This window comes from Manis pentadactyla, chromosome 3 (genome assembly GCF_030020395.1).
Source record: "Manis pentadactyla isolate mManPen7 chromosome 3, mManPen7.hap1, whole genome shotgun sequence".
In the NCBI taxonomy this organism is placed as follows: Eukaryota; Metazoa; Chordata; class Mammalia; order Pholidota; family Manidae; genus Manis; species Manis pentadactyla.
In genome coordinates, this window is record NC_080021.1 from 85279386 (window position 1) to 85423564 (window position 144179).

General features: G+C 36.7%; 1 pseudogene; it reads left to right on the top strand.

The window, feature by feature from the left end:
* Positions 1 to 3897: 3897 nt before the first annotated feature.
* LOC118910070 (alpha/beta hydrolase domain-containing protein 17B-like) lies at positions 3898 to 112994 on the top strand (annotated as a pseudogene).
* Positions 112995 to 144179: the final 31185 nt, after the last annotated feature.

Consider the following 144179-nt stretch of genomic DNA (forward strand, 5'->3'; position numbering starts at 1 on the left):
TTTACTTTTTGCATTGTTAATCAGAAAATAGAAGAGGGGAAAAGCTCTAAACCCTAACCTGAAACAGAAATAGTGGGAATAGCGCTGAAGGATTTCCAGGTAGTAACACCACAGGTGGTTCTCCTTACCTGGCGCCTCACACAGACTCTGTGGGGCAGGGCAAATCACTTCTACCCTCCAAGGCTGTTTCTTATCTATAAACTTGGGATCTGACATTGTTTTCTGGATTTTTTTTAGGGCATTGCTTGTAATAAGGCACTTCGTTTGCTTCCCCTTCCTAGTCTTTTAAGAGACTTTCTTCCCAAAGCTTTTCTGAATTGGTGGATAACTCACACAAGAGCACTGACTATTGATCAAAGCCCTTACGAAATGAATCCTTTCAAGCAGCTATTTCACAGTGCTAATAATATCTAAACTTAGAATATTAGAAATTTAAACATTTCTTGTGTGTTTCCCATTTGTCCATTTTACCAAGATGTCTTCAAAGACCACTTCACTGAGACAGGAGGCAAGGCCTGCTCATTTGCCCAAATTTGGTGGTAGAAACACCATATTTTAAGGAGGGGCAGATGATTGACTTTGATAACTTGTATGATGACACTTTCAGATGAATCTAGAAACACTCCACCATGTGGAATAATTACTAACAACATGGCTATGCCTAAATGCAGCCAATGGGCACTTGGGTATAGCTAAAATCTCCATGGATTTAAAGGAAACTGCTTGTGTCAGAATATATGGGTACTATAATTCAAATATTTGCACCAATTTGAACAATTCCAGTAGGAAACAGAATCCATCCCAGATTATTTAAATGTTGAATCCTTAATTAAGGAACTACTGATAGAGTTTGGTCAAGACTAAGGAAAATGACAATACAAGTTGACAAATCTAAAGAGAGCATCTGTTTGACACTCCAGCTTGGAGGGAGCAGGGAGGAAATACTGACTTCTGTTTTGTTCTGCCTTCCAATAGCATGTTTGTGTTTCCCAATTCTCTTTCCCAGTTGAAAGTCTGCTGGTGAAGGATCTGGAATGATGAGGAACATAAGAGAGAGCTCGTGTGCGGCAGAGCAGAGCAGAGGACAGAGAATGGAACATCTATCTGGGAGAGGCAAGTGGAGAATAACCAGAAAAACCCAGCCATTTCTCCACTCGGATTCTTTCTTGCCTTTCATTCTCATGAAGAAAATCTCATCCTAAGCACTGTATAAGGGGGTCACAAGTGTCATTGGACACTGTGTTTCACAGTAGGACATAAATATTGCTATACTTCCTTATGGAACCTAAATAATGATGTTAGACTCTAATTATGCACAAATAGAATACTGAAGGAGGAGTAAGAAGAAATAATTAAGATAGCATCTCAGAGGTGCCGTGATCAATCTCTATAAATGATCTTTAGACCAGATGATGATCATTAACACCCTCTTTCCACTGTTAATTTATGCCGCTCTCACCTTCTGCCAATACCTTGATGAAATGAGTACCACAAATTCCTTGCTCAGAGGCAATGTTTTGTGGAATACCATCTTGGGGAATAAAGTATTCTAAATTTCTAAATGCCTACAGATAGCAGCACTGGCAAAAATATGGGCAAAGAAAGAAAATTTTATGTGAAAAGTATCTTTCCCAATGAGAAAAATCACTGTTCCTTCTGGGATGATATTTATTCAGTGTATGCTGCTACTCCCAGGAGGCTGGTTACCCACAGGGAATTGTGTCCTATCAACATTGTGTGCAGAGTTAGCAAGGACTGGTAAGCACTTAGGAGGTGTGGTAGCCAGTGGGGGTGAGAAAAAGCCCATGCCTCCACCCATGACCACACTTGGTGTATTTATAAGTCAATTACATAACACTGGGGAAACAAAAGTTTACTGAAACACACGGGCCAGGTGGTCTTTTCCTCTTGATATTTTCACCTGATTAACAAGCATCTCCCTTACAAGTTTCCACTGGGGTATAGTCTCATGCTCCCTGTATCTCACCATGCTCTGTGTCCATTCTGAGAAATTCAGCTACACTGATTATTCCCAGACTTCCTTGTCTCCAATCTTCCAATTTTTCTCCTTGTAGGTCTTTGCCTAGCATGACAAACCATCTGTATGCATGTATCCCCATCTTACACTGCTTATGTTTCTGCACATAGCAGATGAAAAGCTGAGGCATACTTTAATGTCCTCTGTGAGACTGCCATTCTCCAGTTTTCCATAACATGTCCCAAATATGTCGTCTTTCTATTTTCAGCTTGTGTTCACGATCAAGCACGCCAGTCTGTGAACCAACCTCAGCTATTTCCTTGTCCATTGATGGCCCTCAGTGACCCCGTCCCATAAAGTCAAGCCCTGGGGCAGCCCTGAGGTTGTGGAGCTGGGTCACTTACTAAAGGATCTTACTCTGGCTGTGGCTATGATCATTCCTTATCCAGAGGTGCCCCTTCTAACTTCAGGTGAATTGCTACTGGGCCCAGATGGTCTTATGATGTAGAGGATCTTCTATAACTCAACTCACGATGGAAAGTTCTGGCCAGCAGGTCATTTAATGCCCACAGTCAGGCACTTCATATGTGTCTGGTCTAGTAGCATGCCAAAATCTGCTTTGTTTGGTTTTTTAAATGGGAAATACTCTTTTTCGGACAGCATGACCTTGCTTCAATACCCCAGGGAGTACTGGACATCCACATGCAAAAAAAAATGAATCTGGACACAAGCCTTTCACCCTTTGCAAAATTAACTCAAATGGGTCATAAACATAAATGTAAAGTGCCAGAGGTTAGGGTGGATGGAGGGATGAATAGGTGGAGCACAGGGGATTTTAGGGCAATTGATCTACTCTGTATGATACTCAAATGTATGATACATGCCATTGTACATTTACCATAATCCATGGAATGTACATCACCAAAAATTAATCTAATGTATGCCTAACGTAAACTATGGACTTTGGATGATAATGATGTTCCAGTGCAGATTCACTGATTTTAACAAATGTACCACTCTGGCACAGGCTGTGTGTGTGTGGGGTTGTGAGGTATATATGGGACCTTTCTGTACTTTTCATTCCATTTTGCTGTGAGCTTAAAACTGCTCTAAAAATAATGACTATTAAAAAGAAAAAAAATACCCCAGGGGTAAATATTATAATTTTCCTATTGGGCTTTCTCTAGACCCCACATGGAATTTTCCACCAGGGATGATAAAAACATCCCAGTGTTAATTTGGTTAGTCAGGAGCCCCAGTAGCAGGGCTGGTTGCGTTGCAGCCTGGATCTTTTGCAAAGCTCTTTTCTTCTTTGGGTCCCACTCAAATAATTCTCCCCAATAAATTTCATATATGCAGACCTCCATATTGGAGTCAGCCTCCTAGGAATAAGACCCATTTACTGGATTACCCAAAGGCAGTAATTCACTATTTTAAATATCATGAACAATATTTAATAAATATCCGTTGTGGACTGAATTGTAACCCTTGCTTCAAGACTCATATGTTAAAGCCCTAATCCCCAATGTTACTATATTTGGATATAGGGCCTTTAGGGAGGCAATTAAGATTAAATGAGGTCATAGGATAGGTCCCTAATCCTTTGCTAAGGTTTTGTGATCACTCATCACAGTTTCTCAAAATGGAGCCTCTGTTTTTTCTTAGTGGTCTAAGAATCTGATTAACTTATTTTGATTCCTTCTTGTTACTAATCTGAGGGATGTGTACATGCACATGTGTGTGTGTGTGCATACACATGCATGCTCATGCACAGGCAAGTGCCCACCCAGGATCATTTCAACAATCACTTCCTCCCAGATCACTGCTGTGTGGTTAGTTCATTTGTGCTTCTGTTATGATTGGGGTTGGTCCTAAATGATGCCCTGAAACTACAGCATTTTGCTCTGCTTTGTCCGTAAATGGAAGCAGAGGACATTCAGGGCTCTAAGGAGGACCCAGTGGGGTTCAGTTCACTTTGGAGACTTCTGTTTGGGCCTCAGGAGGACAATATCACTGTCTTCTGTCAACCTTCTCAAGTGGTGACAAAGTTCCCATGGAAGACTGTTGGCCAAATGGGCATCATTATGTCTGTTTCCAAGAGTCCTACACCACATTTAGGGTAATAGTTTCATCTGGCCTTTCCAGGTATGTGAGTGTGAATGATGGACATTTTAAGCTTTCAAGTATTTTTCAAAAAGCTTATTGTTCATCTTCATAAGTCATCACAGATTAATATTTAATTGATTCATTTCAAACATTTCAAAAAATGTTACATAGGAGTAACATAATCTGTAGGAAGAAAAAGAATGCAGAACAAAACAAAAAATGTGGGAATCATTGAATTAAACATATTGATAACTTTTATTGAGTCTAACTTGGCCTCTACCATTTTTACAGACCTTGAAGATGACAGTTATCATGGTCAGACTTGCATCTATCTAATAGATTATCAGTCACGTGTCAATCAGCTATACACTGCCATAAAGCTTTGCGAGTTTCATACTCATTATGTAACTAAGAGTTTTGTGATGTGAAGATGTGAATGATGCTTATCAACACAGAAAGCCATGTTGATTATGTAAATAAAAAGAATAAAAAAGGAACATTTAGATGAATAACAATTCATATTCAAATATCATAGCAATGGAAGGTTTAGGTGGGTTCAGATGGGGATGTATCAGGAACTAAAATGGGTGAAGTTAGTCCAATATGGTTTCAATTGGAATGATAAGAATTCTAATTGCAAAAAGTCACTCAAAACCAGAGACTAATAAATGGAAATAATTTATTAATCAATTATAATTACTTAATTTGAAAAGTATAACTTACAAATGAAAACTTGATATGAGCATATTGAGATGAAAATGAGCACTGATAAAAAGTGATGATTACAGAGATCCAGGAGAAAGTGAATTGGGACTGATAGAAAGGATTTTATTTGCCTTTGTGGGGTAAAGTCAGTGGGGACATTGTTACAAAAGTGAGATATTGTCATGAATCAGCCATGGACCCAAATTATCAATTCTGTTGTAAAGAGCCCTGGGAGGCCAGGAAGCAGCAGACCCTGGTACAGAGTAGGTGTGAGAAAGTTCCACATCAATTCCCCTCATCTTGGGTACTATACTAAGCACATCACTAACATTAGAGGATAACAAAAAGTGTAAAAGTGATCGCCTTTCTTACATTATCTATCACTATTACCACATTCTTTTACTGAAGAATGGTCCCAAAATATGTTATCTTTTTAAGAATTCACAGAAAATGTAGCTGTATTTAATGTCTAAATATACCTGCAAAATAGTGTAGAAGGATATAATGGGGTCATTTCTTTGTGGGGAAAAAAATCAAATCCCATTCTTCTAAGGAAATTTTTATAATACCTTAATATGGAAACAACACTATCAGTCACAAAAAATATAAATTAAAAGTAAATTAATAATCATCTAATGAAATGCTATTAGTTGAAATATGAAGGGAGTATAACATCTAGATGTTATCACATATGTAAACTCTTGAATATCTAAATTAATGAAGAGATGTAGATAGTATTTAATAGTCAATAATACAAATATTGATTTGACTTACATGACTATTTGCTTTTGCCATCCTTTCCTTTTAGAAAAGAACCAAGATTAGTTTTTAATATATAGAGGAATTTATACCATGTAACAGTGGAAAATGAAGAGTACAGATACTTGTTAGAGAGGAAAAAAAAACTAACCTAAAGGTAAAATCTGAGACCTTAATTTTGGGTTGTCATATGAGCAAGAGCAGAAGTCTCAGGGGTATGCATGGTATTCATGGTGGTTAAAATCTGAGTTGAGGGCACGCTCAAACAGAGCAGCGAGGTGATGCTTTCCTCATGGGAGTAAGGGAAGAGAGTAAAGGAAGTTACTAAAACATATGAGTGGCTGTTGCTAAACGCTGTAGTTATCATCACAATATCCAGGCCACTACCTTACATGATTTAGAAAACAGCCAGTGTGTGTCTCTGCTGTGTCACCCACACTCTAGGGCCTGGGATGACATCTATGGGTGCCCAAGTGGGACAGGGTAACTGTGGGAGTCAGTGGCCCTGAAAACAGTGCCCAGTAGGCTCCAGGTGTTGTCTTGGGGCAGCCAAAAGAGTTTTCCAACGGGTGATGTTCTGGGTCTCCTTTTTAGTCAAAGCAGACCAGGGCAAAAGGGCTGAGGCTGGGAGTGCTGGGCCTAAGTGTGCATGCTGTGAGGGTGGGTGCTCCAGCAGCCCCAAGGTGCCCAGCAGCATGCAGACCCATATGGAGACCCTCTGTGCAGGCTCCCAAGGCTGGGAATTTACACCTCATGCTGTAGGGAGAAAGGCATCTGAAACATTTTAGACAGGAGAATAACCAGTGTAGATTTACCCTTGATAAAAATTGCTTCCCTGAGGAACAGCTCCTAATATTTAGTCTAAGGCTTGCCTCCTCCTAGAGGCAGATCTGGGTTTGTGGCATTTGAAGTTTATGTAAGGTGGGGAATCCACTTTCAGGAAAAGAATACAAAATTACACATACAAAATCAGGTACAAATGTAAACATTTATTTAAAATGAGGAAACTAATCACAACCAGTGACTTGAGTCTTGGAAAGTCCCCAATGCTTCTGAGTCCTCTGTCCTATGGAATTTGCTAGAAATGTGTAAACAGGAACATGACCTGCCAGTGTGCATCCCGTCTACACACACTCCCTCACCGCCCACACCTGGCAGCTCACAGGGCCCTGTTATTGGGGAGTCTGAGCTCTTGCAACCCCAGGACTCCAACTGATGTCCCTTCTTCTGTCCTGTATGGCCCTCAGTCTATGCTCCTTGTGAGAGAGGAAGGGACCACTGCTATGTTCTTACAAGGTTCAAAGGTCCTGCAACACTTCATCTGAGATGGAGAGTGAAGGTCACAACTTAGTAAACTTTTTCCTGTCTCTGCAGAGAGCAAAGGCTAGGTGGACTGGGAGTGGGAGGCTCTGCCCATACCTGCTATGGTTGAACTGTGTCCTTGTGGGTAAAACTGTAACATTTTCAGAATATCTCGCCTGGCTTTACTATATCTGCATATCAATAGGCATTCAGAGATGGAAAGAAGTATGGCTTTAGTGTATTTGTATCTTTCCTCAGGGGTGGAAAAGTTCATCTCCATATCAATGGGTGATTACCTGGACAACAGAGGGCTTATCTGTACCTGAGAGGTGAGGGGGAGGCTCGGTGTGGTTGCTGCTGGAGCAGAGATGGAAGACGGCCTGGGACTGCAGTTTGTGAGAAATAAACGTGTTTTAAACTTTATTTCTCCCTTTGACTGATTTTGGTTTTTAGAGGTATTTTGCCATGGGATTTCTTTTCCCCAGACTGACAATTGGCGTAGTCGGCAGGACTCCTGTGAACCCGAAATCTGTCATAATGGGTGCGACTTTTGGGAAGGCCGCCCCTAGAAATGATGGGGAGAAGCGGAGCTCACGCCAAGGAACATGTGTCTACACTCGTGTAGTCCTGGAGGCGCCACCACCGCTGCTGGCCACTCCGACCCTGGCCCATGGCCCGAGCCTAAGGCTACTGCTTCTGCCACTGCTGCTGCTACTCTTGCTGCCAGCCGGAGCCTGGCCACAACCATGGAAAGGAGCAGAGGTCCGGGTCACCTTGATAGAGAAGCAACTGGTTGCTGTGTACCACACCTTGCTGGCTGCAGAGCCCATCACCAGAACAGCTCCGACCAAAGTAATAACCTCCTATTCCATCGCAGGGTGGGTGCGAGACTGGACCCAAAGGCCACCGAGTGGTGTGGCACAGACACCTCAAAAGGCCATGTGGGCCCATTGGTGTGGCTTGTCTTTCACCTTTGAAGAAGTCAGCTGAGCCCAGAAGGAGTGCCCTGCACATTCTGCAGATCAGCAAACCACCAAGAGGGGCCTAGAGCACCTCTCTGCAGCCTATGGCTGGTCGCTGGTTACTGAGAGCGATCGAGGTACCCACTTTACTGGACATGTGTTGCAAGGATGGGTGCAGCAATTAGGAGCAAAATGGACGTGGCCCTGGGCATTTCAACACATGGATTCGCGATGGCTGGCTCTTCTGGCACCTTGGGGAAAAGGCCTGGAAGCTGGCCTTCTGTGTATTCCTCTAATACCAGCAAATTGGCTCCCAACAATCATGGTTATTTGCTTCTACGGTCTTGGTGTCCTGGATGCGCCCCCTGGCTGCAGCTGCCACGTGATGGCTGGAATGGATGAGCTTTGGACTTAATCTGCATGGGACTTTGAACCTAGCTGAATCCTCTGGCTTGAGAATTATGATTGTGTTGCTGTTGTCAAGAAAATAATGTTTAAAGAGAGGCTTGACTTTGTTCTAATGTTTGGTACAAGTTTTGTGAGCAATCTAGCATGATTGTTAAGAATGAGTAAACAAGTGTAAAAACGTATTTTGTGCTTAGTGAGAGATTGTGCTGTAAAGTACATTTGCTTAATCTGCATAGGCTGAATCCTCTGGCTTGACAATTATCAAAATTTTATTGCTGTTGCTATTGCATGTTACTAGATTGGTTGGAAGAGGGGGATAGAATAAATTTTAAGAAGAGATTTCTGGAAGGGTGGATTGTGGGTAAAATTGTAACATTTCCAGAACATCTCACCTTGCTTTGGTATGTCTGCATATCAATAGGCGTTCAGAGATGGAAAGAAGTATGGCTTTAGTGCATTTGCATCTTTCCTCAGGGGTGGAGAAGTCATCTCTATATCAGTGTGTGATTACCTGGGCAACAGAGGGCTTATCTGTACCTGAGAGGTGAGGGGGAGGGCCGATGGTGTTGCCGCTGGAGCAGAGAAGAAAGACGGCCTGGGACTGCAGTTTGTGAGCAATAAATGTGTTTTAAACTTTATTTCTTCCTTTGACTGATTTTGGTTTTTAGAGGTATTTTACCATGGGATTTCCTTTCCCCAGACTGACAGTCCTCCTCCAAAAATATATGGAAGTTCTAACCCCAAGTACCCCAGAATGTGACCTTAGTGGGAAACAGGGGCTTTGCAGAGGTTACCAAGTTAAAATGAAGTCATTAGGATGGGCCCTAATCCAATAGGACTGGTGTCCTTACAAAAGGGGGGAATTTGAACACAGAGCGATGACTGTGTGAAGACTGGAGTCATGTGGCTGCAAGCCAGGGCATGTCTGGGGCCGCCAGAAGCAGGAAGAGGCACGGAAAGATCTAACCCCTACAGGTTTCAGAGGGAGCATGGCCCTGCTGGCCCTTTGAGTTCAGACTTGTAGCCTCCAGAATGGTCAGACAGTACCTTTCTGCTGTTCTGAACTGCGTGGTTTTTTTGGTACTTTGTTATAGCGACCCTAGGAAACTAATATGCCTCTTAGTGCTTTTTATTATGGAAAACTATTATGTTCCCTGAGTGCATATGACCTGCAGCCAGCCACTATAATAAACCACTGCAGGCCGTTTCTTTAGTGTCCATTATTCTGTTGTTAGAACTCCTCAGCATCTCAAATAAGCAGGACCAGGGATGCTGTTTCCAAAAGACATGTCCACTTTAAACATAAATGTAAGGGACTTTAGTACCATATGGGTGGGAGACATTAAACCTCAAAATTTGAATGTTGTAACAGGGCAAAACCAAGGGTATCTTTCCCCTTGTCAATTGTAGATTGAACACATCTCACTCTTGAGTTCTGGAAAAAGTCTTTCTGGTGGTTACTGATACAAACTTCCAAACTTACATTTGGATCTCTATTCACTGATTTCCAAAATGTTAATATTACAAATGAACTTTAGACAAAATTTCAAGAAATCTAGGCAATGAGCATGTACCCTATATAGTTCCCATAATCTATCCAGATTTATGTTTTGCTCCAAGTCTTTTTGTTGATTAAACTTTCATGTCTAACTAAGGAGTCTTCTGGAAGAGCTGGAGGAATGTTACATCTTTGCCTCACTCACCACTTTCTCTCCAGGGCCCAGCAGTCCAGCCCCATCCTGCTCAACAAGCAGAGCTGCCTGCCTTTCACAAGACATTGTGTGTGCATCTGCCCTAAACCCCTTCTCTAAAACCTACCCTGTTCCCTAATACTAAATCCTGAAGAATAATATACAATGTTTTTAATTTGTTGGTGGAAGAATTATCTCATGTAAGAAAGAATGTGGGACAATCAGCTTGTTCAATTATTCATTTCTTCAATTAGATAATTTCTCTATTTATTTTAATCATTTAAAAAAATTACATTATTTTAATCATTAAATTTGCAGCTAGTGATGTAGCATTTATTAAATAATGTAGCAAGCATTTACGGGGCTACAATTGTAAGCATGCTGAGATCTAGAGCATCCATTTGCCATCTAGTAAGAGTAACAGTAAGTTTCATGTGCTGGGCTCAGACTTGGACTGTGTACACTTTGGACATTCCCTAAACCTCTCCCAGTGAGGCAGCAAGAGAAAGACACCACCAACTACAGGAATCAAATTAAGAAACTGAAAATCAGAAGGTCAAGCTATGTGGCCCTGGTTCCACATCTTGGGTAAATAAGAGAGCAGGAACTTCAAACAAATCTCACCCACTTCAAAAAACATGTTTTAGTTTGTTTTTACTTCACCATTTCCTCATAGTGAAAAAGACATAGATTTTTAGAATTAGAATCTAATCTGTAATTTGTTACCAAAGTGTTCTATGATTTTGAAATAGGCATCACCTACGGAAGATGTTCCATACATATTATTTAATGTATTTATTTTGTTTATCTGATTTGCAATTTTCCAAACTTCAAAATAGACTAAAAATATCTACTTTACTGTTTTATTTTCAGAACTCAGTGAGATAGCAGCTAATAAAAACTAACGCGTTTTGCTTTCAATACATGTTATTTTTCACTTGCCTTTCTTCTTATCTCCTTAATATTTATTGCACTTAAAAAAGTAATAAACAGAAAAATTTGATATCAGTGTGATTGGGCTAATATTGTATTAACTTTTATATCATGAAATAGCTGAGACAAAAGATCTAGCTCACTGTGCATTACATAATTCTGTCAAAGTAAATGAGGCTGAAAATCTATCTCCTTATACAAGATTATCGAATTTTAAGTGGAAATTACACAGCATAACTAACAATGCAACATGCATAATTTATAATCAAAAGGAAACATCAATGCAAAAATAATTTTGTATGTAAAAGAGATGACTTGTTTTTTTTCTCTTTTCTTTTCAGTAAACAAGAAAAATCCCGAGAATATCAGCAGACAAACAAGAAAGAGGTACAGTATGAGATGATTTTGCATTGCAAATAAGATCAGTTTAAAAAACAGAAAAGAAAACATCACAGGACTGGAGCCAGCAGATGACAGTTGGAGTTCCATGGAGCTGTGTCAGCAAATTCTGCCAGTCACTGCTGGGCCCAGGGAGCAGGAGACTTGTTCCCAGTCCGACAATAATTAAGGAAGCATGTTCTTTACGATAACCCACCATCAGGTCATCTCTTTCAATCTTGCTTCACTTCCTTGTTTTTACACTGATTTTTATCCCATTTCACAACGACCTTCGGTTGATGTCATGCAAGTTCATGATGATTTTGCTCATTCTCTGTGCACATGATTTGAAGGAGAAAGGGCATTATTTTACTTAGGAAACTAAAGGAAAACAACTATAACAAATTAATACTGAAAAAATATATTTAAAGGCATAACCTAACTTTAGAAAAGAACTCACAAAGAGGAAGACAATCTAAAGTTGTTGATCATTAATTGTACAGAGTTATCTATTTATGTGATGAGAATATTTTGTGTTCTCTCAAGCACAAATGGTTTTGTGCTTGAGAAATAAACAATTGGTATATTCTTAAATCCTTTCATTATTCAGCTAAAATGAAATCCAGTATATAGCCCATGAAAAATGTGTAATTTACTGCTTGGATTTGGCAAAATAATAATGTGAACTCAATAAAATAGAAAAGGGAGGCTGTTGATTCTCATTGGTTATGATGGTGGAAACAAACAAAAAGAAATAATTAAATTTGCCAAAATGGGTCAAGGAGTATTCACAGAGGAAGGGACTCAGTCCAGTTCAACAGACATGGAAACCTTTCTTTAGGAATTGCTAGCGAGAGATGAGTTATTTCCTGAGGCTTTAATAATTATGGCAAATTTTAATTAAATTGGAAAGAAAAAGCAGTGTCTTGAAAGTTGGCCACAAGGAGGAAAATATATTAGTTTTCTATTGCTCTGTAACAAATTACTGCAATTGTATGGCTAAAACAATGCACATTTATTATCACACTTTCCATGAATTAGGAGTCCAGGCACAGCTCTGCTGGATTCTCCACCCAGAGTCTCATGAAGCTGCAATCAAGTTGTTGCTGGGCCCTATTCTCATCCAGAGACTAGAGTGGGGAAGAATCCACTCATTCATTTTATGGACAGAATTCATTTCACTGTGGCTGGGTGACTGAGGACCTGGCTGTGAGCTACATAGTTCCTGGGAGGCCACCCACAGTTCCTAGAAGTGTCTGCAGTTCCTGGTCATAAGGACTCCTCTCCCAGGTGCAATTATCTCATTAAGCTAACAAGGGAGACTTACACTTCAGGGAGGTCCCTGCACTTCAGGGAGGTTCCTGTCCTCTTTCAAGGACCCTTACTTCATTAGGTCAGGTCCATGATGGACATCTCCCTGACTGATTTAAAATCAAGTGATTTGAGGCCTTAATTCCATGGGCATATTCTGTTATCTAGAAGCAAGTCACAGGTTCCCTCCATATTCAGGAGGAGGGGATTATACAGAGCATGGGCACCAGGGGGCAGGATCAGGTGGGCCTCCCTTGGGTCTACCCACCAAAAAGGGAAAGAGAACATTGGAGATGGGGCCAGAGAGAAAGTCTGCTCTGAGGTCATAGAACTGTCTCCCTGGCAGAGGCACAAGACATTTATGTACTGAATATATTTTGGTAATCCTATATGTTATTTAAAATAAAAATAATGCTACTTAATTTAACAGTAAGGAAATAAAGTGTAAGGAAAACTGCTTTTTCTTATGACCAATTTACTGCTTAAAAAAAAATTATATTAACAAATTTTAAATGCTGCTTTTTTGCTGTTTCTCTAGGCATGTATGTATTTTGTCCACTTTTTGGGTTATCCAGATTTACTCACTGAAAAAGAAATTTCATATTATTTACCTATACCCAAAAGAGAAAGATGTGGTGGTGGTGTGTGTGTGTGTGTGTGTACCTTTTTTAATAGCACACAGATTCACCAGTCACACAGTGGAAAGAAAAAAATACATGTAATGTATCATTTTTAAAAGTGGCTACCATATAACTTAACCATTTAAAAAAAAGTAACTTCATAAAAGACATATTCATACTGAAAGGAATTTAAAAATAATTTTAAAATAGTACAATTCTATTGGCTATTTTTATTTAGTGGCCACTATATGAAGATTACCTTAATCATTGACTAGAAATCTGCTTTCTATCCTATTTTAGTTCTTATTAGATGATACACAAAATGTTAAAAGCAGGACTTGTTTTAAAAATTATAACTATTTATCACATATATTACATAAATTTCTAGTTTTGCCCTGTGCAGTGACTGGTTCTAATTAAATAAAAATCCTGTTCAGCATTTCAGAAGAAAAGGAAACACTGATTTTGGTTTTGTAGCCTCAAAAGTCAAAGTACATCACCAAGAACTTTTGGACTACAAAGACCTATAAAAGGGCAGAGCATTTGGTAAATTTTTCTTTTTTTCTTTAATGCTCCATCAACATGTTACCTCACAACCATATCACAGGCATATGAAGCAAATTATATTCTAGACATAATTATTATGAAGTGATTATAACATCACACAGCAGCTTTCTATCCATTTCTGTGCTGTATGTAATGTCACCCTGCACAGCTCCTAATTAATGTCCCTACAGTACCCACTTAACACTTAGTCAATGGGAGTTGACCTCAGTTCTCCTATTCATCTGCTTATGATTCTGTTAATTTGAGTTGCCTGAAGGGTTATAAGGTGTTTGTAGTCACCTCTATATGTTCTTAGAACAGTGACACAACTTAGCACAGGGCTTTCTCATGCACTGATTGATTTCATAAATCCAAGACTTTCACTGAGATTATAGAAATAATAACAGTGTGATCTTAGACCTCTGTCCTTGTTTTTAAATCACAGTGAGTAAATACCAAAAAGATGTCATGAAAACTGAGTTTTTACAATCTAGTATTAGAATAGATTCCCATTAAATGATTTCACATGAGTGCTTAACTGTGACCCAGCTAGTGATTTGGGAAAGCAAGGATATTTCTTTTACTACCTCTCAAATGGAAATTCATAACCATTGAAATGACACTAATTGTATGTTCATCTCTTGACAATATAACAATATCCATTAACCATGGGAATGAGCAGAACATGTACCAGATTATGAGGTAATGGGGACTCAAGGAAAGATAGACCAGAAATTCAAGGTAAAATGTGCTGCCAAGCCTCATGAGGATTCTTTTGTGTTCTGGAGCCAAAGCCAGCAGTATATAATTCTCTAACTGTCTAAAATAGTTATTAAACAAATAAAGAATCATCGGAATCATCTTGTATTTATAACTAAAGAATGCAAATGAACTGCTGAAAAATAAACCAGCCTCTAACAGTACATTAAGAATTGTCTCTCAGCCTAGTAAACATAATATTTGTCATGTAAGTGTTGATTAATGATACCAAAAAAAAAAAAAAGGCAGTTCCTGTGTGGTAACCTCCAACGAGTTCTACACAAGGGTATAAAGGGCATATAAAAGTGTAGGCAAAGGGCCTGTTTGTGTTTATACAGAGGATCAAAGCCTAATTGGGCTACCCCGAAAATGAACTAAGATACGATATGAAAAAGAACTTCCAACATCAGCACTCTCTGGAAGACTCATGCCAGAAGATGATCATCAAAAAACTCCCACAAAGATCCACGCACTGCTACAGCTGTAGATGCACTCATCCCACCAGTTCCTGGACTTGCCATGGGAATGAGGAAGGAGATATCTAAGCTGGCCTGTGCATACAGTAAAACAACAAATTTGACTGGATCTATACGGTTGGAACTCAACCAAGAATTAGGAGAAGTGCAAATTGTAGCGCTCCAAAATCTTACAACTACAGACTATTTACTGTTAAGAGAACATATGGGATGTGAACAGTCCCCAGGAATGGGTTGTTTTAATTTGTCTGATTTCTCTCAGACTGTTCAAGTTCAGTTGGACAATATCCACCATATCATAGATAAGTTTTCACAAATGCCTAAGGTGCCTAACCGGTTTTCTTGGTTTCACAGGAGATGGATGGTAATTACAGGTATGCTTTGGTTATGTAACTATACTCCTATTGTGTTAATGTGTGTGCGCAATTTAATTAGTAGTTTAAAACCTATACATGCTAAAGTTACTCTACAAGAAGATATGTCAAAGAAATAATCAATCTTCCCATGTTTTCTTCCACCTGATACCTCTATAGCTTTTCTTCTTCCCTCCCAATTACAACCCTTAAATAGAATTCGTGCCTCATATCAAATTTACCAAGTATCATAATTCTTCCAAGTGGTAAAGATACTTCAAGACAAATGCTGGGCATAGAAACCACAGGGCATTAATATGCAAAGAAGTAAAAAGCTAACCTTTTCAAACAATAAGGCTTCTCTCTCACTTACCAACTTAACATTTCCCTGTATGGCCCTGGAAGATGACTGGTTAGCCAGAGACGGGTAAGATTCCTCAAGGGAGGAACAACCTAAGACAGGCACAGTCGCAGGGGGGCCATCAGGTGAGAAATTGGGGATCAACAGAGGTGAGGCTTAGAACCTCTCCCACCGGTTCTGAGAGAAATCTTCTGCATCCGTGGATGTTTTATTGCCCTTGTCTAGCTTGGATTAACACATAGTCTACAGGCACACACCTGATCATCTACATTTGCTCTCTTACAACACTAAACTATGTTTTCTACCTTTATCTTGTATCTACCTACCATTTCAGCATTTTATTAAAAATAATAATAATAAAGAGAGAAATGTGGTATCCACATATAAATCAAGTATAAAAATCAAATGAGTATTCATATTTGAACTGCTTATAGTTCATAATGCATGAGCAAAACCAAAAGTTTCTGTGATGACTGCCCTTGTACTGTTCACAATGTAACTTATTCACTATGTAAGAATTTGTTCTCCATGTAAAAACTTGTTCGTTATGCTTCAGAAGATTGGAGACTGATGAAAATTAGGCTTGGGGTGGATTGATGATTGTGCATTGAGCATTGACTCCCCTATACAGAATTTTACTGTTGTTAACAACCATTTGATCAATAAATATGAGAGATGCCCTCACAAAAAAAAAAAAGTACACATTTCCAATTGTAAAATAAATAAATAACTGGGATGTAATGTATAGCATAAGGAATATAGTCAAATATTGTAACAACTTGGTATGGTGATAGCTGGTACCTAGAATTATCATGTATATAAATGTTTTATCACTGTGTTGTACACTTGAAACTAATGTAATGTGATACTGTGTGTCAACTACCCTTCAATAAAAAATAATTATCTACAAAAAAAAAAAATTGTCTCTCAGCAATGAGAACTCTTTATTTTACTATTAATCTAATCTTATTTGCAAAGTAACAATATGCAGCTCAAAGTGAGTAACATCAAGTGAAGTACTCTAGTCTAAACAAACAAATATTTGATTACTGTCTACAAAAATATTATCATTATTTTTCTTGATATTGCCCTGTAATCTTCCCACAAGTGATATGAGGTTTCAACAAATTACCAAAAATGATATTGTAACACAGCTGAAAACAACACAGATACCAAATACCCTCTTGTTCCAATAGAATACTTGGTAGGAGAGCAGACGGCTTGCTCAGGCATTGGCTGAGAAAGAATGTAGGATGGTTATCTTAGAAAGGGCTCTATTTCCTTTAAAAAATGTGATGCAAAATTTCTGTTTTAAAAAATTGTTGTATGTCCATATATTTTATTAATGTGCTTTTCCTTCTATTTCTTTTTAGCCAAAACATCCAAAATAAATGAGCCAGTTCGAATCTAAAGGAAATTCAAGTATGTCTGGCAAGCTTGTGTGGCAAACTTGTGTGGCAAACATCCCCTTTAAAGCTACTTTAAAGGAGCTGAAAGCAGCTTGAGAAGAGCTTACCCAAAGGGAGGACGGAATGAGAAGCACGCAGCTTGACTCCGGAAGAGAGCCCTTGTCCAGAGGGGAAGGATGCCCGTCATTGCCACCTGTTCCTTCTCCAGGTCACTGCAGCACTGAGTGATGGGGTGATAAACAAAAACAGAAGGATCAATTTTTTAAAAACTCCACAGGACACTGGGATTTGAGGAGCACCACTAACGTACCTCTACCAAGTTATCAAACGGTAACCTGCAAGGGGAAAGCTCTAACATACTGTAAGCAGAAGTCTTCCAGAGGTTGCCACTGAGGTTCCTCCTGCTTTAGGAACAGAGTGAAAAGCTGATGGTAGTAGGTAGAGATGGTCATTCTTAAACTAGCCAGTGGGAAACACCAGTTCTCAGGTTAGCAGTGGGAAATGACAAGAGATGCATGAACTCCTACAAAGCACTCCTTTAAAACACTCTAGAAATACTTGAACACTGCTTTATTCAGGAACACAGATACAGAGAACGGATAGGCTTCATATTCTGAATTTACTATGATCACAACGGGGAAGACTCAGATAGCTGGGTCAGACATGAAAGCTCAAGGAAGAGACTGCGCTGCAGCAGCCAGTGCCTCCAAGCGGGCCCCGTGTGGGCAGGCGTCATCTCTATCCCTCTCTCCGCTTCTCCTCTGTGCTGCTCTCCATGTGGTGGCTTCCCTAGGCAGGGAAGAAGGCTCCAGAAGCCCAGGTCTGTATTGCTTATACTCCATAATCCAGACAGACAAGAGGACAAGCTACCCATCTCCAAACTGAAATATTGCAGAGAAGATAGCAGATTACAGGCTTAAATTGCCCATTCATACACATAAGATAGTCTGATTATTTCCCATTTCTCATAGAAGTAAATAGTCAAGCAACCTGAAGTCCATTTGATGAATATGCATTTTATGAAGACTCAAATAGATAAAAGAAGCTCTTCTGAAAAAATGAAGCCTTAACCAACACAATAATTTTTTGTTTTATTTCTGTCTTAAAGTTATAGCAACGATGTGGCTTTGGTTTTAAGACTCTTACATATGTAAAAATTTAACAAGTTTATTTATTTAAAACATTTCTCCAGTTGTTTCATTCAAGTCAAATTATTTGTTAGTTTTTCTAACTATGTAGAATACCATTCACTACTAATTAACAAAACTTTCCTTGGCTGTTTCTTCAAGGCCTTTGATCTTTCTTGGTCATAATGTCATCACCTTGCAGCTAATGTGACTACTGTATTTGTGATATGTCATCAGTATTTCTGATTCGATGGTGACCTAAAATAATAGCAAGGAAGCACACTTTTTCACAGTGAGAAAAAAATAGGTGGTTTGATAAATTCATTTTAATATTTTCTGAATTTGTGTAATTATACAATTCAAAACTAATTAAAAAATGTTTCATGACTCAGTAAAAATTTGAAGCATTCTGTCAAGCAGACTTTTATTTTAACATTCACTTCTACTTGAAAAATCAGAGTTGATGTTAATATAATGAACTTTTCCCAGTGCCAGGTCATAAAGAGTCTTCAGATTAGGCATCAAAAAGTTGATAATGTACAATATAGATCATGAGTCATAAGCTGACTGTGCTTAAATACTTAAAAATTTGATAATCAGTACATGTTGCTGTACTTTATTCTGAATATGTAATATGTGAAACAATGTAACTTATTACACATAAATGAGTGTCTCATATTAACACATCTTACTTGGCAATAAAATCTGATACATCAGGAATAAAATATGCCCATTCTTGGAAAATAATCAGGTATTTAATAATGTTAAGCACATTTATATCCAGATCAAAACTTGAAAAGCATTTTCATATTGATGGCTATGTTTGTTTCTTATAAACCTGTAGTTATTGTTATTACTATTTGAAAAAGCTTATTATGATTGATAAATATTACATTAAAAAAAGTAGCAGATGAGAAATCACATCCAGGATATTCTGGGTTTAATTTCTATGGCTTTTGTTCTATACTAGGCTAGTTTCTATCTGTAAATTGTATTATTTTCTTTTGGGTGCTTAATATTAATTCAGCGCATTTTATAAGAAATATACTACATTACCCAGCAATACTATTATTTCTTTAAAAATTTTTTTAATTAAGATATGATTGATATATACTCTTTTGAAGGTTTCACATGAAAAAACAATGTGGTTACTACATTTACCCATATTATCAAGTCCCCACCCACACCCTAATTAAGTCATTGTCCATCAGTGTAGTAAGATGCCACAGATCCACTATATGCCTTCTCTGTGCTACACTGTCCTCCCTGTGATCCCCCACCCCATGTGTACTAAACATAAACCCCTCAATCCCCTTCTCCCTCTCTATCCACCCACCCTCCCACACCCTCCCCTTTGGTAACCACTAGTTCATTCTTGGAGTCTCTGAGTCTGCTGCCATTTTGTTCCTTCAGTTTTGCTTCATTGTTATACTCCACAAATGAGGGAAATCATTTGGCATTTGTCTTTCTGTGCCTGGCTTATTTCACTGAGCATAATGTTCTCCAGCTACATCCATGTTGTTGCAAATGGTAGGATTTGTTTCTTTCTTATGGCTGAATAGTATTCCATTGTGTATATGTACCACATCTTCTTTATCCCTTTATCCATTCACCTACTGATGGACACTTAGGTTGGTTCCATATCTTGGCTATTGTAAAAAGTGCTGCAGTAAACATAGGAGTGCATATGTCTTTTTGAATCTGAGAAGTTGTATTCTTTGGGTATATTCCAAGGAGTGGGATTTCTGGGTCAAATGGTATTTCTATTTTCAGTTTCTTGAGGAACCTCCATACTGCTTTCCATAATGGTTGAACTAGCTTACATTCCCACCAGCAGTGTAGGAGGGTTCCCCTTTCTCCTCATCCTTGCCAGCATTTGTTGTTTTTAGTCTTTTCAATGCTGGCCATCCTTACTGGTATGAGGTGATACCTCATTGTGGTTTTAATTTGCATTTCCCTGATGATTACTGATGTGGAGCATCTTTTCATGTGTCTGTTGGCCATCTGAATTTCTTCTTTGGAGAGCTGTCTCTTCATATCCTCTGCCCATCTGTTAATTGGGTTATTTGCTTTTTGGGTGTTGAGGCATGTGAGTTCTTTATATATTTTGGATGTTAACCCCTTTTCAGATAGCCTGAATATCTAATATGTGATATCTGTCATTTACAAATATATTCTCCCATATTGTAGGATACCTTTTTGTTCTGTTGATGGTGTCCTTTGCCATACAGAAACTTTTTAGTTTGATGTAGTCCCATGAGTTCAGTTTTGCTTTTGTTTCCCTTTCTCGAGGAGATGGGTTCAGGAAGAATTTGCTCATGCTTATATTCAGGAGATGTTTGCCTATGTTGTCTTCTAAGACTTTTATGGTTTCATGACTTACATTCAAGTCTTTAATCCATTTCAAGTTTACTTTGTGTATGGGGTTAAACAATAATCCAGTTTCATTCTCTTGTATGTAGCTGTCCAGTTTTGCTAATACCAGCTGTTGAAGAGGCTGTCATTTCCCCATTGTATATCCATGGCTGCTTTATCATATATTAATTGGCTATATATGCTTGGGTTTATATAAGGGTTCTCTGGTCTGTTCCATTGGTCTATGGGTCTTTTACTATTATATCTTAATAGTACATGTACATAATATTACATTTGGGCACAATTTTCTTAATCTTACCTCTTTTAGTACAAACAATGGAAATGGGCACTTAGTTTGAAACCTGGATGAGAAAAATTTTGTTATCTAAATATTGTGGTTATTCAGCTGCTGAATATCAGGTCAGACACATGCTTACATAGGAAAGTGAAACTGAAATGCCATACTTTACTTGATCTAAATTTCAGAATTTTCCTATATAAATCAAATTCTAATACATGGAAGAGCCACATGTTTGATCAAAATTCTCAAAGACAACCCCGGTAGAGGAGCAGTTTTATTCTAGGCTCAATTGTTAGCAAGCTAGGGTCATCAACAGTTTTCTTACAACTAAATGATATCCTTTCTGATTCACATCATGCATGGGGGAGGCATTTTTCGTGTATCAAAGACATGAGACCTTTCTACCAACACCAAACAATACCACAAGTACCAGCATTAATATCTCAACTAGTTCAGGTGACAGCTCACAGCTGAATGTACAGCTTGTATGATCAGCACTTTTTCAACTGCTTATCAAATTTCCTTGAATTATTCAGTTAGAAACACTAGGAGGCTTGTCAGTTCTTCTTTGACAAGGCAATATGTCTCACAAATCAAACTCACATACTCTTCGCCACTGTTTCATGATGACATTTGTGGAGTAAATGCCATCACCAGAACCTTGTCTTCCCCTTTTGTATTTCACTTTCAAATTCTTTAAAATGTGGTCACTGCTCTTCACAGTAGTTGAGTCATAAAACGACAGAGAACACTTTGAGTTAATATGTCTCTTATCACAGAGGGGTCATAGTTAGATTTCAATTTTCAAAGCATTTTTGATATCTTAAAATTTGGAAAGAAAATAATATATTCTTTCACAACCATAGACAAGAAAACATTGCCCACACTTTTTGCTCGTATTCTTATTCATATTATTTAATTTGTATCTGAAAACAGAAAGACCTGAAAAGATATGTGATTCCAGGTCATAACTATATTAATTTAGTAGATAAGGGAATAACCTGAAAATTTAACCAAAGTTGAAGTTGGCAGTTTGCTTGATAATATCAAAGAGCATTGGTTTCAGTGATTTCATGCAAAAAGAAAATGACTTTGAAATAAATATCAAGCTTTAGAAACTCCAGTTGTGTGAGCTGTATTGGTGCACCAAAGTAGTTTCAGTTTGGTAGCCATGCTATCAAAAAGTATCCTATGTATGGTTTCCAAAATGCTTGGTTATTAAAAAAAACTATCAGATAAAAGAGTCCTATATATAACTTTGTGACAAAAGCTAGTGGCAAAAGCATTTAGAACATAGATGCTATAATAAAATTAATATCCTACCATTGTCAAAGATATGTTCCTTCTTATAGAGACACAGTGCTACTACATCATTTAAATATATAAACTCTCTTTTAATGTACAGGTAATTCTTAAACCTACATGCAATATTTCTTCAACTTCTACAAATGCATATTATTTTATCATTCCATTTAGGTTTGATATGTAACAATATTACTATATCTCCTCCTGCTTAAGCTAAAAAGAAAGAATTTGATGTTCTGCAGCCAATACGCTGACCAGTACAGTAACTGGTGTTATAAATCAGGGTTTACTATTAGGCCAGTGAGAGTTACCATTAAATTATAGGATATTTGGTAGTTCTTGATACCAGCAGGGGAACAGATACCTGGAATGAAGTGCAAGTCAAAGACAAAGCTCTTTTTGGGCTGTTGGACTGCTGTACCACAACATTAGGATAGCATATGACATGCCAAGAATGCAGGATGGGCTGGCCATTTTTACCTGCACTACAGAACTTAGTAATTAAAAATTACAAAGTCTAAATTTAATTTACAACTGCCTTAAATAGTTTATAATCTTTGCTGCCATGTGGATGAAAGTGAAGGGAGAAAATCAGTCACAGTGTTGGGTCCTGACTGTGGCTTATTTGTGTGAAAGTTCTCATGTAAAATATAAGACTTGATGGGGAAAGCTGGACATCTGACAAGTGAAATGTAGATAATTTGGGAGACTTGGACCAGTATCAAGAAAACATATAAGAACATACTGTACCTTCGTTTTGGCAAAGACTTCTTAGGTACAAAACCCAAAGCACAATCCTTAAAAAATAATAGTAACAATAAATTGGACTTTATCAAAATGAAGAACTGTTCTTCATAATACATTGATAAGAATGGAAAATACACAACAGACTTGGAAAAGTATTTTCAAAATGTATTTATAAAAAGTAGTTTTACCCATAAAATATAACAACTCTCAAAACTCAATAATAAAACATGCAAGTAAATTTTGGGCTAAAGGATTGTACAGACATATCACTAAAGAAGATATATGAATGGCAAAAAATCAAAAGAAAAGATGCTGAACACAGTTGGTCATTAGAGAAATGTAGTTTAGAACTACAATGAGATTTTAAAATATACTTACCAGAAAGTTAAAAAAAACTGACAGTACCAAGCAGGAATGTAAGGTGTTAAAAACACTCTGGAAAATATTTTGTTAGTTTCTTATAAACTTAACACACATGTATTATATGATTCATCAATCCCACTCTTAGGCATTTATCTGGAAGGAAAAGAAGGTTATATTTATATAAAACCTACATATGAGTGTTTATACCAGCTTTATCTGTAACTCTCCAAACTGGAAAGACTTAAATATCCTTTAACTTTTGAAAGAATAATATATTGTGATAGACCATACAATGAAATACAACTCAGTAATAAAAATAAACAACTGCTCCTAGATACAATAAGGTGATTGAATATCAAAGTCAGAAGGCTACAAAAAAAAATCACTTTATAAGAAATATCTTTAATTTTTCCATTTCTATGACATTCTGGAGAAGGAAAATCTGTAGGGATGGAAAACACATCAGTGGATATGATCCTATTTTTAGGAAGTGTTTGATTATAAACGGGCATGAGGGAACTTGGGGGTGGGTGGCAATAGAACTGTTTTATACCACAGTGACTAAAGCTGGAAGAAGATACAGAATAGGTAAAGAATTATTAGATTATAATAGATTAGATTATATTAGATTATAACCCAATGTGTAATATCCATGAGTCCATACTGAAATAAATAAATGATTGAAGAAATAATTAAATTGGAGGATCACAAGTCCCTACTTCATAAGCACAGCCTATGCCTATAATCTCCTTCCAAAAAGGGTGGGAAGGAAGAAATAAAAAGATGAACTTTAGAATGGAAAACCCTGAGAAATACTATCTCAACCAGTGATCAAGGTCTACCATCACAGTGATAAATCAGCCTGATTGTATATAACCTTGATAGGATGTGATGAAAATGACACTTTACCTTTGTGATTTCTTCCACAAACATTATCCCAGTCCAACAGTGAGAAAAGTATCAGAAAAATCCCAGGAGAGGGCCATTCTACAAACACCTGACTTTTCAAAACTGTCAAGATCATCAAAAACAAGAAGAGTGTGGAAACTTGTACCACCAAGAAGAGTCTATGGACAGTTCCTCAAACTGCCAGATATCATATGACCCAGGAAATTCCACTTTTAGGTATATCTTGAGGATACTCAAGACAATTGAAATTATCTGTATGTCCACACAAAAACTTGTATACTTGTAATAATATTAGAACAGCAATATTCATATAATAGCTGAGAAGCAGGAATAGCCTAATTGTCCATCAATAGATGAATGGATAAATAAAAAACAGTATATTATTAAAATTGAATATCATCTATCAATAAAAAGAAATGCAGAGATGACATGTTACAATGTCATTGAACCTTGAAAATATAAGGCTAAGTGAAAGAATCCAATCAAAAAAGACCAGATAGTGTTTGATTTCGTATATATGAAATAGGCAAATATAGAGAAAAAAGTAGAATGGTGTTTGCCTAGACTTACTGGGGTGGGGTACAGAAGAGAAGGGGGAGTGCTCACGGGTTTTTCTTGGAGTAATGAGAATGTTCTGAAGGCAGATTGTGGTGATTATTACACAGCTCTGTAAATATAATAATAAAAAAGGACATTGACTTACACATTTGAAATGGGTGAATTGTATGACATGTGATTTATATTTCAACAAAACTGTTAAAAAGGAAAAATGTGTTGTTTTCTTCTGGTGTTTATAGACTCATCTGAATAATCAACTTTCACTCAATTTCTCCCCTATTAGTAATATATAGTTTCTCTCAGCTGATCTCAAGGTTTTTCATGTCTTAAAACTCAGAAGTATAATGATGATGTGCCTTGATGTGGATTTCTTTGAATTTATCCTGTTTGGAGATCACTGAATTACTTGAACACTTATGATATGCCTCTTGCCAAATTTGTGAAGTTTTCAGCCATTATCTCTTCAAATATATTTTCAGTCCCAGTCTCTTCTCTTTCCAAGACTCCAGTAATACAATGATACATATACTGGTTCTTCTGTTACTGCCTCACAGGCCCTGAGGCTGTCAATTATTTTCCTTTCTTCTTTGGCCTATTCTCTCTCTTTCTCTCTCTCCAACTTTAATGATGTGTTTTTAACCTCACTGGCTCTACACTCTGTCTTCCCACTATACATTTGAGTCCAGCCAGAAAGTTTATTTATGTCAGTGATATTTTTTTAGTTCTATAATTCAATTCAGTGTACTTTCATAATTTCTTTCTTCTAAAATTGTATATTGTTTCATTTATTTCAAGATTGTAGTACTTGTTGAATAATTTTTGAAGGCTACTTTAAAATCCTCCTTGTGTAATTTCAACATCTGATTCATCTCAGCCTTGGAGTCTGTTGATTACCTATTCTCATTTGAATTGTGGTTTTTCTGCTGCTTTGTATAAATGAATGCTTTTTTAATTGTATTTTGGACATTTAAAATATGCATTATGCCCATCATCCCCAGTCCCTTTCGCTTGACAGGTGGTGATTATACAGCATCTTGCTACACTGATGGACAGTGACTATAGTGGGGTGTGTGTGTGGGGAAGTTGGTGAGGGGGGGAGCCTGGTAAACATAGTGTTCTTCATGTAATTGTAGATTAATGATAGCAAAAATAAAAATAAAAAAAAAATAAAAAAAGAAGTAAAAAGAAAAAATATATATATACATTATGAAACTCTGAATTTTATTTTTCTTTCTTTAGTAGTTTTTTAGCCAGCAATTCCCCTCTTGGGAAACAAGGCAGGATGAGTGGGTGTGTATACTCCACCTCACCCTGGCAGCAGAACTGAAGTCTCAGGTGGCAACTGCTGACACCTGAGGACACCTTTTAACACCTGCAGATACCTGATGACAGCCACTCATACCTGCGGACACCTGCTGATACCTATTGACACCTATGATGCCTGCTGACTCCTAATAGAGACTGCTGGTGCTGATGCCTGGGGACATCTCTGGCACTCACTGACACCTGCTGGCACCTGTGGACACCTGCTGGCATGTGCCTGGCCAAAGTGGGGTACTGACTCAGCACTGCCTCTGCCTCAGAGGGGTGGTATAATCTTAGCTCCTTGCCACGGGCAGACCTCAGCACAAAGTGGGGAACTGGCTTACCCCTGTGTTGCTATAGGCGGATGCTCAGCTGTGGGCCCTGTGGACACCAGGGGAAGCAGGGACACAGCAGAAGGCACAGGCCACCGTGCCACCAACTGTAGCCTCACTGAGGCTGGATAGGAAGAGGTCTGGCTCCCAAGGAGGAACTCAGCATCACTGGCTTCCACGAGGTTCAGGTGGGTTCCCACAAGCTGCAGTCACATCTCTGACACGGAACAGATCTGGAAGGTCAGCTCCACCTGCCCTTAGGACCATCTGAGTGGCAGCCCCAGTTGCCTACCTGCCGCTGGAAGCAAAGGGCCAGCAGGGGCAGGGTGCAAGTGCGTTTGCCCATTGGCATTTGGGGATTAGGACAGGAATTGCCAGAGAGGGGTTTTATGTTTACCCTACCCTTCCTGGCCCCTTGCCTTTTCCTGGAGCCTTCCTATCTACCTGTGGAGGTTCTGGGAGGGTGTTCTGCCCTGTGGTCCAGATACACGAGAGGCGACAGGAGCCAGTGGACTTGCACAGGATCCTTCACCGAGTTGCAAGGTCACTAGGCAGCTCCCCAGTTCTAGTTGGGAGAAGCGGCCTGGGAAGCAGAGAGCTAGTTCATCTTGATTGCAACTGTGAGATTTGATTCATTTAAAAAAGATTTCTTTCATTATCGTTAAATCACATTACACTACTATTTGATGTGCATTGTTCTATTATCATGTATATCCCAATAGTTAAGTATTCTTAGTATCTCTAAATTTCACATAAGTATTCAGACACAGGATATTTAAGTAACTTGCTCAAAATCACTTAGCCAGTTGACTTTATTATTCTTTATATAAGTATAGTTGATATACAATATTATATTGGTTTCAGATGTACATCGTGATTTGACAACTACATAAATTACTAAATGCTTATCACAATAAGTGTAGTTACCATCTGTTATGATACAAAGATATTATTCAGAATCTAGTAATTCTAATGTAGAATAGAATTGATGGCACCTCTGTAGGCCACTACCCTATTGATTTACTCAATTCTGAGTGGTGATTTGTAAGGACACTGGGAAGTTTTATTTTATGTGTATTTGTATTGTTCCAAAACAAAAACTAAAAAACATATCTTGTGGGATAATCTCAAAAAAAACCAAACAAAAGACAACTTGCTATGATAAAAAATCAAAGTGCAAACAGTGATGGTAAAAATAAGTTAGATTACTATAATTATTTTGTTAGTAAATATATGGGAATTATTTCAAATTACAGGACAGACCACAGATTCACTATTTCCTTTAAAATGGTTCTAAAGAAAGTTTCCATTTTAATCTATTATTTGTTCAAAAATAATCAAAGTTAATAGTAATTTCATAACAAACATGTTGAGAAATATAAGTTAGAATATAAAAAAATGAAAAATGGGAGGGTTAGTTTATGTCAAGACATCAATCAGACTTTTATTTCCCCTGATTCCATGTTCACTAAGCATCTCCTGAATAAATTTGTCTTTCCAAGTATATTTACTTCCTGGGATATTTACTTCAAGTGAACTTGAAGGTTTGGGGCTTTTTTGTTTATTTGTTTTTGCCTACATTATGTATTTTTTAAATTGTACTTTGGTTCATTCAGAATTTTCTTGTGAATTTTATGAAGATGCATTTCCAAAGGGACCAATAAATTTAGAGAAATTAAAAATTTGAAGTTCTAAAAGTTTAAAGCTGAGAGCCACCATGGGCCATGACAGCCCTTAATGTGATGCTCTCTTGAGGAACTTGACTTGGCAGCCAGATGGATGCATGAAAGAAAAACTTTCTTAGCTGCCACATTGCTGTCCTCACGTAAGATATTAATAGCGCCTACCCAAACTAACACTGCGAACAAATAGCACGGTTAGGATTAGAACACAGATCTTTCAACTTCAAGACAAATGATTATTCCAACAGACTAAGATCATTCATACAGATTAAAATTATGTATTTCAACTAAAGTTCAGTTACATTCATTTATGGTATCTTTTTTGGTCTGTATAAACTATATCCAGCTAATCCATTGTAAATTTTAAAATGTAGGGAATGGAATTAGAGACAGTGCAGTGTTAACGAGGGCTCCTATAATACCTTTGTCACCTGCTTTGTTTAGTTCTAATCTGTATTTACAACACTCTATTTTGTGACATCACACAGTTAACCATAATGGTCTCAGCCCTTTCTATAACATCAGGTATTTTCTTTCTTACAGGGTTTGTAGGAAATGAGAAACAACAAGTAAGAAAGTTGACAACTATCAAAGGCAGTTTCTAGGGAAAATACCTAGTATGTAAATTATACTGAATACTTTGTATATTTAAGGAATTTCACAGAAAATATTAAACTCTTGTAATTATTGAATTGCAAAAATATGTGCAATGTCAATTAAGATGAAAATAATAAAAATGGTGATATAATTGAAATGAGTTATATCAATCTGTGATTGAGTAAAAACTTACACTGTAAACATGTATCTTTGCCCAGTAATAATGGTTACATGTGCTAGGCAGAGCCCTAGTCCTGTATATGTATTGCAACATCTCACCTTAAAAACCACCCCATGTGAGGGATTTTGTGTTATTATCACTTCCAGATGATAAAATTCTGGCCACAGATTTTGGGGTAAGGTAATTCGGCAAGGTTTACAGAAGGATTTGAACTCAGCCTGACTCCAGAGTAACGCTCCCAACCATGAACAAATGTCACAAACACTTAGGATATGTAAAAATAAAAATGATAAATGAAAAAAATGAAGTAATTGACAAGAACTCCACAACTAAATTAAAGCCTCCACTTCTTCCTGCCTAAGAGCTTTGTTCCTATGATGATAGGCAGGTACTGATGGTTAATTTCAGAATGCTGCCATTGAAACAGTATACTTGTAATATGCTAGATGGATTTCCTTTTCGGCCGCTAATAAAGTGTCTATAGGTTATGTGGTAGGCTGAATTCAAATTTCTAAATAAATTTTTTTCTTGAGAACAACATTATCAGGAGTGACAAGAAATTTATATTTGTATTCAAAATTCTGTTACTTATTTGAGAGACCAGATGAGCCAACCTCTAACAAAATGGACCTCAAGTTTTGTCTTGACAAATGCATGTCATTTTAATCCTGAAGAATGAAAATAGAAATGGATTTCCACATATTTCTCTATTATAAATGGAAATATCAAAAGCAATAGAACCTAGCATTAATTGAACATCTAATGTGTTTCAAGTATTTTTGCCAATATTGTTTTTACTGAATTTCAGCAGGGAGAAGTGTCAGAGAAAAGCTGAAGTAACTGCGGAAAGCATAGCTTTCCAATTCACTGAAAAGATGGTCTTATAATGCATTATTTTTAATGAATTGCTATAAATCATCCCATATTTGAATGAAATCCACAAAAGGAAATAAAATTTGTTTTTGGATTATTGTTCATCATTTGTATGGAAAACTGAAATTTGATAGATATTGTGAAGCATTATCAAAACTCTTTGTCTATCTTTAGATCTCTGTGTTCATCTATCATCTATCCAATTATCTATCATATATTGATCTGTCATCTTTTATATCTATTTCATTTGTCTTCTTTATATATATAAGTACTTGAGGCTGTGTGAGCTATAATTACTTCCCAGAAAAGTGTCATAGTAAATGTTTGCAAATATGATTTTCTTCTTTTTCATCTTAATAGCAAGACTTCTGCTAAGATTATGTCTTGTGTGAGAAGTTATTTAAAGGGAAGACAGACCATAACTCTAAAAAAGTGAAGTGATTGATTTCTAAATGTAGCAGATTTTAACTTCTACTTCCTGCTTTTCTATTGTAGTATTGATTCATAGCATGTAAACTATGTAGTTTTTTTTTGAGAATACACCTAACTTCCTTTGATAGAGAATCTTTCTTTTTTTTCATCAATGCTAAAGTGGATAAACAACATTTAAAAGACTTGCAAGTTGAATATTGCAATGAAGAAGACATACAGGTGGCATATGTCATCTGTATACAAGCATATGAAAAGATGCTCAGCATCACTAATCATCAGGGAAATGCAAATCAAAACCACAATGAATACCACTTCACATCAGTCAGAATGGCCACTATCCAAAATACTAGAAATAACAAGTGTTGGTGAGGATGTGGAGAAAAGGGAACCCTCCTAGACTGTTGGTAAATTGGTACAGCCTCTACAGAAAAGAGTATGAAAGTTTCTCAAACAACAAATTGATATATCATGTGACCCACTTCTGGAAATTTACCCAAAGAAAACAAAATTACCAATATGGAAAGATATGGGCATTCCTATATTTCTTTCAGCATTATTTACAATAACCAAAATATGGGAGCAAACTGAAGTGTCCACAGATGGAAGAATGGATAAAGAAAAGGTATTGCATATATTCAATGGAATATTACTCAGCCACAAAGAAGAATGAAATCCTGCCATTTGTGACAACATGGATGGACCTAGAGGCTATTATATCAAGTGAAACAAGCCAGGCAGAGAAAGACAAATACTGTATGATTTCACTTACATGTGGAATCTAAAAATAAAACAAACATTTTTGTTGTCAGACTCATAAATACAAAAGAAAGACTGGTGGTTGCCATAGTGGAGAGGCTGGGAGGATTGGTGAAATAGGTAAAAGGGATAAACAGGTACAAACTTCTAATTATAAAATAATAATTGGGATAAAAGTACAGCATAAGGAATAGTCAATAATATCTTTGTATGATGATGGATGGTAACTACACTTACTGTGGTAAGCATTTAGTGATGCACATAATTGTCAAATCACTATGTTTTACATCTGAAACCAGTATCATATTGCCTGCCAACTGTACTTGAAAAGAAAAAATTTGTGTTGGCTTGTTACTAGATCACAATTTACAAGGAAAGTCAAATTTCATATTATTATAAAATAAATAGCATCTTCCTAGTTTTAATTATGAAAGATCTAACAGTTGGCAGAGTTCTAGTTAAAATATTAATCTTTGTCAATCTATTTGTGTCATTTTGGAGATCACAAAGCAGTATTTTATGGAATATTCCTTCTGCAACTCTTTCTATTCTCTGCAGGGGTATCCCCATAAATTTCGTAACACAAGTAGCCAACTTCCCAGACAAACACAATGAGATTTTGAAATGTTATCCTGTCAAGTTTATATATAAAACAATGGTTACCAGGATATAGTTATATAGATATATAGTTACATATGTTGTTATATGTCCTGTACAGATTATATACAAACTACTAGACTAGTGTAGTTAGTAGGTATTCATCATCATAGGAAAGTTTTTAGATCATACATTATAGTTGACATGAAATATATTTTTCATGGTGAGAGTGTTATATAAGTTAAAATATTTATACTGACAACAAAATAAATGTTTAAGGCTTATTTCAAGAAATTTTAGAAGGTGATGGTACGGAATATGCAAACATACAAAAATCATGCATCTTAGGTTTGTGCTGCCTGAAGATGCAAACACGCCCAGAACCCTAGTCAGTAGCACAATTCTCTGGCTTTCATTTGCACTTGCCACTTCAGGCTTCCAGGCCTTTGCAGGATCCTGGTCCCAGTCATTTCTTGGAATTCAGATATGTTGTAAAGGGTTGTTCAAATGTGCTTTCTAAGTTTGTGAATATCAAGATGACATTAGTTGTTTCCTTCCTGTCTTATTCCAAAGCCCTTCCATGATGCCCATTGCTGAGGTTCTTGAAGCTTCCAGAAGATGCTTTACCATGAGCCACGAGTGCTCCTGTCCTTGGCTTTGGAAATTCCAGCACCACCCCCTCAATACCCTCCCCTCTATGGACAAAGATATGAAGCTCTTTGATTACAAAGTGATGCTGTCTTCCCTAGAGTCTGTTCAGGACAGAAGGAGGAAAATATTTCTTTTCCCCGATTAAAACCATATTTTATTTTGTGTGGCCAACCATCCCACATGTCTGATAAACTCTTTAAAATGTGTTCATGTTTCTCAAAATGTAGAAATTTCCATTAATATTTTTCTTTCAATTGGTAGAGTCAGAAAAGAAATCTCATGACAGACACTGATATGGTGAAGAATTTGCTATCAGATCAGCTGATGTGAAAAACACTCTCTTAGGGCAATTTCTTATCCGGGGGTCTGCTTAGTTCTCAAGCAAAATGACTATCCCCAAAAGCTGCCAGAAATCTTCTTTGCTAACCCAACTTGAAACTATGAAATGGGTGACAGTAATTTATTTTTTCTAAATAATTGCTCTTTTGACTGTTTTTGAACAATGTATAGGAAGAGGATATGTAGAATGTGCTCTGTCTTGGGATCAGTGAATTTTCTTTTTGCATTTTTTATTGGAATAAAGTTGATGTACAATATTATGTTGGTTTCAGTTGTACAACATAGTGATCCGATTATTATATACATTACTAGATGCTTTCCACAGTAAGTGTAGTTCCCCTGTTATCATACCAAGATATTACAATATTATTGGTTATATTCTCTATGTTATACCTCCATTCCTATGACTAATTTATTTTACAATTTGCAGTTTGTATCTTTTTCTCCCCACCACCTATTTTGCTCATTCTCCTACTCCCTCCTTATTGTAATCAATGGTCTGTTTTTCTATATTTGTAATCTTTATCTTTTTTGTTTGTTTGCTTGCTTTTTAGATTCCACATATAAGTGAAATCATATGGTATTTGTCTTTCTTTGCCTGGCTTATTCTGCTTAGCATAATACCCTCTAGGTCCATCCATGTTGTTGCAAATGGCAGGATTTCTTTTTTAATGACTGAGTAATATTCCATTGTGTATATGTACTACATCTTCTTTATCTATTCATCTATTCATGGACACTTTGCTTGCTTCCATATCTTACCTATTGTAAATAAAGTTGCATAGAACATAGGGTTGTATATATTTTTTCAAATTAGTGATTTTGTTTTCTTTTGATAAATTCCCAGAAGTGGAATTGTTATGTCATATGGTATTTCTATTTTTAGTGTTTTGAGGGATTGCCATATTGTTTTCCACAGTGGTTGGACCAATGTAGTTTCCCACCAACAATGTAGGAGGGTCCCCTTTCTCCACATCCTCACCAATACTTGTTATTTCTTGTCTTTTGACTAGTGGCCATTCAGTCAGGTATAAAGTGATATCTCATTGTGGTTTCAATTTGCATTTCCCTGATGATTCGTGACTCTGAGCATCTTTTCATTTGCCCTTTTGCTATCTGTATGTTGTTTTAATTTGTCTGATTTTTCTCAAACTATTCAAATTCAGTTAGACAATATCCATCATATCATTGATAAGTTTTCACAAAAGCCTAAGATGCCTAACTGGTTTTTTTGGTTTCACTGGATATGGCTGGTAATTGTAGGTCTGCTTTTGTTATGTAGCTGTATTCCTATTATGTTAATGTGTGTATGCAATTTAATTAGTAGTTTAAAACCTGTACATGCTGAAATTACTCTACAAGAAGATATGTCAAAGAAATAATCAATCTTCCCATGTTTTCTTCCGCCTGCTACTTCTATAGCTTTTCTTTTTCCTTCCTAATTGCAACCCTTAAATAGAATTCGTGCCTCATATCAAATTTACTGAGTATCATAATTCTTCCAAGTGGTAAAGATACCTCAAGACAAATGCTGGGCATAGAAGCCACAGGGCATTAATATGCAAAGAAGTAAAAAGCTAACCTTTTCAAACAATATTGCTTCTCTCTCACTTACCAACTTTACATTTCCCTGTATGGCCCTGGTTAGCCAGAGACGGGTAAGATTCCTCAAGGGAGGAACAACCTAAGACAGGCACAATCGCAGGGGGGCCATCAGGTGAGAAATTGGGGATCAACAGAGGTGAGGCTTAGAACCTCACCCCCCCTGTTTTGAGAGAAATCTTCTGCATCCGTGGATGTTTTGTTGCCCTTTTCTAGCTTGTATTAATACTTAGTCTATAGGCACACACCTGATCATCTACATTTGCCCTCTTACAGCACTAAATTATGTTTTCTACCTTTCGCATCTGCCTACCACTTCAGCATTTTATTATTATTAATAATAATAATAATAATAAGGGAGAAATGTGGGATTCACATTTAAATCAAGTATAAAAATCAAACGAATAATCATATTTGACCTGATTGTTTATAGTTCATGATGCGTGATCAAAACTGAAAGTTTCTGTGATATGACTGCCCTTGCACTGTTCACCATGTAAGAACTTATTCACTATGTAAGAACTTGTTCACCATGTAAGAACTTGTTCATTATGCTTCTGAAAATTGGAGACTGTTGAGAATTAGGCTTGGGGTTGATTAATGATTGTGCATTGAGTCCCCTATACAGAATTTTATTGTTGTTAACAACCATTTGATCAATAAATATGAGAGATGCCCTCACAAAAAAAAAGCAAGGGAAGTGGAGGGGGTGGGGAAGAGCTGTATAGTAAAAGAGATTTAAGAGCCATGTCAATCAATGAAATGTGTGGACCTTGCTTGGTTCTTGATTCAAACAAATACATTATATGTTTGTAAATTAGGCAGCAGTTGGGATATTTGATCACTGACTGGATATTTGATAATACTAAGGATTTGTTGTTGATTTTTTTAGGTGTGATAATGGCATCATGGTTACATGTTTAAAGTTCCTATCTTTTAGAGAGACATAGGAAATGTTCACAGATGAAATGACATGGTGTCTGATATTTGCATCAAAATAATCCAATAAAGGACAGGAGTAGATGGGCATTTAAGTTTATGAGCTGGTAACTGTTGAAGATGGGTGATGGGTGCATGGAGGTTCATTATATTATTTTCTCTACTTTTGTACATACTTGAAATTTTCCATAATAAAAAGTTTTAAGGAAAAAAAAAAGTCTATTCACATCCTCTGCCCATTTTTTAGTGTAGATTTTGGTGTTGAGTTGTATAAGTTCATTATATATTTTTGGGATTAGCCCCTTATTGAATGTATCATTTACAAATGTACTCTCCCATATGGTAGGTTGACTTATTGTTTCATTGAGGGTTTCCTTTTGCTGTGCAGAAGCATTTTTGCTTGACATAGTCCTACTTGCTTATGTTTGCTTTTGTATCCCTTGCCCAGGGAGACATAGGAAGAAAAAATTTTCTCATGCTGTTGTTTCTGAGATTCTTGCCTATGTGCTTTTTCTAGGTGTTCTATGATTTCATGACTTACATTTTGGTATTTAATACATTAAAAATTTGCTTTTGTATATGATGTAAGACAGTGATCTAGTTTCATTCTCTTACATGCAGTTGTCCACACACTGAGACTGTCTTTTCTGGATCAGTGAATTTTAATCTGACAGCACTCTTAGTTTACAAGCACAAATTTTTCCAAGTACTGAATTGCCATTGTCACACAGGAGTGTCAAATCCTGGGAGTCAGTTCCTTCTGGCAGCAATGACTTGCTGAAGTTACTACTATCTAAAAGAAACACAAAATGCTGAACCAACATTAATCAGCTATCATTAATAGGAGCTCTTCTCCAACTTAGGATACTGACCTAGATACCTATATTGAGAGGGTGTTTTCCTTTGTGTCAATGTGAGCTGTACTACTCTGACCAATGACACCACCACACCAGATCACTTAACCATAACACTAATCCACACCCTTGCCTAAGATCACAGTGCAACCTTTCCAACAAGAGTTGGTACCACCTCACACACTGGGCAGGCTGATCTCAAGAGGAGTTAACATTTCAATTTACTTAAAGTTATAGTCTTCTCCGTGATTCATTCAAAAAGAGGACTCCAAAAGTGCAGTCATTACATGAGGCAATGAACCTTAATTTCATATAAAATAAACCCTAAGTTTTGCCTGGCTGCTAGCAGGGAGTATACATCAGTATCTTAGTGCTATGTTCAGTAGCATTTTTAAACAATTGGTCTTTAGATCAATACTTGAGCAACTACATCATTTTAACAACACAATGAAACATTCATGTATTGGCTAGATGAAAATTACTTCTTTATTTTCACTTTTTCTTCATCCCCCATTTGTTTTAAAGGTTTCTTCAGAAAACTTAGATTTTGATTAGTCTAGATTCAATGGTGCATTCCTCATTTTTATCACTAAATAATTCCATTCTTTTCCTACATGACAGAATGAGGAGAGTGCTAAGTTGTATTGCACTAAAGTGCTATAATATTCTCAGATCATATTGTAAAAATCTTCTGTTATGCTGTGAATCATTAAAATAATGGTTTTGAAAGTCCATCAGGCACAGTAAGTGTTTACAGGTTTGTACCAAAGACACCCTCAATACCAAGTCATACCATAAAATAGTCAAATCAGACCTGAGCTAGAATTGATTTAATTAGTTTTGTCTCTTGGAAATCACAGTCAGGATTATAAGGAGCTTTCTAATCCCCTCAGGCTTTATTACTTGGCCTACTCACAGCATGTTTTTTCTATATCGTTATTAAAAAAAAATAGTGTAACTAGTAAAGCTCACACTGTTTCCCCAGGCTATCCAAGTGGTATTTTAGAGAAAAAGTAATGACTCTCAGCAAGAAGAAATGTTTTATGGTTTTGATTTTTGGAACAACAATGGAAATGAGAAAAGACAGTGTTTGCTTCATGAGAGACATGTCCTTGCATGTTTCAACTCAATCTTTCTATCAAACTACAAAACAATGATTTTAGAGATCTATTTGGCAAAAGGCAGATTTTAAGCATACTTTAAAAAGCACTGTATTTTTCTTAATCCATATGAAGTAAAAAATTCTGACCCCATCCCTGATGATGTCAGCCTCACTCCACTATAATCACTTTTAGTAGTTCCTAGTGCATCCTTTCAGAAACTTCCTAGAATTATGAGAATAGATGTGCAAATTTGCCCACATTTGTGTTAATTTATGTAAAATTATTGTACCTTCTGAAAATTGTTACCCTATATTAGACAAAAAAATCAATTACAGGTAGATTGTAGGTCTAAATGTATAACATGTAACAGTAAAGCTCTTTAAATAACATGGATAATATACTAGGATTATCCAGAGAAACAGAAACAATAGGAAACACATGTAGTGAGAAAGAGATTTCTCACATGCAGTTGCTTCATGTGATTATAAAAGTGGCAAGCCCAAAATCTGCATTGCTGATGTCCCAATTCAAAGACTGGCAGGCAGGAGAATTCTTTCTTGAGGAAGGTCATCATTTTTGTTCTATTCTGGTCTTCAACTGATTTGATGAAGCACACTCATGTATGGAGGTTAGTCTGCATTACTCAGTCTATCAATTTATATATTACTCTCATTTAAAAACACCCTCACAGAATTACCCAGAATAATCAAATATTGGGCACCAATCTCCTAGTCATGGTGAAACATAAAATCATAGGTAATATATATAAAAAAATAGTTTGAAGAACTATTCCTTAACAGAAATTTAAGATGTTTTAACCATAAAGAAGATATTGCTAAAATACCACATTAAAATTAAAGTTAATAAATTCTGTTATTCAATAGATGCCATTTAGAAAGAAATATTTATACAATGGAATATGCTGCAGCAATCAAAGTAATCTACTGTTATAAGGAAAAAAATGGATGAATCTCACAAACCTAGAGATTTGAGAATTAACTGCTTCCATTCACTTGTAATAGTTCATTAACATATAAATTTATATTTGTGCAATGTTCTTTATGTATGATATACATGGATGTCAAATAAGCTAGATGTTAATTTTTTTATATTTCAAGAGTCAATTGCCAATCTAAATTAAAAGAACAAAAATGCCATTTTCACTGTATCTTATGAAGTTATTAATCATCAGAGGAAATGAAGGCAAAGAGAAATATGCAAATACAAGAGGAAAACAAATCAATAAGCTGAAAGAAACATTATAAACAATGATAACATGAAGAAAATAACAATTGGGATTAACATGTCTATTATGTTCAACAATGCTAACTCTCATATTAGGAAAAAATACCTGTCAGATTTGTTTTTCTAAAAGCTCATAATACATAAAAAAACCAAGTATAAATATATACTGACAGAAAGATTTAAAGAAAGAGAATAAGCAATTATATTAGATAATGCAAACAGATGGCAGTGTACTGAAGATTAAAACTGAGACAGTGTGGAATAGAGTGCCCAGAAGTAAACCCACGTAAATATAATAAAATTATATTTGATAAAGGACCAAAAGAAATACAATAGAGCAAAGATGGTCTTTTCAACAAAAGGTGCTGGGGCAACTGGAAATCCACATGCAAAAAAAAAAAAGAATCTAAACACACTTCACACATTTCACAGAAATTAGCTCAAAATGGATCACAGACTTAAATACAAAATGTAAAAATATAAAAATCTGAGATGGTAACATAGGAGAAAATCTAGGTGGCTTTGGGTTTGGTAATGATCTTTTAGATACAACACCAAAAGTATGATCCATAAGAGAAATAACTAATTAATGATTAATTAATAATGATTAATAATTAATAAGCTGAACTTTATTAAAATTTGAAAAGGCAGTGTTAAGAAAAAAAAAAGCCACAGAGTGAAATATTTGAAGAAAATGCAAAGAATGTTCTACAAAATATACAAAGAACACTTAAAACTTTACAATAAGAAAACAAGAAATCCAATTAAAAGTGGGCCAAAGACCTCAACTGACATCCCACCAATGAAGATAGGCAAACAGCAAATAAGCATATGAAAAGATGCCTCATATATGTGATCAGAAAAATGCAACTTAAAACATCAGTATTGTATACTTATCCCCTTGTTGTTATCTCATAAGTCTCTTAGACTCTATTGACTTTTCTTCAATTGTTTTCTTTCTACTCCTCAAAGTCAGTAATTTCCATTGTCCTATCAAATCTACCTTTGAGTCCCTTTAGTGAATTTTATTTCAGTTATTATACTTTACATCTCCAGAATTTCCTTTTGGTCTCCTTTTTGGGTTTCTGTCTCCTGATTTGTAATTGCTCATGAATAATTTTCTTGGCTTTCTCCATATATTCCTTTAGTTCTTTAAGTATCTTTAAGATGATTATTTTAAAGTCTTTGTGTAGTATATCTGCTCTCAGGTCTTCAGGGAAAGTTTCTGTTGATTTTTTTTCCTTTGAATGAACTATACTTCCCTATTTCTCTGTATGCCTTGTGATTTTTTCTCAAACACTGGACATTTGATATTTGAGTCTAAAAATTTGCTAATTTTTAAAATCAGATTCTCCTCTTTCTCCTGGGGTTTGCTTATTTTTGTTATTGTTTTTGATATTCTGATTGTTTCAGGCTCTCTCTGTGTTGAAGATAAGCCTGATATATCAAGTTGAGGTCTTAGGTCTTTTCTGAAACTTTCCTTGGGCATGCACAGTCAGTTTCTAATCTGTCCCATATGTGCAGGTGTTTTTTAATGTACTACTCTTTAATATTTGGCTCCTTGAAGCAGTAAAAGCAAATCATAAAGGTGAAAAAATAGTCTGCTGACCTTTTAAGTCCTCTAGAAATCACTTCAGCCAGAGGAAGAGGGGCTTGAGAATTGCAGGTAGGTACAATAACAATGACTGCCTGCCTCTTTGCACATTTCTGCTCAAAAGGACCCTTGACCTTTCATCACTAAAACAATCTGAAAAAGATTAAAAGGGGAAGTAGTTCATTGTACCTGCTGTTAAGACATAATGTGTAGTAATCAAGACTGGCAGAGGGATGAACACACTGATCAATGAAACAGAATAGAGAATTGACCCATACACATATGCACCACTGAGGTTTGGCAAATTTGCAAATATAATTCAAAGGAGAAATGATAAGCTTTCACCAAATGTGGCTGGAGCAATTGGATATCCATAGGCATAAAAACAAAAACAAACAAACTGCCTCAACCTAAACCTCAAGGTTTATTTAAAATATTAACCCAAAATGTATCACAAACATAAATGTAAGACATAAACCTATAATATTTCAAGGAAAAGAAGAAAAATTATTAGACCTAAAGCTTGGTGAAGAATTCTTAGATCTGACAGGCAATGCACATTCCATTAAAACAATTATGTTTTCAGTTAGACCTCATTGAAATTAAAATTTTTTATTCTGTTAAGAGAATGAAAACTCGAGTTATTGGTTAGAAGAAAATATTTTCAAACCACATTTCTGACAAATGATTCATATGTAGAAATAAAATCTCAAAACAATAGTAGAAAATTAAAAGAAAAGCAAAAGTCAATTTTTAGAAATTGGTCAAAAGATGTGGACAGACATTTCCCTGAAGAAAACTTACAGATGGAATCTAAGCATACGAAAAATTGTCAAACATCATTAACTATTAGGGAAATGCAAATTAAAGCCACTGTGAAGTATAACTATACACCTAAACGGATGGCTAAAGTAACAAATGAATGATAACACTAAATGCTGGCTAGGATGTGGAAGAAGAGGATCATTCATATATTGTTGCTGGGAGTATAAGCATATATCTCCTATGAAAATGGTTTGGTAGTTTCTGACAAACTTAACATGTCCTTACCAGAGACCCAGTAACTGTAGTCCTGGGCATTTGTTCCAGAGATATAAAACTTGTCTTCATGCACAAAATCCTGTACATGAATGATTCTAACAGCTCTATTTGTAATAGCCAAACACTGGAAACAACACATACACCTTTTAGTAGTTGAATGATGGTTGAACAAATGGTGGTACATCAAACCATGGAATTCCATGAGGGAAGAAACTATTGATAAACACAACAATTTAGATAGATTTAAGGGGCTTTTGTTGAGTGAAGAAAAGTCAGTCTCAAAACATTAAACATTTATGATTCAATTTATATAATTACTGAAATGGCATAATTATAAACATGAAGAAGGCATTAGTGGTTTCCAGGGAGGAGGGTGGCACAAGGGATCCTGATGATGAATCTGTCCTTCATCTTGACCGTCATGGTGGGTCTATAAATCTACACACATGACCAAATTGCACAGAATGAAATGCATACACACACACACACACACACAAACTCATGACTGAATATAAAATTGATATTTGAATGAAGTCAATGCATCATACCATTACAATGTCCTATTGTAACATACTTCAGTTAAGCTGGTAATACTACTGGATGAAAATGGATGAATAGTATCTGGGCTCTCTCAGCATGTTTGTTTACAACTGCATGTGAACCTACAATTGTGAACAAAATATCAATGAATGACTTAAACAAATTTTGTTCATGTTTTAAGTATGAACAAAAACTCAAAATGGGAGTAGCAGGGTGTGTTGAGGTAGGTTCATTGATTGTAGCAGATCTTCCACCCAGGTGAGGTGTGCTGATGGGGGCTGTACATACAGGGCACAGCAGGTAAATGGGAACTCTCAATTTTGCTTTCCACCCAATTTTGCTGTGAACCCTAAAACTGCTTTAAAAATTAAGGTTATTAATTAAAAAATAAAATAAAACCATTGTTACTATAGTTGTTTATTATTATTAATCACATATCATCAGAAATCCAAGGTCTTCAAACTCATCTCATCATCGAGCTGCAGCAAAAGGATGGAGCGAGTTTGGCTTCCTTCTAACAGGCTCATACATCTTAAAAATCATCCTGAACTGATGATCAATTACTTCTACCTTTAATCTTAGTTTTGTCTCACTGAGTAGCAGCCTTGCAGCTATCAAAACAGAAGCCCACTTATGAAGCATTGAGTACTGTATCTTCCCAGAGAGACATATTAATAATTTATATTCCATCCGTTTTAAAGTGATTCATCCCTGTTATCACACTGCGCTAGTAATAAGGGTACATTTCTTCAATATCACCCCCCAGATCTCCCAAGCTCGGTGACCAGAGAGACTCCTTTGGACTTGCATTCATGTGTGAACGATTCTGTCAGGCCACTGGTATTTTTCTGAACGAAACTGGAAGCCACCTTCCTAGCTCTATTGCTTTCTATCTCCCTGATAGACGTTTCCCATTTATCACCCACAGGGGAAGAAGTTTTGAAATTAAATCAGGATAAAAGACAAAGACTCTTCCAACTCAATCTTATCACTTACTACCTGGAGACATTTAAATAGTTACTGAAGGTTTGTTTTTTATTTTAAAGGAATCAATGTTTTATCCTTTTTTTTATGGCATTGGCAAGTATTTCTTTTGAAATATTTATCACTAAGACTGCTTGTTGGAAACAGATTTGAAATCGATTTTATTTTGAAATATGAATGTATAATATATGTATGAAATATGTCTATGCCTTTATATATGTATTTTTTAATTGATATTACTAAGTCTGTCTGGTCTTGAGATCTTTTTCAATGTGAGAAATGATATTAATTGCTTTTCGAGTTACTTTTTAGTTTAGATGTCTTCAAGACATTAAACCAATGGAAAGGGCAAATAACATGGCCAAATTATTTCGAACAGAAGCTGTCTTTAGTACTCCCACCTTATCAATGGTTTGAGTTTAATCTGAACAAAAGATTATATTCTTTAGTTAAAAAAAAAACAAACTTCTGACTTGTTGGTAAGCAGACTGCTTTGATGATAGTCTCAGATTAACTCCTCACATTATGGAACTATTGGTCCCTCCCAGCCCTTCATATTAAAAAATAAAAGCTTCCAAGCAGGCATCTCATGTTTAAGAGGCTCCCCAAGACCCTATGAAGTGAGGATGGAGGTGGAGTTCAGTCACGGTGACACTTGCCCCAACCGCACAAGTGTTACACTAGGGCCCTGGGGCTCTTATTCTCAGGGGAAGGAATGATTGAAACATGGTCTCATGCTTTTTATGATGTGTATCTCTTTAGTCTTGTATTTGTATTTCTCTTTAGTCTTTTCCCAGCACATCAACTATGTTGCATACATAATCTCTTAACTGATCTCATTTGCTCAGGAATCATAAACATTTTATAAGCTACTGGAAGAAATTTTGCCTTTGATGGAGGAAGCCTAGAACTTACATTCAAAATGTGATATTCATTACTGCACATTTCAGAATGTGATAAAATATGTTTCAAACAAAATCATATCTCAAAATGAAATATATAACACTTGAATATATATTCACCTTAATGTGAATGGCTTCATGTAAGAACAAGTCCAAGTAAAAAAGAATTTAAGTAAAACATTGATGTTTCCTTTTATATTTCATATGCTTATGTATGATAATAGAATAGTCGGCTTATGTAATGATGGATATTTGAAAATGTAATTATGAAGCTATAATCATTAGAAACAAAAGCAGAGTAGAGCATGTCCTTTACTATATATAATGGTAATAGTGTACATGTGGATACAGCTTTGCAATTAACAAAAGAATTTCACAAACTATACCACAGTTGACTATCATTAAATAAAAGCAGGCATGCACAAAATACTAGTCTTCCCAGCCACAGAACATACATATGGAATGCAGAAGTGTTTCTCAATGAATTTTCTTATAATATAATCTGCTTATAGTTATCAGTTGGTCCACAACTGCTCTGCAAGATTCAGAAGTAAAGGCAGAGGCAATCCAATTTATAAACAGTCCTCCACTTGCATGTTTATCTTATGAATAGGTTTGCATAGAGGCTGTATTATGTCAGTCAGTGCTTTATTTATTTGTACAGAATCGTACTGGAGTCCAAAGCAAAAAAAGAAAAATCAGTACTGATCTTAATTTAAAAGGTTGATATTTTGTTAGTCAGGGATTTCTGCATTAATTATTGTTTTTAAATTACTGCATTAAGTATTATTTATCTGATTATTGGGTTTCTTGGTTTAAAACAATTTTAAACCAAAAATTAAGTTTTTCACACGAGTAGAGTAATAAGTATGACTGGTAAGTAACCTGGTGCCTGTCAGGCTTCAGTTAGCTGTGTGCCATTCCTCTTGGGCAACCTGTTCTCATTTCAGTCCTACATCATTGCTTACGCTGTTATTACATTTTTATTACTAAAATATTGTCCATTGTACCACTGATTCGTGAACATGGACCACTGGCTGGCTCAAAAGGATTCATTAAGACAAGAAGTAGTAATTACTAGTGAAGAAAACACTAACATATAAAACATAAAAATAAAAACTCAAAATAACAATATAGATGTACAATGAGAGTATGACTCATAGAGTGTAATTTGGAACATGAGAAGTGAATATTTAAATGTTATGATTGTACTCAAACTCTGAAAAAGTAAATTTTGAATAGAAAGCAGAATTATAATTATCTAAAAGTTTTTGATACCAAAAATTCCTAGTTCCCAGTACATTGCCTTTTATAAATTTATCAGAAAATGTAATAAAGGCAGCAAAATTGTATTTTTCTGAAAATTTTGGTTTTGTAGAGCATAATCAGAAGTACATTTTATAATAGGAAATGGATTGTTTTTTGCCTTGAAGTCTCAAAAGAGACCCAAACTATAGAAATATAATTTAAGATCTTTAAAACTAGTCATAGCAAAACCTTGTCCAAGTAGCTATTATCAAGATGCTTAAAAACCAGTACCAAAGTTATCGAAAAAAAATCTTCTGATTGAGGCAAAGCCAGAATGAACGTTGGCCAGCCTGTTTATCATCTGACACTCTGGGAATTACACATCAGTAGAAGAGTGATGATATGTGTGCAGCTGGATGAAATCACTTGGGAGAATGAATCAGCTCTTGGCATACATGTGGGAATCGTTTAAGGGAGAGTGCTTACTCAGTGCTTTTCCCTGAATGAGAATATTTTTTAACTTACTGACTTTTTTCTGAGTGATGGTAGAGACTGATTCTAGAATCAGCATAAATATCTTTCACAGAGCCACATTTCTAGGTACAGAAAGAAAATGCCTTAATGCCAATCATCAGACTGTTTGTCTATAGACAGTTGGTCATAAATAACATACTTTATGGTTGAAAGAAATGGTGAAGGGAATGATTTTTGCAAATCATCGACGTAACTGCCCAGCAATCCATCATGCTGGGCACAGAAGTGGGCAAAGGAGCACGTTCACCATACACATTTAAGCAAATTCTCTGTTCAAGGGATAGATGTACACCTTATTTATCAGAATGAGGGATATCACTTTTTATTTCTTCAGAAAGACATATTTTAGCATACTATTTGTTACATTGCAAAGCCTGACCCTCTCACTTCAGTCCTGAGCAAACATTTTTTTCTCATTGTTGACAAAAAGCTATCATTTTCTAGGGAAACAAACTGTGGAGAATCTTGACAATTGAATAATTGAGTTTTACCCATTTGTTAAATATTTTAAATCCATGTCTCAATTTAACAACAGAGCTGTAGAAATATAACCCAGACATGAATGAAACTAAAGAGATCATAGCAAATCCTTACTTTGCCTTCTTCTAAGCTTAAATTTTAAACTTCCAACATTTATGTATTATTTATTTATCTATTATGAAAAACACCTCCTAAGTTTTTGAACTTGTTTAAGGCAACTCTGAGTTTCTAGTACTCCCACACTTCTTTCCCTTTCTTAAAGTGTAGTCGTGAATTAGAAATGTCTACTTTAAATAAAGACTAGTTAGAGGAACTGACGGCATGGTAAACCTTACTTATTGCTCATGCTCTCTTGAGTTTGATATACATACATGTGTCAAGAATTAAAAGCAGTATGATTTCCTGATATGAGAGTCCATGCACATACAGACACACACACACACACACACACACACACACACACAGAATGCATATAATTATATCTGTGTTTGATTTTTTAAAAATGTATTATCTCTGTGAGGAACAGTCAAGATTAACTGATCCATGGTGGCTAAATGTTTGAGAAACATTACTTCAAATTTAATTTTATTTTTACTTCAATATAATACTGATGCAGTTGATAATTGATTAAACATTGATTAATTGATTAAACATTACTTAATACAATGTCTTCGGCTTTGAAATTTATGGTTCAAGCAAAGTATATGTTTTTAAATTTCTATTTTATGACTTTTCCTCATCAGATGCATGAAGAGAAAAATGGCTACAGACAGGTTCTTTCCTCTCCCACAGATAGTCCTTAATTGCTAAGAAAATAAATGATGAGTTTAGCTCTAGTGTAGCATAAGGACTTGTGAGCCAGAATTGTTGGCTTGGATTTTATCCTGAGGTGAGAAGGCTTGTAGGTTTTAAACAGAGAAGAATTTTCTGAATTATGTAGTTTAGAAGCTCACTGTGTAAAGATAAGCAAGGGGAAAGGCCAGAATTAATTGCAGGGTGCTGAATTAGAGTTGGGATGGTGGCATGAACTGCTGAGTTTAGTGTAGATGTGTTTATACACAATTAGGTGGCATACATACATTCCACTAAAAGATCAAGAGGCAACAACGTCCCATAAAGAACACAAAATACCTTACACAGATGTTTCCCACTCAAACAGGTGTGGCAGCCTTGAAGTGTGGTCTGCATGTAGTGACTTGCTTCCAAAAAAAGTACATAGGGGAGTTAACCTTGCAGTGGAGAAACCTGGTAACCACTACCTTAGGGGACCAAGGTTAATATCATTAATGATAAATCATGCTGGCTGCATGTACCCTTGACATGATATATGTTGAGAAGCATATTTCCCTTTGCCATCTTCCTTCCCAAAGCACAAAGCCCCAGCCTAACCTTGAGAAAAATGCCAAACAAATCTAAAGAGAGGGAAATTTTACTAATACCTGAGAAACTGGTAATAGCCAGAATAACCTAAGGAGATAAAGTGACTAGATGAAATATAATATTATTGAATGGATCCTGGAGCAAAAAAGGACATCAGGAAAAACTAATGCATCCCAATAAGGTATGGAGTTTATTTTAAAAATAAACAAAATAAGATCACTCTGGCTGCCATAGAAAATGACATTAAAGGTATGCATTTGCCTATATAATATCCATTCTCTCTTCTTCATCATTAACAATGTGTTCTTGGCTAAAAGCCTGTATCCCAGAGTCTTTTGTGCATAGTCGGGGCCATGTGTTTACTTACTTGCTAACAGATAGATGCCAGATTTTGTGGACTGGGAAGACTGCCTAGAAGGTGCTGTTTCTTTCTGATATCTGGAATGTCAGCATGATGGATGGAGTTCTAGCAGCCATGTTGGAGTAACTGGTGACCTTGATTGAAAATAGAAGCTTCACACTGAAAAGAGAGTTAATCAGAAGTGAGCCTTGGTCCCTGATGACTGTAGAACTATCACACCAGCCTTTTATATCCTACATCTGGACTCCTTATTAGTAAGAGAAAAGTGAGTCTTTATGTATTGAAGTCATGAGTTTTATGCTATGTATAGCTGAACGCTCCTAAATGACACAGGCATATGTAGAAGCATCAAAGATTTTTTACAGGATATTAGTACTTCAGACCATTTGAAACTGCTTTATCTGTGGGTTAAAAAAAATCAAATATTAGCAATGTAACCTGGTTGCTGTTTAATAGTGCTAGTAGTATAGTAGTATGGTAAAAGTATGACCTGCCCTAGGAGATGGAAATGGAAAAAGTGGAAAGATTCAGGGTGTATGTTGGAAGTCAAATTAATGGGACTTGATGATGAATTAAATGTAGCAGGTGGTTAAAAGGTGGAGAAATTGGTGTGGCACCTAGCTTCTAAGCATCACCAACTGGATGGGTATTGGGAAGACACATGTGGGCTCTTGTCCCCTTATGGGGCAGGGTGAGAAGAGCATGTCCTGGGCTAGGAAGCTGAGGTATGTCCTGCCAGAACTAACCTCTGCATGCTGTCAGCTCATGACATGCCTCACAGCTGGGCAGCCTCTCCTTCCCCGATGGGGTCTGCGTGGGGCATCTTTACATGCTGCAGCTCCCGAGTTGGTCTTCCTGTTTTAGTCCCTCCTTCAGTGCATTCAACATAGTCCCTGAATACATTTCTGAAGGCAAGATTTTTTGTGTGTCATGCCCTTCTTCACTAATTTTTACAGAATTCAAAAACAAAGTACTGAGCCAAGTTTCTCTGTATACATTTTAATGCCTACTCACTTCTTTCAGTCACTAACCCTCACTTTCTTACCAGTCCCTCATTGCTAATTCATCTTCATACCATTCTCTTCATACACAAAGCCCATTCCTACCTCTGCATTATCTTGTGCTCCAAACCTGTTGTCACTCCTGCTTCTTTTCTGCCTAAATGATCTACTTGCTTTTCCTCCATCCCTTAACCCCAACAACTATTCCTTCTTTTGACCCTGTTCATCACTGAATTATTGCATTATTCTTCAGACATACTAAACAAAGGAGTGTTAATGTGGAGCTCACAGTTTGCTATGTCATGAGCTCCTCAGTAGATAGGACCAGGCCTTGTATTTCTGTGTTTAGTATGTAGTATTCAGTATACTCTTTTTATATTAGTTTCTTGAATATAGTATGAGCTTAAAAACAACAAATATTACAGCTTCTTGACATGGTTTACCAAGTAAAGGCATTATCTGGTGCAGACATTGTTACTCATTTGTAGTTCATTTGTGCTACATCAGAATCTGAGAACATTGCATACAGTAACATATTGCCTTTGTTTCATAAAACACAAATTATAATGAGAACAGACACTCCAAATGCATAAACTGTCATATCAATATGTGACACATCTAAATTCATTTGTGTAGAAAAGGTTTTATAAAGTATGTCTTAAAGAACAACTTAAAAATTGAAAACATACCATAAATTTTACATTATTGATTTATGTCACAGTAACCCCTACCAAATTTTTTACTAGACACCAAAGGAACATTTGATTTGGAGGATTTTTATAGCCACATTTTCTCTAGTTGTGGAAACACAGTGCATATTTTGTTTTTTATGTGAAAGACGGCTCTGCTGACAGTGCTGCGCTCCAGAGCGCTGATCTCCTTTCTCCACAGAGCACTCACTCTGCCGCTTCGCTGGAGGCCCTGCAATCCTAATGCATGATCTTTCTTTTTACATTGCAGGTCATCTCACTGGCAGTGTCAGTGATCTAGGGAAATGTTTGCCAAATCAGTCACATTTCTACAAAGAGGATTAATACTATTTTTGGTTGACCAAAATGTGTCATCCAAATCGGATAATTCTATTCATGAACATGAGACCACAGCACTTTTCTATAAAAGTAAAACATTTCTATTTCAGGTCAGTCTCTACTGAGTGGTTTGAAGCTCTGCTTTCTGACCTGAATGTTTTCTTTGGCTTGTGTAGTTTGTGTTCTTTCTGTACACTTGTTTGCAGTTTGTCTATTTCAGCTTGCTTTGCTACAGTTGTAGTGGGTTCCTATTAAAACCGGTGCTACACCAGGCTAACCTGACAAAAATGAGTCAGACTGGATGTCTGGGAGAACATTAGTCCATTTTCTCCTCTGTGATGTTGATAATATTACCAATATTTTGCCTATGGATAAACTTCAAGTAAGCAAAAAGACAATTATCTCAGGTCAATCCACTAACAAACATGGGACCTATATCAAATCCAGGTTAGCCAATTCCTTAAGCCTATGTGTTTTCTATTGAATATCTGATTATAAAATTAGTACATTGTATATTTTACATTTTCATGTACAGGCACAATTCCTCTTTATCTTTGAAATTAAGTTATCAACTTAAAAAGTACACTACTCTGCTTTTTATTTACTTTAAACTGAATACAATTTGGAAGGGTAAGAAGGAATAGCAATTATATTTAGGGAATGCTTGCTGCAGGTCAGGCAATAAGCTAGCAATATCATATATGTCAATCATTTCCAATTGGCAGTTTCCATCTAGCATTTTGTGGGAAGTACTTAATCTCATTGGTAATTATAATTACATAATAGGTTGTATGAATTTAGAGAAAGCAGTCTACCCTAGTGACCTCATTCAATGTATAACTTCCTGTCATATTATAGACAATAAATTGGTTAAACAAGAATAGTTCAATTTGACACATAATAATTTAATTCAATGATCTAGCCAATGGTAGAATCTCTACCCCACAGAACATCTTAGGTTGTAACTGAAATCCTTAGTTTTTAATCCTTTGATATATCATGGGAGTTCATATCACTATATGAAAGGCACTTTCTAAGTGCTGGGAAATCAACAGTGAATGAAGCCGACAATGGGACCCTGCTCTCTCGTGGGCTTTCTCATGGGGCACACAGCTAATAAACATAATCAGAGAATGTTAAGTGCAAAAAAGAAAGACCTTTGTTTGACTAGGCCTTCCCCCACCCTCTTATCCAGCCTTCTATCAAAGTGGAAGTGAAGGTCGGGGCCCTATCTCTCTACTTTTATTTATTTAGCCTACAAGAATTGAATGTTTATTCTGATGAACAATAGTAGGGAGATGAGCTCTCAGAAACTTCAGGAAGTTTATCATAGAAGATATCTGAAGTTCTTGATTGCTACCCATCATTTAACCTGTCTTTTTAATTGCAGCTTCTTCCATAGAAGTTGGTTGACCCTATTTTATTTATGTGTAAATAAAAGTAATTTCCGTCAAACATGTTTTTCATCTGTTCACTGTGCAGAAGAGCTAGGATAAGCAATGCTGATGTAATGTGTCCTTAACTTAAATTTTTTGATGAGGTCAGGAGAGGAGAAATTGAATTAAGTGTTCATTTTCTGAGAGTGTAGGGACATTCTGTATGTAATATTAATTTACTCACATCTGTTATTTTTATTCATTTTGTTATCATTAATCTACAATTACATGAAGAACATTATGTTTACTAGACTCCACCCTTCACCAACTCCCCCTCAACACAAACCCCATTACAGTCACAGTCCATCAGAGAAGTGAGATGCTATAGAATCACTACTTGACTTCTCTGTGTTGCACAGCCCTCCCTATGCCCCACCCCACATTATACATGCTAATCGTAAGGCCCCCTTTCTTTTTCCCTGCCTTATCCCTCCCTTCCCACCCATCCTCCCCAGTTCCTTTCCCTTTGGTAACTGTCAGTCCATTCTTGGGTTCTGTGCTTCTGCTGCTGTTTTGTTCCTTCAGTTTTTCTTTGTTCTTGTACTTCACATATGAGTGAAATCATTTGCTACTTGTCTTTCTTCACCTGGATTATTTCACTGAGCATAATACCCTCTTGTTCCATCCATGTTGTTGCAAATGGTAGAATTTGTTTTCTTCTTATGGCTGAATAATATTCCTGTGTGTATATATGTACCACATCTTCTTTATCCATTCATCTACTGATGGACACTTAGGATGCTTCTGTTTCTTGGCTATCGTAAATAGTGCTGCGATAAACATAGGGGTGCATCTGTCTTTTTCAAACTGGGCTGCTGCATTCTTAGGGTAAATTCCTAGAAGTGGAATTCCTGGATCAAATGGTATTTCTATTTTGAGCATTTTGAGGAACCTCCATACTGCTTTCCACAATGGTTGAACTAATTTACATTCCCACCAACAGTGTAGGAGGGTTCCCCTTTCTCCACAACCTTGCCAACATTTGTTGTTGTTTGTCTTTTGGATGGCAGCCATTCTTACTGGTGTGAGGTGATATCTCATTGTGGTTTTAATTTGCATTTCTGTGATGACTAGTGATGTGGAGCATCTTTTCATGTGTCTGTTGGCCATCTGAATTTCTTCCTTGGAGAACTGTCTGTTCAGCTCCTCTGCCCATTTTTTAATTGGATTATTTGTCTTTTGTTTGTTGAGGTGCATGAGCTCTTTATATATTTTGGATGTCAATCCTTTATTGGATCTGTCATTTATGAATACATTTTCACATACTGCAGGATACCTTTTTGTTCTATTGATGGTGTCCTTTGCTGTACAGAAGCTTTCAGCTTGATATAGTACCATTTGTTCATTTTTGCCTTTGTTTCCCTTGCCCAGGGAGATATGTTCATGAAGAAGTCACTCATGTTTATGTCCAAGAGATTTTTGCCTATGTTTGTTTCTAAGAGTTTTATGGTTTCATGACTTACATTCAGGTCTTTGAACAATTTCGAATTTACTTTTGTGTATGGGGTTAGACAGTGATCCAGTTTCATTCTCTTACATGTAGTTGTCCAGTTTTGCCAGCACCATCTGTTGAAGAGACTATCATTTCCCCATTGTATGTCCATGGCTCCTTTATCAAATATTAATTGGCCATATATGTTTAGGTTAATATCTGGAGTCTCTATTCTGTTCCAGTGGTCTGTGGCTCTGTTCTTGTGCCAGTACCAAATTGTCTTGATTACTGTGGCTTTGTAGTAGAGCTTGAAGTTGGGGAGCAAGATCCCACCCACTTTATTCTTCTTTCTCAGGATTGCTTTGGCTATTTGGGGTCTTTGACAGTTCCATATGAATTTTTGAACTATTTGTTCCAGTTCATTGAAGAATGCTGTTGGTAGTTTGAGAGGGATTGCATCGAATCTGTATATTGCTTTGGGCAGGATGGCCATTTTGATGAAATTAATTCTTCCTAGCCAGGAGCATGGGATGAGTTTCCATTTGTTAGTGACCTCTTTAATTTCTCTTAAGAATGTCTTATACTTTTCAGGGTATAGGTCTTTCACTTCCTTGGTTAGGTTTATTCCTAGGTATTTTATTCTTTTGATGCTATTGTGAATGGAATTGTTTTCCTGATTTCTCTTTCTATTAGTTTTTGTTAGTGCATAGGAAAGCTACAGATTTCTGTGTGTTAATTTTGTATCCTGCAACTTTGCTGAATTCCAATATTAGTTCTAGTAGTTTGGCAGTGGAGTCTTTAGGGTTTTTATGTACAATGTCATGTCATCTGCAAATAGTGACAGTTTAACTTCTTTACTGATCTGGATTCCTTGTATTTCTTTGTTTTGTCTAATTGCCGTGGCTAGGACCTCCAGTACTATTATGAATAACAGTGGGGAGAGTGGGCATCCCTGTCCTGTTCCTGATCTCAGAGGAAAAGCTTTCAGCTTCTTGCTGTTCAGTATGATGTTGGCTGTGGGTTTATCATATATGGCCTTTATTATGTTGAGGTACTTGCCCTCTATTCCCATTTTGTTGAGTTTTTATCATGAGTGGATGTTGAATTTTGTTGAATGCTTTTGCAGCATCTATGGAGATGATCATGTTGTTTTGGTCCTTCTTTTTGTTGATGTGGTAGATGATGTTGATGGATTTTTGAATGTTGTACCATCCTTGCATCCCTGGGATGAATCCTACTTGATTATGGTGTATGGTCCTTTTGATGTATTTTTAAATTCAATTTGCTAATATTTTGTTGAGTAGTTTTGCATCTACATTCATCAGGGATATTGGTCTGTAATTTTCTATTTTGGTGGGGTCTTTGCCTGGTTTTGGTATTAGGGTGATGTTGGCTTCATAGACTGAGTTTGGGAGTATTCCCTCCTCTTCTATTTTTTGGAAAACTTTGAGGGGAATGGGTATTATATCTTCTCTGTAAGTCTGATAAAATTCCAAGGTAGATTCATCTGGCCTGGTAGTTCTGTTCTTGGGTAGTTTTTTGATTACCACTTCAATTTCTTTCCTAGTAATTGGTTTGTTTAGATTTTGTGTTTCTTCCTTGGTCAGTCTTGGAAGGTTGTATTTTTCTAGGAAGTTGTCATTTTTTCTAGGTTTTCAAGCTTGTTAGCATGTAGGTTTTCATAGTAGTCTCTAATAATTCTTTGTATTTCTTTTGGGTACGTTGTGATGTTTCCTTTCTCAGTTCTGATTCTGTTGATATGTGTTGATTCTATTTTTCTCTTGATAAGTCTGGCTAGAGGCATATCTATTTTCTCAAAGAACCAGCTCTTGATTTCATTGATTTTTTTTCTATTGTTTTATTCTTCTCAACTTTATGTATTTCTTCTCTGTTCTTTACTATGTCCCACCTTCTGCTGACTTTAGGCCTCATTTGTTCTTCTTTTTCCAATTTTGATAATTGTGACATTAGACTATTCATTTGGGTTTGTTCTTCCTTCTTTAAATATGCCTGAATTGCTGTATACATTCCTCTTAAGACTGCTTTCACTGCATCCCACAGAAGTTGGGGCTTTGTGTTGTTGTTGTCATTTGTTTCCATATTTTGCTTGATCTCTGTTGATTTGGTCATTGATCCATTGATTATTAGGAGCATTTTGTTTAGCCTCCATGTGTTTGTGGGCCTTTTTGCTTTCTTTGCACAATTTAGTTCTAGTTTTATATCTTTGTGGTCTGAAAAGTTGGTTGGTAGAATTTCAGTCTTTTGGAATTTATTGAGGCTCTTTTTGTGGCTTAGTATGTGGTCTATTTTTGAGAATGTTACATGTGGACTTGAGGAGAATGTGTATTCTGTTGCTTTTGGATGTAGAGTGCTATAGATGTCTATTAGGTCCATCTGTTCTAGTGTGTTGTTCAGTGCCTCTGTGTCCTTACTTATTTTCTGTCTGGTGGATCTGTCCTTTGTAGTGAATGGTGTGTTGAATTGTCCTAAAATGAATGCATTACATTCTATTTCCTCCTTTAGTTCTGTTAGTATTTGTTTCACATATGCTGGTGCTCCTGTGTTGGGTGCATATATATTTATAATGGTTATATCCTCTTGTTTGACTGAGCCCTTTATCATTATGTAATGTCCTTCTTTATCTCTTGTTAATTCTTTGTTTTGAAGTCTATTTTGTCTGATACTAGTACTGTAGCACCTGCTTTTTTCTCCCTATTGTTTGCATGAAATATCTTTTTCCATCCCTTGACTTTTAGACTTTTAGTCTGTGCATGTCTTTGGGTTTGAGGTGGGTCTCTTGTAAGCAGCATATAGATGGGTCTTGTTTTTTTATCCATTCAGTGACTCTATGTCTTTTGATTGGTACATTCAGTCTATTTACATTTAGGGTGATTATTGAGAGGTACATACTTATTGTCATTGCAGGCTTTAGGTTCATGGTTACCAAAGGTTCAAGGTTAATTTCCTTACTATCTAAGAGTCTTACTTAACTCACTTAGTATGCTGTTACAAACACAATATAAAGGTTCTTTTCTGTTTCTCCTCCTTTTTCTTCCTCCTCCATTCTTTATATATTAGGTATCATATACTGTACTTTTTGTGTATCCCTTGATTGACTTTGGGGATAGTTAATTTAATTTTGCATTTTCTTAGTAATTAGAAGTTCTACTTTCTTTGCTGTGGTTTTATTTCCTCTGGTGACACTATTCAACCTTAAGAACACTTCCATCTATAGCAGTCCCTCCAAAATAGACTGTAGAGATGGTTTGTGGGAGGTAAATTCTCTTAGCTTTTGCTTATCTGGAAATTGTTTAATCCCTCATTCAAGTTTAAACGATAATATCGCTAGATAAAGTAATCTTGGTTCCAGGCCCTTCTGCTTAATTGTGTTAACTACATCATGCCACTCCCTTCTGGCCTGTAAGGTTTCTGCTGAGAAGTCTGATGTTAGCCTGATGGGCTTTCCTTTGTATGTGATCTTATTTCTGCCTTTGGCTGCTTTTAACAGTCTGTCCTTATCCTTGATCTTTCCCATTTTCATTACTATGTGTCTTGGTGTTTTCTTCCTTGGTTCCCTTGTGTTGGGGGATCTGTGGATCTCCATGGCCTGAGAGACTATGTCCTTCCCCAGATTGGGGAAGTTTTCACCAACTACCTCCTCAAAGACACTTTCTATCCCTTTCTCTCTCTCTTCTTCTTCTGGTATCCCTATAATGCAAATATTGTTCTGTTTTGATTGGTAACACAGTTCTCTCAATTTTCTTTCATTCTTAGAGATCCTTTTTTCTCTCTGTGCCTCAGCTTCTTTGTATTTCTCTTCTCTAGTTTCTATTTCATTTATCGTCTCCTCCACCATATCTGACCTGCTTTTAATACCCTCCATCGTGCTCTTCAACGATTGGATCTCTGACCTGAATTCATTCCTGAGTTCTTGGATGTCTTTCCTTACCTCCATTAGCATGTTGATGATTTTTATTTTGAACTCCCTTTCAGGAAGATTCACGAGGTCCATATCACTTAAATCTTTCTCAGGAGTTGTATTAATAATTTTACTCTGGAAAAGGTTTCTTTGGTGTTTCATGTTTGTATATGGCGCCCTGTAGTGTCCAGAGCCTTTATTCTGGAGCTGCTCAGCCCCTGAAGCAATGTTGAGCTTCACAGGTGAGCCGAATTGGTGCCTGGGGTGAGGAAAGAGTTGTTCCCCGCACTTTCTGGGTGCTGTGCCTGTCTCCACTGCCTGAACCAGTGGGCCAGGCACGCAGGTATACGCTTTTGACTTGAGCAGCCAGATATGGATCCCTGCTTTCCACAGCGGCCAGAATCCCAGTCTCCCCAGGAACTCCGCCTGTCCCAGCTTTCCAACCCTGTAATCAGAAGAGTATGATGAAAGCACCATGAAATGTAGGTTTGTGCTCCCAGCGCAGATCTCCAGAGCTAGGTATTCAGCAGTCCCAAGCCTTCCTCTTCCTTCCACCGGTGAGCTGGGGTGGGGGAGGGGCTCGGGTTCCATGAAGCCACAGCTCTGGTATGTTACCCGGTTCAGTGAGGTCTGCTCTTTTCTCCAGGTGTGTGCAGTCTGGTGCCTTCCTCTTTCCTGTTGCTCTCTCAGGATTAGTTGTGCCAACTGTATTTTCTAATTGTATCCAGTTTTAGGAGGAAGCCTCTGTCTCTCCTCTCACGCCACTATCTTTAATCCCCTCACATCTGTTTTATAGACTCTCTTACTTTAATAATTTTTCTGATTCTCTTATGATTTAAAATTAAAAACATATATAGTTTGATTCTGATATAGATGGACCATGAGAAGGATACAAAGAACATGTAAATCTCTTCACTACTAATTTAGTTTATATTCTACGTTTTTCACGAAAAATCAATTCCATAACTAAATAGCGAACAAGAAATGTTTGCATGAAGTGTTTGAACTTTTCCTGGAAACTGTCTCTCTGTATTACTTGGGAATGTCTAACAGTTATATTTATTGTAGTGAATTCCTTGGGGAATTAATAATCTCTTTATTTGCTTTTACAGTTTTTATTAGCATCTAAATACTGTCAACAAATTTGTTAATAAGGACAAAAATAAGTTAATAATCAATATGAAATAAGCCCATTTGAAGGTGTCTTCCTCTTAGAGTCAGTAACAAACCTAGATGTAAATAAAGTATAGCTGATAGTCTAAGCCTACCATTTCTCTGATTAGAAATTTTTAAACATTTTTTAACAACTATTTAGCTAGCACAGTTGGAGGAAATTGTCTTAATGGATCCAAGAGTCATTGATCAAAGTCTTTTCTGTTAGTAATTCCTACTACACAAGGCAATTTGCATTAATAAAATCACACAATTTCTCTTCATTTTCTTAAATGAATTCTCTCCTTCTAGCTACTAGTGGTGGATGAGGTCCTCAGAACTACAGACAAGAGAATTTATCTTATTCTAGTTAATTTGTTGTACGAATTTTTTTCTACATCAATATAAACCCATGGGGAGTCCCTTCCATGGAGTAACAACACAGAAATAAATCATAAACCTAAAGTAAAAGACAAATCTATCAATCTGTAGAATAAAGAAAAGAAGAATACCTTCTTTATCTTGGAATAGGCAGAGACTTCTTAAAGAGGACCCAGAAACTTTAGCCATAAAAGAAAATATTAATAATAGAACCTTATTAATACAAGGAACTCGGCAAGTCAACAAGCTTCCATTAAGAGAATGGATAGACAAGGCAGATTGGAAGAAATCATTTCAATACATATTAAGTAGAGGACTCATTCCAGGATATATAAGGAAGTCCTAAAATCAGTCACAAAAATACAGAAAATTAATTATTGGGAAATTAAAAATTGAAATGAGAGAGATATATCACTATAAACATACCAGAATGGCTAAAACAAAAAGGAGAGATAACAAGTGTAACAAGGATGTGGCACAGCTGAAATTTCCAATGTTACTTGATGGGAGACTAAATTGACCAGCTTTATTTTGTCATCTATACTTTGGCAGTATGTACGAGTGCTAATCATATGGACATGCTAGGACCCTGCACATCCACTCCTGACTGTTAAGTCCACCCAATGACTTGTAAAATAATTTCATACTGGTATAATTCAAAATTGCCAAAAGTTGGGAACAATTCCCATGTCTATAACACCAGAATGGATAAATATGTTGGGACATATTCATCAAGAGCCTACTACCAAACAAAATAGAAAAAGAAAAAATTGCTAATATAAGGAGGAACACAAATGAATTTCACATCACAAAATAGTACATATAGAATAAATTCCTTTACCTGAAGTTGAAAATCAAACATAAGCAGTCCATAGTGATAACAGTCTGCACAGCATCATGGGCTGACTCAGAGGTGTCACGGAGGGCACCTTCTGGGGATCGGTAATGTTCTGTATCTTGATCGACCTGGTGGCTACCTGGGTGTTTACATATGTAAGATTTTTTAGACACATCATGGATTTGTCTACTTTACTGTATGGAAGTTTCCTTTCAATATAAAAGAAAAGAAAAACCTCTAAGGATCATACATTTTACAGATTTTAATATTTAAAAGATAGACTGGTTTTCAATGATAATAACATTTAGGTATTTTCTTGGGCATGCCTCATTGAAAGAAAATAAGTTGACAGCCCTGGATTTGTAGATGCTAACAGTGAACCAATGTATTAAATTAGTTTCCTTGCTTGCCTAAGAAAGTGGTAGACTTCTTTAGAGAGAATAGCTTTTAATTCTTATGTAAAAGTTGTTTATGAATCCAGTGTAACATTTTATACAGAGATAAAGTGCAACACTTGCTCAATATGTCCTTATTGAATTGATTTCTGAAATGAGAGCAGTGAGTATTTACTAATTTATTTCATATTCATTTGTTTCAACTTTGTGAAAAACATTCTCTTGCTGTGTTGGTAGGAAAATCAGTAATACTATGTAGATATAATTCCATTCCCAATAAAACATTACTGACACGTAAGTGCATACTGACTCAAAATTTGACATAAAAATTTTAATCCTACTTTTCTACACATGTTCTTTGTTCTGACATTTATTTTGGTAGGCCAGTGCTCCCACACAAGAGTCAGGCTCATTATACCACATGGTAGAGATGACGAGCAATGTCATAGTTGTTATAAGATAAATGAGACACTGTGATGAAAATCAAAGTTTAAAAACTTAATTACAATCATGTATTGAGGCAAGGATATTATTATAAACTGAAGCAGAGAGTAAATTTACTTATACTTGGTAAAATTAGACCAAATAGTTTATTTTTATATCTCTTATTATAATAATGTTCTTGGGGATTTTAGTGAAACTGTAAAATAAGACAGAAAAATATATTTTTATCCAAAAGGAAAGACATAAAGAGCTAAATTTTAGCTTTCTATGATATTAGCATCCACTTATATTCAAAAACATGTCTATTCCTAACCACAAAGAAAAAAATCCCTGTTGGTCAAGTTCATTCTTTCTTTGAGAAATCTGTAACTTTTGGTTGATGAATGTAGTCAACCAGGGATGGACTTGAAGAAAAGAATCCCAGCAAATAAAAACCCCAACCTTAGCTTACCCCTCCCTCCCACTCTCCCTTTGAACAAATCCAGTCTAAGCCTCAGGACAAAGGGACCTGCTGATGTTTTCTGCATGACTCAGTCTCCCGGGAGCAGCAAGGTGCAGGCGGGGAAGAGTCCATGCAGAAGGACACTTGCAAAAACATATCTGGCACACTGCCATTTCCCATAATTGCATTTCAAGATTTTGAGCTCCTCTTTTCCAGAGCAGGTCTCAATCATCTTTAGTCAAGCAAATAACTTACTTCAGCTTTCTGGTTACTCTTTTGGTAAAACCATATTATAATTAATTATGTCAAGAGAATATCACCAACTGAATCTAGAAGTAAAAAATAAAAATCTTAACAAGAAAAGACATCAGAGTAAAGTGGTTTACAGTCTGGATTTGGGAGTCATAGCTGGGTTCTAATTTGCCCCCAGTGCCCTTATGTCTAAAGATGCAGTGTTAAAATTAAACCTCATTAAATATGTAAAGGCTAAGTGATATAACATATATAAAGCTTTGGCTCAAGATCTGGCACACACTAAATGGCAGTTAATTGACATAAGAAATTTATGTTACAATAGATTAAGGGTACAAAGTTTACACTTTAGGTCAATATGAAACAAAGGGTCCTTGGAGTAACTAAGATGCATGAGGAATGAGTGGGTTCTGAAAAAAAGAGATTGATTAAGCTAACACAGCAAATAAGTGATTTAGAATATACATTCTTGGAGCAGATAGAATGTTTAGTCACTGGAATATTTCTCTAATCATTATTAATGAATATGGCAAATAAAATAGAAAATAGAAAATTGTTAAAGATCACTGGGAAGGCTTCTTCAATAGTCAGTAGGACTCAGTCCCAACCACAGACACATCAGAAATTGAATGAGAACAGAATGCATCAGGAATCCAATTATAGGGAAGAATTTATTTTACTCAAAAATTGCACATGCATGGAGAGCAATGCCTGTTGCTTGATTCTGATCCTGAATCCCCTTCTTTCCAACCAAACCAAACCAGACCAGATCAGATTAAACCAAACCCAAACCAAATCAGACACTTTAAAGAACACTAAAGACAACAGAGCTGCACATAAGCACAATGTCAGGAAATAAGAAACAACAAAATCTTCAAATTCCCTGTAAATAAAAATCCCAAAGAGGTCCAGGCTCCCACCACGGCTGTGAGACTAGGATGCAGAGAGCTGGGAAGTGTCAGTCCTAGACCAAAATTTGTGTTGGAGGAAAGTAATGCTGCCAGGAACTTTACTAGGTCATTGACAAAAATGTGGATGGTAGATTAGATTTTTAAAAGCATACCATTTATTTAAAGCAAGCTGAATAGAATATCTATAGTGAGACTTTGACATTTGAGAAAATGATAGCAGTGGTGGCCTTTTGTGGTAGGGAACTGGTGTCTCATTGTGGAAAGGGTCTGAGATAAACTTTTGTAATTTTTAAAATTTGCACCATGATTGTGTGTGTGTGTGTGTATTTCTAAGTGACAGACACTTTTTCTGAAAGAAAGTGGGTGTTCCTAAAATGCAGCAGGCTCAGTTGCAAACGGCATGGACCCTGAGTCAGACAAACCCAAACTCTCTCTCTCACTCCCTGGTTGACTCAGTCAGGTTATGTAATTTCCTAAATTGGTTGCCTAGACCTTGGGGATAATCTATGGTTGTTAGGAATAAATGAGGGGATTGATGTAGACCTCTTACGTCTGCTAGCTTCCAGAGGATGTTGACAGTGGTTGGCTTCTGCTCTGGGTCCCTACCTGTCTGCGCTGACTGCTGCAGTGACGTCAGAGCTCCATACCAGGGGTTATAACAACAGCCCTAGTTTACCAACAATGATCACTCTGTGGTCACTCTGTTGAGTAAAGCATCCAGTATATTTAGATAGGGACTCAATACAGTAGTATTTGGGACTTTAAAGGAATTAAAAAAAACCTTACTTTGTAGAGTAACTTATTCCTCAATGTGAACAAGTTGGTTGTTTGCTTATTTGGTTTGAGTACAGATTTGTGATACCAATTAAATCAACAATGGCTAATTAAAACTTGAAAAAATCATATGTGAAATATCTTAAATTATGGGAGGACAACCTTATAACAGTCGCATGAAGCTTGTTGGTTCAGTATATGTCACTAAAGGAGTTATATAGAATTTTTATCCTTGACCTCATACAATTGAATTCAGGCATTTCTCTAGGGTTATGTAAACAATAAGTAAAAATTACTGAAGTACCTAAGCACCTTTTTGTTTGATTTCCTATAATTAAAAAATTACATTTTGAAAATAAGTTACTTAAAGATTTTTTGCTTTTCATTTTTCCTTGCCTCTAGAAGACTTTGTGATACATACTCAAAAATATCTCAAAATACCTTCAGGAAAAATAAGTTCAAAAATGAAAGATTTTAAAGAAGAGTGAAATGTCTATAATAAGAAAGGTACATATTTATTCATTCATACACTGATATAGACAAATATATTTGACATAGCTTTCCAAAACAGATAAAAAAATGCCAACCTTTAAAATACAAATTGAAAAAGAAGGTCGATACTTCTTGGCAACAAGGGCAAAAAGGGAAATGAGATACCCATAACCTGTCACCTGAAACAAGGTTGCCCAAGTCCTCTGAGAGTGGCACAGGTAGTCAGAGCAAAGACAGTTGCAGTGTTTTGGAGTGTGGCCCTTCTAATAGGTGTGTAGGCTTATTTCACTATGGCTTTAATTTGTTGACAAATGTTAAGCACTTCTTTATATTTTTATTTGCCATCTGTACATCTTCTATGAGGAAATGTCTCTTCAGAGCTTTTTTTTTTTTTTTTTTTTTTTTTTTTTTTAATAATTATTTTTTATTGAAGGGTAGTTGACACACAGTATTACATTACATGAGTTTCAAGTGTACAACACAGTGGTAGAACATTTATATACATAATTCTAGGTTCCAGCTATCACCCTACCAGGCTGTTACAATATCTTGACTATATTCCTTATGCTATACCTTACATCCCGGTTACTAATTTATTTTACCATTGGAAGTCTGTCCTTTTTTTTTTTTTTTTTTTTTTTTTTGTGAGGGCATCTCTCATAATTATTGATCAAATGGTTGTTAACGACAATAAAATTCTGTATAGGGGAGTCAATGCTCAATGCACAATCATTATTCCACCCCAAGCCTAATTTTTGTCAGTCTCCAATCTTCTGAGGCATAACAAATAAGTTTTTACATGTAGAACAAATTCTTACATAATGAATAAGTTACATAGTGAACAGTGCAAGGGCAGTCATCACAGAAACTTTCGGTTTTGCTCATGCATTATGAACTATAAACAGTCAGTTCAAATATGAATACACATTTGGCTTTTATACTTGATTTATATGTGGATACCACATTTCTCTCTTTATTATTATTATTTTTAATAAAATGCTGAAGTGGTAGGTAGATACAAGATAAAGGTAGAAAACATAGTTTAGTGTTGTAAGAGAGCACATGTAGATGATCAGGTGTGTGCCTGTAGACTATGTGTTAATCCAAGCTAGACCAGGGCAATAAAACATCCACGTATGCAGAAGATTTCTCTCAGAACGGGGGGGTGAGGTTCTAAGCCTCACCTCTGTTGATCCCCAATTTCTCACCTGATGGCCCCCCTGCGACTGTGCCTGTCTTAGGTTGTTCCTCCCTTGAGGAATCTTACCCGTCTCTGGCTAACCAGTCATCTTCCGGGGCCATACAGGGAAATGTGAAGTTGGTAAGTGAGAGAGAAGCCTTATTGTTTGAAAAAGTTAGCTTTTTACTTCTTTGCATATTTATGCCCTGTGGCTTCTATGCCCAGCATTTGTCTTGAGGTATCTTTACCACTTGGAAGAATTATGATACTCGGTAAATTTGATATGAGGCACGAATTCTATTTAAGGGTTGTAATTAGGAAGGAAGAAGAAAAGCTATAGAAGTAGCAGGCGGAAGAAAACTTGGGAAGATTGATTATTTCTTTGATATATCTTCTTGTAGAGTAACTTCAGCATGTATAGGTTTTAAGCTACTACTTAAATTGCACACACACATTAACATAATAGGAGTATAGTTACATAACCAAAGCATATCTGTAATTACCAGCCATCTGCAGTGAAACCAAGAAAACCAGTTAGGCACCTTAGGCATTTGTGAAAACTTATCTATGATATGGTGGATATTGTCCAAATGAACTTGAACAGTCTGAGAGAAATCAGACAAATTAAAACAACCCATTCCTGGGGACTGTTCACATGCCATATGTTCTTTTAACAATAAATAGTTTGTAGTTGTAAGACTTTGGAGCGCTACAATTTGCACTTCTCCAAATTCTTGGTTGAGTTCCAACAGTATAGATCCAGTCCAATTTTGTTGTTTCACTATATGCACAGGCCAGCTTAGATATCTCCTTCCTCATTCCCATGGCAGGTCCAGGAACTGGTGGGATGAGTGCATCTACAGCTGTAGCAGTGCGTGGATCTTTGTTGGGGTTTTTTGATGATCATCTTCTGGCATGAGTCTTCCAGAGGGTGCAGATGTTGGAAGTTCTTTTTCATATCGTATCTTAGTTCATTTTCGGGGTAGCCCAATTAGGCTTTGATCCTCTGTATAAACACAAACAGACCCTTTGCCTACACTTTTATATGCCCTTTATACCTTTGTGTAGAACTCGTTGGAGGTTACCACACAGGAACTGCCCTTTTTTTTTTTTTTTTTGCTATCACTAATCTACACTTACATGACGAATATTATGTTTACTAGGCTCTCCCCTATACCAGGTCTCCCCTATAAACCCCTTTACAGTCACTGTCCATCAGCATAGCTAAATGTTGTAGAATCACTACTTGCCTTCTCTGTGTTGTACAGCCCTCCCTTTTCTCCTACCCCCCCATGCATGTTAATCTTAATACCCCCCTACTTCTCCCCCCCTTATCCCTCCCTACCCACCCATCCTCCCCAGTCCCTTTCCCTTTGGTACCTGTTAGTCCATTCTTGAGTTCTGTGATTCTGCTGCTGTTTTGTTCCTTCAGTTTTTCCTTTGTTCTTATATTCCACAGATAAGTGAAATCATTTGGTATTTCTCTTTCTCCGCTTGGCTTGTTTCACTGAGCATAATACCCTCCAGCTCCATCCATGTTGCTGCAAATGATTGGATTTGCCCTTTTCTTATAGCTGAGTAGTATTCCATTGTGTATATGTACCACATCTTCTTTATCCATTCATCTATTGATGGACATTTAGGTTGCTTCCAATTCTTGGCTATTGTATATAGTGCTGCAATAAACATAGGGGTGCATCTGTCTTTCTCAAACTTGATTGCTGCATTCTTAGGGTAAATTCCTAGGAGTGGAATTCCTGGGTCAAATGGTAAGTCTGTTTTGAGCATTTTGATGTACCTCCATACTGCTTTCCACAATGGTTGAACTAACTTACATTCCCACCAGCAGTGTAGGAGGGTTCCCCTTTCTCCACAGCCTCACCAACATTTGTTGTTGTTTGTCTTTTGGATGGCAGCCATCCTTACTGGTGTGAGGTGATACCTCATTGTAGTTTTAATTTGCATTTCTCTGATAATTAGCGATGTGGAGCATCTTTTCATGTGTCTGTTGGCCATCTGTATTTCTTTTTTGGAGAACTGTCTGTTCAGTTCCTCTGCCCATTTTTTAATTGGGTTATTTGTTTTTTGTTTGTTGAGGCGTGAGAGCTCCTTATATATTCTGGACGTCAAGCCTTTATCGGATGTGTCATTTTCAAATATATTCTCCCATACTGTAGGGATCCTTCTTGTTCTATTGATGGTGTCTTTTGCTGTACAGAAGCTTTTCAGCTTAATATAGTCCCACTTACTCATTTTTGCTGTTGTTTTCCTTGCCCGGGGAGATATGTTCAAGAAGAGGTCACTCATGTTTATGTCTAAGAGGTTTTCGCCTATGTTTTCTTCCAAGAGTTTAATGGTTTCATGACTTACATTCAGGTCTTTGATCCATTTTGAGTTTACTTTTGTATATGGGGTTAGACAATGGTCCAGTTTCATTCTCCTACATGTAGCTGTCCAGTTTTGCCAGCACCACCTGTTGAAGAGACTGTCATTTCGCCATTGTATGTCCATGGCTCCTTTATCAAATATTAATTGACCATATATGTCTGGGTTAATGTCTGGATTCTCTAGTCTGTTCCATTGGTCTGTGGCTCTGTTCTTGTGCCAGTACCAAATTGTCTTGATTACTATGGCTTTATAGTAGAGCTTGAAATTGGGGAGTGAGATCCCCCCTACTTTATTCTTCTTTCTCAGGATTGCTTTGGCTATTCGGGGTCTTTGGTGTTTCCATATGAATTTTTGAATTATTTGTTCCAGTTCATTGAAGAATGTTGCTGGTAGTTTCATAGGGATTGCATCAAATCTGTATATTGCTTTGGGCAGGATGGCCATTTTAACGATATTAATTCTTCCTAGCCACGAGCATGGGATGAGTTTCCATCTGTTAGTGTCCCCTTTAATTTCTCTTAAGAGTGACTTGTAGTTTTCAGAGTATAAGTCTTTCACTTCTTTGGTTAGGTTTATTCCTAGGTATTTTATTTTTTTTGATGCAATTGTGAATGGAGTTGTTTTCCTGATTTCTCTCTCTGTTGGTTCATTGTTAGTATATAGGAAAGCCACAGATTTCTGTGTGTTGATTTTGTATCCTGCAACTTTGCTGTATTCCGATATCAGTTCTAGTAGTTTTGGGGTGGAGTCTTTAGGGTTTTTTATGTACAGTATCATGTCATCTGCAAATAGTGACAGTTTAACTTCTTCTTTACCAATCTGGATTCCTTGTATTTCTTTATTTTGTCTGATTGCCGTGGCTAGGACCTCCAGTACTATGTTAAATAACAGTGGAGAGAGTGGGCATCCCTGTCTAGTTCCCGATCTCAGAGGAAATGCTTTCAGCTTCTCGCTGTTCAATATAATGTTGGCTGTGGGTTTATCATAGATGGCCTTTATTATGTTGAGGTACTTGCCCTCTATTCCCATTTTGCTGAGAGTTTTTAACATGAATGGATGTTGAACTTTGTCAAATGCTTTTTCAGCATCTATGGAGATGATCATGTGGTTTTTGTCTTTCTTTTTGTTGATGTGGTGGATGATGTTGATGGACTTTCGAATGTTGTACCATCCTTGCATCCCTGGAATGAATCCCACTTGGTCATGGTGTATGATCCTTTTGATGTATTTTTGAATTCGGTTTGCTAATATTTTGTTGAGTATTTTTGCATCTACGTTCATCAGGGATATTGGTCTGTAGTTTTCTTTTTTGGTGGGGTCTTTGCCTGGTTTTGGTATTAGGGTGATGTTAGCTTCATAGAATGAGTTTGGGAGTATCCCCTCCTCCTCTATTTTTTGGAAAACTTTAAGGAGAATGGGTATTATGTCTTCCCTGTATGTCTGATAAAATTCCGAGGTAAATCCATCTGGCCCGGGGGTTTTGTTCTTTGGTAGTTTTTTGATTACCTCTTCAATTTCGTTGCTGGTAATTGGTCTGTTTAGATTTTCTGTTTCTTCCTGGGTCAATCTTGGAAGGTTATATTTTTCTAGGAAGTTGTCCATTTCTCCTAGGTTTCCCAGCTTGTTAGCATATAGGTTTTCATAGTATTCTCCAATAATTCTTTGCATTTCCGTGGGGTCCGTCGTGATTTTTCCTTTCTCGTTTCTGATACTGTTGATTTGTGTTGACTCTCTTTTCTTCTTAATAAGTCTGGCTAGAGGCTTATCTATTTTGTTTATTTTCTCGAAGAACCAGCTCTTGGTTTCATTGATTTTTGCTATTGTTTTATTCTTCTCAATTTTATTTATTTCTTCTCTGATCTTTATTATGTCCCTCCTTCTGCTGACCTTAGGCCTCATCTGTTCTTCTTTTTCCAATTTCGATAATTGTGACATTAGACCATTCATTTGGGATTGCTCTTCCTTTTTTAAATATGCTTGGATTGCTATATACTTTCCTCTTAAGACTGCTTTTGCTGTGTCCCACAGAAGTTGGGGCTTAGTGTTGTTGTTGTCATTTGTTTCCATATATTGCTGGATCTCCATTTTGATTTGGTCATTGATCCATTGATTATTTAGGAGCGTGTTGTTAAGCCTCCATGTGTTCGTGAGCCTCTTTGCTTTCTTTGTACAGTTTATTTCTAGTTTTATGCCTTTGTGGTCTGAAAAGTTGGTTGGTAGGATTTCAATCTTTTGGAATTTTCTGAGGCTCTTTTTGTGGCCTAGTATGTGGTCTATTCTGGAGAATGTTCCATGTGCACTTGAGAAGAATGTATATCCCGCTGCTTTTGGATGTAGAGTTCTATAGATGTCTATTAGGTCCATCTGCTCTACTGTGTTGTTCAGTGCTTCCGTGTCCTTACTTATTTTCTGCCCAGTGGATCTATCCTTTGGGGTGAGTGGTGTGTTGAAGTCTCCTAGAATGAATGCATTGCAGTCTATATCCCCCTTTAGTTCTGTTAGTATTAGTTTCACATATGCTGGTGCTCCTGTGTTGGGTGCATATATATTTAGAATGGTTATATCCTCTTGTTTGACTGAGCCCTTTATCATTATGTAGTGTCCTTCTTTATCTCTTGTTACTTTCTTTGTTTTGAAGTCTATTTTGTCTGATATTAGTACTGCAACCCCTGCTTTCTTCTCACTGTTGTTTGCTTGAAATATGTTTTTCCATCCCTTGACTTTTAGTCTGTACATGTCTTTGGGTTTGAGGTGAGTTTCTTGTAAGCAGCATATAGATGGGTCTTGCTTTTTTATCCATTCTGTTACTCTGTGTCTTTTGATTGGTGCATTCAACCCATTAACATTTAGGGTGACTATTGAAAGATATGTACTTATTGCCATTGCAGGCTTTAAATTCGTGGTTACCAAAGGTTCAAGGTTAGCCTCTTTAGTATCTTACTGCCTAACTTAGCTCGCTTATTGAGCTGTTATATACACTGTCTGGAGATTCTTTTCTTCTCTCCCTTCTTGTTCCTCCTCCTCGATTCTTCATATGTTGGGTGTTTTGTGCTGTGCTCTTTCTAGGAGTGCTCCCATCTAGAGCAGTCCCTATAAGATGTTCTGTAGAGGTGGTTTGTGGAAAGCAAATTCCCTCAGCTTTTGTTTGTCTGGGAATTGTTTAATCCCACCGTCATATTTGAATGATAGTCGTGCTGGATACAGTATCCTTGGTTCAAGGCCCTTCTGTTTCATTGTATTAAATATATCATGCCATTCTCTTCTGGCCTGTAGGGTTTCTGTTGAGAAATCTGACGTTAGCCTGATGGGTTTCCCTTTATAGGTGACCTTTTTCTCTCTAGCTGCCTTTAACACTCTTTCCTTGTCCTTGATCTTTGCCATTTTAATTATTATGTGTCTTGGTGTTGCCCTTCTTGGATCCTTTCTGTTGGGGGTTCTGTGTATTTCCGTGGTCTGTTTGATTACTTCCTCCCCCAGTGTGGGGAAGTTTTCAGCAATTATTTCTTCTAAGATACTTTCCATCTCTTTGCCTCTCTCTTCTTCTTCTGGGACCCCTATAATACGGATATTGCTCCTTTTAGATTGGTCACACAGTTCTCTTAATATTGTTTCATTCCTGGAGATCCTTTTGTCTCTCTCTATGTCAGCTTCTATGCGTTCCTGTTCTCTGATTTCAATTCCATCAATGGCCTCTTGCATTCTATCCATTCTGCTTATAAACCCTTCCAGAGTTTGTTTCATTTCTGCGATCTCCTTTCTGGCATCTGTGATCTCTTTCCGGACTTCATCCCATTTTTCTTGCGTGTTTCTCTGCATCTCTGTCAGCATGTTTATGATTCTTATTTTGAATTCTTTGTCAGGAAGACTGGTTAGGTCTGTCTCCTTCTCTGGTGTTGTCTCTGTGATCTTTGTCTGCCTGTAGCTTTGCCTTTTCATGGTGATAGGAATAGTCTGCAGAACTGGGACGAGTGACGGCTGGAAGGATTTCCTTTCTTGTTGGTTTGTGGCCCTCCTCTCCTGGGAGAACAGCGGCCTCTAGTGGCTTGTGCTGCGCAGCTGCGCGCAGACAGGGTTTCTGCTTCCTGCCCGGCTGCTATGGAGTTAATCTCCGCTGTTGCTGTGGGTGTGGCCTGGCTCGGGCAGCTACTCCAAAATGGTGGAGTCGCGTTGGAGCAGGAGCTGCTGGGAGGCTATTTATCTCCGTAAGGGGCCTCCCTGCTCCCTGCAGCCCAGGGGTTAGGGTGCCCAGAGATCCCGGATTCCCTACCTCTGGATTAAGTGGCCCGCCCTGCCCCTTTAAGACTTCCAAAAAGCACCCGCCAAAACAAAACAACGACCACAAAAAAAAACAAGAAAAAAAAATTTTTTTAATAAAAAAAAAAAAATTTTTAATTAAAAAAAAAAAGGTGGTCGTTCGTTTTTCTTTATTCTCCGGTGCCAGCCTCAGGCCTCTGCTCACCGGTCTTTCTGCCCTGTTTCCCTAATATTGGGGTCCCTGTCCCTTTAAGACTTCCAAAAAGCGCTCGCCAAAACAAAGCAGCAAAAAAGCAAAAAAAAAAATGGTCGCGCGCTTTTCTTATGTCCTCTGTCGCCCAGCCTCCAGTGCCTGCTCACTGTTCTTGCTGCCCTGTTTTCCCAGTATCGAGGGCCCTGCACTCTGGCCCGGATGGCTGGGGCTGGGTGTTCGGCAGCCCTGGGCTCCGTCTCCCTCCCGCTCTGCCTGCTCTTCTCCCGCCGGGAGCTGGGGGGAGGGGCGCTCGGCTCCCGCGGGGCCGGGGCTTGTATCTTACCCCCTTCGCGAGGCGCTGGGTTCTCTCAGGTCCGGATGTGGTCTGGATATTGTCCTGTGTCCTCTGGTCTTTATTCTAGGAAGGGTTGTCTTTGTTATATTTTCATAGATATATGTTGTTTTGGGAGGAGATTTCCGCTGCTCTACTCACGCCGCCATCTTCCGCCCCACCCCCTCTTCAGAGCTTTTAACCATTTTAATTAGTCCATTAATTTCTTGTTGTCTTTTGCTGTACAGAAGCTTTTCAGCTTGATATAGTCCCACGTGTTCATTTTTGCTTTTGTTTCCCTTGCCCGTGGAGATATGTTCATGAAGAAGTTGTTCATGTTTATATTCAAGAGAGTTTTGCCTATGTTTTCTTCTAAGAGTTTTATGGTTTCATGACTTACATTCAGGTGTTTGATCCATTTTGAGTTTACTTTTGTGTATGGGATTAGACAGTAATCCTGTTTCATTCTCTCACATGTAGCTGTCCAGTTTTGCCAATACCAGCTGTTGAAGAGACTGTCATTTCCCCATTGTATAACCATGGCTCCTTTATCGTATATTAATTGACCATGTATGTTTGGGTTAATATCTGGACTCTCTATTCTGTTCACTGGTCTATGGGCCTGTTCTTGTGCCAGTACCAAATTGTCTTGATTACTGTGGCTTTGTAGTAGAGCTTGAAGTTGGGGAATGTAATCCCCCTGGCTTTATTCTTCCTTCTCAGGATTGCTCTGGCTATTCAGGATCTTTTGTGATTCCATGTGAATTTTAGAACTATTTGTTCCAGCTCATTGAAGAATGCTGTTGGTATTTTGATAGGGATTGCACTGAATCTGTAGAGTGCTTTGGACAGGATGGCCATTTTGACAATTTTAATTCTTCCTACCCAGGAGCATGGGATGAATTTCCATTTATTAGTGACCTCTTTAATTTATCTTAAGAGTGTCTTACAGTTTTCAGAGTGTAGGTCTTTAACTTCCTTGGTTAGGTTTATTCCTAGGTATTTTATTCTTTTTGATTCAGTTGTGAATGTAATTGTTTTCCTGATTTCTCTTTCTGCTAGTTCATCATTAGTGTATAGCAATGCAATAGATTTATGTGTATTGACTTTGCATCCTGCAACTTTGCTGAATTCAGATTTAGTTCCTGTTGTTTTGGAGTGGATTCTTTAGGGTTTTTTATTTACAATATCATGTCATCTGCAAACAGTGACAGTTTGACTTCTTTCTTGCCAATTTGGATGCCTTTTATTTCTTTGGGTTGTCTTATTACTGTGGCTAGGACCTCCAGTACTATGTTGAATAAAAGCAGGGAAAGTGGGCATCCTTGTCTTGTTCCTGATCTTAGAGGAATAGCTTTCAGCTTCTCACTGTTAAGTATGATGTTGGCTGTGGGTTTGTTATATATGGCCTTTATTATGTTGTGGTACTTGCCTTCTATACCTTTTGTTCAGAGTTTTTATCTTGAATGGATGTTGAATTTTGTTGAATGCTTTTTCAGCATCTATGGAGATGATCATGTGGTTTTTGTCCCTTTTTTTTTTGATGTAGTGGATGATGTTGATGGATTTTTGAATGTTGTACCATCCTTGCATCCCTGGGAGGAATCCCGTTTGATCATGGTGTATGATCCTCTTGATGTATCTTTGAATTCAGTTTGCTAATATTTTGTTGAGTGTTTTTGCATCTATGTTCATCAGGGATATTGGTCTGTAGTTTTCTTTTTTTGTGGTGTCTGCCTGGTGTTGGTATTAGAGTCATACTGGCTTCATAGAATGAGTTTGGAAGTATTCCCTCCTCTTCTATTTTTCGGAAAACTTTAAGGTATGTCTTCTCTAAATGTCTGATAAAATTCAGCGGTGAATCCATCTTGTCCAGGCGTTTTGTTCTTGGGTTGTTTTTTGATCACCAATTCAGTTTCATTGTTGGTAATTGTTCTGTTTAGATTTTCTGTATCTTCCTTGGTCAGTCTTGGAAGGTTGTATTTTTCTAGAAAGTTGTCCATTACTTCTATATTATCTAGCTTGTTAGCATATAGATTTTCATAGTATTCTCTAATAATTCTTTGTATTTCTGTGGTGTCCGTTGTGATTTTTCCTTTCGCATTTCTGATTCTGTTTATGTGTATAGATTCTATTCTTTTCTTAGTAAGTCTGGCTGGGGGTTTATTTGTTTTGTTTATTTTCTCAAAGAACCATTTATTGGTTTCATTACTTTTTTCTATTTTTTTATTCTTTTCAATTTTATTTATTACTTCTCTGATCTTTATTATGCTCCTTCTTCTGCTGACTTTGGGCCTCATTTGTTCTTTTCCAGTTTCAATAATTGTGAATTTAGACTATTCATTTGGGATTCTTTTTCCTAATGAATCTTTAATAAACCTGATCAAGGGAAAATACAGAAAGAGATTAAATAGAAATTACTAATATGAGAAATGCTTTATTGACTTTTGCTATAAATTATACACATTTTGAATAGTTTCCATCAATAATCAAAGACAGATAAAATGTATAAAGTTGTTGGAAAAAACTCATCAAAAGAGAAGAAAAAAGCAAGAGAAGAATTAAGATTACAAAAATTTTTCAAAAAATTAAATTTGTAATTAAAAACATTCTCACAGGAAAACAATCTCAAGGCCAAATTTCTTCACTGGAGAATTCCATCACAAATTTAGAGACCAATAATATGTATATACTTTTAGAAAACTGAAGAGAAAAAAGAGCTTGATGATAACATTATAAGAAAAAATATTCCCAGAAGTGCTATTGTTGGATCATATGGTAGTTCTTTTTTTCTTTTCTTTTTTTTTTTTTTTTTTGAGGAACCATCGTATGATTTTGTCATTCCCACCAAGAATACACAAAAGTCATTTGCTTTGTGTGAACATCTTTTCAAATACCTATTGATCATTGTATATATTCTGTGGAGAAATGTTTATTCAGGTTCTTTGCTCATTTATTAGCTGAGTTATTTGTGTTTTTTTTTTGCTTTGAGTTGTTAAAGTTGCTTACATATTTTTTGGTATTAACCCCTTATTAAACTATGGTTTTTGCACATATTTACTCACATTCCATGTGTAACCTTTTCATTTTGTTAATTGTTACCTTTTCTGTGCAGATTTTTAGTTTGATGCAGTCTTACATGTTTTTGGTTTTATTTTCTCTTGGTGTCATATCCAAGGAACAATTGCTAAGGGCAAGGTCAAGAAGTTTTTCCCCTCTATTTTCTTAATACCTTTGCAGTTTCAGGTTTTAACCCATTTTCAGTTGATTTCTGTGTGTGGTGTAAGGTAAGGATACAATTTCATTCTTTTGCATGTGGAAACCCAGTTTTCCCGCAACCACTTGTTGAAGAGATTATTCTTCCTTCTTATGTGTTCTTGGCTCTCTTGTCAAAGATATGGTCCACTAATCCTAATTCTGGGTATTTATCCAAAATATTTGAAATCAGGATGTCAAAGAGGTATCTGCACCCCCATGTTCACTGCAGCATTATTCACAATAGCCAATATATGCAAACAACTTAAATATCTACTGACAAATGAATGGATAAAAAAAATGTGACATACACACAAGGAATATTACTCAGCCTTAAAAAGGAGGAAAATCTTGCCATATGCAACAACATAGATGAATCTGAAGGATATTAAGCTAAGTGAAATAAGCTAGTCACAAAAGGACAAATTCTGTGAGATGTGTAAAATAGTCAAATTTACAGAAGCAGAGAGTAGAATAGTGGCTGTCAGAGGCTGGAAAGAGAAAATGGGGAATTGTTCAACAGATAGAGAGCTTCAGTTACACGAGTATGTTCTAGAGATCTGCTGCACAACCCAGTGCCTACAGGTAACCACACAGTACAGTAACCTTTAAATTTGGTGAAAGGGTAGATGTGCAGTGTTCTCACCACAATAAAAAAAGGAAATTAAAAAATAAACAATTAAAATAACTTAAAAAAATATAGGCCAATTAGCCTTCATAACAGAATGACAAAAAGTGAGAAAATCAATATAAATAAACACTATCATTAAATAAGTATAATACATTATTACAAAGTGGGACATAATAGGATTCTAAGTTTTGTTTAACATTAAGAAATCAATTAATGTAATTCAAAATATTAATTGTAAACAGATAAGACAATGGCTTAGCAAAAACTTTGCTCTTCTTCATGAGAATTTGACCTATGAGGAATTTCCTACCTTTGTTTCCCTGAAAACTGATGGTATATATATTACTACACGATGTTGTTTATTGTAAAAATGACACCTGGTAGGTGAGTTGTTTCTGTTCAAGGATAACTACAAATGCACAGTGGGGTCCTCCTATCTTTGTGCCTTCTTGAGTGAGGTTACTTGTGACTGGGCAGGTCCTTTGTGGGGACAGTAGAGGATATTTTATGGAATTATTGCAAAGATTATTTGGTGGGGGGAGGGTGGCAGTCTCTAAGCCTGGGGAGCTCCTTCCCCTAAGGCAATGTACTGTGGGAATCCATATTTATAGCTTTATATCTTCACTGCCTTTTGATCATCATTCTCATTCCACACACTAAATCAACACTTTTTAGGTCCAATTAATACCAGTTAAACAGTCTGACATATAATTTACTGAATCCCGCACTTTATTGTCATCACACCTTTTGACAATTTATCCCTACAATTTTAATATTCAGTTATTTTTTAAACAAAAATTCTATAGTTTTAAATATATAACTTCACTAAGAGTCAAGCCATGTATTTTTGATGGTGTGACAGGAAGAATGTTATGTTTTAGTAGACAACTCTGATTTATTAAAGCATTATTTTTAAAAAGACAGCAATAATATTCAGTTCTAATTATCAATCAATTCTGAAAAATATGAAATTTGTGATGCAGACTATAGTTTATATAATAAGCTTATATGGTTTTCTGAGTGTAATTAATTGAGTTCTTAAAGTCCTTTTTTTACTAAGACACTGAAATTATATTTCTGTCCTCTGGAGTTAAGAAAATGTTTATATATTCCTTCTGCTAAGGTCAAATAATTTTTTGGTGACTTGGGGGTACATGCCCTGCTGAGGGAACATAAATTGCTACAGATCCCTAAGAGTTCTCAGTTCCGGTAACCATCCTGTCCTACCACATGCCCCAGCAGGTGAAATGACTCATTTTTATGTCAAGTGAATAGCCAGACACTTTTAAAACTTTAAAGTCTATTTTACAAAAATATTTTTAATATCTAATACATTTGATGCAATTTTCTTCATAGATTATTGTACCAAGATAGATCACTCAAATCGCCAGATCAAAGGAAGTTCTTGATCAGTTACTCACATTTGTCAAGGGCTTAGAAGGTTATAACAATTGAATAAAATTCTCACATGAAACAGATCTCCCTTCTTTTGGAAAACATATTTTTATTTCAAGTTTCTAGGACAACAGTAGTTGAATGTAGGCTATGGTTCAACAATTTGTGTCATGGTAGCTAGACAATCACTTTAAATTTTGATCTTTTAAATGCTCTGTGATATTGCAGTTGATGTTTTGACACAATAACATTCTATAGCTGTATCTTGCCGGAGAAGTTCAGGAAATGTGACAAGTGATATCAGTGTAGTATTAATGAAAATCTTAATCCTGATTGATTCCTGCAAAAGCATTTCCACGTGTCATTCTTCCCTGTTAAACAAAATATACCTCTCTGAAATTAAGGAAAGTAGCTATAGAATATTGGGAGGAGTAAAATGCCTAATCTATCCACAACCTGTCTAACTTCTGTCTCTTTGTATCTTTATCTTCTGGTTGTTTAAGTGGCAGTTTTTTACCATGCCTTCCTATCCACTTATATATACTGTCAGTGTCTGATTCTCCTGTGATTTTGTGCTAATCACTTAGTTGCTCTTATTGATTGCATCTTATATATCCTCTTACACTTATCTCTGCTGACAGAAAAAAAATCTTCCCAAGCCAGTAGATACAATAATATGTATACAAATCCTCTAGGAACCTCTATACAATTTTCTAAACTTATTTACAATATCATTTTTAAATGCTTACATTTATTAAATTTAAGCTGATTTGGGCAAGTGCTAAGTACTGTTCTGCCCGTACTTAGATCTTGCCTAGCTGACACTCCAGCACATAGTATGTGCTCAATCAAGGTTAGGTGAGCTTAGTGAAATTCCTTTCCCATGGGATAACATTCTTAGCTCTGTTCAATAGTTGCTATTCAATGTCTACCCATCTCTCCAACACTACCTCAATTCAACATTACAGCATAACAGCCATGCGAGTTTGCTTTCAGATAGTTGAACATATTTGATTCCTCTGATTTGTTGTCTTTTTGTGTGTTGATCCAAGCAAAGATTATTGCCAAGATCTTATACATGGTAGAAAGTCAATTAATGTGAACCAGTTTATAGTAAATTGCCCATGACTGGAATGCTTTTTACATATTCATACACTCACTCAGAGCCTTATAGCAGTCTTTTAAAACTGAGCCCTAATTTCATACCTTCCAAAAAGTCTTACAGGTTGCTTGTTTATAGTTCCTGCTTCTTTACAAAACCTCTGTTTACAATAGTCAAGGTAAGAAATGGAGGCCTGTATCTGGGTGATAAGAATGAAGATTGAGAATAAAAATATTGATATTTTGGAGATGGAAACTATAATAATTGACATTGTTTTAGATGGGAGTGGGGTAGGCTGAAAATGGCCCCCCAAAGATGTCTGTGTCTTAATTCCAGCTGTTTGTGACTGTGTTATCTTATATGTTAAAACAAACTTCACAGATATGATGAATAAATGTTCTACTATAATTTTGAAGTGATATTTTCAACAAACTACAGCATACATAAAGTTGCACAAAGTATAAGTGAATTTCCACCCACTGTGAAGATAAGACATTACCAGCTCTCCTGAACACACCTAGAGCATTCTCAAGTCACTGTTACCATCAAACACAGCCACTTTCCTGACTTCCACTACCCAAGTAATGGACTTGATATAAATGGACTAATACAGAATTTACACTTTGTGTTTGACTTCTTTTTCTCAACATTCTATTTGCGAGTTTTATCCAAGTCATTGCATAGAACTACTTTGTTCATTCTTTTTGATGTACATTTCATTTTATTGATAGCTTATATTTTAATTTAATCATTCCATTGTTGATAGAGATTTGGTATGTGGTTTTTAAAAAATATTTTGATATTATTATGAATAGTTCTATGACAGTTTATCATATACCTTGGTGAATATATATTCTTATTTTACTTTGCTGTATACATAAGGGTGGAATTGTTGGGTCACAAACTATACATGTTTTTGGCATTAACAGACACTGCCTGTTTTCTGATACGGTTATATTAATTTACAGCCTCACCAATAGTATATCAGAGCTTCAGTTGCTTCATGTCCTTGACCACACTTGGATTGTTATTTTCTGGTTGTGTAGTGGTATTGCACTGTGCATTTTTCAGATGGAAAATGATGTAGGTTTATGGAACATTTGGATAGCTTCTCACGTGAAGTGTTTGTTTAAGACTTTTGCCCATTTTATGTTATATTATCTTTGCTTTATTACTGATTTGTTGGTGTTATTTATATATTCTGCATATGTATGTTGTCAGGTGTGTGTATTATGATTATCTTCTATATCTCTGTGGGCTACTTTTTCACTCAATAGTGTCTTTGATATACAAAGTATAAACAAATACAATTAAGCACTTTTTGTGGTTAGTTGCAGTGTTACTTTTTCATCAGCAGGCAAAGTGCCTTTATTTCTGGTTTCCATTCTAGTTTTAATTCCACACTATTACTTTATCATAGATGATATAAATCTGTTACAATTTTAGTTGATCAAATTACAGAAAATTCTTAAATAAAATATCATTAATAGAATGCTATTGCTACTAATTTAATATGATACATAAATGTAGGGTCAAAAGCATGGATTCTGAACTCACATTGCCTCACTATACCTCAGTTTTCTAACTGGTTACATTGAATATAATATTAGGACCTATCACAGGGCCATGTTTAACACATAGTGTACACCTGATGATTGTTAATAATTATCAAATATATCAAATATATACACGCCCCCACATACACACATATGTATAAAAGAAAGTACAATGATGAAGGAATATGTAGAAAGACTTGTCACTTAAGACTTATTTGTGTAGCAAAATAATTTCTTTTGAATGCAATAAACACACACTCTTCAAATAAAACAATAGCACTGACGTGTAAATTTGATTATGCTTACTGATTTGGCCAGACCATGTCTTACCAAATTCTTCCAGAAAATTAATGCATATTTGTCTAAATACAAACATAATCATTTTAAGTCAGGGACTTTATTCAGTGATTTAGATTTCCATGGTTACCTCTCTGTAAAAGTATTATGGTACAAATGAAATATGATACACATATTTCGTATATGTGTAAAGGCTGCTCAGTGTATAGAAAGCTGTGTACAGCTTTAATGTTTTTTAAGCATAGTATTTGATTAATTAAATTAAGTGTATATTATACTTTTACCTTGATTCAGATGCTATATATGTACAAGATTCCTAAAATCAGTATGATTTCCTCCAGTTAAACAATTAAATTATTTAAAAATCTCATAGGAGCCACACTGTTTTATAAATATTCTCAATTAGCCTTCTATGAACTGCAAAACAAATCTTTCCCACTTTTTGTGATCATTGGCCAGTTTAAATAAATGGGTTTTTAAAATCTTTTAAAGGAAAAGCCATCTTTATTCTTTCAATTCTTAAAATGAATATTTTTTCATGTAAATTTTAATTATTAAACTCTGTTTGTAGTAAGTGAAATTCCCCATGTGATTTGTTTCACTTGCTATTTCAGAAACGAACTGAATAGGTCCAATTATAACACTATTTGGAGACAAATCTACATTTTTAAATATAAATGAACGATTTGTTTCTGGGTATATACAGGGATACATCTAAGTGTATTATAATATTTGTAAGTAAGGCTGGTGACATTCTGTAAATATCAATTTTTTCTACAAATCCTAATTCTGGAAAACCTCAAGAATAATCAGGACATCTTTTTTACATCTCCCTGTATCGTGCTTAGAAGATTGACTCTCAGGCACTTGACCACTTGGATGGTTTATAGCTTTAACAGTATCTATGAGATATACTCCCAGGGATTCTTGATCTAGACATAGATGAATTTCTTATTTGCTACCTTGACATAAATGATTGACAAATGGACCCTTGTAAAGAGCAAAGAGCTAAATCAGTACAAAAATTTGAGCCAACTATGTACAGAGATATTACCATACATTAGTGATGCAGAGAATCTTTGAGAGCATCTTTTCTCTGGAGCACAGCTCTGTTAGATTCTTACTGTAGGCTACTAACAATGGAGGGGAAGGTTGAGGAAAAGAGCCACTTTTCTCACAACCATAGTTAGATATTTTCTTTTCTTTACTTTTCAACAGTCTAATAACCTCCATGTTATCTTTTTTCTATGCTGCTAGATAAAAAGCTCCTTCAGGACTATAATGAACTACAAAGATATTAAGTATGTTATGCAAATATATAATGTAAATATAATTTGCAAAATAGTCAAGAGTTTTGTCAAAGATTTTATCTGATTGACTCCAGTATAGACCCCCAAAATATCACTTATGTAATTTCTGAAAAGGAAGGGTTTTTAACTACGATGATGCCAAATAAAAATGATACACAGCATTAAAGAAAAGTGTACCAAGAATTTGCTCCTAAAAGCTATGATAAACATGTAAATAATCACTAGAGAACATTCAGGGATGAAAATAACTCCATACATTGCCAGGAAAATACCAGAAGTGAATACACAGAATGGTTATACAGCAAAAGGTACAAACTCATTCTTAACAGCTGAGTCACAGAATTGTCAGGCCTTTCCCCAGATGTTATTTCTTATATGAGGGGAGAAATAGAAAGATAAAATGCTATCAAAGTGGATTAGAGCCCCATTTTCTTGCTCTTATATTATTTAAGTTTTAACTATTTTCTGCAGTTGTATCCACTTTCTTGTTAATATGTTGTAAGTTTATAACTGTTGCTGAATTAGCAGTCTAATTCTAGAGTACTTAGTTATTTCACACCCTACCACCTCTTTCAAAATACCATCCAGTTTTTCATGTAACCATTATTTTTACACTTAGCAATCAAATTTCTAGTTTCCTTTGCAGTACCAGCCACAAAAAATTATGTCTACAAATGCAATAACAATTCCTATTCTCCTAAATTGCTTGCTTCTGACAGTATTTATTGATGAAGCAAACATATTTCCAGCTCTCTTCTCAGTGGCCACTCCCACTAGAAAGACTAAAAAATAATAAAATATTCATGTTTAACTCGGTTTTGTAACTAGGGACAGCGTTGTTATGTGATTTTGGTCAAAAGGAATCATAAAATTGTAATGGCATTTTTTTTGGAAAGTCTTTGGCTTTTTCATGAAATAAAGGCATTCACAGCTGGTGCCATTTCTCCATTCCCCTTACTAAGCTCCTTGACATTAGATTGAACTTGTAGAAATATTACTATGATTTGAAAAACAGAGATATAAAAGATAGGGGGAAGCAAAAAAGATGGTGGGGTAAGAAGGCAAGGCAGAAAGCTCCTCTCACAAACACATAAAGAAAGAAACTACATCAAGTACAACTAAATGTAAAAATGATCTGAAGATGCAGAACAAACCATGTGCACTTGGGGAAGAAGAGACCACACAGAAAAGGGTAAAGTGGCAGAGCCACAACTCAGTGGCTTCTTCCTCTTTCTCTTCATCACAAAACAAATCAAGTATTTTAATGCACTAGCCCAAGACCAGGAAGCCCTGGAGAGGAGTTACAGCCTCAGAGATGAGAGATTAGGTGGGGACTTGGAGTAAAGGTGGGAGAGCAGCTCTTAAGTTTCCCATGAACAGGTTTCAGGCTCATGACTGGCACAGGTTTTAGGTTTCAGGCTCATGGAGGCCTAGGACAGAGCACTGGGATTTGGCAGTGATGAGACAAAAAGCGCGGTGCCCAGAGGACATTTGCCTGTTTCAATCAGTTGCCAATTACTACCTTTGCCTCAGTTTTTCACGAATAGACTTCCATATTTGTAAGGCAGATGCCCTCAATGTTGATGTAATTAATGAATCTGACATCTATTTTACCCCAAGCCCAATAACTGAGATAAAGAGAAAGGGGCTTTCGTTATTTTTTTGTAACAAATAAAAAATTATTCCTTATAATACTGTTAATAAAAAAGAGTACTTTTTTATTACTTAAAGAATGTATTTAAAGTCTTACTTTCTGCCCTCCTCTTGTGTGTGTGTGTGTCTTTGTGTTGTATTGAAAACCCCTTATTAATTTGCTAAAAATATATACATCAATGGATGAATTAAAGTCAAATTTTCATTTTTCTGAAAATTCAGCCCATATATAATACATAATTTATACAACTTGGAAAATACATAATTTATACAATTTAGAAAATAATTAAGAAATAGTTATCTTAACCCATAACCTCATACTTGTGCAACCTTGTGATTATTTATTTTTCTCTAATTAATTGTGTATTTTCTCTCTTTGATGATAAACCCTATTACAGCCCAGACTGCACCTGCATTTTTTTAACTATTAAAACTAAGACTGCTTTACGTGTTATATGTATATACAAAATATGTAGTTATTACTTGGAATCAAGCCTTATTTATATTGTATGAATAACCATATATAGATTTATACACACAGAAAATGATGATATATTAAAATGGATCATATGTTATTTAACATTCTACATTTAACTTTTCACTCAACATTATATTATAATTTTCTTCATAAACATTAGGTCTTATTTAAACTTCAAATGTTATTACAATTGTCTCTTTTTCAACTGGGGAACATGAGCCTCAGAGAGGGTAAGAAAGTTGTCCAAGCTCATACAGATAGACTGTGGCAGAAATGGAACTCTTATCTAGAGATCTGTCATATTCGAAGGCCCAACTAGCCAATTCAACTAACAATTCAATTTAACTAAAACTAAAATTGTTTTTCTATATAAAATTTTGTGATAAATATCTTTATTTTGTTTTCATCTCTGATTATTTCTTTAGAATGTATTCCTTTATAAATTCAACAATTCATGGGTATGACTGTGTCTAAAACCGCAGATTTGTGTGAATTCCTTCTAGGAATATTTCATCCTTTGCTAATTTTCATGCATAAGAGCACCTCTGTCATGCACTTGTGTTAAGAATGAGTGCTTTGTGGTATTTGTCCATGTGATGTTCTTTTGATTGATGGAGTTTTGTTTTGATTTGTTTTTCTTAACTCATTATTACTGGGATTGACTACTGTTCCCTGTGTCCATCAGCAGGTCCTTTCATTGTGAGAAGCAGCTTCCCATTGCCTTTGAACAAATTCAAACACATTCTTATAATCTCTAAGAAACTTCATGTTCTACCCAGTAAAAATACACATTTTTTTGAATGAACTGCTGCTATGTGAATGGAATCCTTTCCCTCGTGGTATATCTCAATGGTGCATTGCTAATTTGCTGGAAAACTTGATTTTTCCAGATTCAACCTGTATCTGACATTTCACTGAAACTCTTACTGAACACTCTCACTGCAACACTAATTCAAAGTGCTAAGATCATGTGCTTTTGTATTTCTTCTTTTGGTTTTCTAAATATATAATAACATCATTTGCACATAGTAACCATGTTTTTGCTTTTCTAATACTTATGTTTCTCACTTATTTGTCCTATATACAACTTTGGTCATGATAATAGTGAAACTAGACCTGTTTTCCCAATTCAGAGGTACAGCATTATGAGTATATGATGTTAGCTAATAGAATGGTAAAATATTTTTTATAATGTTAAAGAGGATGTTTCTATTTCCAGGTTTTCAAGGATTATATGAGAAATTATTTTTGAATATTATTAAATGTTTTTTCAGTGCAAACAAATATCTTAATTTGCACTTGTTCTGATCTGAAATTTATTTCACTAGATTTCCTAAACCTTATGATCTTTTGATTACTGAAATAAATCATATTCATTTATGCTGACATTATTCAATACTGTAAAAAATTTACATTTATATTCTACATTGCTAGATCTATAGTTAATTTTTCCTGTGTTATTTCTGTATGAGTCTTATAAGATTTGAAAGTTAGGAAGCTTTGCACGTATTTCCAGACTATACAAAACGTATGTAAAGCATATTCCTTAATTTTGTCTTATGTAAGTCTTCTCAGTGGTCTACTTTCTATGACAGCATAATCATGATGAGTGCCAAAAGATCAGCTAATCTATCTTCTTTATTTTGCACATGAAGAAGTAGAAATCCCGAGATGTGAAGTTACTTATCCGTTGTCACAATTGGTAGGAGGCTGTTCTTACTCTGTCATTACATTTACGCCTGCAGCTCCAAGGGAATGGCAGAGCATGCAAACAGGGAGGCTGGCTTCCTGAATCACCATGTAGAGTAACTGTGCCAACCGAACAGAAACACTGCCATTGCCTGGTTATGAGCAGATAAAAGTATAAACCCAGGTAGTCAGATTTCTTAACGTGACCCTGTGGAGATTTAATGATCTCCCCATGATTTAATCATGGTGATACAAATAAACAATATTGATAAACCACATTTTAGCTGTGTGTTTAAGATAATCATTGTATGAACCCAACCTGTCCTCGCTAGTTAGCATGTTAAGCAGAACCCTTAAAGATAGAAGTATCAACAGGTGAATAAAATGTACCTACATTTACAGCATAATAAGATTAGAAACAACAGGAAAGATAGAGGCAAGTGACTTAATTGGGCAATGAGAAAATTGGCTAAGTCCCACTGTAAATATGTTAACTTTTTTTTGTCTTTTGTTTTCATTTTTCTTTGGTGCACCTTGGCAAAATATGATTACTAGCTATAAATGAGGCTGTCATTCTTATATAAATCTTGACATGGAGATAGTAAACCCAATACAAACATGAACAATGTCTAAATATGTACACTATAAATTCATGATGCCAAAATTATTTTAAAAAGCCAGTAGGATTAGTCTGACACATTTACCTTTTAATTAAACTAAGATTGTAAATAACTTGTTTTCTATAATACTAGAAGGTGTGAAATAACTAGATAAAACCCAGATCTTGTGTAACTACATAGGATTACCCAAATAATATTACTATTTATATTAATACTATCACTGCCTGTAATTAATGACATGATAAAGGGCATGAACAAATTCTTATAATTATTTCCAAAGACTAGCTGGAATTGTTGGGAAGGAAAGGACTTGGCTCAGTGTCCCAGGGAAGTCAGATAGTGAGAAGAGAGACCAAAGTCAAGAAAGCAAAGTAAGTTTGAATACACTCTATATAGAGTAGCAGAGCGGACCTGCCTACGGTGAGACAGGCAGGCGTGGATGCTCATTTTGAGGTTTCTTTTACTTGGTTTTTGGCAGGGCAGAAAGGTCCTTGATTGACAGCTGTAAGGTCTCTAGGCTGGTTCTGATTGGTGAAATGGGGACAGGGGCTGTGTTGTGCCTGTGCCTCTCAAGTTTCTTATCTGGGGAGACCCTGGACATTTCCTGAATTACTCTTGGACTCTGGCTTCATCTGATTAGCTCTTTGAGTCATTTCTGGCTTTCTGGTTCTATTTGATCAACTCCCTGAGTCATCTTTGGGGGACACTTTCTCCTTTTCATCCCGCTCACTTCTGTCTTTCTGCCTAACAGAATTTTTGTAATAATATATTAACCTGAATAAATATGGAATTAATTATATCAAACTATGTTTCCTCATATAAATTAATGCTACTTGAGGGAATATATTGATTTGGCTCAATCAGAAAACACTTGTAATGTTAATGGAAAACCTCAGTATCCATAGATAAAACATAAGTAAATTGCTTCATACTATGAGAGCAATATCTTGTCAGCACACCATGAATGTTGCTGTTAAATCTTGTTTTCCATTATTGCTGCAAAATGTTATCAAACGCATTTGTGAATTCAAAATGATTAAATCTTTTGACCTATACAAATGAAATAATCCCCTGTGACTTGGCCTCAAAATTCTAATTTTCCTTCAAACTGTTGTGTATTTGAGGACTATAATTAACTCATTACATTTTTTAATATGATAAAGTTCATCTTGATTTTCATTCCATTTTAATAACTTTGATAGTTCAAGAGCTGCATTTGATCCTATAATAATTTTGCTTGAAATATGTTATCTTGAAAGATTTCCTCAAACTCCCATTTGCAAATACTATCAGATATTGCAAGCATTTGCTTGTTGAGCATAAATATATTTAAAGGTAAAAGTAGCAAAAATGGAGATAACCACAAATAAAAGCATTGAAAATTAACACCAAAATATGTTTGCCAAGTCTAACATTTCATAACAATCACTCTCAGGGTAAAGGCATTAAAATGTGCCTGTTAGAATGCATATGGCTTTATTGGCAGTGGGGAGGAGTCTGGAAGGGGTAACCCAGGAAATACTGGATTAATTCAATATTCACAAAGTATTTTTGAAGTATCCTAGAGTTCATGAATAATTTGTATTCAAAAAGTTTGGCCAAATGTGTTTGACTAGTCATTGCTTTAAGATCCAACATAATTCTACATTCCTGTATTCATTGGCTCCACCAATATTTATTTATGGCGTACTATGGACCACCCACAGTCCAGGGTCTCAGTGGTGAGGCACATAGACCAGGAGAGCATCCCTCTTCACTCTTGGCTCCAGGTCATCATTGTCTTCCTGTAGCTCTCACAACGTACACCACCTGGTTGTCGCTTAGCCTGCACTGCCTCATGCTATGTGCTGCATAGGACATCCACCTTCTCTGTCTGTAAAGGGCCCACTCCTGCAGGGTGATCTTATTCTCCACAGAGCACTCATCAGTGTCTGAGGTAAAGCTGCTGGGGATTCTAATGGCCTAGAATTTTAAAATGTATTTTCTGCATGTATATTCTTTGTCTTTTGACCCACGTAGAGTATCCCCCTGCCGTATTTCCTGATGCCCTATTTGGGCTGACAGGCTTATTTCTCACTGACAATCAATTCAAACTGATTTCAGGAGAATATCCTGATTTATTTAATCATAAAATATATAGCAATATTTCAATATCCAGCTTCAGGACTATTTTCATATTTATATTTCAGAAACTTTAATATAAGCATTGATTTAGGGGAGGAAAGATGAATTTGGAAGGAGTAGGGTAAATAACAGTTGGGTTTAAGCATGGCTTTATTCACATATCTTCATTAACAATGTTTCCTTAGCACCTAATATGTGCTAAAAAGATGTGCAAGGTGATACCTCACTGTGGTTTCCATTTGCATTTCTCTGCCAATTAGTAATGCTGAGTATCTTTTTATATACCTGATGACTCTTATGTCATCTTTGGAAGAAAGTCCATTTAGGTTCTTTGTCCATTTTTCATATTAGGTTATCCGTTCTTTTGCTATGCTTTTTAGGAGTTTTAAAATATATTTTGGATATTAACCCCTTATCAGTCATATGGTTTGCAAAAATATTCTCACATTCCTTGGGTTGATGGATGGTTTCCTTTGCTCTGCAGAAACTTTTTAGTTTGATGTAGTCCACTAGTTTGTTTTTGCTTTTGTTTTGCTTGCTTATGCTTTTGGTGTCAAATCCAAAAAATCATTGCTAAAAACAATGTCACGAGCTTTTCCCAGGACGTAACTTTTCTTCTCATTATACACCTTCAACACAGACAATTTCTGTACATCAATCATTCTTCAATAAAGCTGGGAAAAATAAAGGAGTTACTTAAGATGGTTGAGAAAGTAACACACAAGACATTCAGTTAATAATTGTGAAAAAACAGGAGCCTTGTCAACAATGCACTAAAGGTCTAGGAACAGCTAAAGAAACCATTACAACAGCAGTAACTACTGTCTGAAGGTCTGAACAGAAAGCAAAGGGAATCCTTGGGAAGCACTGTTTTGGGAGGTCAGGGAAGGATTCTCTGAAGAAAGAGAGGAAAAAATTAGTAAAAGGAAGGGAGATAAAAGATAAGCAACATGTCTGAGTCAGAAGAAACTGAGATGGCCCACAGAAGACAAGGAATATAGTTTATTCGTTTATTGGTTAACCTAATGTGAATTTATGCATTTCTATCTTAAAATGGGAAATGTAAGATCTACCTGCCTCACAGCAGTTTTATTTATGGAGATTAAATGGGACAAAAATGTTGGACAATGTGGATGAGAATATAGGCATTTCTAAATTCACTAGAGTGGCTTCTTTCTATAGTGAAGACTTATTTTTAAGTTATTATTCAATTTAATTTATTGAAGTACAAATAAAAATAATTTTAGTTATTCAATTCAATTCATATATATTACTCAATTTATAAATACAGTGTATTTTATCAACTCACAGGTTTTTATATCCTTGATAATTACAATTCTTTATAATCATAAACATTATAAATTCAATATATCCAATTTTCTTAATTGTATTTATTTAACAAAGAAAATATTTACAGTTATTAAGAAAGTCAGAAATCTAATAAACTAAACTTTTAAATTGATAGATTTTTAGTCATTTTAAATATTACAAAATTGCTTAAAATCTTAGCAAAAATTATTATATGCCTTTCAATCATGAGTGTAAAAGTAATTAGTTTCCTTATACATTTCAAATAGAAAAATAAGCTTTATCTATTAGGTCTCTAATCTGCCAAATTCTTTTAAACATAATAAATACAAGAATACTAAATATACATGATTATTCCAAATGTAACGCAAATGAGAAAAAAATGTAAAAAAAAAATGAGTTTGATTTTCATCATTTTTTAAATATTTAATTTCAATTATTCTAGAATTCATATCCAATATGCTTACCCACTAACAATTACATCATTACAAACAAATCAGGATCCTCTTGTCAGTATTTTTATATTAACGGTAGAGCTACTTGGCCAGGATGATGGTTTCTATTCTTGCCTGAGACTAACTGAGAACATAAAGCCCTACAGTCAGTCACAAGAACAAAACCCATAATTTACTAGGACTACAAGGCCTACAGATTCACCCAATTCAAATCTGAAACCTACCCACCGATTTTCCTCATCCATTGGTTGAATTCAGCAAATTTACTTACTGTTTAATCCTCTTGTTCCCATCTGGTAAGATCACAGTTTCTTTAGGTATTTGCCTGGCATCCATTGGATGTCCTTCATCCCTCAAGTGCTTGCCATTCACATCACTGATGTGTCACCAGTGCCAGGAACCTCCCTACCATTGATGTAGAACCGAAACACACATGACTCATTCTCTCCTGAAACTTACAGCCTAATTGGGTTTGTGTCCTATTAGAAGTTAGAGAACTAAGGAAGTTTATGAAATAGTAACCAAGTGACCTGTTTAATTAGTTGATCAGGCAAGCCCTTCCCAAAAGAAAATGAATAAGATCTGAAAAAATGAGGGAACAGAGCTGCCTGGAAAGGAGGTACAGCTAGTGAGTTGAGGTTGAACATCATGTACTTAAGTGTCTGAAAGTGAGTCAGGCCAAAACACAATAAATTAAGGAAAGAAAAATTAGAGACAGGTCCACAAAAATCTTGCAGACACTTTGAGGCAAAGATAATTTGGGATAAAAAGCCATCAGAGAGTTTTAAGCAAAGGTGTAGCACGGTCACATTAAACAAATCAAACAAAAAACTATTGATTTCTGTGTGAGAAATGGATTTTAAGGAGCTAGAATAAAAGTAGTGAGAAAAAGATGCAATTGGGTGACAAATGATGGTGACTTGAATAAAGAAATAAATGTGAAGGTGGTAGGAAATGGTCAGACTCACGAGGTATTTTAGACATAGAATAAATATGACCTGCTGATGGATGGAACCTGGCTACTGAATATAGAAGAGGAAATCAATTACTATTGATGTATTACTTTAAAATGTGGGGTTTGAGAAACATGTATTCTGTTAACATTTCAAACATGTTAAGTTTGAAATGCTTATTTACCATCTGAGTGAAAATGTCAAGGGCATTGTCTAGTCTGATATACAGACTTGTATATTTGAGGAATGTATTTGAGAGTCACTGACATATAGGTTTATTTCAAGCCATGGAAGAGTTGAGATTATAGAGAAAGCAAGCAGATGGACAAGATAAAAGATCCTGGGAGCAAGTGCTGTACAATTTTGAAGATAAAAAAGGAATACAAACAGGAGGGAAAATGAAAGAAAAGGAAAGAAAATAGAAGAAAAGAAAGGAAAAAAGGAGAATATTTATAGAAGGAAAAACTGAACATTTCATTTTGATAGATGTCCAGGCAGGGTAAAAGAGTTCAAGATGGAAAACATGGTCAACCGTGTCAAATGTTGAAAAGCTGGGTAGGATATAAACAGAAAAATAAGCACTATGCACAGACCCGTCTCCCCTTGCTGGCCTCAAGCAGCACCAGATACAATATAGCTGAGTGCATTTCTCCCCTGCTCTGAGTTACCCTCACAGAAGTACGTTATCTCATTACTTTTGGGCTTGTTGCACATGTGTGAGTGACCTTCTGTCGGCTATGACACCCATTTGTTGCCCAGTATTTGTTGCTCATTTCACCCACATCCATACCTTACAGTCAAGTTATCCATTCCTGACATAGGCTTTCACCATAGAACCTGCATTAACAGCGGTTCTGGTAACACTTCTCAGTGGCCCCGCTCCTGAGAAGGTATCACAGGATTTGTCAGATAAAGAAGCACAGCACTGACCCTGTCACTTAGTATTGGAGCCATTTTCTCAATTACCTGTAAACTGGTACAGCAGGTGAAATTATAACACACTCTGACATACCTTTAGGAAGTTTATGGTAGCAGTTCAATGTCAAACTAATGTCAAATGCAATGGTATGAATGTTGACATTAGTGAATTCATAGTACTTTCCATGGATATGTATTAGTTTAAACATGGACCTGGGACCCCTGAATTGGGTTAAATGAAGTAAATATTTTGTGAGGGGGGAAATACAAATTTATATAATTGCATTCTTTACCATCCCTCACTTTCACTTCTCAGTCTTAAAACATGAAGCTCATGATTTAGTTCCCCTCATACTCATATTATAAGACATGATCAGCTAAATGATCACAGCCCTTTGAACCTTCTTTTCCACTCTCAGTTCACAGACAGTGCTCCCAGTTTTCACGGAGCTCTGAGGATGACGGGGAGTGTAGTACGTTCATGTGATACTGTGTCTCATTACCTGTTCTGTTTTATTGTCTCAAATAATACAGGCTGAATAGTTAGAGAATATGCTGTTTCACACCTTTAGTTGTATTCTCTGGGATGATTGTGTTACAAGATAAGATTAGGTTAGAATAAATGTGCACTTCACTTAATGTTCATTTGTCACACCTCAAAAAGTATGTGATCAAAAAGGCCAGCAATGCTCTCAAACCTTTGTGTGGGGACTTTTATCCATAGCTATTCTCAAGCATTCATCTCCTGTTGATGATGGGTGCTAGTTCTCATCACATTGGTGGTGTCCTCTTGTCTTAGCCCATTGGGGCTGCTACATCAAAGTGCCACAGATCAGGCAACTTATAAATAACAGAGTTATTTTTCACATTTCTGGAGGCTGAAAGCTCAAATTCAAGGCACCAGTTTGGTCATGTTCAGGTGAGGACCTCATCTTGTTTCACAGCCCATGCCTTCTCCCTGCCCTCACATGGTAGGAGATGAAAGGGATCTCTGTCAGATCCTTTTATAAAAATGCTAATCTTATTCATGAAAATTCCACCTTCCTGACTAAAGCATCTCCCAAAGGTAAAAGTTACCAGTGGAATTTATAACTGGTGGTGAACCCAACTCCTAAGGAGTTGGCTCACTGGATATGTAAGGAAATGAAAACTAATAAGAAGCAGGCTAAATATACCATTCCCTGGTTATTGTTATCTGTCATGGCCAAAATGAAAATAAAAGCTCTGGGTCAGACCTTGATCCTGAACCAAGTTTGGATCTGGGTCAATCCAAACTTCAGCTGTTAACCTCAAAGCCACCTAGAAAGGGAAAAATTATGTCAGAGAAACAGGAAGTACCTCTAAGACCTCTGATCACTAAGAAAATAGTTAATGTAGTAGGAGGAAGAAAACCAGGAAATGACTGAAACCAGGGAATATAGTGTGAAGGAACTGGCTCATTTTGTGGATTGGTATCACCAGCTTCCTGAAGAACCTTTACTAAAGTGGATTGTGACAGTAATCAGTTTGGGGGCTGTGTCTTTAGTTTTGAATGCTTCAGAGTGGAAGGTCATGATCAGGCTGATTAAGGACACAGCTCACTACTGGAAAATCGCAGATGGCTGTCAGTGATCCAGGCACATGGGAGGTTATTGTTGAGGGAACAGCCAGCATGGTGGACTGGATAAAAGCCATTGTGAGGTCTGTTTATCCTGAGAAGGGAACTGCCCAATTCCCTGCATAAATGCCAAATGGACACCCCAGATGAAGCAGTCAATGTACATCAAATGCAAGCCATTGTGACTGGCTTTATGAGGACCACGATATTCACCCACTGAATATTTCTGTTACACAGGTTATGGTGAATGCTGTGATTCAGGGGGTCCTGGGTACATGGTCCCTCTGTGTAACCTTCCCGCTACAAAACTGAACAACAGTTCAAGAAACTTTATCAGATTCATTATCTCAGCTTCCACACATGTGTTTACTGATGCCAAGAACACTGAAGTAATGAAGAAAATGGGGAATGACAAAGGGGAGAGTCAAGGGACTCAACCCAACACAGTAGAAGTCTTCAGATGGTTATTGAAAATGGGATGAATAAAGTGGACATCGATGGGGTTAAAACAAAGGTGTTATTATACAGCACAACCAGAGATTGGGGTAAAAGAGTTCATACCCAGCTTTGTTCTTACAGCAGCAGGTCAAGCACTAGAATGTCTGCATCCAGCAGTCTGCAGGTCTGTAATCTACCTCTGTTTCTGACTCCACCCTGAACACTTAGCAGAGCTCTTTATGTAGTGACTTGGTCAATAATAGCTCATTGTCTATGGGTGTGGAAGCAGTAGGCTTGAAGGAGGCCAGTCAAGTAGTTTAGGTTCAGGAGAGTTTAGTTTAGGTTCAGGAAAACTTCCATTTTCCTCACAATACAGGAAATCAATACATTGTGGTTCCAAAATCTGTTGGTGAAATATTATCAGGAGCTGAGTTTAGATTGGGAGGATAGGGAGATGCAATGGTTGACAGGATTAAGGTGAAAGCATGGATGAAAATTGGGGTATTTGAGCAGATTTTGTGTGAGGTGGTTGCATCTCCTTTACCTGAAGGCATTACTGGATGGATATTGTGTTTGACGGGGGATTGCTTCCCCTACCTAGTACTGTAAAGCTGAAGGCCTGGAAGGCTGCCCTCAGGCCAGTTTTAATTGGGTGTACTAAATGGGAACTAACCCCACACAGGTGACTAACTTGAAGCAATATAGAATACCTACTGGACAAAAAGTGATCACCAGTTAGTGACATGCTAGAAGCTGGAGTGCTGGTGCCCATGAATTCACTGTGCAACAACAGTCTTGTGTGGCCATGAAAAAGGTGGATGGCTTGTGGAGACTAATAGGAGACTATCCAGGTTAAATTAAGTTGTGCCACCCCTAGCCTCAGCAGTTCCAGACATGGTCTCAATCATACAGGAAATACAGCAGGCAAGGAGACTGGTACTCAGTGACTAACCTTGCAAATGCTTTCTTCTCTATCTCAATCTCTGAAAAGAGCCAACCCCAGTTTGCCTTCATATGGGAGGATCCTAATTTACTTTTAGTATGCTGCCACTGGGTTATCTGAGCTCACCGGCTTGCTGTCACACTTTGGTCGGGAGGGATTTGGACTTGGTGTAGGTCTCAAGTGTAATAATACACTGCATTGATGAAATTATGATAATATTGGAAATGGAAGAGCAGGCTAGGTCTGATTTGAACACAGTAGTGACACACATGGCCAACTGGGGCTGGTTAATAAATCCAGCAAAGGTCCAAGGGTTGCTCACACACTGAGATTCTGAGGAATAACATCACCTGGGATATTCCACAAGTGACTAAGAATAAACTGCTGTCACTAGCCACCTGTAGAATCAAACAAGAAGCCCAGCATTTAGTTGGTTTATTTGGATTTTGGAGGATGTGTATTCCATACCTGGGAACATTGCTGGTCCCCATCTGTAAGACTACATGGAAGAAAGCTATATTTGAGTGGAGACCTGAACAAAAGCAGGCCATGTCTGAATTGCAAAATTCAGTCATGCTCTTGATGCCTTTGGGCCCTTGTAACTGCCCCCAGACATCATTTTGGGAGTGTCTGCCACCCACACCCATGCAGACTGGAGTTTGTGGCAAAAGCCCATAACCACATCCCAGCAGAGACCATTGGAATTTTGGACCAGAAAATCCCCAGATGCTGCTGCCTGGTACACACCATGTGAGAGACAATTATTAACATGCTACTTAACTGGGCATTAATTGAGACTGCCTCAATAACTGAAGGATGTAAAATATTCTTGAAACCTGAGATATCCATAATGTCAAGAGTGATGCCTGAGAAACACTCTAATAAGGAAGGCAGCGCCCAGAAGAATTCTATAATAAAATGGAAATGGTTCATACAGGAGAAGGCTGGCAGGGGAATGGAAGGAAGCCTACATTATATCCATGAGCAGGTAGCCGGTTTTCCTCTAGGGCCGATGTTGGAACCACCTTACTGCTGGAACTGATTGCTACATGTGCCATGCTCTATGAACAGCTCACAGCTGAACAACAAAGAGCTTCTTGGTTTGCAGATGGCAGTTCCAAGAGGAAAGGACAGTATTCTACTTGGAAAGCTGCTGCGTTAAGAATGGCAGATGGCAAGACTGGTTGAAGAATGTATGAACAAATCAGCTCAGTAGGCTGAACTGCATGCTAATTTCACAGCAGCAATGGAAGAATTGAAAGCAGTGAATAAAAGCCCCTATGTCTGGATATTTACTGACTCATGGGCTGTAGCCAGTAGCCTGGCCTTATGGACAGATAGATGGACAATGGAAAACTGGATGGACTATTAAATGATGCCTATGTTGGACATGACCCCATGGAAATCACTCTGGGAACTTAAGGGGTACATTAGAGTAGAACATGTCAATGCCCATCAAAAGAACCCCCTTCCAGGATCAGAAGTTAATTGGAACCACTAAGTAGACTCATTGGTGTGCTGCCTTGAAGTGGCCACATGGATGCATAAAATGAGTGGACATGGGGAAGTTGCAGCAATGAGGAGATGGGCTGAATCTAGACATATTCCTCTTGCACCCTGTGAGGCACAGAGTGCCAACAAGAACTGTTCCATCTATCTACAAGAGAGACAAAGACTGGAGATGGCTATGGGGAAAATTCTCCAGGGGGAAGGCCCCACACACGGCTGGCAAGTGCATTACATTAGACCAATTCCAGTAGCATCTAGGGCCTATAAATGGGATCTAGTCAGAATAGACACTTACTCTGAACTGAGTTTTTCATACACAGTGGTAGATGTAAATGCTCAGTATACCATTAAATGATTAAAAAGGAAGATACCATACCAATTTGGACCACCAAGTTAGGTATCTTCAGATCAAGGGAAACACTTCACAGCCCATGGTGACCAACAGTGTGGGCCGAGAGACCTCACATCGGATGGATGAACCATGTTTGCATATCACCCTCAGAGCAATGACTTAATAGAAAATTGGAATGGGCAGTAGAAACATTTGCTGTCTAAAATGAGAGGAGATAAAGGAATGAGGGGATGGCTTACATGCCAAGAGTGTGTGCTCACACTCAACATGAGGGCAACTAAGGGAAGGTCTCTACTGGAAAGATTCCTCTACTTTTCTGGGAGATCTGGGGAAGCGGGGTTGGGGAAGGATGCTAGTATGACTATACAGTTCTTCCCCACATCACCACAACTTTCTTTCTTCCTACTGGATACAGTGGTCTCAGGACCAGGGCTGCAACTGTGGGTTGCAGAAGCAGGGAATATTACTAAGCAAGAAACTGTAACCTTACCTTAGATCTTTATGTTAGAATCCCTAAGGGCCTGATGACGTGGATTGTGCCTTCACCCCATGTGGCCAGGTTGGGGCTGACAGTGAGCTCATCTGTGCCACCTAGGGGCTGGGACAGCCTGCTGATTCTGTGCTTGGGTAACCCTACCTTCCATGAGTGGTGAGGACTGAGGGGGGAGGCATTTTCTCAGCTAGTATTGCTGCCAGCAATCTGGACCAGCACAGTAGCCAAACCTAACGTCCCTTCCACAGGAGTAAAAGTCTTGGTAAATATAAATGACAAATGGAGAGAAGGAGAAATTATAGCTGAGGATAAAAGGATGGATAAGTGGGTTACGAAATGAGGGAAATCCAACATTTTATTAATACCTCGAGAAACTCTCGGAGCAAGAGAATAATATCTCTTAGCAAAAGCATACCAGATGCCCAGAAGGGTGAACCATTATGTCTGCAATGACCACCTCTGCTTTTGGAACCCAACTAGGTTGAATGACAGCCTGCAAACTGGAGTGACATCAATTTGGGAGACTCTCTGGTCGTACATTGGCAAACTGAACTCACTGTTAATGACTAAATAGAACCCTGCTAATGTGCTAGTATCTTTTGACTCTTATTTTTCAGGCTACATCTACTACAAAGGATATCATGTGGGGAGGAATAATTTCCTACTGGGACTTCAAACCTCATGGTATATTGTTCCACGCAGACTGATCATTGTGTAACTAAAAACCTTGATGACCAAATGCTTAGAAATGTCCCTGGCTATAATGGGCAAAACATAATGGCAGCATGCTCCACATGCCACAGCATCACCCTTGCTTTTGTGGGTGGAGAACTATCAAGATAAATAGGGAAAACAGTGGGTCCCTGAGTGGGCATCACATGGTGGATCTGAGCTCCCATAGGGAACGGCCCCACCTGAGATGAGGAAGGCTGTGAGAAGCAGGTGGCCTACCAGACTAAATTGCATCTAGGTAGGACACTACTTGTCCACCCTAGTATGGGGCCCCAACACTCTGGGGGACATAGCATGTATCCTCACTGCACACAGGCCATTAGTACACAATGGCAAGAACATGTGTGGTGGATTAAACACTGGTCCATGAGACAGAAAGGGCCTTAGGAGAGATAGGCGCTGGTCTGTGCATCCTAGGGCAAGCTGAATTTGCCTTTAGTGAGCAGCAGCATTCAGAGGAAAAACTTTATTAACTACAATAGGAAAATTAGAGGGAGTTCTCTTCCAGGAAGAAGGCAAGGATGGGAGTCAGCCTGGAAAGATAATGAGGCTGTGGCAAAATGGATCAGACAGACTCAACAAATAATGCTGAACAAGGTTAGAGTCCCGCACTGGGCAAGGGCCTTTCCCTGACCCAGCATGGTCTTTTGACTATTTTAATACAAATGAAGGCTGAAGTGGCCCTCAATCCTAGCCACTGAGGCTCAAGGAACACACCTATGGGCATCTTATGGCCCTCCAAACTTATGGAAGTTCTCTAGACACACATGTAATTTACATGGATGTACTATGACTGCTCTCACCCCAGAAGAGATAGAAATAAAACCTATCCTGTGGTACAGTTGGTAGGTATAGGAACTATTCTAAATACCACTCTTGTCTCCCCATAGGACTGAGGTGGGCCCTGCTATATAACAACACACAGTGGGCACCAGTCTCAGTGCGAGCCTATGAAATGAGGCAGGGTGACCTGGAACCCAGAATGAACTGGGTCATAGCTAAATGTAACAAGCCCTGTCCTTAATAATATATGGTATATGTGCAGGGGTAGATTCTGTTGGGCAGTGAACACCTCTTTGATTCTAGTTTCTTCTGTAACAACACTGAGTTGCACCATGACTTGATTGTGATGTATTGTAATATAGGCATCATTGGTAATATTCAACTACCTCATGTAAATCTTATGATAACATTGATATTAATAATCAAATTTATTTGGGGATTGCATTAAAGCCTCCTAGGGATGTAATACCTGTGGAAAATGAGTGGCCTGAGGAGGATCTTGATTGTCCTTATTACCAGCTGATTTCTGTGCTAAACAGTTCTGCATGTCTATCATAAGGTATAAGCAGCAGTTGCTGAAGGAGGCAGAAGGGTAATCAAACTGATAGAAGAATATACACATGTTTGTAATGACTTTAGAGGACAAACAAGTTTTCTCTCCAAATCTGGACCAGCCATACATTGGGTTCTCCAAATGTCAGGCCTATTTGTATTGGTAATGTTTTATCTGTTCTATAAATGCTATGCCAGATGTAAGTGCCGTGATAAGTATGATCGCTTTGCTGTGAGGAATCCATGTTTGAATACCAGGGGGTGGACTGCAATAAAATTAAAAAAAAAAAAGAAATACATATTTGGTCATTCAGATGTCATGTTAATAAAAGACTTTTGGATCCCACCCAATGGCTGACTGGAGGTTGAATCAGCCATGGCCAATTTAGTCAATCATGACTATAACAATGAAGCCCTCACAAAAACCCGTGAGAAAAGCATCTCTCTCTCTCTTTAGCATCCTGCTCCTCTCTCAGGTAGAGCCTACATGCTTGGGGAGTCAGAATGCTTCCACATGCCACAGAGCCAGGCCCCAAGCTCCACGAGGACAGAAGCTCCTTTACTTGGGACCTTGCCCTATGTGTCTCTTCATCTGGCTGTTAACTGGTATGCTTTATTAAACTGGTAAATGTGTTTTTCTGAGTTCTGTGAGCCACTCTAGCAAATTAATCAAACCTAAGGAGGGAATCTGGTGCTGTCTCTGAGAAGATAGCATCAGAACTGAGTTGAGTTCTCAGACACCTTGCTGATGTTCAAGAATTGCTTGTCACTGTGGGTGGGAAGACCCTGTTAAACACAGACACAGACACAGACACACAGACACAGACACAGACACACACACACACACACACACACACACACACACACACACACACTGGAATCAGGGCTGGGAACTTGAAAGGAGTTGGTGCAGAGTTCACTTGGACTTTTTATTACTGAGGAGGGATGAACAACTACATGATCCAAATGAATTGTCATAGGTGTCTATACATGGGACAATCATACAGGCACTGAATTCTGCCCTGTATTTTCCTGAACAGTGTATGTTTGATATCTAGACATTACTAGAAGGCTAATTTATAATACTTCAGTGATAAATACTAAAATACTCATTAGTGACACAATTAATGTACTATCACTATAAATATCTTTAATAACTCATTAATCAGCAGAAATAAATGTAAATATTCTCTAACATCAACATTTTTATAGTATTTAATCTCTCTAGAAAAAAAAGGATTTATTGGTTCAGGGTCAATGATAAATGATGGAAGTTATGCCCTTGAGACTTACAATAAAACCTTTCTCCATTTTTTTTTTGTGGTGTAGAGGGATGTTTGTTTTTTACAAAATATTGTTTCACTTTCAAGAATGTAAAGCATCTGTGGTTACATTACGCAGTACACCTAAGATACTTGGTTCACATTATAGTAAGAAACCCCATTAAATGACCCTGATACATCTCTCCTAAATTTCAAATAATACGAAAATATTCCAAAAAAATTAACATAAGGAAACATGTGAGTTTCCTCCTTTAACTGAATGAAAATTAAGAAAAAAAATAAATATCAACGAGGAGCCAATATTATTGCAGTGAGAGAAAAATAATGAGGTGGCGAAAGAATGATGCAGAATAGTAATGCCATTTGACATTTCTCACACGTCAAAGATGGGCTTTTAAAATGTTCAGTCTTTGCTCTCTGAGCTTACCAAGTGCTGGCAGTCATAAATCAGGCTGCAGAGCCAAGCTGCAGGCAAAGCGACTTTATTGGCAATGCCAATAAGTGAAAAGCCTGAAGGACATATTTTTGTCTAAAGCCTGACAAGTATCAATTCCACAGAATTTAATTAAGAACATCTACTAATGTCAGTCTTTAAAAATAATAGTAAAAAGTTAGATTCGTGAAATAACAATCTTAAAAATACATCACTCCTTTCAGGGCAAAATAAAAATGTCAAATTAGATATAGATAAATTGCAAAAGGATGATGTCTAAATTTCAAACATCAGCAGAGCTTAATATAAATAACATTATTATGGATTTTTATTATCTGTCTACAAATTAATTAGAAGAATGAGGCAAGAGTGTAAGTTAGGATTGTTAGACTCCATATATCTGAAAACCCAAAATAAGCATGTCTTAAACAGGATAGTTATTTATTTCTTTTATAAAACAATTGAAAAGTAGGACATCCACCAATATGTATAGCAACTCCACTCTGATCCTGGAAGCAGTCTGCACAACTGTTCTATCTTCTGTATGAACAACAATTCTCAGTTTACCTTGGGGTCTAGCACAGTTGCTGATACCCAGTCATCATATCTGGCTACCTGGCAATGGGAAGGAGAGAAAACAAAGCATGAGCCAGAGGACTTCCAGATGCCCACCCTGAAATCTCACAGAGCAATATTGCTTAAATACCATTTGCTGTCATTTAGTAAAAGACCACCTCTAGGAGCAGGAAATACTCTTTGATAGAACAGGATTATGCTAACCTTAGGGTCTTCCAACTAAGGAAGAAGGGGGAAACAAACATAATTTTTCAGCAACTGGCAGTTTCAACAATAAAAAGGAAAATAAGGAATTTATATGATTAATGTTATTCCTAAAACATACTTTGGAGTCAGACAACCTAGATTGAAATCCGTGTTTACCACTGCCAAGGTTACACCTATGGGCATGTTATTCCAGCTCTCTGGGTCCCATTTTCCAACTGCAAAATGGGAATAATAACAGTATTTACTGATATGACTGTCTTGAGGACAAAATAAGGTAAGATAATTACTGTATTGCTGGATTTGCTTTGCTAATATTTTCTTGAGGATTTTTATATCTTATTTCTTGATAAATATTGATATGTATTTCCTATTTGTACTCTGTCTAGTTTGCATATCAGGGTAACACTAGCCTCATAAAATGAGTTGGGAAATGTTCCTTTGTCTTCTACTTTATGGAAGATATTTTGTAAAACTGGTGTTGGTAGAATTCTCAAGTAAAACTATCTGGTTATGGAAACTGCTTCCTCAGGAACTTTTAAATTATAAATTCACTTTATTTTATAGTTACAGCAATGCTCAGCTTTTCTATCTCATGTTGGTTAAGTATTGGCAGTTCATGGTTTTTGAAGATTGGTCCATTTCTTACAGTTGGCAAACAGAGAACAATGTTGTCTGCAGTATTTCTTTCCTTTATTTTCAATGGCTTCAGGATCTATACTGATATCTGGGGTTTCATTCTTAATATTGGTAATATTTGTCTTATTTCTTTTAATCTTTGTCAGTCTTGCTAGAGGTTTATCAATTTTATTGATTTTCTCAAAGAAATGACTCTGTAGTTCATTCATTTCCTCTATTGTTTTCTTTTTTCAATTTTATTCAGTTTTGCTTTTACCTTTGTTTCCTTCTTCCTGTTAACTTTGTATCAATTTGCTCTTCTTATTCTAGTTTATCAAGATAAGAATTTAGACTATCAATTCAAAACTCTTTTTTCCTAATGTAAGCATTTAATGCTATAAATTTCCCCCTTAGCACTGCGTTAGGTGAGTCCCACACCTTTTGATATGTTATTTATTCATTTTCATTCAGTTTTGCAAACTTTTAAAATTATGAGATTTCCTCATGGATTATATGGAAGTGTGTAACTTATTTTCAAGTGATTAGAGGTTTTTCTGTTATCTATCTGCATGATTTCTAGTTTTATGTCATATTGTCAGAGAACATACGCTGTAAATTAAAAATTTTAAATTGACTGAGATTGTATTATGACCAAGTTTATGGTCTCAGTTCCATGGGTACTTGAGAAAAACTGTATTCTGCTGTTGTTGAGTGCAGTGGTCTATGTATGTCCGTTAGATTCTCTTGGTTGACAGTGTGTAACTCTTCCTTGTCCTGCTATCTGTCTAGTATTCCTACCAATTGTTGATTGGGTTGTTGTATTTCCCAAGTTTATCTGTGAATTTGTCTTTTTTCCTTTCAGTTCAGTCATGTTTTTGCTTCACATATTTTGCAATTCTCTTGTTCAGTGCATGTACATTTAGAATTGCTGTATCTTCTTTAATTGAATTTTTTATCATTATATAATTACCTTCTTTGTCTCTAGTTATTTTCTTTGATCTAAGTCTCATTTATCTGATATTAATATAGCCATTTATGCTTTTTTCATTAATATTTTCATGGTGTATTTTCCAACCATTTACTTTGAACCTAATATGCAGCTATATTTTAATTAATTTTCTTGTAGATAGAATAGAGTTAAATATTTGCTTTGTTTTTCTTTTGCCTGACTCTGCTAATCTCCAACTTTTAAATAGTGTATTAAGACCATTTACATGACTGGTAATTATTGATATGTGAGAACTCTAAGCTGCCATATTAGTATTTGCTTTTTGCTTCTATCTCCTCTGTTTCTTATTTTACTGTGTTTTTTTTACCTTCTTTTCGGTTACTTGAATATTATTTTAGGTTATATATTGATTTATTTATGTTGTCTTTTTAATATATTGCTTTACATAGTTACCTTAGTTTTTTGCTCCAGGTTTTACAATATACATTATTGCAATTTACCATTGCTTACCAGTATAATGTTTTCACTTCAAGTGAAGTATAGAATCTTACTTCCATTTAGGTGTCTTTCTACTCCTCACTTTTTAAATATACTTTTCTTAAGTATCTTTTCTGTATGCAGTCAATATTATATCACCTGGTTGTAATTTTTCGTCAACTATAAATACCATTTAAGTAACTCATAGGAAGAATAGTCTTTTAGAGTTATCCCTATTTTACTCATTTCAATGTTCTCTTCCATTTCTGAAGTTCTAATCTTTTCTCTTAATATTTTCTTTTCTGTTTATAGAACTTATTTATCTCTTCTTTAAAGGTAGGTTTGTTAGTAACAAATTCTCTTAGCTTTGCTTCTGCTGAGAATGTTTTAATTTCCCTTTAATACCTGAGAGATTTTTTCTAGATAGAATTCACAACTGGCTGCTCTTCTCTTTCAGTATTTACTTTCTGTGGCCTCTGTGGTTTCAGATGAATTACATGCTAATACTCAAAATGATGTTTCCCTATAGTTCATGCATCAGTTCTCCTGAGGTGCATTCAAGTATTTTGTCCTTATTTTTCAGAAGTTTAATTATGATCTGTCAGCATGGATTTCTTTGTATTTATCTTATTTTGGATTCATTAAGCTACTTGACTTTGAAGGGGATCAGAATTTGCTACCCCAAAGTACACTATGTTGGCATTAGGATTATTTTGAGCTACAGATATTTGAGATTCAATAGATGCAGAAAGAAGCCCATCTAGAACTTACCTTACCTGAGTGAAAGCACAAACTTCTGAGAAATGAAGACTTCCATAAATATCTCCTCTGGAGAAGGTATATGGTTATGAAGAAGACAGAAAGCTGGCACCAGATGGACCGACACAAACTAGCCCTTATCTTACATTCATTTCCTTCATGCATCTAACTACCCAGAGTTTGCAGGCCCTAGAAGCTTTCAAGCCCTTTTCCTTTGTCTGGTTATATCTTCACAATGCATTACTCTTTGTGAAAAATGGTTTACAAGCTCTCAGGCCTCTCAACTTCTTGAGTGGTCACCTCTTTCCAAGGAAGGCTCCAGGTAAAATTAACATCAAAATCTGAATGCCCTTTCTCCTATTAATCTGCCATTTGTCAGCTTACTTTGTAGAGCTCTAGTCAAAGAACCTAAGACAATAAAGGATTTTTCTCAACCCCATTTTGCATAGTTGTCTTTTGCCGTATTTGAGAAGTTTTCGACCATTTTTTCTTTGAATAATTCTTCAGTTCTACTATTACTCTCTTTGTAAGAATGACAGCTATTTTGTTGTTGTTCCATGGATCCCTGAGACTCTGCTCATTTTTTTCATTCTCTTTTCTTTATGTTGTTTAGATTGAGTTAGAGTCTATTGATCTGTCCTTAATGTTACTGCTGTATCCTCTGTCATGCCCACTCTGCACTGAACCCATTCAGTGGGATTTTTACTCCAGTGGAGATGGAGTGCTGCCTGCTTTCTGCAGGATGGCAGGGGTGGGAGAAAGGTGGAAGACAACTCCCACTGAAACTCTGGGGTGGGGTCAGGAGTTCAGTTGGTGTTTATCTAGAAAATAACCCATAGTATGGAAAGGTACTCTAAAATGCCATCCAGATGAACAAATGGGAAATGTGTACTCAGGAGCAACCTAAGCAATAAGCAGGTCCATGAGAAGAATAAAAGGTGAAGTAAAAATGTATAATACATAGTAAATATAAAATAATTGGAAAAAATACATCCAAGGGTATAAACTATATCAAGTAAAATAAAAATATGTAATCGTCTTAAACATCAAAATAAAGAGTGAGTAATACAATCAAATTTTACAAAGGAAAAAGACTAAGGAATAAACTTTTTCTTATTTATACTGGTTAAATTGTAGGTAGCTACTTCAAAATAGAGTGATTTTGATGGTCAAATTACAGGAAGTGAAATAGGAGATAAAAATCTAAAAAATGGAAATGAATCCAGGCAAACCACACATTAGCAAAGTTTGATATTTAGTTGACATACTTAAATAAAGTAGCAGATGAAAGGCTAATAGGCTATGCCTAATGCATATTTCCTACCAATGGTCCAACCTTGCCTTTCTTCTTAAACCAGGAAGACAAAATGAATGAACAATTTATGGACTAACAAAAGACCATTATCTAGAGTACTTTTCCAGATATATGGTTAAGTCAACTGTTTCTATTTCTTACTAATAAATACCCACTATATATGAAATTTAAAATATTATATAGGATTCACCTAAAATTTTTATAACACATTTAAAATTATATAGCACATTAAAAAAATTTTAATCTATGTTCCTGTTCCTGTGCATAAAAATTACAATAACTTGCCTTATATTCTAGAATTATAGTTCAATGCTAATATATAAAGTGACTGAAAATTATGGACTTGATATTTTGGGCTATATAGCAGGTATTGATTTTGTAGAATTTTCCCATTCAGGAGGTGAAAACAAGAAAAAAAATGTTAAAGACTCTAAGCTTGGTGGCAAGATAGTAGAATACAGAGAGAAAAATGAGAGAGGGTAAGAGATTTCTGGATCATTTAAAATCCTTCAAGCTGTAAGGAAAAAAACTCAATTCAAAACATCCTAAATTATAAAGTAACAGACATTGATCCAAGTTCAAATAGGACTCCAGCTCAATAGCCCTGCAATTTTCTCCCTCTTCCCACTTCTGTGTATTGCTTTTATTTTTCAGGTTCCACATATGCTCAAGACCCAGGGGAATTCAGAATTGGCTGGCAACTCACTCAAGGGTCAGATGCTTGACTCCCCAGAAAACACTCAGAACCACCATTGTGTCTTACTGGCTTCTGGCCAAATGTTCAGTCCTGAACAGAGACTTTTGGCTAAGGTAATTGGAATAATTTACCTTACTTGAAAAAAAATCACAATACCTATTACTCTTCCAAACCACTAAGCTCTAGAAAAAGGAGTTCCTAATTTTCAAGTCTACAGGTGAACTCTTTCTATCTCTCACACATCTATCACCAGTTTGGAATACTGAATCTCTGTGTACATATTAGACCTTGCCTACAAAGTGACCCAAACCTATATTTATATTGATTCACATGAGTCTATGATGTGCAAATACAATACAATAAACACTTGTACTTTTAATAAAATGTTACATTGGTTGCTTATTTGTGGTTAAATAAAAATAGTATTAGGACACTTTATAAATTAAGAAGATTGTTAAATATTAATTATTAGATAAATCAACTATTAAATAATAATTCATGTATTAAATAATTAATCACAGAATATAATGTTTAAATGCCAACAGCTTGATCATAACTCTAAATACTACTAATTAGTAAGAGCGTATTTGAGGTAGTTTATTAATCCAACATATATAAATTTTTAAGTTATTATAAGCAATACTAGAAAAAAACAAACTGATTATCAAAGGAAGCAAATAACATTAGGAATGCATTTGTTTTGCACAAAAAATATTTACCCAATAACCACAGCAAAGTTAGTATTTTATAATCCCATATAAAAAGAGGCATGACATTCCACGTCATTTTGAGTTCTGACTAAAAGCTGTCTGTTTCTACTTACATTTTAGCAAATTCCCATACTCTTTTCCCCAGAATTGGCAGCTGGTTTGCCGAAGTGTAGCTAGTCCTTAAATCTGACACTTTAGCTACACTACCAGGAGAGAATGAAACACATAATTTGATACACCTGCAAAGTCATGAAAGAGAATAAATTCAGAGGCCAATATACATGTTATGATAAAAAGATAAAAGAGGTACAGAAAATTTTGTTTTGAAATAACAAGTTTCAGATGATCCACATTTACCAGATATACTAATATTGGTTTTTAAAATACTCAATTTACAAAAAAATAATCAACCTTCCTGAGATTATTCAAATCATTTGGGAGAGGTCCCCTGTCCTCCAAGGCTGGAAAACATGCTTTCTTCACCACAGTCCCTCCACTTCACAAATGAGGAAATTAACAAGTCACATAACAACTTGTGTATTTAAACTTTATCTCCACTGGCCCAGACTCTTTATCTCATGCAAATGATTCTTTAGTATATCCACAGGCTCTGCTAATTTCACCTGCAAGCATTTGCTCACACTAAACTCCTTCAGGCCTCTGACTGGAATTTCTTCTAATCAGATGTTTTCCCTAATCCTGCTTAAAATTCAGCTGAACCTTGATAAATTCTAGGAAATTCAAAATCACTCACACACTTCTTAAATTTCCTTGTTTCTGATCATAAGATCAGTTGTCTATAAAATGTACAGAGATATTAATAGTGTACTTATTTTGTAATACCTTGTTAATGTTGTGCACTTTGACTTCTACTTCATAGCTGGGGATGGAGAAGAACCATATCTGAATTATGTCACAAAGCACTTGTTCTCTGGGTCACAAGTGCAAGCATCACATGTGGGTTCCTGCCTACCTGATCTGCAGGGTTGCCACAGAAGCAAATTACAAATAGTATGAAAATGAACAAGATCAGGGAAATTATGCAACTGTGCTTTCTGACATAAGTCTTCATTTATGACTACACATTGCTAGTGGGTCATCAGCTTCTCTGCCTTCGGCTCTGCAATCCCAGGACCCTGCCTGTGGGTCTGCTCCTTGGGCTGTTCACCCTTCTAGTATTCTCTGACCACAGGCACAGCTCCTCTCCATTACCCACTCGTAGTAGATGGTCCTCATTTTTATTTCTCAGAGAAAATAGAAGCTCTAAGGAGATTATTGCCATATCTTTCTACCATCAGAGTACAAATCCTGCTTATAAGAAAGAGCTATACCTCCTCCTCAGAATAATCTTCTGTGAATGGATTCCACCCTCTCTTATCTTCTTAGAGCTTAGCTCCACATATTAGTTCTCTCTCTTTCCTCATCAATATCCACCTGCCCAAACCATCCCACCTGGATGGAAAGTCGATGAAATTACTTCCATTAATTTAAAGCATATCATCAACCTCTCAACCTCTCCCATTTACTACCCTATTTCTCTGTGACTTTTAATGGCAAAACTTTTAAAGAGATGTCTACATTTAACGGCAAAACTCTTTTAAAGAGATGTCTACATCTCTGTCTCTCCTTTCTTATCTCCTGTAAACACTCCAGTGAGAATTCTCCACTACCACTGCCGTGGAATCCTTCTCATCAAGCCCTCCAAGGTCTTTGTTCCTTCAAATCTAGTGGTCTGATACCCTATTCTTCGTTGCACTCAAACTCTTAGCAGTGACTGACACAGTTAAATCACCATTCAACTGTTCAGTCTTCAACTGGAAGCAATAGTTTTTCCCTTAGTCTGACAGAATGCACTCACTTGTATTCCCTTCAACTGTACCAGTCATTCTCAAGCTCATTTGTTGTCTCCTTCTTTCCCATATGTAAAGGTTGGATTACCCTACACCTCAGTCTTTGGCTTTCTTTCCTTTTCAACCTATACTCCCTTCCTTTGTGATTTCATAGCTGTATAAATATTATGACTACAAAATGTGGACTTTTAGCCTTGTCCTGTCCACTAGAGTTCTATGCTAACTGTTCCATTTCATGTGTATGTCCAAAGTCATGTCAAAACTATGAACAAAATAAAATGCTTGAACCTTCCACCAAATATTGCCCTTTCCAGTCTTTTGCAACTTAGTATGTTGCCTTTTGAGTGATTAGGCAACAACATATATAGCATCTTTCATTCTTTACTTCTCAATAGCCCTACATTCAATCAGTCATAAACTATACTTGCAAAGTACAGCTGAATGTGGCCACTGGGCTCCCTAACTTCTTACCTGCAAGGTATCCCACACGGTCTCCCAGCTGACACTTATGCCCACCCCACTCCCCCACACAGGTAATTCAAGTAATGGCCAAAATGCTTTCTCAAAAAGACAGAAGAGGCTCTCTGTTCAACCCCTCTATTGGAGGCTTTCAATAGTAAGCAGAATAAAATCCAACTTTTCACTGTGGTCTGGTAGTTCCATCATGATCTGGCCTGTTTCCTTCTCCAGGCTTAATTTCTCCTTAATCTCCTCCAATCCAGCCACAAGGCACATTTTTGTTCATCTTTAAATTACACACATAAGTTTGCTCTAGCAAATCATAAATATACATGGGAAAATGGAATATATGTACTAATACATTAACAGCAGTAATTCTAGTATTGGGATAATTTTAACTTTTATTGTCTTTTTTGAGTTTGTTTAATTATTTTTCCATAATGAAAATATGTATTACTTGGGAAATAAAGACAACTTGTAACTATAACATATTGACGATTACAGTTGCAAGGAGATCCTGGAAACAAGGCCACCTGTTTAAGCCCTCATTACTCTGTACTGTGAAATACACAGGGCTCACTTCTCCCAGTGACTCCAGGACCTGAGAGTGACAGTGTTTGAGCTTTGGGTTCCACTAAATTCCACGAAAGGCTTTGTGCTTGCGTCCATCCACCAGGTTGGATCTTAACGATGAGACCTGGAAAGAAGTTGATTTAGAGATGTCTGTTTTCTGGTATGTAGGGACCCCATGAAAGAGGGTAAATATTGACCATTTGGGGTCCTCAAAATCCGAAAAGTCAAAAGTGAGTCAAAGAGCAAAAGTGTGGCCTATCTTTGAATCTGTGAGACCACAGGGGGTTGGTAGGGCAGGACTTTCTTTCAGTACCTCAACACAGGAGAAAAACCTGCCTCTAGACCTCAGGGACAGGGACAGGATGTGTCCACCCTCTGGACTCCCACTATTAAAATATTGTGCCACCATGTCTGGCACCCATGAGCTAACAGCTGAGGAGCACAGCAGCCATCTGAGGAGGATCAGCAAGCACAGATCAGAGAAATAGAACTCAGATGAAACCCTTCGTTTTAAAAAGGAGTAAAATAAGTTAAACTTTCAAGTATAGCACCAAAAAAGAAAGAACTAAACAAATGAAGAAAGATAAAACACTCTGAAACAAACAGAAAGCTTGCTTTCAATCTACATTGATGGTTTCTTACTACTACTGTGCAATAGAAACATGGCAGCTTAAAATGACCTCATTCATTTTCTTCGGTTTCCATGGGTTAGGGCCGTAGGTATGACTTAGGTCCTCTGCTCAGGATCTCACAAGATGGCAAAGAAGATGTTGGCTAGTCTGCATTCTCATCTGGAGACTCAACTGTTTTGAAGCTCATTTATGTTGTTGGCAAAAGTTGTTTCCTCACAGGTGCGGGACTGAGGGCCCCAGCTGCTTTCCTGCTGTTCGCTGGACGTTTCTTTTAATTTCCTGTCACGGGACCACTCCAACATGACTCGCTGCTTTTTTAGGGGAGGAAGAGTGACATCCTGCCACTACTGCAATATTATATTTGTCAGAAGTAAGTCCTGGGTCCTGCCCATATCAAGGGGAGGGATTTACAGGATGTGAACACCAGACAGCAGGGACTATGGGATATCATCTTAGGGTCTATCTGCCATAAAACTAAAACAAAAAGTAACTGAATTAAAGAAAATGGATCATTACTGAGATCTATATAGAGGAAGAAATATCTCAACTCAAGAGAACAAAAAATTAAAAGAGATGAAAATCATTAAGAAATAGAAGATAGAGAAGACAATAATTAAATAGATATTAGGAAAATTCTCTTTATTTGATTGAAACAATGTAATGGAAACATGGAAGTCTGAAAACCAAATGGGTTCATAGAGTTTAAGCTGTACTGAAGAAAAAATATGGGCTTTGTCCTGAATATACAACAACTAATCTACACTTTCCAGTATACCCAAAGGTCTCCCTGAAGGTAGATGTGAATAATGTTATGATGAATAATGTTAACTAATGAATTCTGAAAGGAAGTCATGCATGCATACCACTTCCAGGCCTACTGCACAAAAGCTATTCATGTTCTGTTTTTACATGGTGGGTAGGCGTAGTGGAAAGAACTCCCATGGCAATTTGTTAAACCACACTGGAGATGGTAGACGCATTATTACAAGTGATATGGAATGAGGAGAGAAAGGTTACCCTGATGCTTGGTCCATCTGCCCAAAAGGTAAATTAAAGCCTTTTTGCAAATAAATTTCACACCTGCACAATATAAAAATAAATCCTTCAGTTGACTATTATATCAGTCATGTAGATACAAAGGCAAGGATATGAAGGCAATAAAGAAAAAGAATGTTTAATGTAAATTAAACATGTAAACAAACTTCAATTTTCATAAATTGGAGATTTGATTAAGATACATAGATACATCTGCATCAAGATATATTGTGTCCAATTTCTTTGAACTGTCAAAAGAATGAATTAGAATCAATAATTTGGAAAGATTTCCATAAAGTTTCTCACCCAAGGGATGAAGAAGAGAAATAAAAGCAGAATGTATAGTGTGATGTAATTTTTCAAAAGTCAATATTGACTTTAAAAAATCACTGTTTATATATAATTATATGCTTAGAGAAGAAATGTCAGAGGGTCTGCACAAGGTTGTCATATGGACTACCTGAAGGCAAAAAAAGAAATGATGCTGGGAATGTAGGAGGTAAAGAGGAGAGGATCCAGGCAGAGAAAAGGGAAAAATTTTTTAAACACACTAAAAAGAATTCATGTGATCATATATGTGATTAATGAAAAGTCTGTTTAAGCATGTATATATGTGTGTGTAATTAGACATTTAATTAAATGAGTAAATTATATTACTTGATTATTTCAAAAATTTTTTTATAGTTACATGATAGGCTTAGGATAATTACAAGTGAAGAATATAGTTGTGTTTGTCAGATATTTGAAGTAGAGTGCATGAGCAAATTCAGTATACCCCATCCCATTATTAATCTTGACTGTATATTTTTAATCAATCATAAATCTTAGAGAAAATCCACTTTCTCCTGACATTTAAATTTTTCAAAAATGTTATCAATTCATGTCATCTATTTCAAACTGAACTGTTCAACTACCTATTCTATCCATCCCCATCCATTTGTCTGTTCATATATGTATATTTCTCTTACAGCCTGTTATTTGGAAAAATATTTCCAATGAAGAAGAATTATGTGATGAATTATTAAATAACAGCATACATTCCTTAAGATTGTAACTGAAATTTTGTTATCTGGGAATGTTTTAAACATGGGCTTTTACAAACCAATTACCGGCTTTCTTTATCTCTACTTCAAAAAATATATATATGTATATATATGTCAGCCAGTCGGTGGCCAACTCCTGGCTGAGCAAGGGCTCGACTCGCCCCCTCGGTTCCCTTCCAGTCTCCCTCCTGCCATCGGAGCGAACCCCGCGCTTGGCAGGCTGAGGCGGAGCACAGAAAGGCAGGTTAGAGAGAAGAAACACCTGGCTGCGTCTGGGTGGCGTCTGCAGGGCCAGAAAAAGAGGGGCTGCGGGGCCGTCAGTCGGCAGAACGCGAGCCCAGGTGCAGGAGCAGGGCCGTCGCGAGGCGAGTCTTGAGAGCGCGAGCCGATCGCGGCGGCCGCCGCCGTCCTTCCTCGTCCCCGCGCCGGGGGCTGCGGGCTCGCGCCCCTTCCTCGGCCCGGCCCCCCCGCAGGCCGGGAGTGTCCGGCGGCCGCGGCAGCGGGGACCGCACCTGGCCGAGGACTGAGCATCGGCGGAGGTGCTCCGGCCCTTTCTGCCTAACGCTTTGGCCGGGGCCCCTCAGGTTCAGTAAAGGGAATGAACAAATGTTTGATCACCCATGTTTATGCAGCATTGTTCACAAAAGACAAAGCGTCCACTGAGAGATTAATGAATAAACAAAAATGTATAATATATACATACAATGGAATATTATTCATCGTTTAAAAGAAGAAAATTCTGACATGCTACAACGTGATGAACCCTGAAGACGTGAAGATGAATATCTTTCATTTAGTGAGCTATGTTGCCTCTTCTGCTGTCCACCTTGTCCAGGGAAAACTGCTTCAAAATTAGCGTTTTTGCTACCTGATCCAACTTAACACTGATGTGTGATGAAAGTGGAAGCCGCTGGATTTTACACCTATCAGAACGAGCGGACTGGTAATACTCTTCTAGAGAAAAAGATGCTATTGAGTGTTTCATGCCTAGAACCAGTAAAGGCAACAGAATGGCCTGCATGTTTGTGCGTTGCTCACGCAATGCCAAATACACGTTACTTTTCTCACATGGAAATGCTGTTGATCTTGTTCAGATGAGCAGCTTTTATTTAGGACTGGGATCACGAATTAATTGTAATATATTCTCATATGATTATTCTGGATATGGTGCAAGTTCTGAGAAACCAACAGAGAAGAACGTCTATGCAGACATAGAAGCTGCTTGACTTGCTCTTAGGACAAGATATGGCATTCACCCTGAAAATGTGATCATATATGGCCAGAGTATAGGGACAGTACCCTGTGGACCTTGCTGCTTGATATGAGAGTGCTGCCGTTATTCTTCATTCTCCTTTGACCTCTGGAATGCGAGTTGCTTCTCCTGATACCAAGAAGACCTACTGTTTCGATGCATTCGCAAACATTGACAAAATCTGTAAGATAACCTCTCCAGTATTAATAATTCATGGAACTGAAGATGAAGCCATTGACTCTTCACTTGGCCTCGTGTTGTTTGAGCGTTGCCAAAGACCTGTGGAGCCTCTTTGGGTTGAAGGGGCAGGTCACAATGATGTGGAACTTTATGGACAGTACCTTGAAAAGTTGAAACAATTTGTGTCACAGGAACTGTTAAATTTGTAAATTCTGTAAATTTGCATACTGAGTTTTCCTTTCTTGCTGAACTGTACTCTTTGGTAAAAAGATAAAACCTGAAGGTTTTGTTTTCAAATCATGTCGGTTGCCTTCATAATGTACAGGTAATGATTTGTTAACAGACTTAATGAAGTTTTTAATTACCAAAACTAGAATGGAAATAACAGTATCATGCAGTGAGGCTATGTAATTTATATTTTTTCTGTGACTTTTTTTTAAACATCAAGATGAGTACTGTATGAAATTTTAATTCTGTGGCATCAAATGCTGTAAAAGTATTATTAAATGCTTTTGCATATCAAACAAATTTGTAAATATTTTCAAAACATCTCAATGTACTAAATCTTATTCTGGTATAGAAATGTACTATTCTTTCAATAAAAAGCTCTATATCTAAAATAATTCAAGTACTCAAAATAGAATAAACTGTATGAAAACACGCAAGTTCGCTAGAGATGACCTAACCCCTGTTGTACAGGGATAGAGATTTAAAGTTCATTGTAAGATACATTGAATTTTCTGTATTCCCTGGTTGTTACAACATTTTCTTCTTTAAAGAAAAATGTCTTAATTTTTAATCCATCTATTAATTTCCCAACTAGTTACCTGTAAATGAGAAGTCATGATAGCATTGAATTTTAACTAGTTTTCATTTGTAAGTTTGGTACTGTGAGGCAACTACTTAAAATTTTCAATATAGTTATTTAAAAGGCATTTAGAGCCTCAAGAATGATTTTGTATGTGATGTTGTTTTAAATTTTGACTGATCTTGTAGAATTGCATTACCCTTCATTATAAGGAAACCTGAAAGTCTGATAGATGTTCATCTAGACCACAGACTGAGTAGCTATTTGGTCCTTTCCACTTTGGCTATTTTTAAGAATAGGACCTGTTGTTTTGGATTGCTGACAATTTCATGAATTCACTTTTGAGTTCAGAAGATAAGAAAATATTAAATCATAACTTTTATATTAACCAATGTAGTAAAAAATAAAGCTCACATTCAAAAACTAAATAACTAAATACATATATATGTCTGTGTTTTAGAAGAAGCCAAATTTGTCTGTGGTTTACTACAATACTTTTAAAATTTTAATTTTAGGAAAGAATTGTGATTTTGACAGAATCCTTTATATGTTTGACTTGATGACAATTTAGCAATTTAAAGCAGACAATATTCTCTTCCATTATTTTTAAAAGAAAAATCTCCACATGCTTTGTGCTACCAGTGTATCAAAACAATTGACTTTATTATATTAAGAAATGTGTTAGTATTCAAATATGAAATATATAAGTTTAAGAATTTTTATTTGATGTTATTCTACACACAGAATAATTAACAGCCAGAAAACAAAACTAAATGCTCTCTGGTACTTTCTGAAGGATCACACTTTCTCTGTGTCTTCACTTAGTGTCTATTAAGAACTGCTATTTGCAGAAGTCAGATTCTTAAAAAGCCTGTGGGTCCTCAAAATTTTTCTGAATGGCCCTTGAAGTTCCTGATGTGGTAAGTTTGTTTTCCACAGCTTGTCATTGCTGCCTCATATTGGAATTCTTAGTTACTCCATTTGTTGTTTTGGTTTGGTTTGGTTTGGCTAGGTTAGATTAGGTTAGGTCAAGTTAGGTTAGGTTTCATTTGGCTAGGTTAGGTTAGGTTAGGTTTGGTTAGATTAGGTTAGGTTAGGCTAGATTAGGTTAGGTTTGGTTAGGTTAGGTTTCAGTTTTTGCTAAGTGAAAGGACTATACTGCAGGTCTCTCCTGTACAGACTAGTCCTCTTCTTGGGAGTTTGCATAGTAGATATTCATCATCTTCTAAAATTCAACGATTTTTTTTCAGTGACTAACTTTCATTCACTGAACTTGCCACTGAATTCCTAATTCTGATTCTAAACAGCTGCCATTTAAAAAAACTTTTTAGAAAAAATAATGAATTTCGGTTTTTTCCAGATATTAATAATTATGTTAACTTTCACAGATGTGTAGATGTAAGAGTATTTTTACTCAATATTCCAGTAAAAAATACATAACGGATATCATCTTCCTCATGAATAAAACAGTCTGCTCTCTGGGAGTCTTTCTGTCAGGTCAGCAAAGTGCATGCAGCACAACGTATGCATACCCGCCACAGGTGTGGAAAGTCACCTAGTCCGGCTGAAGCAAAAATACTTAAATGATTTGCCCCATACCAGTTGTACAACCCAAGTCAATGTAACCAAACTCAGATGGAAATCCATACTGATGAGAAGAAGGAATGAAAATAAATCAACACTCAAAAAACATTTTTAGTGTGCCTGTTTAAAAATAAATGATTCAGTTCTAAGGTACATGCATTTATTTAGATATAAACAAGTATGGCAGCTATAATATAAGATTAGTGCTCATTTTGGAACCACTGTATGTATAATTATTAAGTCTTAGGCCTCTATTATAAGATTTTTCAATAACAAATAACTTACAGACATAAAAAAATTCTTAAAAATTTCAGGAATAAAGGTATTTTATACACTTTCCTTGTTTTTACATAGTGTACAAAATTCAGGCAACCTAAGGTAGACTTACAGGAAAAGCCCACCTTCAATGGCCTTACTTAGTAAATTGCTGATTAATATATTTAATAATTTAAAACCACAATGCTTTATACTTAAAATTTTTTTTTATTTTGGTATCATTAATGTACAATTACATGAGCAACATTATGGTTACTAGACTCCCCTCATTATCAATTCCCACCACATACCCCATTACACTCACTGTCCATCAGCATAGTAAGATGCTATAAAATCACTACTTGACTTCTCTATGATATACTGCCTTCCCCTTGCCCACCCACATTATGTGTGCTAATCGTAATGCCCCTTTTTCTCCCTTATCTCTCTCTTCCCACACATCCTCCCCAGTCCCTTTCCTTTTGGTGAATGTTAGTCCATTCTTGGGTTCTGTGAGTCTGCTGCTGTTTTGTTCCTTCAATTTTTTTTTTTTTGCTCTTATACTCCATGGATGAGTGAAATCATTTGGCACTTGTCTTTCTCCACCTGGCTTGTTTCACTGAGCATAATACCCTCTAGCTCTATCCATGTTGTTGCAAATGGTAGGATCTGTTTTCTTCTTAGGACTGAATAATATTCTATTGTGTATATGTACCACATCTTTATTCCTTCATCTACTGATGGACACTTAGGTTGCTTTCTTTTCTTGGCTATTGTAAATAGTGCTGCAATAAACATAGGGGTGCATATATCTATTTGAAACTGGGCTGCTTCATTCTTAGGGTAAATTCCTAGGAGTGGAATTCCTGGGTCAAATGGTATTTCTATTTTGAGTTTTTTGAGGAACCTCCATACTGCTTTCCACAATGGTTGAACTAGTTTACATTCCCACCAGCAGTGTAGGAGGTTTCCCCTTTCTCCACATCCTTGCCAACATTTGTTGTTGTTTGTCTTTTGGATGGTGGCCATCCTAACTGGTATGAGATGATATCTCATTGTGGTTTTAATTTGCATTTCTCTGATGATTAGGGATGTGGAGCATCTTTCCATGTGCCTGTTGGCCATCTGAATTTCTTCTTTGGAGAAGTGTCTGTTCAGCTATTCTGCCCTTTTTTTAACTGGATTATTTGCTTTTTGTTTGCTGAGGTGCACGAGCTCTTTATATTTTGGATGTCAACCCATTATCAGATATGTCATTTATGAATATATTCTCCCATACTGTAGGATGTCTTTTTGTTCTGTTGTTGGTGTCCTTTGCTGTACAGAAGCTTTTTACTTTGACATAGTCCCACTTGTTCATTTTTCCTTTTGTTTCCCTTGCCTGAGGAGATATGTTCATGAAGAAGTTGCTCATGTTTATGTCCAAGAGATTTTTGCCTATGTTTTTTTCTAAGAGTTTTGTTGTTTCATGACTTACATGCAGGTCTTTGATCCATTTTGAGTTTACTTTTGTGTATGGGATTAGACAATAATCCTGTTTCATTCTCTTACATGTAGTTGTCCAGTTTTAACAAAAACAGCTGTTGAAGAGGCTGTCATTTCCCCACAGTATATCCATGGCTCCTTTATCATATATTAATTGACCATATATGCTTGGGTTAATATCTGGACTCTCTATTCTGTTCCACTGGTCTATGGGTCTGTTCTTGTGCCAGTACCAAATTGTCTTGATTACTGTGGGTTTGTAGTAGAGCTTGAAGTTGGGAAGTGAGATACCCCCAGTTTTATTCTTCCTTCTCAGGTTTGCTTTGGCTATTCAGAGTCTTTGTAGTTCCATATGAATTTTTGAACTATTTGTTACAGTTTGTTGAAGGACGCTGTTGGTATTTTGATAGGGATTGCACTGAATCTGTAGATTGCTTTAGGCAGGATGGCCATTTTGACAATATTAATTCTTCCTACCCAAGGGCATGGGATGAATTTCAATTATTAGTGTCTTCTTTAATTTCTCTCAAGAGTGTCTTATAGTTTTCAGGGTATAGGTCTTTCACTTCCTAGGTTAGGTTTATTCCTAGGTATTTTATTCTTTTTGATGCAATTTTGAATGGAATTATTTTCCTGATTTCTCTTTCTGCTGGTTCATTGTTAGTGTATAGGAATGCAACAGATTTCTGGGTATTAATTTTGTATCCTGCAAATTTGCTGAATTCAGATATTAGTTCTGGTAGTTTTGGAGTGGATTCTTTGGAGTTTGCTCTGCACAATATCATGTCTTCTGCAAACAGTGATAGTTTGACTTCTTCCTTACCAATCTGGATGCCTTTTATTTGTGTTGTCTGATTGCCATGGCCAAGACCTCCAGTAGTATGTTGAATAAAAGCAGGGAGATTGGGCATCCTTGTCTTGCTCTCAATCTTAGAGGAATAGCTTTCAGCTTCTCACTGTTAAGTATGATGTTTGCTGTGGGTTTGTCATATATGGCCTTTATTATGTTGATGTGCTTGCCCTTTATAGCCATTTTGTTGAGAGTTTTTATCACGACTGGACATTGAATTTTGTCAAATGCTTTTTCAGCATCTATGGAGATGATCATGTGGTTTTTGTCCTTCTTGTTGTTGATGTGGTGCATGATGTTGATGGATTTTTGGATGCTATACCATCCTTGTTTGTTTCCCTGAGATGAATCCCACTTGATCATGTTGTATGATCCTCTTGATGTATTTTTAAATTTGGTTTGCTAATATTTTATTGAGTAGTTTTGCATCTGTGTTCATCAGGGATATTGGTGTGTAATTTTCTTTTTTTGTGGGGTCTTTCCCAGGTTTTGGTATTAGAGTGATGCTGGCTTCATAGAATGAGTTTGGAACTATTCCCTCCTCTTCTACTTTTTGGAAAACTTTAAGTAGAATGGGTATTATGTCTTCTCTAGATGTCTGATAAAATTCAGTGGTGAATTCGCTATCTGCTTTTTAATTAAGTCAGTTTATAAGTTCATCAACAAGTATTTGTGAAGTGCTTACTAAGGAAACAGGTAGTATGTTAGATTGAAGGTGGATAAGATAAAAGGTATTGTTTATTATCACAAAGAGTAAAGACTATTGCAGGTGGTTAATGTGGAGAAAAATGATTATAAGATAATATACTTGTTACTGTTGATATCCATATTAAGTGCAATGGGCCTAAGACCCTATCTGTGACCTTCAACTGAATATGTGAACAGATTGAGATAAGAAAAATTTATGGTGGCCCAGGATGGACTTTGACCTTCAGATAATATAATATTTAATTAATGTTTATTCAACTTTTACCATAATGGTGGAAGTGGAGAAATATAGGCTGATAAGTGCTTAAAAATATCTCTTTTCCTTTTCTTTCTACTTTGTATTAAACCACCTATAAGGGCAATAGATGAGACTTTATGGTAACTAGTAGAAGAAATTGTTTTGTCTGACATTCATATATATGTTTTATACTTGCAGCCAAATAAACATGAAGCATGCCAGAGTGTGAAGCTTTGTAATGAAATTTAAGGTGGAGAGGAAGAAACAAAGACACCTCTACCGGGAGAAAAGAGGAAAGTATCAGCCTTGCCAGAGCAGAAATAACAAAAAAAATCCAGCAACTCACAGAAGTCATAAACCAAACAAAGGTCTCTCAGAGTAAGGATTTATAAGGTCTTCAGAATTGAATCTCTACCCAGTTTAACTATTCCAGTGTTGTCTCTATAGTAAATTTTATAATTAAGTCTTTGAATAAATAATATAAATAGTTTTTAAGCATGTCTGTTGCAAGAATTAGCTACATTTTTTCTGGTTATATGCCACATAAATCTCTTTTATTGAATTATAAATGATATGCTCTTCATTCATTTAAATACTGTCCTTTCATCACTGCCTAACCAAAATAGTTCAGTAGATTGCATTGCTTTTTCCCTTCTAAGATATTTTACTATCTTACAACGTTTGCCCTTTCTATTATTAACTTCAATTCTTCTTCCTTTGATACATACCTCATTTTTTACTTCATACATGCATTCCTTCTTCATTGAAAAAAAATATTTGTATAGAGATTGAAAAAGTGATAGAGACTTAAAATGTACACTGATTACACATAACAAGTATTTCTATCCATTCTTCTTTCAGGTATTTAATTACTTAATTATTTGACCTATTGAGACTTCACAACAAAAACTGCTATTCTAAGTTTCCTAAATGTTTCTAATTTACTGGATACTTACAAGCATTTCAATTCTTATATCAATCATACAAGATGCATAATTTCTTTAAAAATTATTTTAAAAGAAATCTAAAATTAAAATTAAAAATTTTTAAATTAAAAAGAGGCTTTGACAAGTTTATCAAGTCGTCCAAGAAGCGCATGTGAGTAGGAAGTTAGAATTCAAACACAGATTTGTCTACCAAGTATACTGTTCTTTTTAGTCTATTTAATCTCCATATGGAATAAAATGCTCTCAATGCAACAGATTTTATATCCATTAGAGGAGATAATTAGGGGAATCTGAGATGATCTCAGATAAGAATTAGCAGAATTACAAGCAGCAACGGAAGGAAAACAAAGATCAGAAAATGGGTACTTGTATGGCTGGAAAGCTACTTGCCTTTGAAACCTAAGCAGCAGGAGATAAAGCTCTCACCTACCTTTTTAGACCAAATATATTCAGATGACCACAAGCTATCCAACATTAAATTGAGAGAAATGCCTGAGTTGAGTAAGGAGGTACAGAAATTACACAGTCATAAGAACTAACTCCAGAAGAGAACTTTGATTTTGGCAACCAGCAGATGGAACTGGCCAGGCTGGGGTGTCACAGATCATAGCTCACCAGGTCCTCCAGAACCCTGAGGACAGCACTGAAGTGTTGGTACTTTATTTGGAAGATGCAAGCCCAGGACTGTGAAGGTGACGAAAAAGAATGTGAAGCAAAGGAAGACAGAAACTGGCTGGGGCTTCTAGATGAGCTTCAAGAGGCAGCAGTTCTCAGGAAAGGCTGTCACCACCCTCAGAGTCACCTGGGAGAAGGGCATGTGTCTTCCCAGCTCCCTCCCATTCCCCACTACCCACCAGGCAGCTCCTTCTTAGGGTGGCTTAACTCAGGTGTGTCCCCAGCCCCTCAGGGCTATGCAGGCAGGCACTGTGCCCCTCCTCTGATATGGCACAATCCGAACCTGGGAGTGGAAGGGTGACCCAGGGCCCATGGCATAGGGGGGGTGGGTCTGTGGACCATGCTGGGTGGGAACTATGCAGGATGCAAGGGCAGAATCTAAAACACCTTCCAAGTGGCTCTGACTCTGAAACCACAAGCCGGAACTGAAGATGTCCATGAGTTTTCAAGTCTTTGACTGATTTTTGTGCTCTGTCATATAACAAATTACCACAGACTAGGGGGTTTAAAACAACAGTGACTCTTTTCTCACAGTTCCGGAGGTCAGAAGTCCCAAACCACAGGACCATGCCCCTCTGCAGGCATCAGAGAGAATCCTTCCGTGCCTCTCCTGACTTCCAGCGTTCAGTGCCTTGTGCTATGTAATTCCAACCTTGCCATTACATCCCGGTTACCTTCTCTTCCATGTTTGTGTCCAGGTCTTCTTCTTTTCTGTCTCTTTTAAGGACACTTGTTGGATTTAGGGTCTGCTCAGATAATCCAGATGATCTCATCTTGAGAGCCTTAGATAATTACACCTGCAAAATCCTTTCTCCAAATTAATCACATTCACAGGTTCCAGGGATTAGGTTGTGGACATGTCTTTGGGGGCCCGGCCACCATTCTTCAGTTCACCCAGAAACAGGTTGTTAAATGAATACAGGCTTCAGAGGATGCATACTCTCCACTTCAGAGGTGGATTTAAGAATCACCCAAAAGGCAGAGTCAAGGCCCAGAGACCAACAGACAAGGGAGTTCCTTGAAATCAGCATTAGGGAAGGAAAGGTAAATTAACCCTGAAAAGATGCCACAGGCAGGGAACGTTTGCAATTCCTGACAGGCAGGATTTAATAGTGGCTCTGAAGCAGTGACATGTTGGTGCTTTCTGCTTTTCCCTGTTCTTTAGGGGAGCTGCGCCATGAACACCTTGCTCTGCTCCACCACTCGAGGCATCTATGTGTAGGGGAGGATGAGAGGAAGCAGGTAACCTGCATTTAATTGAAAGATGATCATACTATGGGGACCACATCCAGACCTGAAGAAAAGGACTGTGCATTACACATAAACCCTGCAGTTAGTGACCATATTTAGGGTGTCTTGATAAGTAACAGATAGATGTGAGCTACGGTGTGAAGGATATCGAGTCAGAGGGCTGCACTCTGGCAGAAACCACTTGTACACTTGCAGGTGTTCTTTCCTTCCTAGGGGCAGAGTTGCAGCCTGGAGCTGGTATATGGGCTACATGGAGATGGTACTTATCAGCCTCTTTACTGTATATGTGTCTGTCTAACTCTTCAAAGACAACAGATTGTGAGAGGATGAGGCATGTGCCATGTCCAAGTATGTCCCATGGGGTCTCTGAAACTCCCTCTTGCCGAGCTGTTTCTCCCTTTCTGCTGGCTGGGGTAACTGGAGAGACCTTGAAAGACACTTGTTTCAGAGAGAAGAGTCACTGTTGGCCACGCCTGTGAATGTCTTTGTGAGACACATTTTTGAGCTGCTCAGTGATGGATGATGATGTTTGAGACTCATCACAAATGCCAACATAAGTGAAAAATTTAGTACTTTGTCTCTTAAATCTTACTGTTTTGAAGTCTCTTCTCACAACTAAGCCTTTTGTCCTGATTAATACCTGTGACAGGGAAGTTGGATAGTTTACTTTAATTAAGTTAATTTTTCACCAATTACTAATGCAGAACAAGGTATTGGGAGTGGGGAGAAATGCCGGGAAGCAAGCAGGTAGAGCTTTTGGTTACTGGAAGTGTTTGGGAAAAGAGCAAAATAAAATCAGCAGACAAATAACTAAAATGAGGTATCATATAGATAATGTTGCATAAAAGAAGTCTGGAAGGGCCAAATGTGTATGGGAAAAAAACAAAGAAGACATCACAGGAAATGTAATACTAGGAGTGGAGATTTAACATGGATGAGACATTGTCAGTCAGAATGAGAGGCAAATGCAGCTGGGAGGTTACCAGCACGTGGCGCAAAGACCCATAGGGCACCTATCAAAATGTGGCACCACCCAGCATGCAGGAGGCATTGCACCCACCCAGGGAGGAATATGAAAGATCGTGAGACTGGTTCTTCTCTCAATGAACTTGTAAGTGAGCAAGGAGTATGATGATGCATCTACATAATTAATGGCATTACTCACAGAATTTAGTAAATACTATGAGGGACTTACAAATAAAAACCAGTGAAATTCATAACAACTGTTATTTTTCTTTTGTAAAATGGAAAAATTACTAGAATCTACCCCATGCTACTATTGTTTTCAGTGCTAAATGAGCTTAAGACAGCTAAAGAACTAAAGACATTCATCAGAACACCTGAAACTTGGTAAACATGAAGTTGTTCTTATTTTTCATTGTTGTGTTTTGAGTGGAGTCTTGGAGGTTGTATAGTCTTGAAAGGCAAAGTTCAGGTCAACTTAGGTAAAAAGAACAGTTTGCCCATTATGTAAAATTAGGAGCACTCAGAGATTACTCAGAGAATGAGGAACAGTCTGATTTTATAGTGACAGCCTCCCTTGACTACCATGAAGGCTTAGGGTGCCCTTGCTTCATGTGACTGCTTGAGCAGGAGGCTTCATTAAAGTACTCACAGGTTTTTTGGTCCAATTCAAAATAAAAAAAACTGAAAGTAAGGAGCCCCAGATAGGAGGCTGTTTTCGTAGTCTAGTAAGATTTAATTAAAGTTGAAGAGCTAGAGCCAAAGCTGTGGAGCAAACAATGAAAGGGAGAGTTTGAGAAAAATCACAAAGACAGGGTTTAAAGAATTTGGCAATTGATCGTATGTGAGAACTGAAGGTGAAATGAGACAGAAAAAAAGCTCCCATGTTTTTGGATGATCAGGAGAATGATTGTGAGAAGAACCTAAAGAACTAAACAGAAAATGCTGGTTTGGGCACTCCTGGTGAATTTTGTTTTGGGCATGTATCCATGGATGTGACAGCAAAACACACTGGTAGGATTTTTCACTTTGTAGTTGGAAATTTCAGACTAGAGATTGGAGTCAGGGATAGGTACCATACAGGTCTTTCCAAGTAGACCTAACAGAAGCAAAGAACAGAGATTAAGATTATTAGATAATCTGGTCCAAGAATTATCCTAGCCTTTATTTTGAAGAGGATATTCAATCAATACATGCATCAACAGGCTGCACAATTTGGCATTACCTGATCTGTTAATATTTATATCAACAATGTGTCAAGCTCATTAACAGCCCTTTGATTCCACATCTGTGACCTTGTTGCCCAGGAGGTGAGATAATATTGCTAAATGAGACCAACATTGTATATGTAATTCCTTCAGAAAATGAATGCATATGTTACTTTGACTTTCATTCTCTCAGATATGTCCGTTTGAAGTAAAGCAGAGACAAAGATAAGAATGAGAATGTATCAGTAAAAATCTACCTCCATTGTCAAAAAAAACCCCAAAAACTTAAAGGACCACTTTCTTGTTTGTTTGTTTTTTAGTAAATTCATTAGATTCATTATTTTGGTAGACTCATTATTTCAACAGATCCATTATTTTATCCCTCATATGGATATCTTGGTGAATGAAGTTTATTTGAAAGTTTATTTAATCCAATTTTATAAGTTTTCCAATGTGCATGGCATTCTTCTCTCTTGGCTACTGGCCCAGAGTTTCTGTTCTTTCCTTCCAAATGAATTCTTCATTAACTATTCTAGCCTTATCAGAATATCCTGCTCTCTTTTTACACACATGCACACACCCATTTTAGAGTAATCCATAATTAAGGTAATCTGTAATAATCCTCTCAGAGATAAAGCAAATACTTAATACCAAAAACTAAATTAAAAAATCATTATAAATTATCCCCTCCTAGGTTATATGAATTTCACCTAGATGGGATTTCTTAGATTATGTTTCAAGTGGAGATTCATGTGAAATGAAATATTTGAATTTATGAATTACCCATAAACATGGTCACTGGATTTAGCTGATTTAAAGCATTGGCTGTACTAGATTTTTTGCTTTACACATTTGTCCGTCACTTAAACTCTTGTAAGTAAAAGACCTCTTTTGTAAAACTGGCACACAATGGGTTCTTACCTCTGGCGTCTGAGCCTTAAAGGTGACTTAGTATATATCAACCATGGTCATAAGCACAATAGGCAACAGCAGGTGGGAATGGCACTCACAGTCATGACAGTAGCGGTAAGAGTAGCAGTGGGAATGGTATTGGTACCTTCTAAATATACTTCTGAAATCCAGAAGAATATTGAAGAGAGAGCAGTCTAGTGATAGGTAAGGACACAAGAATAAATGACATTACCCAAAGAGAAAGTGAAGAGAGAGCAGAGAATAAGACGAGATAAAATCTATGATGATTTTCAAACTTGAGAGGAAGGTTGAGGAAGAGGATCCAGCATTAGGAAATGGAGAAGATGGGAGGTCAGTCAAGGAGGACAGAGAAGTGAACCTTGCCAGCTTCTGAGGAGTTTCAACAACTTGGACACTGAAAAAGTGTGGAATGAGTGAAAAACTACCTTCCAAGTAGTGAAGGTGAAATCAGGATGATAATAAGTGAAATAAGGATGATAATAAACTTAAAAAAAATGAAGTCACTAAACCTAACTATCTCTTGAGATGTTTTATGGTAAAAGAAAAGAGAAGACAAAGATATGTTGGTATTGCGAGGTTTAGAGACAAACTCTTTTTAGAAATAAAGTTTTATTGAAACATTTAGTTACACATTGTGGATGGCTGCTTTCTGGCTCCAGATAGAGCTGGGTCTCTAGGACAGAGCTGAGAAACTGTGACGAAGACCACATAATTGACAAAGCCTAAAATACTAATCATCTGGCTCCTTCTAGGAACAGTTCACAGACCTTTGCTCCAACTAATCTCAGAAATACTAACTGCAACTTACAAATAGAAACATGTTTGCTATTGCTATTCCCTGATGATATGATTTAAGATAAAGTGTTTGTACATATTTATACTTCATGTAGATAAAAACTCTCCATTCTTAACTACCTTCTAAATTCCATAAATACAATCCATACCATAATAACTTATTTCCGTGTATATCATTAAAAAGCAGCAAACACCATTGTCATCCTGTCAATTATATAAACTAAATGTAATTTGAAAATAAAAAACTACATTAAAATATAATTAGAAAAAAATAACTTCATGAACGTAGAATGGCTTTCCTTTTCTCCTACCATTTGAGGTTTCGTTTTAGAGTAAATGGGTGAATTTAATTCATGCGCAATAAATCACAACTTGTGAGAATATTTTTAATCATTTCTATATCAATTTTTTAAGACTATGAATCATTCACAAATTATTCAGAGAATATTAATAAAATGTATTTATTACTTGCAAATGTGTACAGTGTCATGAGCACAGAGAATTAACAAACTTATTTCAGTAAATACCATTTGGTCAGTTATGGGTTCTTTGGAGCTCAAAAGAACATACGTCAAATTCAGTTCTGTTGAATTCCAAATTTCCAAGGCTATGTTGGAGGACGTTGGATTTTGGAAATACTAAAAATTACTTATTGGCTTTAGACACAAACAAAGAGTATGTATTTCTGCATCATTTAGGAAATGGATGATAATATATGACCTCTCAAATAATTTGCATAAGAAGCAAAATTGAATGTTAAGTCTTAATGGCATGTGTTGCAGATGCCAAGTTCTAAAATTTCTAATTAATGACCATGCAACAAAAATTAAATGATCAAAATAATTAAGAATGAAGTTTACATATGGCTTATATGTTGTTAATGAGGCTTTTAGTGTTTGCAAAGAGTAAAATCTGCGGCATTACTCTCATTGAGGTTTTTTTATTGTTATTATTACTGTCCTTCAGAGAATCTGGTTGTTTTTAATGTGAAGAAAAGTAGATGTTTCAAAAGTGAATTGGGAGCAAGTGATTTAAAAGCACAAAAAATACATATAATCCTGATTAAAAATACCTTAAGTCATAATAAAGCACTGTCAAGAGGCACACGGTCCATCTTCTCAAAGTTTAGAATGTTTTGAATCCACTAAGTAGAACTGATAAGAAACAAGCAGATTTTAGATCTATTTGTATTAGCCGGTAACTTAAAAGTAGGAAGCTTCATTTTAAATTTCATTTTTCTAAAGACTTCTCAAGAGAAGCATGGTAATTAAAATTATAAAATCAGATTATATTTTTGGAAAATCCTCATAATTTGGCTTGGAATATATAGATATTCAGAAATGATTAAGCATGTTAAGTAAACTTTCTTATACAAGTATTTAAAAAAATTTTTTTAAAGGTAGCCCACTCTTTGATCAAAATCACTTTTGAAATTAAAAGTATTGATTCTCCTTTAGATTGTCAGTATTTTTTTAATTAACCTGTATTTTTGACATTTACCTATTTGTATACTTCATAACAAAACTAAACCTACTACCAATTACCTTTAGCAAAGTCTTTAGACTTTGTTTTCCTTTCCTCACTTTTCCAATGATACATTTTTGATAAATCTATCTGAATTCCTAACATCTTACAGACTGTTTAAGAGCGTTGAATCAAATGTGACTTGGCTTTTTTTGGTATATTCCCCCTGGAAAAGTAAGCAAAGCTGCCTTGGGTGGTAACCCAGAAATATTGTTGTTCTTTTGAACTTGAAAATGGTCTTGAGAGATAAAGTAGATGAGCTTTGAGTCACTGATAACATCTAGATGCCTTAGTTGCAGAAATGACTCTCAGACTTTTGTTTAGAGAAAGCTTCTCAGGATGGAGGAAATCTGGCTGATCTGTAACACCCACTTTAAGGACAAACCAACATCAAGAAGAACATTTACTACTTAGAATCTATTGTCTTTTGGAACTTGGGTCACCTAAGCAAATGCTTCAGCAGGTTGCGTCTTATTCAATACAAACAAAATAAGGTCCTGGCAATCAAGAGGGTGCAGGACTGAGTAGGTAAAGATTATCTGTGTTGGACAGGCTAGACAAGTGTGAAACCACCTGTGGATAAACTGAAGGTTCTTATGGCTAGGATTCTCACCTGACCCTGGTCGGCTTGCTCACTATACACGTGTGGGCAATACATTGTTATTGACTGTATATAAAGAGCTCCACCCAGTGTTCTGGGCAATATAATGGCATGGCTGCATAGCCACATGGCTACAGGAGAGCAGAGGCTGGGGTGGTGACAGTGCTGAGGACAAAGACTGAGACTGCTGTGGGGGCAAAGAGGACCGGAGGCAGAGACCGGCAGGCTGCATGCAGACTTGCTCTGAGTGGATGGGATTCTAGTGATTGAACTGCTACTGTGGGAATAAAGTTGGGTATAATATATATATATATATATATATATATATATATACACACACACACACATATATATATGTGTGTGTGTGTGTGTGTGTGTGTGTGTGTATATAAAATGGGAATATAATCTTTTCACCCCAAGAATGTTCCATTGTCATTTTTCAGTCTCATTGAATCCACAGTGAAATTGTCTGGGACTGAAACCCACTGGCAAAACACCAGCTCTGCAATCATTAGCCCACCATCTACCCCAGTTTATGAAAAAGGAAGCCTAGAATTCAATGAGAGGTTAAAGATGAAGGGGGGTGTGTTTCTAAGAATGAGTGCTAGAGCTCTGTTCTCACACAATTCAATCAATACATGCATCAACAGGCTGCACAATTTGGCATTACCTGATCTGTTAATATTTATATCAACAATGTGTCAATCTCATTAACAGCCCTTTGATTCCACATCTGTGACCTTGTTGCCCAGGAGGTGAGATAATATTGCTAAATGAGACCAACATTGTATATGTAATTCCTTTAGAAAATGAATGCATATGTTACTTTTTATATAGTGACTCAGTCAATAATAGCTTATTGTCTATGGGTGTGGAAGCAGTAGCCTGGCAGCAGGCCAGTTATATCATCAAGTAGTTTAGGTTTAGGTGAGGATCCTGGCCATAGGAACCTTCACTATAAACATCGAATGAAAGGGGCCCCAAAGCATCATTTCTACCATTGAATTGGGAAGGCACAGGGACATCTGAAGCACACAGGGAAAGCTCCTAAGGGCTGAGTGCAGGTGGAGCTGGGAGAGGGCTGTTAGGAAGCTGTGCTCACTAATGGCAGGGCACAGAGCATCCCTCCTGACGGCAAAATAGGGACCTCATGACAGGGGTCCAGGGTGAGCCATCACTGACAGATCCTATGGTGTTGAAGAGGCCTGCCTGGTGTCCAGGTGAAATTGACAAGGGCTGCTGCATGGAGGCTGAGTTGGGAATCCTGTGCTTTCACCGGGAGGAAGTTTTGCCAGACTCAAGAAGTTCACTGGTTCCCTGCTGGGTGTCTGAGAAGTCCACAGGAGTCCTGACCCAAAGGCTAGTGTTTAGTAATTTTGGGGATCTGTGAACATATTGAAAATATCATTGTTAAACTGACAGAACCTTTACACCTCTGGCATCCTCTAATTCTTAATTTTACTATCAAAGAAAGATCTTTAGTTCCTCCTACTAAAATTAATAATTCCTCCTGTATGTTCTCCATTTTGGCAATCTTACTAAGGTATTTTTACTCCTAATTTCAAAACTTTCCTTGCTCCCTCTCCCCATTATGTCCCCAGTATCTCTAAACATTCAGTGGTTTCTACATAAACTGAAAAAAAAAAAACCACACACACCATAAAATTAAAATCTTGCTTAATTTCCTTTCTCCCAACTTTGAAGGAATTTTTCCTTATTCCTTATCATAATGGTAGAACAAATTGTCTACACCTATAGTTTCTATTTCCTTAAAATGATTTAATTGTTAATGTGCTGAATGTGTTCTTTATCTTACTCTGTAAAAATCACTGTGGGGAAATTGGAAGTTCCTTTGGCCAGTATCCTCACCTGACCCTAGCCTACTTGATGATGTCATTGGCCTATTGCTAGGCTACTGCTTCCACACCTGTAGGCAATAAGCTATTCTTGACTGAGTCACTATATAAGAGCTCTGCCCAGTGCTCTGGGCAGAAACAGAGATGAAGGTGAATTATGGACCTGCAGACTGATGGATGCAGACATGATTCTGGTGCTTGATCTACTGCTGGGGAAATAAAGCTGGGCATAAACCCTTTACTCAAGAATGTTCCCTTGTCATTTCTCAATCTCACTGAATCCATGGTGAACTTGCATGGGGCTGAAACTCTCAGGCAAGATGGTCAGTTTTTAGAGACCTCTAGTCTTCTGCAACCTATATATATATATATATAAACATTTACACAAATGTTTATATATACATTATATATACATTCTGTATATATATATACAGAAAAAATACAGGGTTATAAAGACCCTGTATTTTTTCTGTATTTATTCTCAATCATTTCTTAGTAACATTTTCATTTTCATTTCTGTAGTCGGCATTAAGAGTGGGAAATATTGAGTAAAGTCTTGTGGGATTAATATAGAAATCAAATGTATAATTATATGACTTGATTATTTTTCCTGTAATTCCTGATAAGTGATCAGGAACAGAATAAACAAGACCAAAACAGTTTTTGTGTGATCTAATTGTCCTTCCAATTTTTTCAATACCTTGTAAGATGTTGCACCCCAGGAGACTGGAGACTGCTGAGGATTAAGTTTAGAGTTAGTTAATGGTTGTCTATTAAGTCCCCCACACAGAATTCTATTGTTGTTAACATGTATTTGCTCAATAAATATGAAGGGTGCCCTCTCAGCACCACTCTTGTGCTGTTACGCTTTGAGTCCCCTGGCTGGTCCTTTCAGAACTTCGATATCTCATCGTGTCTCCCACCTTGTCTGCGGGTCAGAAGCAGGGAGGGGACCAACAAGTCTCATTTCCAGGAACAAATATAGAAGGATTTTATTCAAACAGATTGTCTTACCAATGGGTTTCAGACCTGGGCAAGTTCACTGTGGATTTAGTAAAACCAAGGAATGACAATGGAACATTCTTGAGGTGAAAAGGTTTATTACCTGCCTTGTTCTCCAGTGATAGGTTGAGCACTAGAATCATGTCTGCATCCAACAGTCTGCAGGTCTGTAATCTTCCTTCTTCTCTGCCTCCACCCAGAGCACCCGGCAGAGCTTTTTATATAGTGACTCAGTCAATAATAGCTTATTGTCTATGGGTGTGGAAGCAGTAGCCTAGCAGCAGGCCAGTTACATCATCAAGTAGTTTAGGTTTAGGTGAGGATCCTGTCCATAGGAACCTTCACTTTATCCACACAGATTTTGATAGATATAGTTGAAAATATAAGTTTCAGAAGAAATAAGGGATTTTCAAGCCAATACAGATACAAGATTGCTTTGAAATAAAAAAGTTATAATAGTACTTACTAAAATGTAAACATACTTTTGAAGCACCCACTACACCAAAAGGCCTTTCTCCCCTTCAACTGCAACAAGGGTAAATGAACTTAATAAACAACAAATTATGTAATGTTTTGCTGCTAATGGTAAGCAGAAACAGCTGTTGATGCTTAAAGGCAAGCTAATTACCTACAGTTGTTGAGATGAAGCCTAATGTGCCACGTCCACAATCTCATACCTGGAAATGAAAGTAAATCCTGTTTACTGCCCGGTTCCTCTTTGTGTCCTAGACTACTCCTGTCCTCACTGCAGTATATGACAGGTTAATGCCTCACACCCCTCCCTGTTGGTCATGTATCATTCTAAACCCTTCAGCAGCACCACAGTTTCCATCTGCATTTATAAAAGAAGGAGACACGTACTGACGTTGGCTTGCATCCTGTCCCCAAGTCTGTGGTATCTGTCATTTGACCATCTCTACTGCTGACACCTAGAGAGCAGCAGCCAGGTCAGAAACAGGCTTGCAGGTAATCAAGGACACAGTTGACACCAACTCCTTCAGAGTCGATGAGGAGAAAGCTACATGCAACACCCATCACACACACAGTGGTCTTAAAACACCCACTGACACACATTGATTTAACATCCTCTCAAAATGCCCTTTGATGTCTGAAATCCTCATGTCTTGCCAAGGGGTTTCAGCTGCGGGCAAGTTCACTATGGATTCAGTGTAACCAAAAAAATGACAGTAGAACATTCCTGGGTGAAAGGGTTATACCCAACTTTATTTCCACAGGGGCAGGTCAATCACTAAAATCTTGTCCACTCAGAGCAAGTCTGCATGCAGCAGGCCTGTCTCTGCCTCTGGGCCTCTCTTACCTGCACAGGCATCCTCTGGGCCTCACTGCCCGCACAGCTGTCCCAGTCTCTGTCTTTGGCACTGCCACCACTCCAGCCTCTGCTCTGCTCTCCTGCAGCCTTGCAGACATGCCACCGTGGCACCCAAAGCACTGGGCAGGGCTCTTTATATAAAGTCAACAGCAACATATTGCCCACACAGCAACGTATTGCCCACACCTGTGTAATGAGCTAGCCAACCAGGGCCAGGTGAGAATCCTGGCCACAGGAACTTTCATTTTGTTCATAACTCATTCTGTTAATTTATATGTTTATTGTAATCCCTCCTAGTTGCTCATTTGCCAAACTCTAGGGCCATAATTACATGTGACATAATCCAGGTTCAAATGTTGAAGCACATATGCAGGAAAATAAGTTCTTTAGGAAATAGTTGTTATTTTGTCTAGTTCCAAAAGACATTTATGTTAATTCAGAAAGAAAATAATATGAGTTAAATGAAATAAAATAGACTGAGGGTTTACTTTCTACTACAGGCACATAATTCCATAACTTCAAAAAGTTTCAGGTACCTTGTTGTCTTGCCAGTGGGTTTCAGCCCTGGACAAGTTCACTATGGATTCAATGTGACTGAAGAAATGACAGTAGGACATTGTTGCAGTGAAAGGGTTTATACCTAACCTTATTTCCATGGTAGCAGGTCAATCACTAGGATCCCGTCCACTCAGAGCGAGTCTGCATGCAGCAAACTGATATCTGCCTCTGGGCCTCTCTGCCCCTGCAGTTGTCTCAGTCTGTCCTTGGAGCTGCCACCACTCCAGTCTCATATCTGCTCTCCTGCGCTGTGCAGCCCTGCAGCTGTGCCACTGTGTCGCCTACAGCACTGGGATGAGCTCTTTATGTAGAGTCAGTAACGCTGTATTGCCCACACATATGTAGTGAGCTAGCTGACCAGCACCAGGTGAGAATCTTGGCCATAGGAACCTTCACTTTATCCACACTTGTTAATAGAATTAATAGTGACTTTTAAAACCACTCAGTACATTTTCACCACTAAATAAAGAAACTATTATATATGTAAGTCTTCTGTCCTGCTGAGCCTGGAAAAGCAATTACGGGGATGTTTACCAAATATTACCTGGTTAATATTCATATGTATATATAGATGCTCTTAACGAAAATAAAAGCAAAATAATTTTTGATACATTTATTTTCTGTAAGATTACAATTTGAAAACAGTTCAAATAAAAGCTCAAAACTTTGAAACCAAACTGAATGTTACATTGACCATAACCCCAAATACAAACATTAATTAGTAAGTCTAAAATAACAAAGCTTTTTTCTTGTTTGCTTTTGGTTCAGATATGACTTTTAATGCATTCAGTTGTTGTCTGTAAGAACATCATAATTTCAGAAGACTGAGTGTTAATAAAGTTTCTGTCTTGTCATCACCTTCAATGAGTTAGAAAAATTAAATTATTTTCTATATATATAAATAATAATTGCATTGTTCTTTAAAAAGCTAACTGGCAACATATAAAAATTATGGAAGAGTAAAATGTTTAAATCCAATAATGCCTAGTTTCTACTAAAAATTCTGCAGAGGGAGAAAATCCCCACTTTCCTCTGGGGTATATGAAAGAAGTTCTTCCCAACATACCTGCCATACTTGAGCTTATGATAGCAGTAAAATGAGAAAATGCTAGTCATTTAGAGCACTTTAGCAGGCATATTGATTGTACTCAGCTAAGTGAAGGGCAAATGGGAAAAATGTTTATTCACCATTATCACCTTAGAACAGCTTCTGTCCCTTCTCTGCCTCCAGTCTCTACTCCCTCAGGGCATATCCAATAGTTTTCTGGTCACCTTCTGAAAGTAGAAACATTCTGAGTGGGCTAATGCAAAACCTCTATGTGACGTGCTACTCAAGGATTCTCCCTACCTGCATGCAAAGGCTCAATCCTTGCCTCAGTGCACTGGATGTGGAGCTGCGCCTATCCTTCCTCTTCCCACATAGAGCTCCTCTTCTGTAGAGAATAAAGGGGCAAGGCAGGAGGAGGGTAGATTGGAGGAGACAGTTCATACATTAGATTCAAGGTCATATGGCATGGATTCTGCTGCTAGAGTTCCCTCATGTCTAATATGGAAATGGTCAGCATGCTCCCCCTTCAGCAAGCCTCCGAATGTCAATAATTTCATGCCATGTCTTGTGGATTCTCAAGTCTCCCCATTCATCCTGGGGCAAAGCAGTACATCCATATACTGCAGATCTTCTTCCACAGCAGAAGAGATGAACTGAAAACCACCAGCCATGCTGGAGGGGAACATTCACTGTATCACTCTGGCTTGCAGTGACCAACCAACTAAGGTCTTGCTGATGGTAAAAAGACTGTGCCAAATAGACCTCAGTAAGTTCCAGCTGGAACTCAGAGGTATCACAAACTAGCTTTGACCAAACAGGGAAGGACAATGTCCTAGGAGATGATGGAATCACAGGTGGAGGAAAATGGGTCCCTGCATGACTGTGTGGAGCACCACTTACCTCAGCATGGTTGTATCAGAAACATTTTGGGCCACAGTCCTGTAAGTTATCTCCTTCTATCAGCTTACCCATTTTCTGCTCTAATACCTCAACTGGGCTAATGTATCTTACCCATAGCTCCTACTGAGTTTCCCTCTTTCTGGCAGGAAGCCTTTTGAGAAAGACCTCACCAAAAAGATTCTGGCCTGGCTACTTTCTCAGCTGTACAAGTGACTCAAGGAGAATTCACATACCAGTGCTACCAAACAATGAAGGCCCTCCTCTTCCTAGAGCCTCTTTCTCCTTCACCTATGCAGACACATCGCACTGCCAAGCTCCTGCTTTCCAATTACAACAGAAAGAACAGAGTTCTAGTCTCCATGTGTCTGTGTGACTCATTAGGCCCCAGCAGTGCAGGACATTCTCTGAGGAGGGAGACCCCAGAGCTTCCTGCCTCCACACCTGATTTCTCCTCCAATATCTCCAGATATTGGTCAAACATTGTTTAGGGTATGTCTGTGAGGGTGTTTTTGGATGAGATTAACATTTAAATCAGTAGACTTAATAAAGCAGTTTGCTCTCTCCAATGTGGATGGGCCTCAAACAGTTAGTTAAAGGCCTTCCTAGAACACAAAGGCTGATCCTCCTCAAGGGAGAGAGAGTCCCCCTGCCTGACTGGCTTCCAGCTGGGACATCAGCTGTCTCTGGGCCTCCAGCCTGTGGCCTCTGGATAGGAACTATACCTTGGCAGCTCTACCAGGCAGAATATGGGACTTATCAGCCTTCAGAATGACATGAGCTAATTGTGCATAATAAATGTGTGTGAGTGTGTGTGTGTGTGTGTGTGTGTGTGTGTATTGTATATACATATCATACATATGTGTATAATATATATATATAAATAATCCTTCTATTTAGTTAAGGTATATATATCTTATATCGGTTCTTTCCCTGGAGAATCCCAATGTAAGCACAATTCTTTTGAATGTGTACTTGTTACCTATTTTCAGTTTTGTGACTTCAACTAAGTCTGCAATAACAAGAAAAGTTATAATTATTACTTTAGTAAATAATGTTTAGCATTAAGTCCAGAGGTGAACAGAAAAAAATTTTTTTTGAAATTTATTTTTTTTCCTAAATGAAACAAAACATTTTGTTGTTATACAATGGAAGCACCTAGAAGCTAAAGGATTCCAGGAATGGGGAGAAAGGGAAAGATTTGATGTAATTTTTTGTCAAAGGACGATTACTTAAATGGTAATTTTTAAACTTAGTATCCTTATTTCCAATACATATTGGCAAACTGAGCATTTAAAGTTTGATTTTGGCACTGTTACTCTCTTTGTCTCATCAGATTCATTGTTGATACCAAATGAGATTAATTTAGAAACGGTCCTTTCCATTTGATATGGGTTTTCATAAGTAAGTATCTATGGCAGTCTTTTTTAGAAGTAGTAAGGTAAGAAGAATCTTATATATCTCTGGTTCCATTAGTTTCAATAACAGAATAGCACATAACATTTACTATATGCTAATCATTGCTTAAAATTTAAATTTGTAATTCCTGACAGCAACCCTGGAGGCAGATATTATTTTAATCCCCTTTAAGATGAGGAGAGCAAAGCACATACAGGGTGAGAAGCATGCCCAGGTCCAGAGCCCCAGGAAGAGCAGGCTTCCCCACCCCACACAGGCGCTGCTTGGATGGGTATCGCAAGCACTTTGTGATTTGGGCATTGCCTTGTAAGTGCATTTGGGGTGATTCAGGAGTGCTGGTCACATGGGGATAGCTAAGCCTTCACAAGTGTCTTTGATGCTCCCACTGGAAACACTAATGAGCTGACTTGAGATGGGAGCTGCTCTTGAGATTTGGCACTTGGTCATGATTACATGAGGAGAAAATTCCTGGCAGCAAAGTCCTTTCCAAAGCCATTTTTCATAAGCAATTTTTGTTTAATCACTTTATACTGTTTCATTAATTGAAAAATAAAGTTTCAAGTCTGTCAACTTAGATTTCCAGGGATACTCCACTGAACACCTGGGCTCCTGTAGTGCTCAGCGCTGACAGCCACCATTAGTGCACAGACAGGGCAGCGGAAGGTATTCAGGCTTCTATACATTCAAGTTTTCTAGCTGTTGAATTTATGCTGATTAATTCATAATTAATTTTTATAAGCTCATGGTTTGTCATTATCTACTCCAATCCTCAGATAATAAACTTGACTTTCGGTAAAAGGAATGCAAATTTCACTTTCATTGAAAATAATCACTTGACCAATTGTTTGATATATTCAATCTTACAGTCATAACAATATTCCAGAAACCCAAATGCCTCAGATGGACTGTTTATATTCCTTTTTGTTGTTCACTTTTCATTTGCTGAGAAACAGCATTCTAATAGTCTTCTTTAAGGTAAACTTTGAATTGTTTTGTACGTCCTGAGAGCAATCTAAACAGTGCTTAGATTCATCACTGACTGTTTATATTTTTGGTTTTGTTTTTCTTTATTGGGGGGTCCAGAAATAAAAATATAAACCTTAAAAATGTCAAGTTGCAGAATTCTGAGCATGCTCCACATTGCAGGCATGCTTTGGCATGAGAATATAGGAGCAAGCCCAGGAAGTGATTTCTACGCTGCCAGCATACATGACAGTTTGCAGCCTCTCCAGAGAGAGAGGCAGCAGATCAAGAGCTGAGATGAATAGTGATAAGATGGTTGCAGTTCCCTAGATGTAGACAGTGATGAATATGGCATCCAGCAGCTGAATTTCAAAACCATACAGCAAAGGGAAAAAACAGTATCTACATTCTTTAATTAAGAATTAAATAATACAAATAAAAAACAACACAGTTTGCCAAAAGGATTAATGAGCTCTCTCTCTTCCTTTAAGGCTTTTCAAAAATTCTAATTAGACATGCCATAAGGTAGAGCTACTTAATATGCATGGGGCTTCACATAAACAAGTTGATTTCTTTATTAAAAGTTCTGCAGAAGCACTGAGCATGAGACTGAGAAGGCGCAAGGTTTTTTTGATCCAGTAAAAAAAAAGAAAAGAAAAACAGAATCTTACAAGGTGGTATCATTTCTGACAGCATGAAAACTTGCCACTCTTTCTCACCCCACCTGAGAGAAATAGATTGTCTTAAAGCCAGTGACTCAATGAAACATCCCTCTGACAGGGTGTTTTGTCAGTAGAGCTTATTGTGAACAGCTGAGAGGGACGCTCCTGACTCAGTTCTGCGTGTCTGCTGGACTTGGTACATGTGCAGCAGGCTGCCTGACTTGTCTGCTGTCCTTAGGCTTCCTGAGGAGCAGCATGATGTACTGGAAAGAGCATAGGCCTTAATGGCATATGACCTGGGTTCCCTTCCTGCCTTTACTATTGTGAGTGATATTATACATACCAGTTACTATTTCTACACCTTACTGTCCTCAGTTGCAAAGCAAACATAATATATGCCTTTACCTACCTCACAGTATTGACATGGCAATCAAATGAGTTTAATAATAAATATCAAACTTAATTTTGAAATGCTAAAAGCATCTCATTTAAATTTAGGAACAAGAGAGAATGTTCCATATCACTACTTTGAGTCAAAATTTTATAGATGATCCTAGTCAACACAGTAATGAAAACTGTACAAATGTAAGAATTATAATATATAGTCTTAGGAAGGAAAACCAAAAGTTAGAATACTCATAGAGGATACAATAATTTGACTAATTCAAGATAAATATAGCAGTAAATTAATAGGATTAATTAAACAATTCAAAGAATTACAAGCTTTATGATCAATATAAAAATCAATTACACCTCTATATGTTAGTAACAACAAAACAGTTTTTAAAGGATACATTTTATAATAGCCATTGTAGCTTAATATTTCTAAAAATTTATCTAACAAAAGATCTGGAACACATTTATGGAAAAAATGCAGTACTATGGAGAAGCAAGAGCGAGGTCTTAATTAAATAGGAAGCCGTCATGTCTATGTGGAAAGACTCAGTGTTTTTCATCTTCCTAAGTTTGTCTATCAATTCTATACTGTTCCAATCAAAATCCCAGTAGTATTTCTTTAAGGAACTGATTTCAAAATTCCTATGTAAATGCCTAGGACCAAAGTAACCTTTGAAGAAAAGACAGTCTCTACCAGCCCTTTCAGATCTCCAGACCCACTACAAAGCTGTGGTGATGAATTGTCACCAGGACAGACAGATAAACCAGTGCCACAGAGCAGGGAGCCCAGAGAAAATCTCAGGGTGCATGGACGCTTCACAGGCATCAGAGGAGGCCTTCAAAAGTAGTGAAACAATTCTCCAAGTCATAGTATTGTTTATCATTATTGAAAAAAGATAATTAGATCTATACAAAAAAAGTAAATTACAGATAGTTTCAATATTGGCCTGTAAAGAAAGAAAAATACTTTAACCCTTTCTTAAGAAAAAGAATCGGAGAATGTATTGTTACATTTAAAAGCAGGAAGAATTTCTTGAAAAAGCTCAAAATTGTTAAGGAAAATCATAAAGGAAAACCTGACAATGTTAACTATTTTAAAGCCTGAAATGTCAGTTCTACAAAAGCTAGAGAGACAAGACAATCAGATTTGGAAAAAATATTTGCAATGCATATAAATGACAAAGGATTACTTTGCAGGATGTATAAAGAGCTCCCAATGTTTATAAAAATAAGTGTCCTTATTGAAAAACAGGCAATGATACAAAGGTGCAAATCACAAAAAAAAGAGGTAATATAAATGGAAATAAGCATACCAAAATACTCCTTTTCACTTTTTATAAGAAAAATTTAAATCACAATGAAAAAACATGTCAGATATAGCAACTAGATTTTAAAAGTTTGACAATACTAAGATTAAGGGAAGATATGGAGAAATAGAATTTCTCATATTTGTCAAGTGGGAACTTAAATTTGTACAACTTTGTGGAGTAATTTGACTATATTGGATAAGTGTATGCATACAGTAAGAATCAGAGATTATACTGTATATACACATATGGGTATATATACATTCATTACATTCTCTCTTCTGTGACTTTAAATATTTCATAATAAAAAATATGTGATTTTTTAAAGGTGAAGGATGAGTGACTCTGTGTGTGTGTTTACATATGTACCTGGGAAATAATTTAAGATATTTAAAGCTAATCTGAAATCTCAAAATAATGCACACTTCTATAGCATATTCTTTGAGTTTTAACTGTATTACTAATAACCTCTCCATATATGGATAATTATCCTAGGCATTTATATTCCCTTTTAGAAAGGAGATTCTTGAATAGGACAGAATATAATTCATTTATTTGTATACTCCCCTTTGCCATTATCACATATTTTGCATTTAATGTGTGTTCAAAAATATTATGAGTTTACTTAAGAAGCTTGGGTCCTATTAACCCAAGTCCAGTAACAGAAGCAGTATGCCTCTGAGGTGAGTATATTTCACCGAATTCCAATATAGAGTAATGGAAAAGTACTGATTGTGAGCTTCTTATTTATGCTTGAGCCCTAGTTTGGGGATTCTTCTGAATTTTTAGAAATGTCTCGAATACTGGCAGGCAAGTCTTTAGTGACCACTTCCCTTGACTTAATTCTCATCCAAATCTCCAGTCTGAGTGAGAATTCCTGGAGTCTAGAGATATTCTGGGAACAGCCTGGGAACTGGACACCTGTAATATGGTGACCCCAGAAGATAAACACGAGCAGTTAAAAGTAACAATGTTTTTCCCAGGGTGAGAGGTTTATTTGTTCCTGTCTAGGGTCTAATACAGTAGTTATTGTTATTAAGGTGAAATTATATTTAGTTTTCTGAATTTTTCTAACTATCCTTTTACATTTGCTTTGGACTAATCTGTTTTCAACCTTATTTTGCAAATATTTAACTGTATCTGCTAAATGGTTAAGAAAATGTTGTTATGCATTACCAGAATAGATCTGACTGTTGCATACATTATGTGTTTGTGTCAAGTTGTCATTTTCAGTGGTTTATCCCATTTACTTTTTCATGATATAAAAGCAGAAGTAACTTCTAGACATGGATAATGCATTGAACAAAGTAGAGCACAATAGCACTAGTCTACTTTTATATAAAAATCAATTGCCACTTTTTTGTCATTCAGTTTACAGCCTGTTGACTTTGGTGTCTGCTCATTTGACATTCTTGAGGTAAAAAGGAACTAAGACAAAGAAATGCACTGTTATTTCTATAATAAAAATATGAACTACACATATATCTGTCAGATAACACCTTCTCAATATAAGGAGGGCATAGTGAAAAGCCAGAATAATTGGGTTACTTGTACACCTTATCAGTTCTTGGCTGGAAATGTACAATAGACCCCAATCTCTTGACTCATTTCTTTGCCAATTAGTATAATAATTTTGATACACAGAAGAAACTGCTGAAGCTGTGGCAGGCACTGAAGGTCCTCTGAGCAGGTCATCACAACCCCTTTCTCCCATGTAGCCACTACACACCAGAGCCTGAGAGCTAAACATTCACCTGTGCTCCAGGATCCCTTGCAGATAGGGGGGTCAGGTGGCATGGAACCAGCCAATATAAGCAGAAACCTGACAGGAGCAGGAGACTCTGTGTAGGTCCTGACTTCCTAATAAAAGTAACAGAAAGCTTTCAGCATAGATATTTCCTGGGATTAGCGTAGTCAAGCTAAGACCATTAGGCAGCCAACATGAGGGGGAAGGCATGAGTGTGCTGGAGAAGCTGGCCCTGTCACTATACTAAGGCCAGCAGGCCCTACACCCACATTTGACATTTTAACACATAATTATGCCCAACGCTGCTCACAAAGACATTTATAACTTAAAGAGTAAATAAATAATTCTTCCAATAATTTGGCTAGATGACTTATAAAGGATCAGTTTCTATTATTTTCCCTTCAAATATCTCTTGCAATTATATATTACTTTTCATCTTTTATTTATGGCTCTAGTTCAGGTTTTCATCATCTTATGCTGAAATCCAGATGGCTCCTTTTATTTGTCATTGGATCAGTTGTGAAAGAGTGCTTTTGACTGACTGTGGACACATAGCCCTCTGTTTTCTGGGTCTCAGCCATTCTGTCTTGACATAATATACCTCAGACATAAAACCTGGGTCCATAGGATAAAGAGAAAAACTTCCTAACAGTTCTGTTTGATAGAACTTTCTTTGTGATTGAAAGATCCTTTATCTGTCCTGTCTAAAATTGTAGCCACTAGCCACACTTGAAATGTGCCTAGTATAAATGAGGAAGTAAAATTTTAATGTTATTTATTTAATTAATTTAAACTTATATATCAATATGCAGCTAGTGGCTACCATATTGGACCCAATGCAACTAAGAGAGTGCAGCCTAAGTTCACTGTGTATTTGAAAAAAGACATATGCACCCCTATGTTTATTGTAGCACTATTTACAATAACCAAGAAATGGAAGCAACCCTAATGTCCATCAGTAGATGAATGGATAAAGAACATGTGGTACATATACACAATGGAATATTATTCAGCCATAAGAAGGAAACAAATCCTACCATTTGCAACAACATGGATGGAGCTAGAGGGTATTATGCTCAGTGAAATAAGCCAGGTGGATAAAGACAAGTATCAAATGATTTCACTCATCTGTGGAGTATAAAAACAGAAAAAGCTGAAGGAACAAAACAGCAGCAGACTCACAGAACCTAAGAATGGACTAACAGTTACCAAAGGGAAAGGGACTGGGGAGGATGTGTGGGAAGGGAGGGATAAGGGGGAAAAAGGGGCAGGGGAGGGGGACAAAGGAAAAGCAATATATACAGAGAAAACAAGTAATGATTCTGTAGCATCTTACTACGTTGATGGACAGTGACTGTAATGGGGTATGTGGGGGGGACTTGATAATAGGGGGAGTCTAGTAACCATAATGTAATTGTACATTGATGATATCAACAAAAAGAAAAAAATAATATAATTTATCTTTATATATTGATCTAATATTCCTGCAACCTTGATGAACTTATTTATTATCTCTAGTAGTTGTTAGTGGATTCCTTAAGATTTTCTCTATATAAGATCATATCTACTTCAAATAGAAGTAGTTTATTTCCTTTCTAAACTAAATGGTTCTTTTTTTGTTGCCTTAGTGCCCTGGCTAGAAATTCCAGAACATAACTGCATAGAAAGTGGTGAGTGGATAACCTTTCATTGTCTCAAGGAGAAAACATTTATTTTTTTCACCAATAAGTAAGTTAGCTCTGGGTTTTCCATCGATGTTCTTTATCAGTTGAGAAAATTCCTCCTAGTACTAATTTATTGGGAGTTTTAGTCATGTAATGGTGTTGGATTTTGCCAAATGCTGTTTCTGTGTATATTGAGATAATCATATGATTTTTGTCCTTTATTCTATTGATATGGTATATTATGTTAATTTATTTTTAGATGTTAAACTAATTTGCATTCTTGGGATAAATCCCACTTGACTACAATATATAATATGCTCTATATGTTACTGGATTTTGTTTCCTAATATAGGGTGAAGATTTTTGTGTCTATACTCACAGAGATATTGGTCTTTGGTTGTGATATCTTTGTCTGGATTTGGTATCAGAGTAAAACTGGCCTAATAAAGTATGTTTGAAAGTGTTCATAACTCTTATATATTTTGGAAGAGTTTGTGAAAAATTGCTATCAATTGTTTAAATGTTTGTTAGAATTCATTAATGAAGCCATCTGAGCCTGGACTTTCCTTCATAAGCAATTTTTTGAATTATTGATTGAATCTCTTCACTTGTATTTGCTCTATTCAGATTTTCTATTTCTTCTTGATTTAGTTTTGGTTGTGAAACTAGGAATTATTCTATTTCATCTAATTATGTAATTTTATGGCATACAGTTATCCATATCATCCCCTTATAATCCTTTTTACTTCGGTAAGTTTGATAGTAGCATTTCCTCTTTCTAATATTGGTATTTGAGTGTTCTGGCTCTTTTTTTGACTAGTCTAGCTAAATCTGCCAATTATGTTTATATTTCTATATAATTGACTTTGCTTTTGTCTATTTTCTCTATTGTTTTTCTATTCTTTACTACAATAATTTCACCTCCTCTTTATCCATTTTCCTAAGGTAGGAAGTCAGGTTATTGACGTGAGATAACCTCAATTTCATTATCAGTATAGGCATTTACATCTCTTAATTTCCCTGTAACCACAAATTTAACTGTACCCCATAGTCTTGACATGTTTCATCTTCATTTATTCATTTCACAGTACTTAATCATTATTCTTGTGATTTCCTTCATACTTATTGGCTATTTAGCAATGTGTTTTTTAAAAATCTCCACATATTTTTAATATCCCAGATATTTGTCTGTTGTTAATTTCTATTTAATCTGCTATAATTATATAACACATTTTACATGATTTCAATAATTTTAGATTTACTGAATCTTGTTTGGTGGTTGACGACATGGTCTTTCATGGAGAACATTCCCTGTGTGCTTGAGAAGAATGTATGTCATGCTGGTGGGGTGTTGTACTGGCATCTGTTAGGTCAAGTTGGTTTATACTATTTTTAAGGTCTTCCATATCCTTGTTGGTATTTTGTCTAATTGTTCCATCCATTATTGAAAGTGAGGTATTGAAATCTCCAGCTGTTATTGTTGAATTGTCTATTTCTTCCCTAGTTATTCTGTTCTGTCTCATGTTTTGGGGCTCTGCTTTCAGGTGTATATGTCTTTACATTCTTCCTGATGGATTGATCCTATTACCATAAAACATTTCTGTTGTGTCTAGTAACTTTTTTGCTTTAATTTCTGTTTTATCTGATGTTCAGATAGCCACTGGTAGTCTTTGGTTCCTATTTCATAGTACAACTTTCCCATTCTTTTATTTTCAGCCTGGTTATCTGGAGTATTTTATAGACAGGATATAGTTGGTATCTTGTTTTTTGTGTGTATGTTTGTTTTTGAAAGCCAAACTG